The following is a 144179-nucleotide window of genomic DNA, read 5'->3' on the forward strand; positions in this document are numbered from 1 at the left end:
ACTTCTTAGCTCACACCTGAGAACCAGCACGTCATCCTCACCTCCTTCTCCTCACTTTGTGGGAAACATCAGGCCTAGCACCAGTTAGCATTGACATGCTACAGGCTGCTAACACCTGATTTCACATGTAAATAATGCAGCCATTGTTACATGTGGGATCTCCAGACAAAAACAGGAGCAAAAAAGTAAAAATATCACTGAAGACAAAACAGTTTGGTGTCCATGACCAACAGAAGTGAGGATCCACTCCAATAATTAGACTCCGAACACACACGGGTACAAAGTAGAGAAGTCAGAATGCTAAAAAACACAAATTAGGGACTGTTTCTGCAGAAATTGAGTGTTTCTATGATACAACATCGACGTGCAGGCCTCTTAAAGAGCAGACACTCACACACATCCATGGAGACATGTGCAGACACACACACACACTCTGCAGAAATGGTGTGAGTGGGAATGCAAGGCAGTTTGTCACCTTGCATGCACAATAGTTCTTTTAGAGCAGTTGGTTTGATAAGATAGGAGAACTCCCGCCTGATACACACACTCACACACTCACTCACTCACACACACACACCAGGTATAACTAACCTGGCTGACTCTGAAACGTCCCCTCGCAGTAATCAGGTGACGACGCTGATAGAGCCACATTCAGCCTCTCATGGAGGAAACAGATTAGAGTCGGGGCTCAGATAAAAAGAGCTTTAGACGCAGCGACAAAGACGAAAGTGGAGCCAAACAATTTTAGAGACAAAAGGGAAAAAATGCTGCGAATATCTGAATCCTCTGGGTCGCAATCTGTGACCCTCCGCTGACCCAGTTTCTAAAGCGAGGCTTTCAGGAGGAAGATAGCGGCCGCTGATAAGAGTCTCAACCTCACAATAAATTAATCCCACACTGAAAACCTCGCCAAGCTGACGACAGGTTTGCTTTAAAGTTTCCAGGATTGGTATTTCATCCACAGGTTGTCGGGACTGTTTTGGAACAGGAATGAGTCAAAGAGATATTGAACGAAAAATTCTTGCACAGTTCAGTGACATTTGTCTGGAGTTGTTGGATTTCTGTTTTAACCAGCCTTTGCAGAAGATTTGGAAACAGTTTGAAAGCAGAAAAAATCTGCAAACTGTTTCCTACCTCTCTATAAGTTATGCTGTTTTTAACTTAATGGCACAAAGAGTGGTTTTTGAAGGGGGAAGAGGGTCTCTTCACGGGGCTTCAGCACTGTGTCTAAGGCCATCTCCTCAAGTTGCTGGGAATCTGGGAAACTGCAAATATTTTAATCCGTTTACACCATAAACTGTAAAAAAAAAAAATCTTGTACGGCTTGAAGTGAGGTCGCCACAAAAACTGCTCCCCCTGGTGGCTGGCTGCAGTATAGGTCAAAAAATCAATCTCCCCAGTCATTCCAGATGGGCTGTGGTCAAACTTTAAAAAATTAATACACCTGGTAGAAATGTTTCTCACGTCCGATTGTTGTGGTGATTTGAAGATATCATTTGGCTGACTTGTATTCAATTCCTCTTTTTTCTGAAAAGTTTCATTTTCATTAGTTATACACTGTTAAAAACGAGGCTTTACATCGTGTTTAGCGATAGTTGACAGCTGAGTTCTTGAGTATTTTTTGGGGGGATTTTAAAATATGTTCGGAGGTAGAGTCAGGAAGTGGTTAGACTCTTGAAAGAAAAAAATAATTATTATTTTTGTCACCCAGCTCCACTCAGATCCTCCCAGAATCCCTCACAGTCTCTACCGTACAATGGTAAATGTACACACTCTCCACTTTGTATACAGTTTATGGTTTACGCTTGTCAACACGAAACTGCAGCTTTACGTCACTGAGAATGATGTTTTCTTAAAGCTCCAGCCAAAGTGAAGAATTTGGAAAACTCTAGTTTCGTGTGGACGCCAGGAAACTGAATTTCAGTTCTGAAACGTCACAGCTGAATGATGGGGGCTCATTGTGATTTGATGTTACAGGCTTTATGTCTGTAAAGCACTGCCCATTATGGGTTTAGCAAGCCTCAAGCCGCATGTATTAAAGTATTTTTAAAAAACAAACGAGGCCTAAATTCTTACTTGTGTTGTAGGTCGCTTTGGACATAAGCGTCTGCTTAATGAAACTGTAAAACTGTGAAACGTGGGCAGGCCATGCGTGCACCTAAAGTCAAGTTCATATTGGAGAAATGTTTGACTGCTTGCCTTTCCAGCGGGGAAACAGCACATTGAAGGGGACAATTGTGCTTAAGTACGACAAAGTTTGAATGGTTGCTGTGACCATGCTTTATGACGCAAAGCAAGGTGTAAATTAAGGGGCAACATCTGGTTCAGAAAAATGAAGCCTGTGCAGAAGTGCTAAAAGTTGCTGTTTATGAAGAATCCACATGAGGCTGGAGACAACGTAGACACCAAGCCAGAAAATCATCAAAAATAATATCTAAAGCCTGGTTAAAAAAAAACAGTTGGGTCTGAAATGCCGATGAGATGAGGAGTTTGTCCAATCAGAGACACAGCTCAGCTCACATGACCGACAGGCGCCCTATAGCTGTTAGAAAGGAAGCTCAAAGCCAGCATCATATCCAATATGGCCCCCGCCAGCGTCAGAAACAGACAGGTGACGAAGCAGAGACCGCGTCCCAGAGAAAGCTCAATAACCTCTTTTTTCTCCTTTTTTGACGTCTTTTCTGACTTGTTTTTGCATCTTTTCTGGATCCTCCTTCAGTCCTGCTAAAACTAAAAGAGAATCAGCAGCAAAACACAAACCCATCTGCTGCAAAGAATACCAGTTTTTCTAAGACTCTGCAGGGAGTTTATCACTTTTTCTGTCTCCATTCTTAGTTTTTAACTCAGAAGATGATGCGAGTGTTAAATTTTCTTCTTTAAAACTCAACATAAACAAGATTTCTTCATACAATTTGCATTTTTCTTGCATTTTGTCTCAGAAATTCTTCTTCATTTTTTGATTCAAGTTGATTTTTAATAAAGATCTGTTTCATGTTGTGTCAAACGTATTTCACTCTCGGGGTCATGACATTGTGTGAACATCAGCTCTTGGCCTCGACTCTGTCTCTTGTGACAGCTCTTCTTTTTCAGGCTGACTCATCTGAATTGGTGTAATCGTCCTCATCCAAACTGAAGCTTGACGAGCGGAGCTGAAGCAGCTCTCGTCCCTCAGATAACAGGTGGAGGTGTGACACAGTTTGCGGTCAAAGCCGACAGTTTTTGGAGAGAAAGGTTTCCCCTGGTGAAGATCTTATCAAACGCTGAATCACTCCGTGTCACGTTTTGCATAATTGCTGCCTTTTGAAGGTCTGAAAGGAGCTTTGAGGAGAGGCGGCGAGGCCTCAGACCTGCGAGGGCGACGCTCCTGTCACTCTCAGAATAACGGATATTTATCTCCTGAGGTGCAACTGTCTCTCCGCTCGTCCTGTTGAACACTTGATGACAGGCGCCCTCGGGGCTGTGCTGCTGGTGACAGTGAAGGCAGCACGGAGCCTGCGAGCCTGTTCGCCTGCACAAAGAGCGTCTGTGCTGAAACCATGCAAAAAATAAGACGCGAGACTTCAGCTCTGGGCTTCACTTCTTGAATGAATACACCAAAACAGTCTCTGAGTCTGGACACGCAAAGACTTAAAATAACACGAGACACAGAGCAGGGACTGAACGTCTCAACAGGTGTTTTACTCTTTAAGGGAAGGAGATAAAAACATTTACAGAGAGAAAAAAAAGAATAAAGGATTAAAAGAACAAATGAGAGGAAGAAAGAAAGACAGAAGAAAAAAGAAAAAGGGTGGTGCGTGCTTTCAAGATGTGCAATGCAAATGAAGCCGTGCATCCTGGATCCTGTTAGGTGGATCTACTGTTTACACTTGTTATTATTGCCTGAGGAAAGGGAGGGAGGGAGGGAGGGAGGGAAGGAAGAGAGCACCTACAGTTCAGGCCTCAGGCTCTCCCTTTTTAGGAAAACAGACGACAGAGCAGCAGACAGACAGGTGAGGAAGGCAGTGAGACGGGCTGTTCTGTAAGAACACCGAGGACTGCAGCGTGCGTCTGCAACATGAGACTGAAAACCATGAGGAGAGCTTTAAAAGTATCTCAAACTGGCTGAAAAGTGGAGCAAAAGAGTCAGTTTGACATTCAGTGAAGAGATAAACAGAGAGGACAGGAGACAGTTTGGCAGAAAACCAGGCAGAGAGACAGACAGGGAGAGGAGAGCAAGGTGAAAAGTTTGCAAACTGGAGTATCAAACAGGAGTCACAGCAGAAATCAAGAAAACAAAGTAAGAAAGTGTATAGAAAGTGCAAAAAGCGCCATAAGAAAATAGATGCTGACAGCTTGTCCATCATTGTCCAGTCAGCCAGCCTCCACCTCCACACCTTCCAATATGCCACTGATGTCTGGTGTTCCTTTAGCCATGTCTGTGAATAGCATGATGCTACTCTGCCTTCTGGTATTCTCTCTGTTGCTGGGTTAGCACAGCTAGCTCGTCCATCTTATTAGAGATAGATCTTATGTTCCCGATAACAATGGATGGAAGGACAGGTCCATGTCATCACTTCTTAGCTCACACATGAGAACCAGCATGTCGTCCTCACCTTCTTCTCCTCAACTTGTGGGAAAACATCAGGCCTAGCACCAATTAGCACTGACATGCTACAGGCTGCTAACAGCTGATTTCACATGCAAACAATGCAGCCATGGTAATGACCCACTCCAAATACAAAGATGATGAAAAAGAGATGAAAAAATTCCAATAAACAGACAAAGAAAGGAGAGCTGCTGCAACAGGCAGCCACAACCAACAGGGCGGCGCCTAGCAACCATACCCATGGTTAATTAACATGTTAAATTAAATTTCTTTTAACACTGTTGACTTATTTGAGATGTGATTAACCCTTGTACTGTGTTAGAAAGCTGCCAACGTCTTTAGAATTAGCGGGTCAAATTTGACCCGTGGTTAAACTCAGCTTGTTTTTACTTAAAAAACAACCGCTATCACCCAATATTGTTTTTCACCTCATAGCTAACTTATTATGTTTTAATAGCCATGTAAACACTGTTTAAAATGTCACATTTTTTTGACCCTTTATCTTACAATAAATCACTTGTCTTCATTTAGAAAACTGTTTTAAATCACGTTTTTTATTTCCTATAGCACAGATCATGGGTAAGCATGTATAAGTGTAAGATTTGACTAAAAAAAATGATATTCCATTACTTCCTTATTAAAAATACAAAAAATCCTGCATTAATCAAAAAGTAATAATGGGAATAAATGGAAGGAGTAGAAACAAAAACTATTCTGAATTTATCAATAAGTAATAAAAGGAATAAAAGAAAGGAGTAGGAAAAAACCCCAAAACAAATGAAACAAAAATTAAAGTTTCCTGAACTTATCAATAAGTAATAATAGGAATAAGAGGAGGGAGTAGGAAAAAAAAACACAAACATAAAAACTATCCTGAATTTATCAAAAAAGTAAAACTAGGAATAAAAGAAAGGAGTAGGAAAAAAAAAGTTTCCTGAATTTATCAATCAGTGATAATGGGAATAAATGGAAGGAGTAGGAAAAAAACAAACAAAACAAAACAAAAAGTCTCCTGAACTTTTCAATGAGTAATAATAGGAATAAAAGGAAGGAGTAGAAAAAAACAAACAAAAAAAACAAACAAAAAAAACTATCCTGAATTTATCAAAAAGTAATATTAGGAATAAAAGGAAAGGAGTAGGAAAAAAAAAGTTTCCTGAATTTATCAATCAGTAATAATGGGAATAAATGGAAGGAGTAGGAAAAAAACAAACAAAACAAAACAAAAAACAAATCAATCAATTTAGATTAAATATTTTAAATTGATTGGCAGCCCTACTGAAAACCCAAAGTTGAGACCAAAACGTGACTCAGGCTTTTTCTAAGTTACTTATTCAAAGGTGGAATCAGGTGAGAAATAGAGAGAAGAAGAAATCAATGAATAAACTCAGAGTGTGGATGAGTCAGTGTGAGGCCAACGGGCTGTCAGGACAAGACGCTGTAAATAAATCTAACAAAAAAGAAACATTCAGAGGACAGGCAGACGTGTAGACAGGCAGACAGACAGACAGACAGAGTGGCCAGCAGTGGCTCAGATAAGCGCTTGGACTTTGCTCTGTCGTTCGTGGGTGTTGCAAAGAGGCCCGAGATAAAACTCCTGGCCTGAGAGACGAACACAGAGGAGGCGGCTGATTACATTTAACCCGACATGCAGTGTGTGTGTGTGTGTGTGTGTGTGTGTGTGTGTGTGTGTGACGATCAGGGAGGACAGTATCGATCAGAGCAGGACCATCGACTCAGGGACAGATTCTCGGCAGGCGGCCTCTCTTACTGGCGAGCGGAGCGGGAACAACAACCAGGTCAAAGGTCAGGGAGCGCGGTTCTGGTAAAGGTTGCTGGTTCTGATCCCGGAGCCTCTGGATCAGAAGATGCTCCGTCCTTACTCTGTGTGGCCCGGAGCAAATGTTCAACCTGAACTTTGTGCAAACAGTTTTTTATGTTTTGTAAATGACTTGAAGGAAACTGTCGACAGTGAAATAAATCAAATGGATTTATTTCATGTGTATGAAGAAAAAAGTTTTAAAACATGGCGTCCACATTTTTGGGAATCTTCCTGCAGGCTTCACGCTTCCTTGTCTGCATCCTCCGTCTGTTTGCTTTGACCCAGTTTCCCCTCAGAGACCATTAAAGTTTATCTTATCTTAATTTCTGTGAGTAACATCGTGTCTGTTATGATTACACACACAGCACCTGCTGCGTTTGTCAACCCTTCTCTCATACGCTCTGGATTTCAAAATAAAAGCCCTGTGTTTGGGGAAGCTTCACGCAGCTTGTTGTGGCGTCTGCTGTCATCATATTCCTGATGAAATCATATCAGAGGTTCATGCTCGGTCTCTGCTTCAGGCCTCTGGTCTTTCAGGATGTTTGGATATGCAGCGGAGGAGGCGTGAGGTTCAATATCCTCAGGTCTTCACACTCCTCTTCTTTCCTCCTGAGCGTGAGCGCTGACGGCCTCAGGTTGGAGTTTATGATGCTCCACGGGGGAAATCCCCCTCATGGCTCATTTGTTTCACTCATATGAACCTTGATACTCTGAAGCAGCTTCATTTCCTGACCTGTGTGATTTCACGCTGCATATCTGGAGAGGAGATCCACCTCAACATGCAAATGAAGTGTAATCAGACGGATATGTGTGTCCTGAGTCTGGCTGAGTGCCTGTAACCTTAGATTACATTTAACAGTCGGCCTGTCAGAGCACCAGGATTGATTGTTTCGTTGACTTAATCACACGCCTCTCTGGAGACATCTGCTTTTTATTTATGGCTTATTTTGGGGGATAATTGTCTTCATTGTGAGGACAGCTTGGGGAAAGTGTGAGGACTGACGTGACTCGATCCTGCTTCAACTGAAAAATCAAATGAGGACTGGATCCTCTTTACATGAGAAACACCAGCAGCGGTCTCTCAGAGCGGTCAAAGTAACATCAGGCTTCATTTCGTCCCATTTCTCCAAAATGAGACTTCCTACTTATGAAAAAGCAACAAGTAATGTTGGCTAACGTAGCTAACTCTCTGATGTAAACATGGTTAAAAAAGTGACAATGGCTATGTTAACATGCAGTCCATATTTAGGATAAGGTTAATGTTTCAGTGTCTGAAACATTCAGAATAACCTGTTTACAGTCAGCAATGTATGGAGAACATCATGACGCAATATGCGTCATTTGCGCTTCTTCTTCCTGTATCCATAGCTACGATCTAGATGTTCATATGTTGTAGAAATCCCTGAATTTGTCTTTAAACTGATGAAAATGCTCTGTTTTGAAAGTAGCACCAGATCTCCACAAGATTTTCACAAGATTTGCTGAATTGATGAGTTCAGGATCTCCAAACTGCAGGATCCAAACACCGAGATCTACCCATAGCTTGGCCCTTAACAGGCTTCCCAAGTCCCTTTCCCACCTGAAGAGCAGGGTGCTCTTTTGGTGCTAGTGCCTAATTTTTGTTTTTGCTTTTTTAAAACATTTTATTAAATTTTAACATGCAATAATAAATTAAAAAAAAAAAAAAAAAAAAAAACACAGACCCTGGCAATGATAATAATGTATTACTATGCTATATAACAAAATAGTATAAGATAATAATAATAATAATAATAAAAAAAACATATAGAGACAGGGAGTAAACAATGTCCCCAAAAATAGATGAAATAAATAATAAAATAAATAATTAAATAAATATATAAAATAAAAAATATATAAATAAATAAAATTAATAAATATAATAATAAAAATAAAAATAAAAATCTATAACAACAGTCATGATAACAAAAATATTAATGATGTAAATAAGTTGTTGTCAACACAACTGAACTGTTTTTTGAGGAACCCCAAGGAAGCCCACAACACATGTGTAAGAGGAACACGCTAACTCCACTCAGGAAGGCCCACCTTGCCAGAACCAGGGTTCGAACTTGTGACCCTCTCACCATGGGGCAACAGCGCTAACTCCTGCAGCACCATGCAGCCCAAAAGTTATTTATGTAATGATAAAATATTTTATGAAGAGATCTTCATGAGGCTCGCTGAAGGCCGTCACATAAAGATATCATGGTACGGTGGAGGACGGGCCTCAAACACCAAGTTCTGCTCGCATAGGCCACCACAGAGCTGGCCAATCAGAGCGAAGGGGGTTGTGGAGTAGGAGCCTTAAAGAGACAGGCATTTCAGACAGAGGCTGAAATAAGAGCTTTTTACAACACCAGTGAGAAAAAACAGGGATTGTTTGAGTTGTAAATCATGTAACGTTTGTACGACAATATCAGAGGGACAGTGTAAAGATTAAAAAAAAGCATGGGACAGATGCTTGAATGAAACACACCTTTACCCCAAGTACAGACACAGTAAAAATCTTAATAAACCTGAGCTTCACTGGTTTAGTTCTTCTCTCTTCCTCTGTGGATTCAGCTGTGTTACAGTTTTTTATGATCCTGTTCCCCTGCACCGCTGCAGCTCCTCGTATCGTGTTTACCTGCAGACGGAGCCATCAATTAAAGCTTTGTGTGACATTTAGCGTGCCAAATTTAAGAGAGTCAAACCACAGGTAATTGGGCTTCAGAGCGCACCTAATAATTAAGTTACCCACAGCTCCGCCTATCAGTAACCAATCAGTCATTACGATCTTTGATAGCACACGAGCCTCTCTGCTCGACAGGAGACAACAGCAGGATAAGAAGACTTTAAGAGTCTGAACCCTGAAACCAAACAAACCATGACGTGCAGGTGATCTGGAAACCTGATCCATTCAGAACTCAATGATGATTTTAACTGTCAACGTTTATTTTTACACATCAGGGGAATTATTAGCGATCATGAGATATCATCAGTTCTGCAGCAGAGCAGACATCCCGTTTCTCCTGGACTAAGGATCTGCAACCTGCAGCTCTTTGACCCCTTTGCAGTGGCTCCTTGTAGCTTTAAAAACTATTATTGACACAAAGAATTTTTATTTTCTTATAGAGGGTATTGATGATTAAAGATACTGACACAAAAAAAAAATCATGTGTAAATATTTTGTTGAACTTAATCTTCATCACATCTGTCAATAAATCCTGCCACCGCTCTACTTCACCTCCTACAACATCAACAGCCCACCAACTTTCATGCACCTGTTGCTAACCTCAAGTTTTACAGCCCTGAGAGGATAACTAAATTTACAAAAAGACTAATCTGGAAGAAAATACAGATTTTATTTTGGTGTGAATGGATTCATTTAACTGCCAAAGTGCTGGCTTAATATGCATGCTTAATATGTGGCAAGACAAAGCAAAAACCAAAATTGACAAGTTAAGCTGTGATTTATACTTTTATATTTGATGAAATTAAGGTATTATTTAGGGTTTTCTTTTTAATTTTTGCAACGTTATTAAAATTTCAAAATTGTTAAATATTTTTGCATTTTTCAAAATTTCAAATATCTAAAACATTTTTGCAAATATTTGAAATTTAAAGAATTTTTGCAAATTTTGCATATTTCTACATTCCATCAATATTTTTTTTCATTTTGGGAAATCTTTTTTATTGTATTTCTCAATTTTTGAAATTTCAATACTCTGTGATATTTTTTCACATTTTTTACTTTTCAAAGTTAAAAAAAAATTGTTTGCAAACTTTTGAAATTTCAAAAGTTTTCACAAATTTTTGCCTGTTTTTTTTTTTTCCATATAATCAATTTTTAAAAAATGCATTTTTGTACGCTTCTATAGTGCAGGATTTTTGCCATTTTTAGCATTTTTGATATTTCAAGATTAAAAAAAAAATTGAAACATTTAATAATTTTTTAATTTCAAGTTTTTTAACAATGTTTGCAACTTTTGAAATTTCAAAATTTTCACAAATTTTTGCTTTTTTAAAATTTCATCAATTTTTTTTTAAATTAGCAAAAAATTTTGCATGTTTTTTGTGTGTAGAATTTTTGCAAGTTTTTGCATTTTTTTTTAATTGCAAAAAAAAAAATTAAATTCTTTGAAAATTTTGCAACTTTTCAAAATTAAAATATTGCAATTGCATTAAATTACATTTTTCAAAACATTTTTGCATTTTCCTTAAATACCAGAAATTTTCAATATTTGTAAATCTATTTAAAATACAAAACCAAGACATCACTTGTACAATTTTATCAATTCAAAACCTTCTTTGGATAATCATTTACTAGATTTTGACTGGATAGAATTTTACACACTTCATTGAGAAGATAAAGTTGATTTTTTTGGCTCTTGAATGACTCTAATCCAGGTGAGCTGAGGCCAAATGTCTCCTGTTAAAGGAAAGGTTTCAGACCCTGTTCTGGACAAACCAAGACGTGGACTGTGACAGTGTCAGGATGGTGTGAGGAGACATTAAATGTCCTAGGGTGTGATGAGACCTTCAGGAATGTTCTCCAACATCTGGAGGGCATGTGTGGGGTCAAACACACAGAGCGGGAGAGAGCTGCTGGCTAGACTTTAAGACAACAACACTCGAACTGACATGACGGCCGCTACTGTCCACTGCCCTGTAAATCACAGACAGAGACATACACACATAAAGACACATGAAGACACACACACTCAGCATGTCAGGGGCTGTGTTTGTCTCACAGATGGATGGAGGCAGGGAGTCCGATTCTGAGAACGTGATGTGTTCAGCTCATTTGTTGAATCTGGCTCCGCTCCGACAAACTGGTACCGTGATCCAAACTTCACTTCTGGAGGTTTCAGGGTGAGCGGGTGAGAACCAGAGCTTTGTTTATCAGCTGGAAATCACTTTGGCCCAGTTGGACTCCTGCCTCTCCCTTTGGGTTGGATTTTGTGTTATATAAATGGTTTCTATGTTTGTTTTCGATCTCTGCGTCAGTGACGATAAAACACGGAGGTTTGACTTTGTCCAAGTTTCTACTCTTGTTTTCTCTGACACTCAGGAGTCTGGAAGTTTTGTGCTTGGGTTAAAACGTAACAAGAAGATCAATCAGGAGAGGAGAACTTTTAATGTTGAGGGTTGCTCATGAGCAGAAACTCATTCGAATGTTTTTGAAGTAAATAAGGATCCTAAATTGTACCAAAATCTAATATGTCTTATGATCAAACAGAGGTAAGATGGGATCAGTAAAACGTCAGAACAGGCTGGGTGCATCGTTGAATCACCACAACCTTGTGTCTGAGTCACGTCCCAATTTTTATTTATTTTTTTAAACATTTTATTTTTATTTATTTATTTAAATATTTTATTTATTTATTCATTTAAATATTTTATTTATTTATTTATTTAAATATTTTATTTTTATTTATTTATTTTATTTTATTTATTTTTTATTTCATTTATCTCTTTCCTGAAGACCAGGCCTACATGTTAGGATGAAATGGGATGAATTGATGCATGAATTGACGAATAACACGTCCTTGTAGAGATGTAGTATTTTTGCCAGGGAAAAACAGCAAATTAACTTTTGCTGGTTTTAAGGAAGAACTAGTACTAGTTACTTTATGCCCTCCAGGTCTGTGTCCTAACAACTTTTTAATTATATATAAATATAAATAAAAATATATCATATCATATCACATAGTATATATATTTTCTATTGATTTATTTATCTTAATTACAGCCTTCGCGATTTGAAAATTGCATTTTTATTACATTGCAATGTTGGTTATGATTCGATTTTTTGCTCATTTTTATCAACAATTCTCTTTTGGGGAACTGGCGGGAAGTGTTGCAGAACAACAACTGTTTGTGAACACACTCTGCAGGTGAACACACATGACAGCCCTCACTGAAAAACTGGATGAAGTCTAAGTCTAAGTCCTCTCCATCTGTTGAAGCCTAGCGCAGTCAATGATAGAGTCCAATTTGAGTCACAGTGTCTTCAAATCAGGACTTCAATTCCTTTTTTAGTGCGTCTACTTTTCCTTCCAGAGGTTTCAGGGCTCTTATTCTTCAACAGACTTCGATACATAGACTCAAACTCAGTGATGACTTCTGCCTGGAGATTGTCTTTAATCATGTCCTGAATGCAGCTTAGCATATCCTCGTTAGCATCCAACTTCGTTGGGGACCCAGACCCCAAAGACTACAGCAGCCTACCACTGCCAACTTTGGGCGGGTCATTTCTCAGCAGAAAACTCTTCCATTTCTTTAGTTTGGCTCCAAAGAAGAAGCACTTTACAACGTGTCATAAATCTCTTTGAATAAATGTGTAAAGCATCACATTCCCGCAGGACTCCCACTACACCACCATCGTCCGTATCCACCAGAAGTCCCAGGACTTTGAGTCCTGAATGTAACCCCTCGTGTCTCAAACTGTAAAGGCAGCCACGGTGGAGAGGATCGCTTCCTTCTGTCCACACAGGTAAACCAAATATAAATAAACTTTGACTGAAGCTTTATGTTTGTGAGGAAAGAGTAGAAAGGTGAGGAAGACAGCAGTGAGACGGCAAATATTCTCATGACACTGATTATTTGCTGCAAATATTTGCTGCGAATCAGAGAATTAATCTTTGTTTACAGCACAGACAATCTCTGATTGTTTAATATTCTACCAGCTGAAAATCAAATTTGCTTTGAGTTTATCTGTGTATCCTATAGAAGAGACGAGCAGAAACTCTTGCTGTGTGGGAGTGTGTGTGTGTGTAAGTGTGTGTGTGGCCCCGGAGGGAAAGAGTGAAGTTTGTTTTACTGAGAGGAACAAAAACTACATCGGGGTTCAGCTACAGACGCAAAACAAACTCCTTATACATACAGTGTACAGGTGCATGGAAGTGTGCACATTACACACACACACTCACACACACACACACCTTGTAGTTATCTTATCAGTCATCACAGGTGTGCAGGTTGACGAGACCCCACCCATTACCGGTTTCCTGCTGAGAGTGGATGTGCTTGTGTGTGTGTGTTGAAGCCAATGTGTGTTTATGAATATGTGACCGCTCACTTGTGTGTGTGTTTGTGTGTGTGTGTGTGTGTGTGCATATGTCCTTACACACATGTGTATACATAGATTGAAACATTTGATTGTGTGTAAATTGAATCCATGCCTCCTCTGTCTCTCTGCGTCTGTCTTCCTCATCATGACGTAGTGAGAGTTTAAGGCTGATGTAGTGCTGTCGGGCGATTAAAAAAATTAATCTAATTAATTACAGGATTTGTGATTAATTAGTCGAATTAATCACATTTTAATCTCACATTTGCTTAAAGTCCACAAATAAGGAATCTAAATTCTAGGACATTACAAAAATGTAGAGCACGACTATTCAAATTAATACACGAAGAAGAGAAGATTTGTAAATTCACATTTTTTACGGGTCCTCGCGCTCTTGCCCGTCCCTCATGCATATTTCACCTCCACTGTCAGGGTTACATCCCTTTCTGGCCCTCTTACTGCTATAACAGTTGATGCCATGTATTATTTCCTCTGCTGAGTCACATGACCAGCTGCACGGAACTCCTTATCAGTGTGTGACATCATCACAGAACCGCTGCATCAGAGGGAGGATTCAAACTCACAAAAGTTTACAAACAACTCGTCATATTGGCCAGAATGTTGATCTAATCTGTGTAAAAATATGATATTTTTGTAGGAAATTTTTTCAGTAATCCATCCATGTCATTTCTTAAGCTGTACGACTTTTGCTTTTTTGTCTAGAGGCCCAAATGCGGAAGCCTGCGCAAGGTGGAGGCTCCAAACCTATTGATTCTAATGGAGGAAGCTGAGAGGGCTTCTGTGGGGTTCATCGACTTCGAGGGCTCGTCATTCAGAAACCGGGTCCGACATACCAACTTCGCGAACAACTTTTGTAGAGCAGAGTCTAATCTATCATGTGAGCGATATTCAAGCCAATACCACTTATGGTTTTGGAGAAGATCATTTTTGCAGAAAGGGCAAGTGTGGTGGAATCGTATTTTGAAAGGCAAATTGCCAGCTATGGTGCCCGCTACCTTTTATGTGCTAGAGAGCAAATTATGGGATGTTGGGGGTCAGGTTTGGTATCGAATCACATTTTAGGCTATCGCAAGGTGTATGCCAATTTTGGTGAGTTTTTGAGCACGTTCAGGGGGTCAAATTAGAGGTTAAAGACCAGACAGAATAATAAAGAAACAGACAAAGAATAATAGCTCTTGCTAGAAGGTGCCCTCTTTCTTTGGGCAAGGACCCTATTTATGTTTTCAGAGGGGGAGGAGGGGTCTCGCGAAGCTTGTCAATCAAAATCCTGCTCGTCAACTACTGTGGGTGAGAGCGGTGCGCTCTTTAGATGAGAGCTCAGCGTGGATATGAGGAGAAGATGTGAGATGACGGAGACATAGCGAGACGCTGCAAGTCAGAAAAGTTCAGGCAGCTCACGCTCCAACTGAGGATGTGTCGCGGTAGTTCAGAGAGAAAGAGCGGGGCCATCGTGAGAAAAAACGACGGAGATCATGGAGAGGATCAAAGGATGGAGCGCCTGAGATGAACGCGATCAAAAAAAGTATGTTTTGTCTGATTTTTGGATCAAAAACAGGAAGAGAGACAAGAAGAAAGTCCACTCTTCTTAGGTAGTTTTGGTGCTTACACAGTCAGAGAAAACAGGCTTATTTGGGCCTTGAAAGATCAGTCAAGATGCTGAGATAATGGCTGGCAGCAAATGAGTTAATCGTGTTAATTTTTATAACAATTTAAATTGCAGTGTAATTAATTAATCTAATTAACACATTAAAGTGACAGCCTTAATTTGATGCACTTGTTGGTGTTTGTGGAAGTTGCAATAAATCAATCTGATCAGACTAAAATCTCCAGAGAAAACTAAAAGATTCAGAGAAAGCTCTGAGGTATCGTGACTGAGTCTCCTCCTCTCAATCCGACGTCTCGCGACTCAACCATCAGGCCAGAATGACCTTAATTGAAGCCGTTTTGTGGCCTTCGACTGAAACGGTCACACCACCGTGACAACTGCAGCCAGCACTTAGAGTTCATTAGTTGTGTGTGTGTTCAGCTGGACACACACACATGTAAGAGAGGACAATAAAACAGCTGTGAGCTGCAGAGACTCAGAAACCAGCTGGGAGACGAATGAACGACTCTCCTACTGTATCTGCTGCCCGTGTGCCTATGAGCAAAGATGCTTCCCCAGAATGTGAGTGAACGCAGACTGGCAGGTGAAGTCAAATTGTGCAGGTGTGGTTTTGTGCAGAGTCCGTGCACCTGTCTCCAGGAGGATACAGGTGCAGGGGTAATAGGCGAGCGTCAGGCGTGTTCAGGCAGCGTTTGATTGACAGCTCCTGTGTTATTTTAATCTGAAGGTGGGCGGGGCTTCACAGCATTATGAGAGTGAAGGTGGTGCAGTTTGGTTTTATGAGGAAATGTGTCTGTATCTGCGGTTACATCAGACAGACCTGAGCCAAAAAGTGGAAACACCTGACACACCTGGTGGGAGGGTAGCAGGACAGGAAAACTGAGCTGTTATTTCTCTGCATCCATGTATGAAAATGTATTTTTTCTTCCTTTTTTAATTTTTTAAAGATACCTGCCTTTTGGAAATACTTTGATTCAACAGATATCTTTTTTGTTGCTTCACTTTCTCCTTTAAACTCCTTTTGTTTCCAGGAACGTTCTTGGAAAAGCTGATCCATCTGAAGCCAAAATCGATCCCGCTTGGAAACAAACTTTGTTTTATCTGGCAGAATTTCACATTACCTTAAAACTTCACTAGCAGCTTTATGTATTTATTTGTTTACAGTTATTGGACTCCTGTGCTGTAATCTGACTCAATGATACAACATGTGTGTGTTATGGTTGTGTATCCTGATTAGAGTTAGTGGAAATTTAACAGGAATGCATATTGATTCTGTTTACCTGGTCATTTACTTGTTTAATTATGAAACATTTTGATTTATTATGAAAAGTGTGCAAAAATATCTAATACAATATTCCTAAATGACATTACAATTTTATTTATTTATTTATTTATTTTGAAATTTTCCTTTACAGAGTCTAACTGTCAGTATGCAATATGTCTGATATAACATTTATAAATGACACTAATTGATTTTTGGAACTTTAATGGTTTCCTTCACAGAACAATAAAAAACAAGAATGGGTAAAAAAATAAAAGAATATTCTTAGTGTTTACAATAAGCCAGTAAGACATGTTCCTTATTCCCTCCCAACACTCAAAAAAAGTCCAATTCAAAAATATCAAAAAATTTAGTTTAGCTTCTCTCTAGGCCGTTCTTTTTACTCATTAAAGACGTGGAGCTTATCCTCTTCAACAGCTGCTGTCTCGTTATGACTGCTCGTCATCTTCAGTGTCACTGACTAGTTTCTTTCACAGAACAACCAAAACTATGAATGGTTAAAAATGAAAACATTTTAGAAAAATACTTTATTTATCACCAGTAAGCAGTGTTGGGGAAGTTACTTTTAAAAAGTAGTGTTTGCTCGTTACTTCCGGAAAAAGCAGTCCCTTACTGTACTTAGTTACCCTCTATGGAAAGAAACTTTTTACGTTACTCGTTACTTTTACGTTACTTTAAGGTGCTCTACCCCATCTCATTTTCCTAAATTTATATTGGCTTACATAAAGTTCTACTATGGAGGACATAAGTTATTCTTTTGTGCTCTTTATTCTGAAAAATTTTAAAAACTATTGCACATAAACACAGCTAAGGCAGTGTTGCTGTCAAATCGGTCCCTGGGAAAAGTAATGTTGTGCCCAACTGAAAAAGGAACCATATTTTCAGCAGTAACACATTACACTACTTTTTACCCCCAAAAGTAGTTCTCTTAAGGCCATGCTTACTGGCCTGAAGTGAAGCTAAACTAAACATTTTTATATTTTTTAATGCAATTTTTTTTTTTTTTTTTTGGGGGGGGGGCATAAGTATCATGTCTGGGCTTGTTGTAAACACCTGAATCTTATTTAATTTTTCACCTGTCATGGTTTTTATTGTCCTGTGTAAGAAACTATTAAATTTAAACAGTTCTTAAAATGAAACAGCGTCTGGATATAAGTCCATACATTTACTCAAAGTTTGGGATATGAGGGTTGTATTGATGTAGAGCAGGGGTGTCAAACATATGGTCCGCGGGCCCAAACCGGCCCCTGAGCTGGTTTAATCCGGCCTGCATAATGAACTCAGAGGTAAAATGGGAAACCTGTGTACTTAGTGTGTATGCAGCAATGAAAGTCAGCTAATTGCTAACGTTAGCATCAAAGCCACTATGAGGGGGATTGAATGAAAACTTGCACACTGAAGGCTGCAGGAGCGACAAACTTTCACCAACATTAGCCTGACAAGGATTACTGAGTAAAAGGATCCTTCATTTATAAAGATTTTCTTTGAGCTAAAACAAAATGAAAACCTTGGATTTGCTGTTGTTTAGAGGTCACTGTGCTATGATTTTACTGTCTTCACAGAGAAAACCAGAGCCCTCAGTTTTTCGAGTGTTTCTGCGACTCAGTCTCCAGATGAAGGGTGACTGACAGCTCCTGACCTCCTGCTCCTGCCCCCACACTCACCGACAGGTTACAGAGGAATCCCAGGATCCCTCTCACTTTCACCGACCTGTTACTCATGCTCATTTGTTTTTCCACCGCCCCCATCATATACCCCCTGGCTAGAACCAATTAACACCAACAGACACACACTCACACACACACAGTCACAGGGAGTGTCCTGCAGCACCCAGCTGGGGCAGATTAGTGACCCTGCAGACAGTCCCCCCACAAAGCCCACTCCACCTGAGCTGGATCAGACCACACCTGAGCCTGAAGTGGTTAAATCTCAGAGCACTGAGGGTCTAACATGGCCCTGCATCCTGATCACAGGTCCCTCCTGTCCCTGTTCCTGTTGTGAGCAGCGCTGTCAGCCCCCTCCAGTGAAAACAGAGAGAAACAGTCAGGGCTGAGCAGACGGATCATCAGGGTACGTTGGTTTGGCGCATTTTGGCGTCTTAGGAACATATCCATCCGTCAGACTGTTTTTCTACCTTCCCCAAACCTTAAAATGGTCGTGGTCTGAGGAGGGGGCGATGAAGACGAGGAGGAGGAAGCTAGAGGGACGAAAAAAGCCGAGGGAAGGATTGAGGGCCAGAGGAGGGGGAGGGCGGGCGGCAGGAGGCGGCTGCTGCCAGGGGATGAATGAGCGCTACTATGTCTGCTGGCTCCGGACTCTGTGTCCATGTGTGTGTGAGTGTGTGAGAGTGTGTGTGTGAGTGTGTGTAGCTGAACGGGGCTCCTTGAGGAGAGCCTGACGGCCTCTCACGCTCAGGTAGACAAGCTCCACTTATTTTCACATCACAGGCTGAAAATACACCGCAGCACAGTTTGGACCACTTCAGACACCGTAGGTTCTTATTTTTAAATTTCAGCTCAAAGGCAGGAAATAGAAATAAAAACTTCACAGATCACATCTCTCGTTTCTCATATAAGTTTAAGGTTTAATCCCAGTTCCTTCAGATTAAACCTGGATTAATAAAGTTTATGGTTTTAATTGTTGTTGTACAAAAGACATATACTCCCCTTTTGGCCCATATGCCATATTAACCTTAGAGCAAAACGAAATGATTCACAAACATAAAACTCAGTTTCACCAAAGCAAAAAAAAGCAACAAAAACAAAAACAAAAAACAAAATGTGTGAAAATGTGCTGGTTTTGATACGTTTTTGAAGATACTAAAATTAATGTCTTCTTTGAAATGTCTGTTTGAGTTGTTCCATAAAGATTTACCTTTTACTTCAATGTTTATTTCCTTCAGTGAAGTTCTGACTCTTTGTTTTAAACATATTCAAACTCCTTTTAAATTGTAACTACTCTTCCTTTTCATGAAATGACACTGAATGTTGGGCGGTAGGAGATTTTTGTGAGCTTTGTACATAATTTGCAGCATGTGATAATCCATTAAATCACTAAGGGTGTGTTCACACCTGGATCGTTTGGGGCAGTTGTTCCGAAACAGTGAGCAGCCGCCCAAAAAGTCCAGTTCATTTGGACATATGTGAACACAGCAATCGCACTTGGATGTGGGACAAAACAACCACCGGGTCGAGAACGCCAAAAATAGGTGGTCTCGGCTCGCTTCCATTAGAGCCCCGTAGTGGTTCCTGTGCAGTGAGAACACAAACGCCCCAGCAACCGGCACAAATGACTCATAACTGTGGCTCACACTGTAGTGATGGGGGCAGTAATGAGGCCAGTTGACAACTGTACAGTCAAAACAGTAGAAGAAGAAGAAGGAGTAGAAGAATCAACAACAGCAGCAGAAGAAGAAAATGAGTCGTGGGCTGTGTCCGAAATGGCATACTAACATACTACATACTACATGGTCGTTGTGTTTATACTGTATACTACATACTATAAGTATGATTAGAGTGCCAACCATTTACACTGTAGTATACTACTCGGTTTCCCATGATGCATTTCAAAACCTCCGACGACAAAAATTGGAAGCACACATAAGTCTATGGAAGCACACCAGGCTATCAAATATCTCAGTTGATTCACCACATTGGAAAGTTTTAAGAACATTTTAGGCAAGAAAGTCATCACGTAGAAAACCAAAATGTGGTCATTTGGGCCACAAAACGCACGGATACAAATTTAATTTCGACATTTCGGACATTCTGTTAAGAGCGCCAATATGCTATCGAAGAAACTTCCGGTCCGCTCCAAAACAAGAGCCCAATTTACAAAAGTGTTAAAGAACTTAAAGGAGATAAACGGGTGCTTTTATTTTGAAAACGGGAAGTTTGCTAGTGGATGATTTTTAGCTAACACTGGTCTCAAGACGAATTCATCTCTCTTCAAAAGATTAAAAAATGTTTACTGCTCGTAGACACCGAAGACGATCCGTCCGTCGCCTCAGGCACTTTATTCCTTTGTACTTACGTTTAGGTTTCCCTGTAGAGCTAAGTCCATTTTAGTCGCTTCTCATCTTGTCATCTCATTCTGTATTTACGTTTATAAATACGGGGCTCGCAATGCATTATGGGGCGTGTCAGTACGACTAGTATGCCCACCTCCCATACTTCAAATTTTTACCGATATAGTATACATCCGGGTATTTCTCGCGCACACAATCTTTTCATACTATTTAATGTGAACGCACTACATACTATTTTTGACGTCATACTTAGTATGAGTAGTACGTTAGTATGCCATTTCGGACACAGCCGTGGGCTCACGTGGAGCAGAAAAAAAATAAATGCTATAACGCTAATTAGCCACACACGTTGTTGATGCTCCATGAAGATAAGGAAACTCCCCACCTTCCAGGTATGATTTCTGACCAATGAGAGAAAAAACCGACCACACGTGGCATTTGTTTACAACTTTGGACTGCAACAAGCTTTTGCCTTGACTTTCCACTTTAAGAACTATGAATGACTATGATTGTACAGATATTAAATCCCAGTTTGTGGTTTTAGTATAAAAACTGTATTATACATAATGTGCGTCAGCCAGTCTGTTGTTTTAAAACAGTACTTTTAGACAAAATTGATCAGATAAACCTTTGAATTACTACAAAAGGGACGTTTAAAGCAGTAATGGCAAGAGCATTTTGTGTGTATAACATTCCTTATTACTCAATTAATCTCCATATTAATTTGATAGACACACAGTCACATGCAGACAAATCAAAGAACAGAGTCATCTTATTGTCAGCCGCCCTACTGAGTGTCTCAGACTGGCTGTTTGTAGCTATGAGCCAGACTACAACACATGTTAAAGTTCCATCTTTTCATAATGCGAAAAAAAAAAAGTACGCAAAACAGCTTCCAACGCTTAAACATGAGGGACTTGAGTATAATTTATACATCTAGGCTCGTTAAAACAGGAAATACATAATGTGTTTAACATTTTTTCTCAAGTCTTCAATAGATAGAGCTTCCGTTCATGCTGGTTGGGTTTAGAGATCTTGGGTTCAAAAAGGTTGGTGACCACTGCTCTAGGTAGCTAGTTACCCATGGATGTGCCGCCCCTGTAATATGGTATTTGTCTATTTTTTAGGAAGAATGGTGTGGTCTGTGGTGTCAAAAGCTTTCTTCAGATCTACAAAAATGTTCACTGAAAACTGTTTTTTTGCCTAATAATAAAAGTAAGAAGCACGTCTTTGTTTGACACCATCAAACGACCCAAGATGTTTGGACACATTTGCATGATACAAGCGGAGATAAGAGCATCGGTCATAAATAAAGAAAACGTCCTGAGGTGACATGATGATCTATGCACGAAATACCGGAAAATCCACCTCCTCTGAGAAAACAAACACCTTGAAGTCAAACAGCAGCCGGAGAAGGCCGGTGGAGTCACACAGCAGTGTCCTCTGCTGGATCAGTTAGCCAGTTAGCCCCCGGGATATCCTGAGCCCTATTTGAATAGTCATTACAGCCTGAAGGCGTCTTTATTGTCCCCTCTGTCGCCCTCCAAGCTCAACCATGAACTCCCTTTATCCCTCAACGAGACTCGGAGGTGACTCTGAGAGACGCAGCTCCTTTTCTTTACCTGTCAGCGTCAGGTGATTTGCATGTCTGCTCCACAGCTCCTCATCAAGACGAGCGGGAGCGTCTTCGCTAACTGTCTCTACTGCCGCTCGGGAACGTTGTTTTTGGAAGTGAAGGAATGTCGGAGCCTGAAATACTTTCTCTTTCTCTCATCTCTCCATTTCTGTCTCCCCCTCTCCTCCCATCCTCCCCCTCCTCTCCTCCACTCTCACTCCCTCCTGTCAAAATAAACACATTGAGAGCTGCCCTTCTTTTCATTCAGACGCTCCGAGCCCACAGCCTCGTTTAGGGCCCCGCCGTGTCCTGTGTCCCCTCAGAGTGTGTGTCTCTAAAGTATTTATAACACACATTGAAAGCAGCTTTTTTTTACACCTCCTCCTCCTCCTCTTCGTCCTCCTGCCCCGGCGTGGTATCTGACATAACCGGCGCTGGGTTTCTCTCCACGGCTCGGCCTTCCTGGCGGATAGAGGGGCCGCCGACCGCCACTGGGGGAACTTTCCTGGCTCGGGGAAGCCGTGGGACAATCACACCTTTCATGGGCCGGAGAGAACGCCGCCCGCTCGTCCAGCAGCGCCCAGGCCACGGCACGGGGAATTTCTCTCCCTTCTCTTCACTTTTCTGCTTCTGTCTCAGACTCGTGTCCCGCGCCACTGACGGTTTCAAAACAAAAGGCCGGACGTGTTTCCAGAAACTCCCACAAAAGCAAGTTGCTCCATACTTTCTTATTCCTGCCTTTTTGATTTGCTAGCTGTCATTTCAACTCAAGTTTTTTGACTTCTTCCCTTTAACCTGAGCACAAAAAATAAAGAAATAAAGAAAAATCTCCGTCCATCATCTCCCCATGTTGGAGGCACTCTCACAACAGAACAGCATTGAGCTCGCACAAAACAGTAAATCGGTCTAACTAATCGGTCGGTTCATGTCAAGTATAAAAGGACAATTTTAATTTATAGTAATATAAAAACACTTGATAAGATTTTATTTTACAGTGTGGGTCAACTCCCACAAGAAGACCCACAGAAATTGTTTTAAATTTACATAACATATCCTCAAGATTTCTGCACATTATTTATTTATTTATTAATTTATCTATTAATTTATTTATTAACTTAATTATTTTTGTATTTATCAACAATTTATTTAATTTTTATTTTGTATTATTCATTTATTTATTTATTTGTATATATCTATGTATTTATTTTGTATTCATTTATTAAATATTAATTTATTGATTGTTTTTGGAATTTGTTTGTTTACTTTTTTATTTTTTTATTTATCATTTATTTTTTATTTTTGTTTTTATTTCTGTATTTATTATTTTACTTATTTATTGTTGTATTTATCATTTTTTTGTATTCATTTTTGTATGTATGTATTTATTTATTTAATTTTATTTGATTGCTCATTCATTTTTGCATTAATCATTCATTATTTTTATTTACATTTATTGATTGTTTTTGGAATTTGTTTGTTTACTTTTTATTTTTGTATTTTTCATTTTTTTATTTTTGTTTTTATTTTTGTATTTATTTGTTTACTCATTTATTTTTGTGTTTATCATTTACATTTTTATTAATTTTTTTTATTTATAAATGCATTTATTCAAATTGTACTTTTGTATTTTTCTGAATTTGTTTATTTATTACATATGTTTTTTTTTTGTTTACTCTTTTGTATTTATTGTTTATTTATTTGTTTTTTATTTTGTTCTTATTTATGTATGTATGTATTTATTTATACATGTATTTATTTCCTGAATGAGCCTTAAATGTTTTCTAATGTTGTCTAGATAATAACTAACTCCCCACTACTATTACCTTTACCACAAAAACTATTGTCTCAGGTAAAAGATGAACAGCCAAAGAACTTCAACATTGTTTTTAAAACATTTCCTTAATGTGATGTTGTAGGAAAACTTCTTCTTCTTCATCATCATTTACCTATTTGTCTGAAACACCCCCCTGTGTTTCCTCCTCAACTTTCCTCCCTCTTCCCTCTGAAGCTGCCTCTGGGCTCACAAAGCTACCTTTCTGCTACCTTTCTGCAGGTTTAAATTTAGATCCACCGTCTTCTGGGGCTCGGCTCCTTCTGAAGCTTGTCCTGAAGAGAGGGAGAGATTTTCTAAACTAGTCCCTGTAAATTGGCAGATCTCATGAAAACTTATTTGGAAACGCTGAGTTTGGAAGTATGAGGGAGCCGGTTGTGATGCTACGCTGTGTGCTTCCCGTAAAGGCGCTGAGAAGCTTTATTCAAAGAGCTGCGGTAAAAAGGCCAAAAAAAGATCAAATCAACACGGAGGAAGCTCACAGGGACGCTAGGGTTTCTGTGCAGGAGAGGGGGCAACCTGGGACATGGAAAACGCAATAAAAAAGACCGTCAGGAGGGAGAAGAGAAAAGGTCCTGTTATTAATGAAAGCATGGATAAACGCTGTGGCATCAACGGAAACACAGCTCAGACAACAACTACCATCAGATCACAGAGAGCGTGAACACAGCTCGGCAACACAGAGAAAGCTCTAAGCTGATTTAATGTGATTGGTACTTTTCACAGACAGTGAAGTGAAACTAGTCCAGCTGCAGATTAAATGACTGATTAATTTAGTAGTGATGGTGGACACTGGAGCCTAACTGTCAGACAGAAAAAGGACAGAAGAGCAGAAGAAAGAGAAACAGGAGAGAGATAGAGCACGAGCTACAGGCTAACATGGGCTAATCTATTTGTGCTAATGTTCATTCCAACCCACAGTCAGCAGTTATTCTGCAGTGGTCTGTTCAAACTTGAGAGTCTATCAATAACATGAAGAGTGAGGTTACGTTAGCTTTGATTGGTAGATGACTGGCAGGACATAACCAGGATTTACTAATGTTACACATTACAGACACGTCTTAGAGCACTGGGCTGCCAGCTGCGCTAAATATAAACAGCTACTTAACTACTTACAAACTGACAGTGTTTACTTGTTGTCATGTTAGCCTAAAGATACGTCAGAGCACCAGCTGCCGATAGCACTACATATAGCCGGCTACGTAGCTGTACCGATAAGTCCCTTACCTTGGCGCGTTGTATACAGTGAAAAGTTGTCTTGAACAAAGAAAATTTGTTTTGATCTGATCTCCTTTTAATTCCCCAAAAAACACATGCCTCGCTAAAAGTAATTTAGGACAGTGTGCAGAGACTCCAGGCCACAAGGTGGCGAGGGAGTGCAATCAAAACAGATCCTCCTTTGAGCGTCTTTCAGTGCCAAAATGCATAAGATGCATCTCCGTGTCACTGCTCCAGATCAGATACTTTTCTACTCAAATCAAAAAGCAGATCAAGCTGGACAGGAAGTAGAATACACTGCTGCTCAACTCCTCTCTGACAAGAAAAAGCGTGACCACATTACACCAGTTTAAGCGTCCCATCACTGGCTCCCAGTCCACTTTCGCATCGATTTTTAAATTCTTTTAATTGCTTTTAAAGCCCTCAGTGGTCTTGCCCCTCTGTACCTGTCTGAAGTCTTACATCGCTACTCCCCAACCAGAGCCAGACTTAAGGCGAGAGGTGACAGAGCCTTTGCAGCGGCTGCCCCTAACCTTCCGTATAAGAGCCTCCCAGACCATAGAGATTTTTAAATCTTCCTTAAAGGCCCACTTTTTCTCCCTGGCGTTTCATCAATGAGTTCATACAGATCACAGGCACCTTAGTCTTTAGTTTTATACTTTTACTGTTTTATTACAATGTTTCTCTATTTTTATTTCATTTATTGTTATATTCATTTATTTCTATGTATTTGTGTACAGCACTTTGCTATCTTTTTGAAGGTGCTCTATAAATTAACTTGACTTGACACTAAAACCACATAAAAATGCACATTGACTTTCAAATTAAAACAAATCATCTCAAATCGAGATCGTTTTTAACTTAATAACTTTACAACAACAAAACTCTTGAAATACACCAGGTGCATCTGTGGTCCAGCTCCACTCTGCTTCACTCTCTTTCATCCATAACCTTACGCTGGCTGTGCTTTTAGTTCAGTATGTTGAAGACCAGAGACTGGGAGTATCTTGATTCCCACCCCTGTAAGGCTCCTCTTTGGGTTTATGATGGGCTCTCAAACCTCAGACTTGTTGACTTCCCGTCAGGGTTTCGCTCATTATGTTGGTTTGTTGTTGTAGTTAAGATAAACACCAACTGGTTTGGACACAGTTTGTTTTATTTTGAAAGAAACAGCACGTCACCCGCTGTTAATCTCTCTTCCCTGGCTTCCTGTAGCAGCTCCAATCAAATTCAAAGCTCTTCTTCTGGATTACAAAACAGTGACAAGAACTTCTCCTGCCTACCTGGGGTCCCTCATCCAGGTCTACACTCCATCTCACCCCTACACTCTGCTTGTGAAAGACGCCTGGTGCTCCCAGCCCAGCGCGGCTCCAAATCACTAGCCAGACTCTTCTCCTCTGTTGTTCCCAAACGGTGGAATGAATTACCCAACTCTATATGATCCACAGAGTCCCTTTCTACTTTAAAAGATGTCTGAAGACTCATCTGTTCAGGGGACACTTAAACCCTTAATCTGAGCCTTCTCCTCTTTGTCCTCAGGGGTAGAATGAGTCAGGAGGTCTCAGACCCAGCTCCTATTGATTTTTCAGCAGTAATACTGAATGTTGTTGAAGGTTTGTTGATCTACTTTTTGCAAACTGATTTGTCACAGCTGGAAACGAGTCATAGGGGCACGGGACCAGAGATGCATCTGACAACAAAGTCCAGAAACTATGACCACATATGACACAATCTATGGTTTTGTGTGGATGCAAGAACAAAATGCAGGGAAAAAACACTTCTCGTCTATTTTTCAGTATTTTGCACCGTGACTACGTTTTGGTTTCACTGGTTAATTTAGACACTTTCACCTCGTCCACTTGTCTCTTTGACCAGTTTGAAAACAAAGCAGATTGGTTCAATGTTGATCCACCTTAGGTTTCCATGGTGTCCACGAGGAATCTGAATTCACGACCGTTTGATGCCTGGAAGCTGTGACAGGACGACTTTCCTAAAATAATCCCATCAGAGCCGTTTCATTAAAGAGGGAGAGGTTTACATTGTGCTGGTGGTATTAAAAGGCTTTAGCTCTTCTTATAGTGTGTTTCAGGCAGAGCTACAATCATGGATGGTGAAACAGCAATAGGATGAACACACACACACACGCACACACACACAGAGCAGAGGGGAGGGACCGGCCTTGCAGAGCAGTCTTGCATCCTGGTGTCACGTCAGCCTTTTTAATTCCTTCCAGGAACCTGTGAGGATTTTCACCGAGCTAACAATGTGTACTCATGAGTGACTCACACACACACACACACACACCAATCTGTCTCCCTGCTTCCTTCTCTTCCTCTGTCTCCACCTCTCCGTGGCTCTTAATTACCTGCGTGTGTCTGAGTGAGTGTTTGCTCCTTAATGAGCGTTGATGCCTGCACAGACCTCTGACTCTCTGACACGCTCTCTGCAGCTCCAGCTCTCGTCCTGTCGTCCACACACTCACCGATCCACGCAGAGACTCCACTCTCTGTCCAGCCTCCATCATCTCAGCAATCACCAGCATCAATGTTTCTTTCATAGAGCAGCATCATAATTCCTTCTCCTCGGCCTCAGGACGGGCTGAAGCAGCTGTATCTATAGGCTCATTCAGGACAGGGAGCGCAGCCGCTCAGCGTATCGCTGTCGCCACGCTAACACCACGCTGCTGCAGGAAATGTGAGCTTTTCACAGCGGGAATAAAGCTGCTGTTTGACTCCTGAGCGTATGGATGAACTTTTTCAAACTACATGTGAAGGTTAATAGAGTTCACGGGTCATTACAGCTGCACTTAAAACCTGAAGAGAGACCACAAACCAGGCCCTGCAAAACATACTAGATCTTTGTAGAAGATTCCTCAGCACAGGAAGGACGATGATCTTTAGGACAAGCAGTCTTTTTTTCTTTGGCTAACCAAACTCTCATCAAAAAATGAGCCCTTCTTCTGTCATATAACTTTAAACACACAAAAACTAGAAACGCACTCAGAGAGCTCAGACCTCCACCAAGCATATTGTGATTGTCACCAACACTTTAGTCCGACTTTAATGTTATACTCCCTTTCAGCAGACTGTCTGCTACAATTTGGTGTTAGTTGCAGGTTAGTACGATATAATATCCAGAATATTGCCAGGATCTGGATCGTACTTTTACATCTGTCAGAAATTATGGTGACCTTGTCTTGTATTGTTTTGCAAAGCAATCTGACCGTTTATGGTGGAGTAATATACACATATGGTGAAAACAGCCCTATCTCACAATGATAAAGAATCCTTTAAAAAAGTCCTGGATCCAGATTTTGATCTGGATCACCTCAAAAATTTAATCACTTCTTCTTTATCCCATTTTGAACATTTCCTGAACATTTCATCAAGATCTGTTCATTAGTTATTGAGTTATGTTGTTCACAGACAAACAGACAAACTCTCCCGAAAATATAACCTCCTCGGTGAAGGTAACGATGCTCATGGTCAGGGAGCTCTGTATATTCACTGCTTTTAATAAATTATGTAATTGGCTCCAAAAGAAATATCTCAGGCATTAGCAAACACAACCAGTATGCGCAATTTTGCATCTAATCAACGCCAAGGGTCCATGTAGGTCTCTTCCAATGCTTAAAGGGGACATATCATGCTTGTTTCTCCTTTTCACTATGCCAGACTAGGATGCCTGTAAAGCATTTCTGCCCTCAGTACAAATCATTTAGTTCCTTCATTGCCCCACAATAGCGTTCTCAATATCCTCATTTTAGGCCATTCTGAAGATCTCGTTGAAATGCTCCGTTTGGAGAATGACCTCCAGTAACCTCGCAACGTCACAGCCCTTTGTGCTCTGATTGGTCAGTTCTATCAGAGGGGCGGAGGGGGTAGAGCCAGGGGGCGGTTTTTGCAGCATGGCAGTATTTACATTATCGCCACATTGAATGGAGCAGACCGAGCGAGTTTGCTGTTTGCCAAAACTTCACCGTAAGGCATTGATAGCACTAATAAAATGGCAGAGTGTAGGATACATCCTTTTGTATTGGACCCCGAGTCAGACCCGGACGGTTCTGCAGCTCAGGAGGAAGAAAATCCACCTCAACACAGATCATCTCAGGACGCTTCAGTGTGGTGAGTCAAACCGGTACTGTAACATGTATAGTTTATACATAGAAATATAGGCAGACTTCACCAATAAACTATTTCTATAACAGGGCTCCATCCTGCTCCTTCACTTTTCTCTGTCTGTTTCATCCATCATGCTGAAAGTGTAGTCTAAAGATCGCCTCTACCGTCAGTTCCTCACTATGTTATTACCGCAGCATTATTGTGGTCCAGGTTCACAGTGCATGTCAGAACAAGCATGCAAATATCACAGTCTCACAAGTATTACGACGTCTGCTAAAACTGCAGTGTTTTAACTGCTAATTCACCATGTAAAGCCGAGCTGCTCAGCAGAGCAGAGTCCCTACATCCAGCACTCAGTCAGTCGGCTCTTGGTGGGTTTATCCCTCAGTGGCGGTTGTGTGACTAACTGACATCACAGAGGAGGAGCTGCTTTATCAGATTACTCCAATAAAAAGAAAGGATCCTCCTGTTGTCGCAAAGGTCGAAATCTCTAAGCCAAATGGCAATGACCTATTTTCAGAGGCATCAAATCTCGTTCTAGGATATCAGAAAAAATACAATATCTCATTTTTTGAAAATTCAGGGGTTAAAAGGTCTTGTTTTCAAATTTATTATATTATATGTAAGTATTAAATCACGGATCAGCATGATATGTCCCCTTTAAGCAGACACATGTAGCCTGATGTGCACATCCTCTAAAAAGCTGCTGCACATGAAAACCACAGACTTTATAACAGGGGTCTCAAACTCACAGATTGATAAAGCTGTAGACGGAGCACCTGCCTCAAAAGTTTTTGTTTTTTTTGTTCGTGGTTCAGGCTCTGAGTCAGTATCTCTGCGTCTGTCTGTTGTCCAAAAAAACACAATAGCGGCAGAAAAAACAAGTCAACAAAACTTTATGTCTGATGCCACAGCCGACTGTTTTACAACAGCAGTGTTTAGAGAAACAGAAGCTCAAAAATGTTAAGTTCTTCTTTATACAACCTTACAGGCTTCAGAAAATATACAGAACATAAATTTAGGAAAACTAATAGAAAGAAAAATTAGTAATGTTAATTTTTTTGTTGTTCGTTAAATGCTCACCCTTTTTAAATAAAATGCAAAAAAAATATTTTCTTCTGTAAGTATTCTTCATTTGATATAAATTTTGGGCCATATCCCCCACCCCACAATAAACTAAAGCTACTGTATGTTTACTCGTGAGTTAAAAATGATCGTTTATTGTCCATCATAAGACCTCGCTGAAGGAGGAGTAAATTAAAGAGACCTCATCAGTCAGTGTGAGCAGCTGAGGAGGAATTTACTACCTGACGAAATAATGGGAAAAAAAAAAAATCCCGACACACACCGATCTGTTTTCACCTTCCTAATGTTTTCGATTAAAGACTCCTGCGTCAAAGCGAAGGTGCACGTTCACAGCTTCAATGGAGCCGCTGGTTAAACAGAGTCATGCTTAGCAGAGAGTGAGACGCAGGTTCAGAGCAAACAGAGCAGCACTGGGACAGAACGGGTCTAACTGGTTTTATGTGGACTTTAACGATGGTTGAGGGAAGGTTAAGGGATATCGAGGAGCCCTTCCCATCCATCAGAAATTTTCCATCCTAGTTTTTTTTTCTGGTGTCATCAGAGCAGAGCAGAGCAGAGGAGGCAGGTGGTGTTTTCACAGAGACGCTCATTAACATCCTTTCAAATACCTTTAATTTATGACACTGGATCAAACTTTAGCTTTAGTTTAACATTATTAATCCATCCTTCATAACAAACCAAAACAAACCTTCAGCCTTCAGATCTAAAGACAACAGGAATGAAAGGTGGGGATGATTTTGAAACTGACCTGAAATGAAACATTTATCACCTGACGAGCAGCTGCCTTCCTTTTCCTCCATCTGGGCTTTGTTTGAAGTTGAATGAGCCTCACAGAAACCAAATAAAAAGCCTCAGGGCTTGTTTGCCTGAGCAGACGCTTAATTAAAAACTTGTCGTTCATTTATAAAAAAAAATAAATAAATTACTTATGAAGAGGAGAAACGGATTCAGTGAACACACAGGACACAGAGCACTTTGATAAATGGAAGAGGAGGAGGTTTTTAGACACCAGGAGCTGTAGGGATAAAGTTTGAAATAAGAGCTCAGAGTATTATAATCATGATTTAGTTGTTAAACCCTGTTCTTAAAGGCTAAAAGTTCGTTTTTTAAAGAATGGGTTAAAAATGTTAAAGTTTTATTGGATGAAAGTTAAAGGTAAGATTTATTAAAGCTCCTGTAAGGAACTTTCTGACTGTGTTGACTCTGGCGCCCCATGTGGCCAAAACTTCTCATCCATGCTGTACATGTGTTAAAAAAGTAATGTCCAATTATAAAACACACTTAAAAGCAATTATAAAGACTGTTTCTTGTGTGTGTTTCTGGTCATTTTGTCACCTACCTTGCTGAAGTAAAGACAGTTTCAGTTCCTGAGGAGTCGGTGTCTGTGAGGACTTCCTGTTTGGTGTTGATTGCAGTGACACCTGTGGCTGGAATCAGAAGTGACTGAGGTTGTAAACTGTATATTGATCAATGACTCCTTGAATTTTAAATCATATGTACTGTGTTTTGTGAAAAAGCTGAGGCTATTTCATTGCTGGAGATCTTTAGCAGCGGTGAGGAGAATGCCTAAGTTGAAGAGCCATCACTGCCCTGTTTTTGGCCGTAAACAGCCACATAGTTCCATGCACAAGCTTCCCATCTCGGAAGAAGACAAGACTAAGTGGCTAGAGTTCATTTATCAAGGATATGTTCCAGCTACACTCAGTAAAATTGTGCATGTGCGTGCTAGTCACTTCATGGCCGACTGCTTTTCCAACTTTGGACAGTCCAACAGAGGGCTAGCAGATAGACTGGTCCTGAATCCAGGCGCATTACCAACCATCCTCAAACAAACCTGGGACCCTGGAAATGTGAGTATTTTAAATGCTGTGTGCTGTGGAGCAGATGGAAGAGCTTTTCCTCAGTGTCCCCCCTGTCTCTGTGTTAGCTTCAGGATGCTAACTTTAGCTGCAGTTAGCCTGTTGTTTTAGCCTGTAATGTTACGGTAAACAAGCTTCTCTGTTTTCTAAACATTGTGCACTCGGAGCTCGTGGCGCTGCTCTCAGTGACGCTGAAGAGCGGGGCGGTATCAGCGGTGACTCATTTACATATGAAGGCCACGCCCACTAAATCAGAGTGTTCTGAACAGAGGGGCTATGAGAGCCTGGAGACAATGCTGCTGTGCTTGATTTATTGGCTTTTTGGACCAAAACATGTTACTACCATTTCATGAAGACATCAATGATCCATATTAAACTGCAGAAAAGGAGCAGAATATGGGACCTTTAACGTAAAAAAGGGTCTTATTGCTGCAACCTTTTTCACCTGTTTTAGATTAAGGAGATTTTTTCTATTTACATGTTTTTATCATGCAGGAAAGAATCGGACAGTACTCTCTGAGATCTAAGAACCTCATTACGCTCTCTGTCCCAAACGCTCGGACAGATATTGAGAAAAAGGGTCTTTGAGTACTCTGCACCCTCAGCTCGGAACCACTCAGTGTCTTTGAATGTTTTTAAATCTAAAATGAAAAACATGGAGGCTGTTTTAGATCGGTTGTTTAAACAGTTTTTTTTTTTCCCAAAATGTGTTTTTGATCCATTATCTTGTGTTTTATTGACTTTGCTTTTGTCTTTTTTGTGCTTCCTGTCTGTAACTTTGTGTTTTTGCTGCTGCCTGTTTTGGCCAGGTCTCTCTTGAAGAAGAGGTTTTTAATCTCAGTGGGACCAACCTGGTTAAATAAAAAATAAAAAATAGTGTTTTCTGGGTTAAAGACTCTGTTTCCCCATGAGCATCATTGCTCACTGTCTTATGGTGTGTTCAATTTCCCACTCAGAAGTCGGAATTTATGAGGTCCAAGTGGGAAAATTTCAATTGGAGTGCCCCCTGAAGTGGGAATTCAGCAGATCGACACCACCAACGAGTTTACATTCAAAGATGGCTGCCCGGGGTAAACAGTACTTCGCTACTCAGCATTTCTGACCAGTGATTTTGGCAATAAATCAGTCGTATACTTCGTATTATTCTACACTTTTATATAGAAATATTGCTGGAAAGGTAAGTTTTCTAACTTGGCAACTGGAATGCTTTTGACCTGGAGATACCAAGGGGTGCGTTTTGTTTTGGAGAGTAGATCTTCTTTTTAACTCTACTTTTCCTTAAGACAACTTTTCCCAGCATGCAAAGCAATGAGGTAATGTATTTATTTGCAGTTTAAAGGGGCTCTGAGACGTGTCTGTAATGTTAATGAAACCTGGTTATGTCATCTACCAACTCCAGCCTCACTAATCAGAGCTAACGTAACCTCACTCTTCATTTTATTGATAGACTCTCAAGTTTGAACAGACCACTGCAGAATAACTGCTGAATGTGGGTTGGAATCAACATTATCACCAATAGATTAGTCCTTTTAGCCTTTAGCTCGTGCTCTATCTCTCTCCTGTTTATCTTTCTTCTGCTCTGACGTCATTTTTCTTTTTGACTGTCTACCATCACTACTAAATAAATCCAGGAAATCATGTTTAGCAGAGAAAGAGGATAGATCTTGCTTCTCACTGCTCAACCAAGTGTGTTGTGATAAACTGACTGATCTGGAAACAAGTGGAACAAATATCAGAGAATCAGGCAGCAACAAAATAAAAACATTGAACGTTTCTGAGCAGTCTGCCATGATTTTAACATCAGGTCAGCTGGAAACCAGAGATTTGACACATGGCTGCTGAAATTCTGTATTACTCATACACACACACACACACACACAGACACACACACACACACACACACACACACACAGACAGACCTGGAAATAACCTCCGTCACTTACATACCACAAACAGATAATATGCATTCTCTTTTACACACACACACACACACACATACACACACACACACACACACACACACACACACACACACACACACACACACACACACACACACACACACACAGTAACAGACTGGCTCTTTTCAGCGGCGCACAGGACGGAATTAGTGATATGGTGTTTTTGTTTTTTTCTGGTAAAGGGGCAATCCGCATAACCAAACAAATAACACCAGCATTCATTCACTTTTCCTCCACCACCAGTTTCCCTTCACACTGAGAAAACACACACACACAAACACACACACACACACATAAGTGAAGCTGTAGACCCACAAACAGCTATACAGTGACAACACACAGGCACGAGAGCAAACACATCTCAGAAACATAGATAGTACATGTGTAGACACACACACAAGCAGACTGAGAGATACACACATGCACTAAACATACAAACACACACACACACTGTGAAAACACACACACTCCTTGCCCACATTGGGACAGAAATAGCAGGATAAATAGAAAGGTGAGAGTCCGTTTTAAAAGGAGCAGGCTGAAGTGAAAGAAGGTCAGACCAGTTCTCAGACGCCTGAGAAGAAACGCCGCGCACCTCGTCTGACCCAGAGGAGGCGGCAGGTCTTCATCGGTCTGATCCAGTTTGATAAAAATCACTCAGAGCCGGGGAAATAAGATTTAACAACAAAATTTGCACGGAACATGTTCTGCATACCTCAAGTGAACCTGCAGTTCCTCAAGTGGCCACTTGAGGCTGCATCAAAAGCTAATAAATCCCAATAAACATGCATGATGTTTAAGTAAAGTTAAACATTTTATCAACTGTTTTTTTCTTCATTTGTTCTGGTGAATCATTTAACAAATCACAGCTGAAGGGATCCACATACACAGGTCTATATTTTTGATTATATCCAAAAAAAAAACACAGAAAGTCAGGAAAAAACAATTCCTGACTGTGATGTGAATGGATGTGATTCAGCGAGGAGAGAAACTGGCAGTGAATCTGGTCTGAGTGGAAAGGAAAGATCATTTCGACGCCGGGCAGACAGAGGAGTCAGGTTCTTCCTCCTTCTCTATTAATAGTTTGAATAAATATTAAAGTCAACAGAAAAACAGGGATTGGAGTAAATATGTGAATGTGTAGCTTCTGCCAGCTCTTTTTCCAAATAATTTACACATTTATAGACTCCTGGTTATAGAAGAGGTGAAGTATTTTTAGAGGATTTATCTTTATCTTGAGGAACCTCGAATCAGATCCACACAAAAGGGAAATCCACTTTTTCTTCCACTGAGAGTCAGAAATGAAAGAAATAACCATATTGTGTAAACTGCCTGCAGGACGGACAACGCCGAAAGCACAGATAGTGCCATAGTAGTGGATCTGACTTCTGTTGCCATAAAACACAGTGCTCAGCAGCTCTCAGTAACTCCCCTCATCTCTTGACACTTTCTAGCACCTCTTGGGTTGTGAGCAGCTGTTTTAGTGCCCCAGGAGTGAACTATGCTCATATTCCTGTTCATGAAAATATAAGCTTGTCCAATGAACTCTTCATTTTTACTTTTTCACACACAGGGCAGCACACCTTCCTTCTCTTTTATGGCCACATATGAAAAACCAAAGCAAGGAGAGCAGCAGCAAAGACCTCGGGGTACAGAGCAGGCTGAGCATCAGTGAGAATATTACACTACAACACTGATAAAATCAGACACAGCATTAAAGGAGGAGCTTAAATGAAAAGAAGTTCGGTGGGTTAGGCTTGACTCTGTGGCCTGATACTTTGCTTAGTTTTTTTTATTCCTCTTCTGTATATGTTTGAAATTATGTAAGCAGACCTAAAAATATTTTTTTATACTCTTTTAGAATATCATTTAGTTATTTCTGCAGTTGCCCAACAGTGGCCATCTTTGTACCTTAAACAGAGGATGGGGACTTGGAGGAGACTGAATTTTGAGTGTATAGCACAAGGGTCTTCATCTTGCGGCTCTTTGACTCTTTTGCAGTGGCTCCTTGTAGCTTCAAAAATATAATATTAAAATAAAGAATTTACATTTTCATACGGAGGGTATTAATGATTAAGGACATTGACACCAAATAAAATCATGGGTAAGCATTTTGTTGAAGTGAAAATAAATCACCTCTTGCTTTAGAGCTTCCTCATTTTTTAATATTTTTGCATTTTTTTCATTTCTGCAAATTTTTGCAAATTATATGAATTCCACTTTTATGACAATTTTGCAATTTTTAAAATATTTCACAATTTTTTTTAAAAAAATTAACAAATTTTTTAATTTAACATTCATTTATTTTTGGAAAATGTATAACATTTTGGCCAATGAGAAATTTTTCAACTTATTAAAATTTCATAGATTTAGCAATTTACCATTCATTTATTTTTTTAGAAAAAATTATAAAATTTTGGCAAATTTTGTAGTTTCAAAATTTTTTGTAAGTTTTGAAAATTTTTGCACATTTTCAAAAATTTTGTCTTTTTGAATTTGCATTATTTTTAGAGTTTAAAAATTTGGACACATTTTTCAAATTCTTAAAATTTCACACATTTAGCAAATTTATGAAATAACCATTCACTTATTTTTTGCAAATCTTTAAAATTATGGGAATTTTTTTATTTCAAAACTTTTGGGAATTTTTGCCAATTTTTGCACATTTTTTTACATTTCATCTTTTTTTGCAAACTTCCGAAATTATGAAATTTTTTGAATAATTTAGCAACCTATTAAAATTTCATAAATTTTGCAAATTTATGAAATTACAAATATTTCCTTTTTTATTATTATGTTTTCAAAATTTATTAGAAATCAAAAACTTAGCCCTTTCAGGTACAATTTAAAAAAAGAAAAAAAAACACTCTTGTTTAGATAATTATTTACTAGATTTTTAGTAAATATAGAATTTTATACACTTTTTTGTCTTTATTCTGAAGATAAAATACATTTTGTGGCTCCTGAATGGCTTTGATCCAGGTGAGCTGAGGAAAATGGTTCTTATGAAAGTAAAGGTTGCAGATCCCTGGTCTAGTATAATATGTCTCTCAGTTTGTTGTTGGTTCTCTGACATACTGTCAGAAAACTAAAATATTTCACATTCAGACAGACGACTGCAGCTCTGAGCCTGGAGGCAGGACGGCGGCACTAATGAGCGGGACGTTTCAGAAGTCCACTCGGTGTTTCTGTGCCAGCGAGGTTTGTAAGGAGAGACAGAGGAAAACCAAGTGTATCAATGGAGAAAGTGTCCTGCAGCAGGTACAGGTGAGACAGAACAGGTCCACTTCAGTCCACTTCCAGAGGAGCCAGAGGGTACAGCGAGTGCAGCTACATCCTCAGACTGTTTCCCTCAAAACATCCGCTCCATGAATCACACATCTTATTTACCCAGCGCCCCCTCCTCCTCCTCCTCCTGTGCCCGTACCTCCATCCCACCTCCTCTGCTGGCCCCACCCGTCTCCTCCTCTGTCTCCTCTCACACGCCCAGAGAGGGGAGGGGTCTGTAAAGCTCGTCGCTGACCGCTAAGGTTCACTAATAAACCGGAGACTCAAAGGGCTCTCTGACTTCTGAGCGGGGAAAATAAAAACCGACACGTACGGATAAATAAGCTCCTGTGGCTCTTTGAGCTATTTTTAGTCAGATCACTTCTCTGCTTCAGATAAACACTTAACATGATCACACACACGTTCTACTTTCTGATCATAAAACATTGTTTTTAACTCAGATATCTGTGATATATTACCCCGTTTCAAGCAGCAGATCAACACTGGAGCTTTGAATTAGGGACATGTTTTATTTGTCCGGTCTGCAGCTGATGTGATGCACAATTCAACAAATGTTTCAACATGATTTTATGTATTTGGAAGAAAGAAGAAGAAGAAATGCACCAAAAAATGTTAAAACACAAACATGCAATAGATTTTCTTAAGGTTTTGTAGATTTTTTTTTACCATCGAGCAGCTTTGAAACAGACTTCACAGCTTAGTGTTTTATTTCTGAGTTTAAAAGTCTTCTTTTATCAGAGTTTAGTCCTGGGTGACTTCTTTAAGGAGGGCTTATACATTAATGAAATCTGACATAAAATGGTTTAAAAAGTGAAAATCTTTCTTATTATTTCACAAAAACAAGTCATCATCACTAAAACTCGGCCTAAAAATACCACTTCCTCTCGGTAAATCCTCCTCACCTCTCACACACGCCGGAGCACACGCTGCAATTAAAGTGCATTTAATTTTAGTCTCATCTGGCATGTTAGCCGTACAAAGGTAGCAGTGTTAGCTCGAGGCCAGGGAGGGAGAAAGAGGGAACACATGCAGGTATTTATAGGGAGGAAAGTGGAGAGCAGAGACGCGGGGAGGAGTGTGGATGTCAGAGAGACGGAGAGGTGAAATCAGAGCATCAGATGTGTTGGCTTTAGGATTCAAACAGCAGTACGGGAAGCATGGCAGAAATGTTAGAGTCTGAAAACCTACATCCATGTTTTGTGTTTTTTCTTGTTTTGCTGATTCAAACCCAGAATTGACACACCGTTATCTTTAAAGTCAGACCTTAAAGTAGAGAGCTGCAAAAGATGCACAGTTTCAGGTAAAATACTGTTGGATGGTCACCTGCATCAATTCAGGGATGGGCTATGTTTGCTGATATTTTACCAACATGCTCAGTTTCTTTTGGATTCCCCAGCACTAACCCCGTGTTTCCAGCCCATAGACTTTGTAATAAATGGTTGCAGTCTCTGTTACGTCACCCGTTTGTTTCTGAAACAGAGTTTTGAACAAATCATAGACAGGAGTCGTATTGGAAATGGGCCGGGCTTTGAGCCTCCACACTGACACCTATAGGAGGCCCACCTGTCAATCAGCTGACCTGTGCGCCTGATTGGACAAACTTGTGATCCTGATATCTTCTAAAATGCCAAGTTCAAAAGTCATAGTACAGTGCGCTGATAGAAAAATTAGCTATTCAGACCATGTCAGGGTTTTTTGTTCCAGGCTGTAAACATGTTTATTAATGCCCTACGGTCAGCTTTTTGGCCTTTTGTGCAAATGCGGTGTCTGGTCTTTCTGCAGCCAGCTTCAAGCGGACTTTCAAAGAACTGCAGATTTTTTAGCAACGCTGCTTGGTCTGATTTCTCATGTTCAAGTTTGCCATATGGGCAGCAATCACAAAGCTTCTCAGAGTCCTCTCAGAGAGCTCCTAAAAACTCCTAGCAAGGAATCTTAGCTTAAGAATCCCTCGCGCAATGTGACGTTGAAATGACGTATACGTAACGTAATTTTCGACGTCTAAATTAGGTCTCCGGAAGGTGCAGAATGAAAGTTTTCTATTACGTCTTTTTTTGGACGTCGTATGGAGGTCAGATTAACGTCCAAAAAGTGTTTGGATTCATTTTGAACGTCTCGTCTTTTAGACGTTCGATGTTTGGTGGGGTGATTCAGGAAGTTTCTATGCTTATATACTGGACTGTTTAGGGGTGGATCACCAGCCAAACATCTGTCTCAGGTGTTCAGGTGTAACTGTGTTAAAGGAAAGTCAAACAATAGTATGAGAGTCCACTCTAAAGGCCCATTTATGCTCAACGTTACACACGGATAGGGACGTAGTCTTCCGTCCGTGCTCTGCGTTCATTTCGTCTGTATTCCTGCACATTTCTATGAAGCTTACAGATACGGACCAAACGGAGCGGTACCACTTGAAACTGTGGGGGCAATGTTGCTGTTATTATCTGATACATAGCTTTACTGAGACACAAAGAAGAAATAACAAAGGCTGAACTTTTGGGATGTATTTAACAGCCTCACCAATCACTGCCTGCTACAACGCTGCCTCTGTTTTTGTCTTTTACGCGAGTGGAACATTATTAATACCTCCTCCACAGTCGTCATGCTTGTTTTTGAGTTTGTTGTCCTAAACTTTTGACTCTGGGCCTTAAGGCTTCCTAAAACTCTTCCCTCCTCCTAATAGTTTTTTTGACATGAAGGCCTGAGACTCTTCATGAATAACTTTTATCTTACTGGGGGAAAATTCTTAGAAACATCTTACAATCCGACAAATTCTACGGTTTTTCTAAGAACGACGTCACTAGGAGCTACTTTCGGCCATAAGATGCTCTGTGAATAAGTGCCATTGTACCACCGTGCTCAGTCTCTTCTATTCTCTCTGTTTCTGGATCTCACAGCGCTACAGTAGTTACAGAAAGTGTTTCTAATGTTTCCTTTTTTCTACTTCAAGTGGTCACCATTCTTCTTCTCTTGTTGTGTAATGCAGTTAGAAATTGCCTGAAGACAAATTATAGCCAACCAACCGTATCACAACCAGGTAATGGAAACAAGCACTAGAACCTATCAGAAATGTTTAATGAGACATTATTTGTAATTACGTGTTGAATTTTGCTAATGTAATGTATTTCCACTGCCCAAAAATCCTGACCCATCCCGAAAAGTTTCTTTATTTACCTCATTTATTGATTGGTTGCTAGGCGCTACCCAAGTAGCTGCCTGTTGCAGCAGCTCTCTCGTCTTTGTCCGTTTCTTGTAATTTCTTCGTCTCTTTTTCGTCATCTTTGTATTTGGAGTGGATCATCACTTTGTATGGTTCATTGTCGGTCACGGACACCAAACTCTTTGTGGCTTCGGCGGTATTTTTACTACTTTTCTCCTGTGTTTGTCTGGAGATCCTACATGTAACCATGGCTGCATTGTTTACATGCGAAATTAGCTGTTAGCAGCCTGTAGCATATCAATGCTAACTAGTGTAGGGCTTGATGATTTCCCTCGAGCTGAGGAGGAGGAGGTGAGGACGACGTGCTGGTTCTCGGATGTGAGCTGGGAGGTGACGACGTGGACCCGTCCTTCCATCCATCGTTGTTGGGAACGTGGGATCTCGCTCCGGGGGATGGATGAGCTAGCTGTGCTAACCCAGCGGCATCGTGCTGTTCACGGACGCGGCTGACGGAGCTGACATCGGACGCCGCGACACATCGGAGGAGCTTCGCCTGCTGTGAGCAGACAGGATCCAGGAGACAGAGACTGAACAGACTGCTGGGGAGGCTCAGTCCTGGACCCTGTGGAGGTGGAGACTGGCTGGGCTGGAGAGTGGTGGACGAGTGGTGGACGGGATGTCGTCATCTAATTTCTTATGGACATTTTTGCACTTTCTTTACTCTTTCTTACTTTTGTTTTCTTAAATGCTGCGGTGACTCCTGAATTTCCCCTCGGGGATAAATAAAGTATTTTCTATTCTATTCTATTCTATTCATGGATCTAAAACCCCATTTCCACTGGTTAGCTCAACCATTTACCATTTTACGGTTTTGAAGGCAAAACCTATGAGGCTATGGGAGAATCTGAGTGGAGCCAGGTGACAAAAATAAGATATTTTTTCCTTTGGAGAGTCTGATCACTTCTTGACTCTACCTCCTGACATTTTTTACAATTCCTGAAAAAAATACACAAGAACAGCAGTTGTCAATCATTGCTAAAGTGACGTAAAACCTTGTTTTTAACCTCTAATAACTAATGAAAACAAAACCTTACAGACAAATGATATCTTCAAATCATCACAACAATGACCACAGCCCATCTGGAATGACTGGGGAGATGGATTTTTTTTAACCTATACTGCAGCTAGCCACCAGGGGGAGCAGTTTTTGTGGAGACCTCAGTTCGAGCCGAGCAAGATGACGCTCAGTTAAGCCTGGTCCTGTTTACGTTGCCACAGACAACCGTGCCCCCTAGTGGTAGGCGGTGTGTAAGCCAGATGCTGATAGCTGCATCAGTTAAATAACAGCGCGACGCCGTAGCAGCACAATACAGTTTACCCCGCTAATAAATCCAAGGAAGACGAAAAACGCGACACAGTAAAGACATCCAGCAATTCATCTTCTTTGTGATTGTCATGTGGCTTTTTGTAATAAAGTGCAGGCAAACTTTGTTTCAGAGAAGACTTTGTGCCACTAGGAGAAAAAGCCATGGCAATTCTTTTGACTAATCAGATGTTTGATTGTTTATTCACACAGAAAACTTTCGGCTGAGTTTATTACGGAGAAGACAAAGATGGAATAAAACCAGAAACACTTCCATGTGTCACAAATCAACCCTAAAATGAGTTTTAGAGCAGCAAACACGTCACGTTATGATAGAAAAGTGTTTTAAAAGTCATCGAGGACGTTAGTTTTTCAGACTTTTATAGGATAACGTCTCTTCGCTCCAGTTTATTCTCTTTCTAAACAGCCTGTACCTTTCCTCCCTCCCCCTCCCTGTCTCTGTTCATTGTTCCAGGTTCAGGTGCTGCACGGCGGGTTAATGGTTAACTCGGGCTCGGCTCGAGTGCACGGCGAGGGGAGGAGGCGGCGGCCATGAAGGAACGGTGACATTTCACTGCCATTATTCATCCGTGCTTTGTTCCCGCTGCGCTGAGGAGTGTTTGCTCTGGGATGGAGCGCAGGGCGGAGGGATGCTGAGATGGAGGGATGAATGGGGCAGGGTGTGGAGGGGGAGGAGGGGTGAGGAGGAGGGTGACGGGGGTTTGAGAGGTGAAGAAGTCATGGGGTTAAAGTGTGAGGCACCTCTGAGGAGAGGATAAGGGAGACAAAGGCCTCTGTGTTTCAGCCTCGCTATCTCCCCTCTGATCCTCATGATCTTTTCTCTTTCTTGTTTTCTTTTTTAAGTCTTTGTTTTCCACTTTTTTAATGTTCTTTCTCTCTTAAACACAGACACACACACACACGTAGGCCCACACACTCACGCTCATGCTCTTCCCAGCTGTTTACATGGTGTGTTTGCACAATATGGTGTCTCGGAGGAGGAGAGCGGCGAAGGAGGGGCAGGGATGTTAACCTCAGTCACGGATGTTCTCTCCAAACTGCTGCAGATAACCTCGTCAGCTGCTCGCTTTTATGGGCTCCAGATTGTTGCCGTCGTCCTGAGTGGAACTCTGATTGCTCCTACACGGCGACGTGTGTTTGACGTATAGATTTATCATCCAGTAAATGCCTGAGACGAGGTCTTTTTTAATTATTTTACCAATACGGAATAAACCACGCCATGAAACAAACATTAACAGAAAACCAACAGAGTGTGAGTGAACAGAGAAGTTACCTGTACGAACAGAAACTTCTGTTTAATGTGATGTTTGCAAAACATGGTGGAGAATGTGGATTCAACCAAAATGACTTTAAACAACAGAAAAATTAGCGGTGATGGCTTTTCTTTAGACTAGTCCCTGAAATCACCTCACAATAGAAAATACGACAGTTAGATCGACCAATGAATAGATTATGTGTTAAACTAGTTTTGCACAAACTAACCGTAAAGCCACGCTCTGCTGTGTGAGGATGTGGAGAGGGCTCTGGAGTTACTTCTCAGACATTTTTGCCGTCGTTAGATAGACACCAGAACAGAGAATGAAAATGTGAGAGCAGAGGATAAGGAGGTGACACTAACATCCAAAACGTACAAGATGAGGCTCAGCTCTGTCACGGCACTGGATCAGATCAGTTTCTATTCGACCAACACTAGATTCAGCTGCATCCCTGCTCCGGCAGGTTGCAGCAGATATGCAACGGTCCCAATTTTGTCGGATGCTGGAGCTGTGATGCATCAATTCACCACAGAGAAGATCAAACAGGTCAGAAAGGTTGTGCAAAGAAACCTCCTAAATACACCAACAGACTTTCAAAACAAAACACCGGATCCTATTCACGAGAAAGGTCTGACAAGTTCGTAGCCCGACTAGGAAGGAGTTCTGTCATAGTGATGAAACTTGGCAAGCATTAATGTCAACATTTTCTGACACTTACGGCATGGGCTCCTTCTGGCCCACTACGCTCTGCTTGTGAAAGACGCATGGTGCTTCCAGCCCAGTACGGCTCCAAATCTCTAGCCAGACTCTTCTCCTCTGTTGTTCCCAAATGGTGGAATGAATTACCTAACTCTGTGCGATCCACAGAGTCCCTTTCTACTTTAAGAGATATCTGAAGACTCATCTGTTCAGGGAACACTTAGGCCCTTACTCTGAGCCTTCTCCTCTTTGTCCTCGGAGGTAGACTGAGTTGTTGAAGGTTAAACAGGGTATATGCTAAAATCCTGAGGTTGATTTCAATACCTTTTTAAGACATTTTAAAAAAACCTTTCCAAAAGTTTAAAGACTTTTAAAGACAGCTGAGAAGGAATAAAGCTTGAAAGAATAAATGAAACTAAAGGCAGGTTTATGGACAACCCTACAACAAGTAACAAGACTTATTCAAGGCCAGCTTGCTGAAAAAAATGAGGAATTATTTCATCATTATCAAAATTTAGGACATGAGCCTGAGACTGTGTGATTTGCTTTAATGTTGTATTTAATTTCGCTTTTTGAAACTAGTAGTGACATCAATTAATAGCTGGTGTATATTCCTCTCACAATCTTTATTGCTGTATCTTTTTGTTACTAAAGTCTTAACGTATATATTTTATTTCATTCTTTTCATTTTTTGCATTTTTCTACTGACTCCGTCAATTTCTGCTGTGATCACAACAATTTCCCCGTTTGGGATCAATAAAGTAATTCTATTCTACTCTACTCTATTTTATTTTATAACTTTATCAGCCAAATGAGGACGGTCCTGAGGAGGAAAATAAATATTCATGGATATTTTTGGAGTCAAAGCTTGAATACCTGTAAAATTTAATACCTCATAAAACCTTAAGACTTTTTAAGGGTCTTAATTTCCCCAAAATTGATTTATCAACTTTTAATACTTTTTAAGACCCCGCGGACACCCTGTCAAAGTATATTGTTGCAGCAATTAATTGTGGTTCGTTGGCTAGATTTTTCTGTATAATAAAAAAAAATCTTCTTGCACTTAATAGCAGCACCTGCAGCCAAATAAGTAGCACTTTGTCGCACTAAGGTTTTCCCTTCCGTCAAAATTCTTCCATGTGTTGAACGTCACTTTGAACTAAAGCGTCCGCTAAATGAAGCTGTAAACTGTATGCACTGGTCCGACAAAGAAACAGCTCCCTGTCTCATTTGAATAGAGCTGGTCATGGGGCCATTGAACAACACAACCCCACAGATAAAAAAAAATACCTGAAAGCAGATGTTGCCAGTCTTTAAAGCTCATAATCTGAAGGATTAAAACAAGTTGTGATAACTTTGTGCAGGGATTTGGATCCTTTAATCCTCCTGTGTCTAACAGGTTAACACTGATCGACCTGATTCTCTCATTTTCACACTCTTAGAGGATCAGAGCATTTTTACCCACGTCAAGGTCTTCATTAAAACAGATTAGACCTGAGGAGACTTCATGAAATCCCAAAGTCCCAAATTCAAAGTCTGAGACGTTAAAAAATTAGACTGAAACACACACACACATAGATACACACACATGTGATACGCTTCACTGCTTGTGAGTCATTGCATTGTGTCACCCATTTCTATGTGTGTGTTTCTGTATACAGTGGGGTATATACCCAGTTAGATCACACACACACACACACACACACACACACACACACACACACACACACAGGTCGTGCAGAACAATGGCCGGCTTTGACGGAGGCGGGCTTTCAGAGGAGATGGGCTCGATCTATTGTCCGCTGTGTTTACTCACAGACTCACCTGGCACTGAGCTAATAACAGAGGCTCTATCTGTCAGTGCAGGGGACGGGGGTCTCAGCCCACACACACACACACACACACACACACACACAGATACACACACCATGAGAAATACACAAAGAAAGCACAGTTTCACGTTGATCTGTGTGAAACATACAACATGGAAACACAGGAGGAACTTCACGAGATGGTGATTCAGCCTGAATGTCGTTATAAATCATGTGTGTGTGTGTGAGTGTGGGGGTGTGTGTCCCCAGTCACACCTGGGTGTCCCGGGAGGGTCCAAGTAAAGGAGAGGGTTTATGGAAGTGAAGGGGGGGGGGCTCTTTCAGGTTTTTACCACTGTGCAAACACACTCACACACACTCACACACACACAGTTGATGGTTTTGATGGGATCAGTTGGAAGCCTCAGAGTGACCCTGCCCCAACCCCTCCCTTGTTTGATCGACATGGGTGAGAGAAGACGGGTGTGTGTGTGAGAGCGTGTGTGTGTGTTTAGGAGTAAGTAACTGGAGGTAATAATCCTGATTAGGAAATAAAACTTAAGAAATAAAACTGTCCCAGAAATCCCAGGAAAACCAGTTGTCAGTGGTCTCTCTGAGGAGGAATCCCTGTAAGCACTGAGCAGTCATTCCTCCACCACAGGAGTAAGCAGAGCCAGATACTACTGTGTACAGATCTAATTTAACTGGGAGGTAAATATTGATTTGATTGTGGATTTTGTTGTTTTTGTGCAGGAGATTCTGTTTCCTGTGGCTGTTTTGATGATCGTGTTTACTGAAGATACCTGCTCAGGGTTAAGAACTGCTCTGATAGAGGAATAAGGAACTCTGAAGTATGGTGGCCCTGAGAGCTCACAGCACTGCAACTTAAGAGGACACATGCAAAAAGACAGAACACAGGCAAACTGAGGTAACATGGTCATCAGTTTGGCAACACGTGCACAGCATATACAAAGGCAAAGACCAAAACAAAACCTGTAAGAAAACACGCGCTGCAAACACCATAACACAAAACAGAAGATAAACGTGCAGCAAGGACAACATCACAACACAGTAGAAAAACTTGATGCAAAGAGCAAAACACAACACATTACAAGAACAGGCTGTTAATACCCCGCAACAAAACACGGCAGAAAAATGCGCTGCAAACACCACAACATTAGAACAATCTGCAAAGACCACAACAATACGCAACGCATTAGAAAAACTTGATGTGAAGAGATTAGGGCTGCACGATTATCGCAATCGCAATGTCAGCGCATGCAATTGAGATTTTTCTCCATGATAACCAAGCAAGTCTGTAGACTCATCATGACACAACTTTTTTTATTAAATCGCAAGCACAATGGCAATCGCTATATTGTCCACCTAATCGCAAATCGCACCTTTTCCCCAAATCGTGCAGCTCTAGAAGAGATCAACACAACTCATAATAAAAAATGCGCTGCAAATACACCGCAACACAACACATTAAACAAAGGCACAAAGACCACTTGACAACACATTGAAAAACACAAATATACATTAACATTTTTAAAAAATGGGCTGAAGACACACCACAACACAACACATTCAAAAATTGCGCTGCAAAAACACCACAACACAACACATTAGAAGAACGCGCTGCAAACACACCTCAATACAATGCGTTCGAAAAACACGCTGCAAAAAGCACAACACATTAGTAAAATGCGCTGCAAAAAGCACAACACAACACATTGCAAGAAACACTCTGCAAAAAGCACACCGCAACACATCAGAAAAACGCCCTGCAAATAGCACACCGCAACACATTCGAAAAACGCGCTGCAAAAACACTATAACACAACACATTAGAAAAACGCGCTGCAAAGAGCACAACAAATACAAGTAAAACGCGCTGCAAATACATCGCAACAACACACATTAGAAAAACACACTGCAAAGAACACATCGCAACACAACAAATTAGAAGCACGCACTGCAAACACACAACACGAGAAAAAAACGCGCTGCAAACACACAACAACACGACACATGAGAAAAACGCACTGCAAACACAAAACAACAAAACACTTTAGAAAAACGCGCTGCAAACACAACACAACACATTAGAAGAAACACACTGCAAAAAGCACACCGCAACACATCAGAAAAATGCCCTGCAAAAAGCACACTGCAACACATTCGAAAAACGCGCTTCAAAAACACTATAACACAACACATTAGAAAAACGTGATGCAAAAACACTATAACACAACACATTAGAAAAACGTGATGCAAAAACGCTATAACACAACACATTAGAAAAACGTGATGCAAAAACACTATAACACAACACATTAGAAAAACGTGATGCAAAAACACTATAACACAACACATTAGAAAAACGTGATGCAAAAACACTATAACACAACACATTAGAAAAACGTAATGCAAAAACACTATAACACAACACATTAGAAAAACGTGATGCAAAAACACTATAACACAACACATTAGAAAAACGTGATGCAAAAACACTATAACACAACACATTAGAAAAACGTGATGCAAAAACACTATAACACAACACATTAGAAAAACGTGATGCAAAAACACTATAACACAACACATTAGAAAAACGTGATGCAAAAACGCTATAACACAACACATTAGAAAAACGTGATGCAAAAACACTATAACACAACACATTAGAAAAACGTGATGCAAAAACACTATAACACAACACATTAGAAAAACGCGCTGCAAAAACACTATAACACAACACATTAGAAAAACGTGATGCAAAAACACTATAACACAACACATTAGAAAAACGTGATGCAAAAACACTATAACACAACACATTAGAAAAACGTGATGCAAAAACACTATAACACAACACATTAGAAAAACGTGATGCAAAGAGCACAACAAATACTGCAAATACATCGCAACAACACACATTAGAAAAATGCGCTGCAAAAAGCACAACACAACACATTAGAAAAACGCACTGCAAAAAACACACCGCAACACAACACATGAGAAAAAAACGCACTGCAAACACACGACATCACGCCACATTGGAAAAACACACTGCAAACACACTGCAAACACAACACAATAAAAAAACGCGCCGCAAACACCACAACACAACTTATTAGAAAACATGCTGCAAATACACTTCAACACAGAATAAAAAAACGCGCTGCAAACACAATTCAAGACAACACAATAAAAAACGCAATATAAACCCACCACTACACAACACATTAAAAAAAACGCACTTCAAACACACTTCAACACAACACATAAGGAAAACGCGCTGCATACACCACAACACAACACATTAAAAAAAAAACCACTGCAAACACACCACAATACAATACATTAGAAAAACCCGTACAAATACACTTCAACACAACACATTAGAAAAACTGCGAAGACCACAACTCAACAGAAGTGTTTCCAGAGGACACTTTAAAGTGATGCACATGTTCAGACACACTTGTTTACACAGATTTTCAGTCACAGCGATAGGCTAGTATCTAAATCATGTGATTACAATGTTCATAACTGATGGAAAGAAAACCAAAACAGAGCTATGACTGAAAATCTGCGTCAATGACGGGACATGTGCGTCACTTTTAAGTGTCCTCTGGAAACACTTTCATTGTGTTGTGGTCCTCAGGGCCACCATTTATTGCCCCCTACCTCTTTATCGAACCTGATGCTGTGCACATATTAGTCAAACATGTGAATCAGGGTCACGGTTAGTGTCACACCACATACGTAAGTGTCAGACGTTCAGACTCGTGTCAGTGTTTCTCCACTTCACTTGCAGCTCCTGTAGAAACAGGACCAGCCTCGACTGATAAACATCCTTTTTTTTTTGTCCTGTGTTGTTTTTCAGCTCAGGCTTGGCCGTCTGCCAGCCGATAACAACACGGGACATACCTGCTGCATTAATGATTGCTCAGTCCTGCCTCCTGCGTCTCCTGCGCCGCCTGCTTCTGTATTTTAACATACGTCTTTATGGTTTAGAGGCTGAGCTGAAACTGAGTCTTATCAGGGAGAGGCATGAGACTACGAGGAGAATTTCCTCTGAGCTTTAAAGATGGAGGAGTACCCGACCGAGTCAAGCGAGTCCTCATTAAGGTGGAGCAGTGCAGCGGGCAGACAGTAATGGAGGGAGGGTCTTTATCCTCAGAGGCATCAGTCTCAGCGCGCTGCACACCACTGCTCACCTAACAACCTGTGAGTGCACGAGCCGCTGCAGGCTTCATGTGACATCACGCATCCTGTCTGCAACTCCAGACGACACCAAGCACGATTACCTGAACGTGTCTCTAAAAGCTGCCGCGTGTTTTTCACCAAACCCACCAAACACAGAAACAATAAGTTCCTCTTTGCCTCCTGTACCCGACAGACTGCGTCAGCGGGACCTACAGGATCTACCAGGATGCATTGCATACACGCAGCAGCAGCAGCAGCAGCAACAGCAGCCTCGCCCCATTCGACTCTACTCCAATAATTACATCTAATAAACCAAGTCAGCCACAACACTGCAAACATCCTCTGCACCCATAATTAGGATGTAGAGTTCAGTCTGTCAGTGTTTTCTCCACAAACAGGACTCAGATCTAAACAGACAGAAAACATCCTCAAAGTCAACCGAACACAACAAGACTTTTAGACTTTCTCTGGTTTTAAAATTGTGGGAAACCAAACACATTTCAACATTTCAGACCAACAAACCTCTGAATCAACAGCGACAACATTGACTTCAGATTTGAGAAAACAATTTCACAGACGCTTACGTGATCAAAACTTTTAGAAAGTGTCCTAAAACCCTTTTTTAATTCTTTAGCTTTTAACCTCAGCAAGACTTAGTTTCTTTGCCCAATCTTATTCCCTTTTATTTTCTTTTATTTGATTGTTTTCTTTTCTGTTTTTATCATTTTATCCTTTCCTACCTGTACAGCACTTTGTTTACAGCTGTGGTTGTTTTTATATATAAAGTTGGTGTTAAGTTTTCTGTGCAGTATTTTGCTTGAAAAAGGTTAAAACACAATATAAATTATTTTTTCCAGAAGTTGGCCGGTGGGCCGAAATTTTGTTTGTGTTAGCTGCCTTGCTAGTGAGCAGTACCCTCCAGCTGGTGGCGCTTCCCAGTAGGGGTGTGCCATATCATAGCGTCTACAATAATACGATATAAACTTGTCATTTCGCGATTTTTACAGTGCAGAGACGCAATGGCATATGACACTTCCTGCTGTGTACAAAGCAACTTGGGCGGAAAGAAGAGCAAAAGTAGCATGGTGACACATTAGAAAAAAGGGCTACAAAAACACTACAACACAACACATTCGAAAAATGCGCAGCAAAGACCACAACACAACAAAAGTGTTTCCAGAGGACACTTAAAATTGATGTCAGACACACTTGTTGACGGAGGTCTTCAGTCCCAGCGATGGGCTAGTATCTGAATCATGTGAAAGAAGAGCAAAAGTAGCACGGCAGCATCAACTTCGTCCTCACATGAGGATTTAAAGCCTGAAAGAGGAGCTACCTCAATGATGTGGAGGTGGTTTGGCTGACCAAAGATCAGACACGCAGCAAAACACGTTAAATGCAAAATGTGCAGGAGAGCTATTACCACAAAGGGTGTCAACACCACAAACATGTTCCTCCACCTAAAACTTAAACACACAGTCGAATACAACCAGACTATGGAGACAAGAGAGGAGGATGTAAAAGCTACATTATTATGGGGGGAGTTTTTTGCTTCTACAACAGACGTGTGGTTGAGCCGAACGTCCGAACCTGATATCAGCATTACTGCTGATTCACACAGAAAGCGTGAGCGCCGTGCAGCACAGCGCCGTGCAGCACAGCGCCTTGCAGCACAGCGCCTTGCAGCACAGCGCCCATTGCAGCTAGATACCTGAGATCACAGGAGAACCACATGTTCCTGCAGGAATCCACCCATGACAGCATACTTTCATTGTAATTAATTAGCATGTTAAGCTCACCTGGCCCTCCCCAAACTTCAGCTTCTTCAGTCCACGCCTTCTCCTTTCTGTTGGTGTCCTTATAGAAAGAAGGTGATGTGTCATTTTTCACCTGCAAGATTAACTTTACCTCCTCCAAAACGTCAGATCTCCTCTGGATCTGACCTACTTACTATGTTTACATTTCAAGCTTGTGTAGTAAATGATTGGAAAAGTGGCTTCCATACTGTGTGTGCAATAAAAATCCTGTAGCAACTACTAATAAGAAGTTTTTTCCCCTATATCGTCAAAAATATCATTATCGCAAATTTCCTTAAAATATTGTGATATAATTTTGAGGCTTTATCACCCATTCCTGCTTCCCAGTCTTCTCTTCTCATTAGTTACTCCAGGCCTTATCTAGCATAATGCCAGCATAAGTCAGACAAAACACTCGTCTGCTTCCATCATTTAGGATGCCTTTCTTAGTGGTCAAAGATATTTTCAAATGAACTGAAAGTAGGCTTCATATCATAGCTCAAAGAAAAAAACTCAACAACATCTGCTAGTTTTTTGGATGAGTCAAAGATTCTTTTCATAACACATCAATGAAGAGAAATCTGGTTCAGCTAAGACGAGAAATTAAAGTTGATGTTGTAGAAATGTGAAATTCAGATAATTCACAGTATAAGAAACAAACAGTCCCTCAATACTCTGTTTTAATCACCTCCAGGTCCAATAACAAAGCCAGTCAGTGATATCTGAGCCTGCACACAGACAGGTGAGTTATCAACACAGCTCTGAACCATGGGACAGATGGAGAAGTCCTGTGCTGCTGTGGGTCAGTGTGGAGAGAGTCAGAACTACATCTCCTGATATGAGTCTGTGCGTGAGAGAAGGAAAACAGGAAAGACAAAGGAAAACAGGAAAGTTCCCACTAACGTTGGGTTATTTTCCTCCTCCTGTAACAACTGGTCATAGTTTGATTATTTCTGTACATGTTAATATCAGCAGCACGCTGTGAGCGCAGCACCTGAGTCTGAGCGGTGGGTCGGGCAGTGACCTGGGGGTTGTCTGGGCTGGATAAAAGGAAGTTCTGGTTAATGAGTAACAGTGGCGATGTGGCCTGGCGCTACAGGTGGGGTGTGTGGGGGTTGGCTGGGATTCACACTGATAAGAGGGGAAGGCAGGGTGAGTTTTAAAGGGGGGGTGGGAGCAACGAAACACATAAAGAGAGAAGCATTGTTATCTACTTTAACATATCAGTATTAATATTTATCAGGAGGTGTTGGTGAAATTAGAGAAGTGAGTCAGCTTCACTTTTACCCCTGAGGAAAAGGAAAAACAGATAAGGAACTTTTTAAAAAAAAGCACAGAGGAGATTTTTAAACTTTTTAACTCAACAAACTAAAGTTCATAAAATCCAGCTGTGTGAATACTGGATTCTGATTGGTCGAAACATCACATTAACAGTTAGTAAGTCCAGTACATCCTCCCTCTGCCTGTTGACGCTGTGGTAAAAATGTTAGTGTCTGTTTCAGGCTGGTCTCAGAGTGAGGAATAAAGGAAGTAACTGGCACAGATGTGAGAGCAGCTAGAGGAGCTACTGGACTCCAAACATCTCTGATAGAAAAAAGAGGACAACATTCTGTCCTGCAATCCAGACACCGACAGCAGAGTTTGAAGGAGCATCTCCACAAAGGCAGAATTTTAACTTCTGCGTTGACCCTTCATAGTTGTGAGCACAAAATACTTTGGTCAATGTGTCCTTGTGGCTCTGCAGTACTGAGGGATCAGTACCAAATTAGGAACTTTCATAGGTACCGACCAAATTAAGTCTGTAGTAACTAGCATGGATTCATTTAAAATCAAAAGGTACCATGTTAAGGTACCTAAACAAATCCTTGTGACTGTATGTAAGTGGAAAAGAAGGCAATTTTCCATACTGGACATGAACACAGCATTAAATGTTTATGTATTTGAAATAAATATGTTAAAATGAAAAACTTTGAGATTTAATTATTAAACAAATTGTTACTTTTTACCACATTAACACACACAAATGTACTAAAAATTGGTATAGTTGAGTACCGATTGGGTGAGTATTGGCAAGAACCTTGCCAATACCTACTTAGGTCACCATTCGATGATACCACAATGTATCACAATACTGTGATATGTTGCAATATTTTACACTGTAAACTAAGATAAGATGATGTTTAGAGGGATTATCAGTCCACGTCATCATTAAGAGGCGTATGCAGCATTTAGCCCCGTTCATTCAGACGAGTTAGCGTTTTTTAAACACTAAATTCAACCTGTTAGCAGCATAAAAATGTTCGGCTGTTCTGTGGTCAGTTTTTAGAAATGATACTATACAACAGAGGTAACGTTTATCAAGTTTGGACCGTCACAGAGCAACCGGTGTTTTGGAGTTAATAGCGACCATGCTAACTGGTGAATTTCCGCCGACAGTATCAGTGATTAACGGCCGAGAGTCACCAGTTAACAGGGTTACACTTTGCACTGAAACACCAGCGAGGTCTGTAGGTAAATAACTTACTCTGGTCTGGACGTAGTTTCTGGTTCTTTTACTATGAACCTGGTCTCAGACTCAGCAGTCTGTGTGCTCTTTTTGGTCTGGGAGGGTTTCTGTCCACTTACTGCTATTTCACAAACCTGGGAGCCGTTTACCATCCTTATAAGTGATGATATTTTAGTTTATAAAGGCATTTTTTTAGTGGTTAACTCCTCCACATCAGTTTACAAACCATTATACTCCGCAGTGCTTCTGCACCCAAGTTGTACGTGCATTAGGGCTGAACAATTTATCGTTTTCAGATCGAAATCGCAATTTTAGACAATGCAATTTTGAGATCGCCAAAGCAGCATTTTTTTGCAGCGCTCCTGACTGACTCAGGATCTGTTGTGTCAAGTATTATACACATTCTGTTTTACAAATTTGTAGACAATCTATGTGTTAAAAGTGCTGGTAAGCGGGTCAACAACACAAAGCCTCTGTTTAGGAGTAGAAGTTGATGAAAACAGATTATTTATCATCACTATTGATGATTAAAAAATCGTGAATTGCAATATCTGCCAGAAAAATTAGATCTTTTCCTAAAATCGTTCAGCCCTACATGTGAATATCCCAAAGCTTGATTTGAAGAAAATCGTGAATCGAATTGAAATCACAATATCTGCCAGAAAAATCGCAATTCAATCTTTTCTTAAAATTGTTCAGCCCTAACGTGCATCCAACGTTAGATCTGGACCAAGGAAAACATTGATGTCTATGGCATGCTGACAACAAAAACCCACATTATGAAGTTTGAAAATTAAAAAATTCAAATATACTTTGAGATATTTATCACACAATCTGTTGGCAACATACAGGGTAGCAACTCTTTGGCACCATCTACCTCATTGGAGGTGTGGAAGTTGTGATTTACTTCCAACTCGGCAAGAATCTGAATTTCTATTTTTACGAAAATAATTCTGTTCAGGGTTGAAATATGGATATTGTCTGTGGTTAAATTATCTGGGTATATTGCCATAAAGATATTGTTTTCATAACTCTGCCCCCTATCAGTGTGTTGCAACCACCAATGGGATCCCAACACCACTTTGGGAACCACTGGTGTAGGCTACAGCCTTGATTCCAAGCTGGATCATAAACCAGGTTGTGATAATATCAACATCGCTCAAAGTTGAGATATTTGCTTCATTTATGGTGAGTCAACACCAAAATCCTGAGAAAGGGAGCTGAATAAGGACAGAAGTGTTGGTTTTAGGAAAATTATACAAGTCTTTTCTGTATCAGAGGTGAAATTATATCATCATCAGGTCGGCAGCTTTGAAGCAGAGTTTGTAGAAAGACTGACAGTAACTCCAGCAGTAACAGCTGGACTAACAGCAGTTTCAGCGGCTGGTTTATTGATCTCAACGAGGGAAATTCCTTCTCCTGCTGAAATACCGTAAGTGATGTAACACTCGGACCAATCAGAGCGCAGATCTCTGCAGCTGAAATCAAGGTCCACTGCAGAAGAGCATCAACATACTCTTTACTGAACGTTCGGAAAGTCTGAAATGTTAAAAACAATCCACGGAGAAACAATCTGCAGGTAAAAAACAAAATATTCATGTTCGGAGCTGGAATGTGAAGTGATTCAGTGCTTTCAGTTCAGAGAAGTTTAGAGAGCTGATAAGACCCCCCTGATACTGACCCAAAAGAGGCTGCCATGGCAACCTTTTCCACCTTTAACCCCAGCACTTAAGCTTCACTTCCTCATTCAGCACAGAGAGATGAAAGCGAGACTTTAGATTTACATCAAGAGTGGATTCAGACAGGTAGAGCCCGGACAAACAGGCCTGGATGTGTTCAGCATCTTCACCAAATCTAAGAGACTCCCTCTGCTTTTCTTAAAATGCACCAGTTTCCTCCGCTAAGCAGATTTTAATGACACAAATTCCTCCTTTCCTCCAGACCAAACTGCCGCCTGTCATCTGAAACCCTCAGTGTCCAAATCTTGTTTGTCCAAACCACAGAATCTCCTCCGTCTTTAACAGCTTTGCCCCGGCTCTCTGTTTTTCTTGTGTCTTAGCCGGACAAAAGCACGTTTTAACCACAACAATGCAGAGGAAATCCTCCGCTTTCATGGTCAGGGTGTAAAGTTTGGGGTCCAGGCTTTAAGAGTTAAACTAATGAGGATATAAAGATCCACCTCCACCTCCTCCTCCTCCTCCTCCCACACAGACCTGGTTCGACCGGACTGGGTAATCAGTTACCTGCTCTATCTGACCTGCTCTACCCACAAAGCACGCTGACACACACACACACGCACACACAAAGCCCCCAAAGTCCACTTGAAAGGTCTGTCCATGTCGACAGCAGAGGGTAAAAGCTTTTTGGTCTCAGTGTTTCAGCCGGGCTCGGACGGTTTCGTAGAAACTGTCGACAAAAGCTGGAGGATACTCACACAACCCTGTGTTTAAAGGGTTTGAGCCATCCTTCTGTTTTTGTATACAGACCACCTTTGAAGCCTGCTATTAAATACATAAAAACTGAGCAACACAGCTTTAACAACTTCTACTTATTCTATATCTTTATTAAACTGATTGACGCTTAGTGGTAGAGTTGGTCGTCTCTCAATCAGAACGTTGATGGACCTGAATACTCCATCTTTTGGTCAACAACCCCAAGCGTTTTACAACCCAACCAACCACCAACCATCTCTCGAAAAGACCCAGAGGACAAAGTCGCTTCCAACTGCTAGCAGCGTTAGCCACAGCCCAACTTAACCACCATGACATCAGTGATAATTCCATGGGGCCAGTTTGGCCTATGGCTGTTTTTGGTTCATCCCATTAGGGTCAGCTCTCCTCACGTCACCTTCTACCGTCACCTTGTTTCTGCTCTATACACTTCCCTGTCCTCTTTAACTTAAAGTATACTTGTTTTTTTCACATTTGTACAAAAGAGTTGAAACCAGATACTTTAATTTAACATTTAACTACTCTCCTGTTTTAGAATCCACTATCTTGTCAAAGCCTCCTTTTAAATCTGATTGGCTAACCCAGGTGCCATCCCAACATCCTACACTATGATTGGCTTTTTGCCTCATCAGAAGCAGTATTTATGGTAAAAACAACTTTTTTTTTAGTATGTCACATTCTTTTCTTAAAATAAATAAGTAAATTCTGAGCATAGACTGTATATGGAGTGGACAGTGCGGCTCCGCCATTTACCATTGTACGGTTTTGAATCCAAAATAGGCCCAGCTATTGGCAGCAATTGTGCAGCCAGAGTCTGTGCAGAAGAGACTGTGAGGGATTCTGGGAAAATCTAAGTGGAGCCGGGCGACAAAAATAATGATTATTTCCCGACACATTTTACAATTCCTGAAAAAAATACACAAGAACGGCAGCTGTCAATCATCACCAAACGTGACGTAAAGCCTCATTTTTAACCTCTTCTAACTAATGAAAACAAAACCTTTCAGAAAAAAGAAGACTTGGATACAAGGCAGCCAAATTATATCTTAAAATCACCACAACAATCAGACGTGAGAAACATTTCTACGAGGTGTATTAATTTTTTAAAGTTTGACCACAGCCCATCTGGAATGACTGGGGAGATGGATTTTTTGACCGATACTGCAGCCAGCCACCAGGGGGAGCAGTTTTTGCGGTGACCTCACTTCGTGATGAGCAAGATGACATCCATTTTTTTTTTCAGTTTCAAAAACAGACGAGTGACATCAGGGAGTCTACATCCATGTTTTATACAGTCTATGGTTCAGACTAGAAAAAAAACTTGGTGAGAAGATGAAAAGTTAATTCACGCCAGACTGTGACACCAGAGATGGGAAGTCTGGATAACGCCAAGGAGACCCTGTGCTTCCTTTTAAAGTAAAAAAAAAAACACACATACATGGTAATGGTATAATACTATGATAGTAGATAGTCGGGTAAATTGTGTTAGTTTGTGATTTTTATTGCCCTTAACAGGAAATTTGATGCCATTGTCTGCACAGAGGAATAAATACACATGCATATCAAACAAGTCACCCCATATCCCATTATATATGATTTGGTATCGATGCCCAATACCTGGTAATAAGTATTGGTACTCAAAAGTACAAATTTTTTTAATAATAATATGTATTTATTTTTCAATTTAATTGGGGTGCACGGATCACAATTTTCTGGCCGATCACTGATCTTTAAAAAGCCTGACCTGCCGGTACTGATTTGGGCCGATACTGATTTTTTATTTTCTATTTTTTATAACTGACAGCATATACCTTTAATGTTCCAGTCTTATTTTATTGAAAATCATTGAACAATACCTGTGAAAAAATAAAATTCTTATGTTTTAACTTAAAAAACCAACTTATGCTGCGTTTCCACCAAGCAGTATGGGTCGGTTCAGTACGGTTTGGGACGGTTTGGGACAGTTAAGTCTCATCCCGTTTGTGTTTCCACAGCAAACTGTGCCCTCTCGTGGTGGGCGGCGTGTAAGCCGGATGCCGGAAGCCACAGCTGGTAAACAATAGAGCGACGTCGTAGCAGCTTACCCCGCGATGAAATCCAACAAAGAAGAAAACGCGTCACAGTAAACAAAGAGCACGGATGGAAGACATGCAGCATTTCGTCCTCTCTGTGATTTTCATGAAACTCTCTGTTACAAAGTCAAATCAAGCTTTGTTTCAGAGAAGACTGTGTGCCGCCAGGAGAAATGCAGCCGCTGTCGGGGTAAGTGACGATTCTTTTGACCAATCAACCGTCTGCAGTGTGTTGCTCCACCTCCTGAGAGCGGATCGGTTCAGTCTGGCACCCATACGAAAGGGTCCCAAAAAAGTGGGACGGTTCGTCTCGGTTTTTAGGGATCCGTTCCGGGATGAGTCTGTGGAAACGCCGCTAAAAGCGCACCGTACCGAGACGAACCGACCCGGACTGCTTGGTGGAAACGCGGCTAAAGTGTCCTGAGTTTTAGGTCTCAGAGCAAAAAGCAACAACGGCTGGCTGTCAGACCTTCCTGGAGGAATATAAGATCAGTTTCATATGTAAGGATGGGCCCATCACTGATCCCCCAAAATTAAGGAAATTTAACATATTTGCTTTTCAATATATAACCTTGTAATGCTGTGTTCATGTCCAGCATGGAAAATCACAAACTATTCCACTCCCAGTCACAAGGATGCATTTAGGTACCTAAACATGGAACCTTTTGATTTTACGTGAATCAATACCTGGTGCTTTTGACAGAATTTGGTCGGTACCAATAAAAGTACATTGTTTGTTACCCATCCCTACTCATATCCACACACCAACAAAGCCAAAACACATGGTCACAACCATACACAGTCATAGACATATCCACAACACTCAGCAGTTACTTGGATGGTTTGTTGAAGAGTGTGTTCAGGTCAGAGAGTCTGGTCTGGAGAGTCTTTGAAAGATGTTTGAAAGGTGTTTTAATTCCCAACTGTCAGAAACTCACCAAAGACCAGGCACAAACAGACCTGAGTCAAATATTAATGGATGTTTTGGAGCATCGCAGAAATCTAGAAAGGAGAGTGGGATGAGGCAAAGGGCCACATGTTGGATTTGAACCCTTCCTGTCCTGTAAACGGGGCACACTGCTGACGCCGTTTCACACACAAACACTCCTGATCCCTGATGTTTGAACTGTTACTGGAAATATCTGATCAACAAACACATTTACACTCAACAAAAACATCTTATCCTGTAGAATAAAAGTCCAACCTCGACATTTGAAGGGTCTAACTCGCTAACACGCCAGTCTTTGACCCTGTGACCAGAATCTGGGCCATCTATCAGCCTTCACCTGAACAGTCTGTTCTCTTTTCTCACCATTGTCACCTACATACCTCCCCCTACGGCAGGTCACCAAGTCCAGCTGTCACTCACACCGAGCACAGAGGGCAGGGGGGAGGCTGAGGGATCTGGCCTACTGACAGAATCAATTCCTGTAGTTTTATTTCTCCAAAACTGACTCATTACGCTGCTTAAAGTCAGCTCCAGATCAGAATCTGAGTGTTTTAAACTCTACGTTAAGAAGCAGCAGTTTTTGTTTGTTTAATGTTGTGCTTAGTGAAAGGCTGAGTGTGTCTCAGGGAGAAGTTGATGGAGATTTGTTGCGTTGGTCGTACAGCTGAGCAGAAGCATGTCATAAAAAGTTATCTCACTGCAGAAGTTGAGCAACTGCGATCCTGAAGGAATGTTTTGTTGTGGCTCGCTGCACCTCCAGAGGAAGGTGTGGTCCAGGTACTGTGGTGTGTGTGTGTGTGTGAGTGAGTGTGTGAGAGTGTGTGTGTGGTCAAATTCTGAATCGTAGCCTCTGGGGACGACAGTTTGGAGCGTGGAAACTTTTTCAAAGTTTGGATTTTCAGTCAGAAGTTTAACAGTTTGTTTTTCTTTAAGTCGGATGTATTTATGGTTTTGTTTTCAGTGTGTGTTCAGTGTGTGAGTTATAATCTGGAGTTCAGAGCTACTTAAGCACAGTCTAACTCTTCATTAATCCTGATAAGAAGTCAAACAGGCAGCCAGTCTCCATCAGTCAGTCACTCAGTCAGTTGGGTGTTGACGGGTTTGTCGCTGCCTGAGCAGACATCGTTCCACTTCCTCCTCCACATCCTTTAACTGCACAGACGACTGGCTCTCCTAAGATCCTGGAAGCTGTGTGTGTGTGTGTGTGTGTGTGTGTGTGTGTGTGTGTGTGTGTGTGTGTGTGTGTGTGTGTGTGTGTGTGTGTGTGTGTGTGTGTGTGTGTGTGTGGTAGAGAGAGACTGTAAAAGAACAAAAGATCAATAGCGAGTGATGAAGCTGAGTGCAGGAGTCATGAGTCACCTCGGAACATCGGGTACAAACCTGTGTGTGTGTGTGTGTGTGTGTGTGTGTGTGTGTGTGTGTGTGTGTGTGTGTGTGTGTGTCACATAAACATTTTACAGCATTGTTTCTGAATCAGACTGTCTCCACGATTGAGTAAAAGTATCTTAAAGAGAAAATATCTTGGTTTACTGAGAGAGGAAATCGACTCGATTGATGAAATAATCCTCAGTAAGTCAAAGGTTGTGAAAATACATCGATGCGTTCATATGTATCTGGACTTTTTGTTTTAACTCTAATCCTAAAATTGGAATTCTTTGTTAAAAAACTTATTTTATAAAAGTCAAATTCTTCATTTCAGCCTTTGTTTATAAACTGGATCGTAAGAAAAGTTACCACTTTTCTCCAGCAGAGGGTGAAATGTTTCTCTTTAACTCACGTGATGTGCAATTTATGGGAAAACATGGCTCCTGATAAAGTCTGTAGACATTATCATCATCATTTAGCTTTTTCACATGCACTGATGTTAAAAAAGCAAACTAGAAAACAGCAAAAATCTTCATCGGATGAAGACAAAAGAGTCCAAATTTAACAGAAGAAAACGAAAAATCCCACACACTCACTGACTTCCAGAGAGGAAATAACTTCAACGTAACATTGTGGTCATAGACCTTTGTACATTTAAGACAGTGAGAATTCATTGATAACTTACAAAACATTTAAAAGGAACAATTTCCAAACATATCATGACTAAGTACACTGATAAAAACGAGTGACTTCAGTCAGAATAAAATACTTCACAAAAAATCGCATTATAGGAGAAGAGACCAAAGAGGAACTGATACTGAAAGCTGCAAGAAAACAAAATAAAAGTAGTTAAACTATCATAGTATCTACTTGCTTCTTGCTGCACCGATGATGGAAAATACGGACACCGTTTCACTTAAAAAAAAAAACTTCCAGATGTCTCATTTGACATTTCAGAATGATGTTACTGTCACTGCAAATATTTGCAATGAAATTTGCAAGAGCTATGACTATTTTCAGCACAAAGCTAAAAGATTTAAAAAGCAAAAAGAAAACACAAGCGGAAAACTTTAATATAGATATTCAGATATAGACAGTGGAAAATTAAGATACAGTGCCCTAAGTCAGTTTCCCTGGTTGATAAGCCTGACAGATACTATTTTTGGAAAGATGGATTTTTGTAAAATAGATTTGAATCATCACCATAACACTCTCTCAGCTCGGTTTGGTACAGGTAAGCCTGATCCCGTTTGCGTTTCCACAGCAAACTGTGCCCTCTCGTGGTAGGCGGCATGTAAGCCAGATGCAGAAAGCCGCAGCTGTTGAACAATAGCGTGACTCCATAGCAGCGCGACACAGTGTACCTCGCTAATAAATTCAACGAAGAAGAAAAAGCGACACAGTAAACAAAGAGCAACGATGGAAGACATGCAGCATTTCATCCTCTCTGTGATTGGCATGTAGCTCTTTGATACAAAGAACAATCAAGCTTTGTTTCAGAGAAGTCTGTGTGCCGCCAGGAGAAATGCAGCCGCTGTCGGAGTAAGTGACAATTTTGACCAATCAACAGTCTGCAGTGTTGTAGCTCCACCTTCTGAGAGTGGATCGGTTCAGTCTGGTCCCAAAAAAGTAGGCCGGCTTGTCTTGGTTTTTAGGGATCTGTCCCGGGATAAGTCAGTGGAAACGCCGCAAAATGCGCGCCGTACCGAGACGAACCAAACCGGTCTGCTTGGTGGAAACGCGGCTTAAGCCAGCAGAGCTGACTTCAGTTAGTGACACGGTAGATTCAGGTCTACAGGACATCTTCAGGTTAGCATGTGTTGCTAACCTTACATTGTTATCACAGATTTTTTAAAAATGTGATAAAGACAGCGATTAAATGAGATTAAAATGACAGATTACAACAGTAAATCCACAAACTAGGAGCTGAAACATTGCTCCCCCTCGCCACCTTGTGGCCTGGAGTCTCTGCACACTGTCGTAAATTACTTTTAGCGAGGCGTGTGTTTGTTTTGGAATGAAATGGAGATCAGATTGAAACAAATTTTCTTTGTTCAAGACAACTTTTTACTGGATACAACGCGGTGAGGTAAGGTGTTTATCTGTACAGTTACGTAACGCCACAGTTTGTTTGTTGTAGCCAGTTTCATGTAGTGCTATGGGCAGCACGGTGCTTTGACATATCTGTAGGCTAACATGACAACAAGTAAACACTGTCAGTTTGTAAGTAGTTTAGTAGCTGTTTATATTTAGCACAGCTAGCAGCCCGGTGCTCTAAGACGTGTCTGTAATGTGTAACGTTAGTGAATCGTGGTTATGTCCTGCCAGTCATCTACCAATCAGAGCTAACGTAACCTCACTCTTCATTTTATTGATACACTCTCAAGTTTGAACAGACCACTGCAGAATAACTGCTGACTGTCAACATTATCACACACAGTTTAGCTCCTGTGTTATAGAGAGATACAGCCTGAGCTAAAGGCTAATTAGCCTTTTGATTAAACTGGAACACAGCAGGTAGATGCAGATATAGAACACTGTTTTATTTAATAAGTAAATACTGGATTGTAATATTTTCAGATTATCAGCTACATGGTTTATAATTTGCTGTTTTACAGCTTTAGTAGAATTATTGTAGAGATTAAAAACAGCTGATCAGGTAAAGGAATATGTGAAGAATGATGTATGAGAAACACAGACAGGTGACAGGAGACTGCTGGAGAGGTGAGACTTGTTAATCTGCATGTTGACTTCATGGATTAAATGTGTCTCTGTGTCCAGGTCTTCGGTCTGGATTACAAAGCTTCGGCTTCCTTGTTAGCTCAGCGGCTGTTAGCGGCTGTTAGCGGCCTGCTTTGATGATGTCAGAGTGTTTTACAGCCTAAACAGCCATAAACAGCAGACTCCAACTTCCCAAACCTCTTCACTGGACTAAATGACGGAGAACAAGCAGGTGAGGGGGTGGATTTGCATAATCTGACACATTTCCAGAGAAGTTTGATCATTTGGATCCAGTTTTATTTGCCTAATCTGCTCTGGTGAAATGTCATTTACCGGATTAAAAGATGCAGGATGAGGAGAAGGCTTCAAGCAGAAAGAGACTGAGCTTAGAAAATGTGTTTGAAGAATCTGTTAATCTGAATTTAAAGTGAGTGGGGTCATTTGAGTAAAGAGTGACTTGAAGCAGAACTTCACAGCGTTGATAATAAAAACAGGAAGTGTTGTGAGGCACAGTTGAGCGCAGGTATCTGCTCGATGACTCACCGGGTTCAGCCGTGACACAGGATCACAAACACACCTACAGCAGGACCTCCAGCAGGAAAAGAAAACCTCTGGTAATCCGCTAACTGCCAACTCCGGCGGTTCAGGAGGTCGATTAAAAGATAAAACAGAAAAAAGGAGATTCGGCTCTAACAGGTGGAGGAGTGTGTGGGGCACATGTGTGTGTGTGGAATTATGAAGTGACTCATTTTACATCATCAGTTAGTCACTCAAACCGTGATTCATCATATTTAAAACATCTTTCTGTTGAAGACACAATGTGACCACTTCAAAGCAAAGCTGGATCAGCTGTTTTTTTGTTTGTTTTTTTGTTTAAATATAACTTTATGAAAACACAAACACGGGGACGGACGATGAATCTCCTGAGCTGATCTGTAGCTGTGAGCAAACCAGCGAAGGACAGGAGGGATCTGTGCTGTGGAAGTGAAGTACCTCAGCTTTTTATAACCTCACCATAACTCGGCCTCCGTTGTTGTAAAAAAATAAAACTGTCTGGGATATTCTGGGCCTGTCTCCAGGGTTACACACACACACACACACACACACACACACACACATGTCACACACCTCAGAGTGGAAACAAACACACTCTCCTCATCAGGAGTAAAACTCTGAGACTCTGATAAAGTTAGACGTCTTCCTTTTTCTTATCACTCTGCAGGTTTCATAACCTTTATTAAAGGAACATTCCGCTGTTTTTTTTAAAGGGTATCCTCAGTCACTATTTCTTCTGCCTTTAAACTCTCTGCTGTCTCGGTCTCCAACCATCACTTATGACAGAAAACCTTTAGAGTCTGTCCTTGCACTGTGGCGCCCCCTGTTGTCCTGTACTCAAAACAGCTGCAGCAACTTTTAGTGTTTGAGGAAGTGAACCAAAGCAAATAAAACTCAAACTCATGAAAAAAAAAACATTTGAAAGCAGGAATCATCTTTGTATGTGGTGATAAATAATTTTCCTCTTATTTATTTTCTTAAAAAGATGCAGAACATATGGCGATTGTAACTCATTCCTAACAGTAGATTTGCAAACTTTGCACTGAGAAAAATAAGTGCAAAAGATCAAAATCTGATAAATGTTTTAATTTTAAGGTTTCCTGCAGGATATCAAATAAGATACTCCCCAACTAATATTTGTGATAGCATCACTTTTTTTTTATTACAGTATGTGTTTCATTCACAAATAAAATAGTCCTGATTTAGACATCTTTAAAAGTTGAAGGGGCAGAAAGGGTTTGGGCTAATTCAGCTTATTCTTAAAGGTGGAAAAAAATATTTTATTTCTAAATGTACTGCACGAATGAAAAAGGGACAGATAGCTTTTTTTATTCCCAGTCACAGCTTTAAATTTGGATTAAATTTGAAATCTCTGCAAAAACATTTACAACATCAAAAGGTGACTGAGGAACATATACATCCCAACTAAACTGATGGTAAATTAAAGAGGCAACTTGTAGCTTAATGACACCCATGATAGACAAATGACCACCCACAGGGTCTACGTGATCAACAGAGTATTTTGAAATGATCTACCAGCACAGGATGTGATGTAACTCATCAATTACTCTAAATCCAAAAGTTGCTTCAAAAAAGAGAAAATAATCACAATCTCAGAGAGTTAAGCTTTTTCAAAAAAGAACAGCCAGTTCATACTACCACCAAAACAAACAGTTATCAGTTAAAAGAGTTGATTTGTGGAAAAACTGCATTGACAAAAACGAAAACATGCAGATCAAACAGATTTATATAACCCGTGTCCTAAGTGGATACAAGAGTGAGATGAAAACAAACTTAAACTAATAAAAAATGTGTTTTTTGTTTTATTGTGAGGCAATTTCTTTTCTTCTGTTTAGTTTTCCTACACATGCTCTGATAGATTAGACTGTAAATGTGCAAAAACAAAAGGAGTAAGACTAGAAAAGTTTTCTAACTTCATCCTACACCCTTTTGAACAAGGTAAAATGATCTAAGCTATTAGCACATTGTGCATCTTATTTATCTCCATTTTGTTTTATTTCAGGTTTTTTCTTGACTTGTTCGAGTAAACAAATAAATAAATCAATGAAATGAAATGAAATTACTAGCATTTGTAAGCTACACAAGACTTGTTTAATGATGTGATCAAGTATATTTGAAGTTTCACTTCACTACAAGGGAAAATAAGAGGAACTGCCTTTGTTGTGTGATGCATCATGAGTTTAACTCCCCAAAAATATGACCACTGTGAGGTATTCTATACAAAATTATACAACAAAGTTAAATCTGACAGTTGTGGAAATAAACTTGCCATCGTTTTCTGAGTACATACTTTTTGTCTTTAACTGTGTCATCCTTTAAACACGCTGAAATTCTCAACTCTCTTGAAGTGTCTCACCTCTTTTCTTGTAGCTGTGTAAACACCTCCAGGATATTGTCCATCCTACTTCTTGAGTCAGCTGGTTAAAGTGAGGCCCAGGAAAAGCTGAACAAAGAAAGACAGTTTTGTAATTTGACAGTCAAAAAAACTAGGACATCCATTAATAAAAGCATTGGAGAAAAACATGAATAAAAATACTTCCAATTTTTCATCATCACATAATTATTTCTACTTTTCAATCCAGGGAAAGAATTCTAGATGTCCATAAGCAAATGACTCTTGATACAGTGAATTATATATGATCAACAAGTTTATGTATATCAGTGCATATTAACTAAAATTTCTGTCAAGTTGGCCCAAAGGCTAGTTTCCATATGGTCAGATGTTAAAATGGACTGCATTAACCATACCAAATAAAATCAAAAATATTAAAATAAAAAAGAATAAGATAAAGTAAAATAATCAAATAAAATAAAGCCTGTCTATGTGTCCTGTGATTGACTGGCGACTAGTCCAGGGTGTACCCTGCCTCTCGCCCAATGACAGCTGGGTAGGCAACCCTGAACAAGATTAGTGATTCAGAAAATAAATGAACAAATGAAAATAAATGAACAAATGAAAATAAAATAAAACAAAATAGAATAAAATAAAATAATAAAATATTTAAATCAAATTAAATAATAATAATAATAATAATAATAATAATAATAATAATAATAATAATAATAATAATAATAATATATGGGGGACAAAAATATGTAAAAAAAAAAAAAAAAAAAAAAAAAAAAAAAAAAACACCTGCAATTAAACATTAATAAAATCTACATTAAAAAAGCCACTTTATAAGAAGAAAAAATGGTTTTTAAAATACATGCAAGACAAGTAGGAAACAGCTATAAGTGAAAGTTAAAATCATTCAAGTCATGCATAAGAAACAACGGATAAAAACAAATTGGCAAAGTGTTTCGAGGTCAAAGGGAAAAAAAGGAGAAACAGTAAAAACTGCAATTTTACTGATCCTTTCTCGCAAAAATAATCACACACATCCACTTTTTTATACAAGTGCTTACATGTTAAGGTCAGTGTGTGTAAAATGCATACACTTAATATTCAGGTACTCAATAACATCCTCCAAATTACCCACCAAGCTGCAACAAAGGCTAGTTGATCATAAAACTGTAGGAGGGTGATTTGAATGAGCGCATTGTTTACCTCAGCTTCATTAAGACTGCGCATGTGCAGCACAAGGACTTCACGTAATCGTGTTTAACGTACATTCTGTTCATATTAAGAGTTAGAATATGGGCCTGGTACATAGGTTTACCCTTATATAAAGATATTAAACTTCAGCTTGTGTGCATTTCTACCCTTACCTTAGCTAGCTGCACAAAATGTTTGCTGTCAGCCTTTTCCACTGGACATCACTTGAGACATGTCGTTTTATGTCGCTACAAATCATGTGACTTCAATGTCATACCAATAAGTCAACTTTAAGAAAATTAAACACATGAATACAGATTAAAAGACTGTTCATTTCACAGCCAGGTGAGTGGATTTGAATCTGACGCTGTCATGCTAAAACGTCTTCTTTTAGCCGGTTGCCTAACAACGAAATGGGGAATTCCCGCCACCTACTGGCCAGGAGTGTGACCTAGAATATCTAATACTAACACTTGAATTAAAAAAAAAAAAATTAATTTTAGATTTTTCTCTTTTAGCTGTATTTGTCTGAGACACTGAAATAATATATTTGCTATAAATGTTTTTTGTTGTTTGTTTGTTTGTTTTTTATTTTTATTTTTTATGTATTTTTATTTATTTATTTATTTATTTTTATTTTTTATTTTTGTTTTTATTTTTTATTTATTTTTTTAATTTATTTTTATTTATTTTTTTTTTGGGGGGGGGGGGGGTCAAAATAATGACCAACAAGCCATTATCAACTTCCGATTTCAGATTATAACAATAATAACAATAAGAAGAAATATTAAAATATTACAATTAGTGGAAGTTATAAACTTAGTCAATCAACAAATAAGATTTAAATAGTCAGATTGTTTGACAGTTATTAAAGAGCTTTTAAAGAAACAGACTCTCACTAAATACAGACTCTCTGATCATAAACTGGCTGTTAAAACTGGTCAGTACAGAAATCAGTGGTTTTAGAGATCTCAGCGAGTCTGTAGGCTCTGTAACACAGGACAGGTAAAAACTGAGATCCATTTAGTCACCACCTGTTGGAGACATATTTCCCCCAAATTTACACATGTATGCCCTGAATGTCTTAATCTCCCCCAAAAAAGAACAAATACAGAAGATTCTGGGTGAAAGGAGTGTATTGTTGTAATTTTATTATTATTATTATTATTATTATTATTATTATTATTATTATTATTGTTATTGTTATTGTTATTATTATTATATTATATTTTATTATTTTATTTTTTATGCTATTACTCTCTTTGCTCTTAATATTTGTTTGCTTTTTATGTTTCTTTTGTCCTTTTATTTTACCATTGGCTTTGGCAACAATTTTTTTTTTTTTTAATTTTCATGTTAATGAAGCTTATTTTGATTTTGAAATATCTTGTAACACATACTTATAATCTTTATAAAGAACGTTGATCATGTCAAAACATACACTCTCTCTCTTGAGACCACAAATCAGCTTCTCTCTCTGTTTCAATTCTATGACAGTGCATTTATAACATTGCTCTCAGTTATATGCAGAAGCAGCGCCCTCCTGTGGTCAATATGTAGCGTTGCAGTACTGTAACTCGCCTCTGCTACGTCACAAGTAAAGCTGGCTCCTAATTGGCTGCCCGGCGTTGATCACATGACCACCCCACTCACTGTCCAGCCTGTACTTGCGCTGTGTTTAATGTTGTGAACGGGCGGCTGGTGAGTTTTTTAATGGATTAAACTGCGAAGAAACACCTCTGGATGTTATCGTGGGTGGAGAATAGACGAAGAAGGTGTTGAATGCTGGGTTTAAATCAACCTGAGTGTGTCGTAGCAGGTGGGTGACTCGTTTTTCTGAGCTGAAAGTGTGTTGTTTTTGTTGTTTTGCAGTGTCAGTGACTCTTTGTGTACAAATGCAGCTGTTTACAGTAAATGGTTCTGTAATGTGTCTCATTGTTGAACATTTGAAGCCAGGATTAGTTTGCTTTGTTCAGTTACTGCCTTTTTAAAAAACATTTCCGCTAAAATGGATGTATATTTTTAGCTTGAAAGCTAGCTAAGCCTGTTTTATCTTTCCCATAGGTCATTAAATAAGTCAGTTTAGCTTTTTCACTCAACGATCAGTTTTTTCCTGACTCATTTCTGCAGCTCAGGCCAAATCTCTTGAGTCATTTGTTCTTCCTAATGTGATTTGTTGCTTCTTTGCACAGATAAACAAACCCTCTTTGTCCTCAGCTAACAGACCTTCATTCTCCAGCAGTCAGTCATAGAGATCTGATAGACTCTAAGGTAAAGTAATACCTTTAATTCATCCCTCAAAAGGAAAATTACAGTTTGTTAAGAGGATAGTTTGTTGGCTTTATTTAGTGCAAAGTTTCTAACAATTCAGATTTTTAAAACTCTCTTCCTCCTTCATCATCACACTTTCAGTAACTTTGTGTTAACTGTGCTATTTAGGTCAAGCACAGCTCCATCAGGAAATGTTTTCCTCATGTGAACTGTTTCCTTACAGGTTTATGTCACTTTTCACTGACTGGTCTGCCTCAAGAATTAGTTTCCCTCGAAACCAACTTGAGTGAAACTTGAGTGTTTTTATTTCGCTGACTGGAATAAAATGAGTCACATGTGTCTTTTAAGTGAGACCGGCCTCTGATGTGACCACTGAGTCAGACTGTCACTGTCAGCATTAAGAAAGCCCATACTTCCTTTTTCTTTAAGCAATCAGTTTGCATCAATCACGAGACCTCCATGTCCAGCTAAACAGTGTCTGTGTTTAGGTTTATCTCTGTCACGAACAGCCTCTGCTCACCAACTGGTTGCCGTCTGTGTGTGTCTTTGTGCGAGAGAAAAGCTGGGTTGGTAATTCACTCTGTGGTGCTGAAAACATCCAGCACCTTCTCTTTGTTGAGCCTGTGAAAGTGTATTTGCATGTGTATAAGAGAGACAATGCTGTGTTACAGCTATGAATCTACTGTTTGGGTCAAATCAATCTTTTTTTTCTGTTGTACTTTAAGAAACTGAACTGATGGCAGGTTTCTTTTTGGTCTGTTCTTCCAGTTACTGCTACAGAAACATAATAATGAGATTTAACATTTGTGTTTTTGTTCCTCTCTTTGTTTTCAGAACCATAAAACCTTATCTGATTCGCGTCAGCACGAGTGAAGCTGTTCATTTGTGAGTTAGTCAGCCTGAGAAAATGAAGACGGACATCCCGTACGACCAGGTCAGGAGCTTTTCTGTGCTTTTTCTTCAATCATGTCTGCAACTTAATAGAAGAATAAAATAGAATAGTCTTGATTGATCTGCCATGGGGGATTTTTCGCTGCTGTAACAAAATGTCTCACTTTTCTGTTTAATTTATCTTACAGTGGATATTGATGATTAAAGATGTTGATGCAAAAAAAAAACATGCGTTAACATTTTTGTTAGCTATTTATCCGTCACATCTTGCACTAAAGTCTGCCACGCTCTGCTTCAACTCCTACAGATCCTCCAATTCATTTAACTGACAACATGCTTGATATGTGGCAATACATTAGTAAACAGCAACAAATGATAAGTAAAGCTATATAACCAATATGTGTTATAAAAGTCAAGCATTCAGGCATATTTTAAAGTTTTAAGTTTTTTGAAATATTTGCAAATTTTTTCAATCAAATATTTCAAAAATTTAGGAATTTTTGAAAGTTCTCAGTTGTTTGAAATTTTTGCAGATTTTTTTAAATTTGGAAAAAAATTGCAAAGTTAGTGAATGTCTGAAATTCCCAAAATGTGTGCAATTTGATTTTTTGGATTGGAAAAATTTTAGAAGTCTTGCAAATTGATATTTTGAAACTGTTTAGAATATTAGGCATTTTCAGACATTTCAAGAAAATTGCAAATTTTGCAAATTTGGAATGAAATGTGGAATTTTTTTTAGAACGCTTGCAAAGTGATATTTCGAAACTGTTTTGAATTTTTGCTTAAATTTTTTGACATTTCAAGAAAATTGGAAATTTTTCAAATTTCTGATATTACGACAATTTTTGCATTTTTTTTTAAAATTTGGAATATTTTTTTAATTTTCGTAAACTGATATTTCAAAACTGTTTAGAATTTTTGCAATTTTTTTACCTTTCAATATTGTTTGAAATTGACACTAATTTTTTGAAAACACAAGTTTTTAAAAAGATTGCCAATTTTATTTTAAAAAATTCAAAGACTTCGAATTTTTTTTTTTTTTTGCACATTTTTGAAATTGAATTGCTTATTGATTTTTTTGCAAATGTATTAAAAATTAAAAACTAAGACATTACATGTACAATATAAAGTCAAAGAATTTATCATTTAGATTATCTTTCCATAGATTTTAACTGTCTAGAATTTTATACATTTTGTAGTTTTTCGCAGGAAACAGATCTGTGGTTAACATGAATAATGTGCACGAATACTAATAAACTTGTGATTCAGAGCAGAAGTTTCCCTTTATTGTGTCAGATTCTCACGGTGACTCATATCGCACCCTCTCAGCTCACGCTCACATCCCCATTCCATAAACGCTTTCACTTTAAAATTCAAACAAGGTTACAGCTGATTGTCTCTGTTAACTCAGGCGTTAACTGTGTACATCCTCAAAAAGACTTAAACCAGTGAGGGTGGAGAAAGTGTGAATGTTTGAGATATTATTCACAGAAACTGGCAGAAATAAGAGCCCTGATAGAACAGGACTTTCATCCTGAAAGGAAAAACAAACATGAGATAAAGTCTAAATGGAGAAAAGCCTGAAAGCTTCACTGATTTTACACCTTCACCTGCCTCTGCATGAGTCCCAAGAACTTCATGATTTCATTGAGCTGGAAATAACGAATCCTCAACGTCACGTTTCCTGATTTTTTTCATGTCTTTTTACTCGTAGCTGGTGGATGTGGAGAGGAGGAGGGAAGAATCCAACCGTAAAGCAGAGCTGGTATGTTCCAGAAACACACACACACATTGAAATTAATTACAGTAGTGAGGAAGGATTTAAAGTTTTATTAGCAGCTGTAACTCTGAATGTCTCGTCTTCCCTCCAGTACTCCAGGTGTGTGATCGCTCTCGCCACTGTAGCCACTGTGCTGCTGGCTGCTTTGGCGCTCTACAACCTCCTCACCCCGAGGGTTTCCCCCACACCTCCCACCCCGAGTCGGTCCTCGAGCAGCAGCCTCCTCCCGCCCCACACAGAGTCCTGCTCGGACTCCTGCAAGTAAGAAAACATCTTCAACTCCTGGATCCTTCGCTTTTTAACTTAAAAGAAGAAGAAGAAGTACAGTTTGTAAATCCTCTTACCGAGATCTTTTCTCCCCATCAGCATCGTTCTCGTGGAGAGCATCCCTGAAGGTCTGGAGTTTAACTCCAGCACCACACACCCTTCCATTTTCCAGGCCTGGGTGAACCTGATGGCTGAGGCTCGCAGCAGCGTCGACATCGCCTCCTTCTATTGGACGCTCACCAACGAGGATACAGGCACTCAGGAGCCCACAGCTTATCAGGTCGGCCAGAGCTGTGAGCGACTGATAGCAGAGCGCTCTAAAAACATGTTCACACGCTTTTATCCTGTAGCTTTGACCTCCTGCTGAGGATTAAACGTCTGCTCCGTCGTGTGTTCACAGGGGGAGACGGTGCTGAAGAAACTCGCTGAGCTTTCTGGGAAAGTTTCTGTTCGTATCGCTGTAAATGCGCCACAGGAGAGTCAACCGCAGGATGACCTCAGACTCCTCAACGACTCAGGTGACTCAGCGTTTCTCATGTCAGACTGATGGGTTTGATGTTTGATTTTGATTCTATAATTAGTGGTGCATTTCAAATCAATTTTACTAAATATTAATTTCAAGCAATGACTTTAAATTTACAGAGGGTCATTTGGCTGATATTTCACTTTCATTTAATACAAAAGTTAACAGGTTTCATCATTTATTAAGCAAAAAAATGCAAATCATGCAAAACAAAATTGGCACACACCCCAGAATCTGAGAATATTTGATAAGATACCAAACTTGACCCCCAACGTCCCATGATTTGCTCTGTAGCGCCACCTAGGCTCACTCAAACGCCGTCTGTGCCCAGTAGGAACGTCGTACAGACATCAAACCAATGTCAAAATGTTCCTCTCATTGAGACGCAAAAATCATACACTCACACTCCTGACCTATTTCCAACAGGAAGTACACTATTTGCCTTTCAAAGTCAAATTTCACGAAATTTTTACCCTTTTTCAAACTTATCTTCTCTGACACTGTAAATGGTATCGGCTTGAAATTTGCTGAGATGACTATCTGGACCCTGCTCTACAAAAGCTATTCAGGATTTTGTCGTTTCTAAAACAGTTTTCCGATGATGAGCCCTCAAAGTCGGTGATCCCATAAGAAGCCCTCTCAGCTCCCCATTAAGAATGACTGGGAGCAGATGATCCAGCTCCCCACAAACTGCGGCATTTTGGCTTGTACACAAAAAAGTCAAAGTCGTACAGCTTTAAAAATGACATAGATGGATTCCTGACAAAATTTCCTACAAAAATATCATATTTTAAGACACATATGGTGAAAATTGTGGCATCCAGGCACAGTTCTTTCCAAAACTTCTGTGAATGCCTCTCATGAGGGGGCAGCAGTTGGTGGTGATGTCACACAGTCATTAGAAGTTCCGTGCAGCTGGTCATGTGACTCATTGAAGGCGGGAAAATGCTATGTTTTTCTCACACACTCATTATAAAGGCATGAAACTCTCACAGTGGAGTTGAAATAAGCATAAAGGGACCACCAACAGTGGGTCGCTATACTTACAGCTATATTTTTCAGTATTATTTGCTCAAAATAATCATTAAAACATGGCAAAAGTGTTTTAATAACTATTTAAATAGTTAATTTTGATAAAATAATTTCAAATAATCAGCGTCAACTGTGTTACCCACTAAAAAAAAACCTATAAATCAGCAATGGTTTTCTCCAAAGTCACATGACTTCAATCGGTTGAGGTCACATCCTTTTTGGTGGAAACCTTTAAGAAAGTGTGGCATGTTTCAGCTCCTCCTCATCAACATTTCATCTGAACGATTGTCTGTACATGGGGCACATTAACTGTTCATCAACTGTGTTACCAACATTTTATGCTGTTCTTACTGTAGATGTTATAAAGACCAAACTATGAAGAAAACGAGCAGAAATATGAGCTGATGGAGGTCAGGTGGTGCCATGGAGAAAATATCAACCGTGTTATTGTAATTTTTGAGCAATAGTTCTTTTAGATTTTGTCTTAACTGTGATATAAATGATGAGGGACATTTCTAGAGAGCGGTTTTGCATAGAAATATTGAATAACTCTAAATTCAGTAAAATATGGATTTATGTTGGGAAAATAGTCACAACTTTTGTCCATCACACGGTTGACAAAATTATGCTCCATTTTTTTATTACTTAAATATTAAAGAATTCATGAGGGCTTAAGCTTGCCAACTAATGAATTTTGTAAATTCCAGGTGTATCATTTGCAATCAAAGAAATATGAAGCAAAAAAGCACTTTTTTTTCACTTTTTTTGTATACCTGAAATGTTCCTCTAATTATAGAACCACTCTTATATTCAGAATAAGGCTGTCACTTTAGCGCGTTAATTAGATTAACTAATTACAATCCAAATAAATGCTTTTTAAAAGATTAATGTGATTAGCTCATCAGCTGCCAGCCATTTTCAGAGCATCTTGAACGATCTTTCAAGACCCAAAACTACCTAAGAAGAGTGGACTCTCTTTTATGTCTCTCTCTCTGTCTTTGATCAAAAAAAAAGACAAAACATACTTTTTTTAGATCGCGTTCATCTCGGACGCTTCATCCTTTGATCCTCTCCATGATCTCCGTCGTCTTTTCTCACGATGGCGCCGCTCTTCCTCTCTGAACTAATGTGACACATCCTCAGTTGGAGCGTGAGCTGCCCGAACTTTTCTGACTTGCAGCGTCTCTCTATGTCTCTGTCATCTCACATCTTCTCCTCATATCCATGCTGAGCTCTTGTCCAAAGAGCACACTGCTCTCACCCACAGTAGAACACGGACATTTTGATATTGGCCAGTTGAAAAAAAATGTGGATTAACAAATCTTCTCTTCTTGTGTTTTCATTAGATTAGTCATGCAAAGTCTTTATTTGGGGACCTTAAGCAGATTAAAATGCGATTAATTAGATTAATTTTCTCTTAGTCGCCTGACAGCACTAATTCAGATGAAATGTTTTTGCAGATGAGGCCAGGGCTGAGACTGTTTGAGCGTTAACTTCTTGTCGATGTGTGTTTGTGTTTCAGGAGCTCACATCAGGACAGTGAACATGAAGAAACTTACCTCAGGCGTCCTCCACACAAAGTTCTGGGTCGTGGACAAGAAACACATTTACATCGGCAGCGCCAACATGGACTGGAGGTCGCTCACACAGGTTAACACACACACACTCTCAGAGACAGCCGAGCCTTTGTGCTGACTGACAGCTTGTCGGATCCAAGCTGAGTTTGTTTCCTTCTGCTTTCAAGAGGAAGTTCTTGAGTTGGCTCAGTCTCTGTCACATGTTAAACCCAACGTGCTGTAAAACGTCTGCAGGTGAAGGAGCTCGGCGCTGTGGTCTACAACTGCAGCTGTCTGGCTTCAGACCTGGGGAAGATCTTTGAAGCGTACTGGTTCCTGGGGGAGAGTCAAACAATACCGTCACCGTGGCCCAACAGTTTCTCCACGCTTTACAACAAGGACACGCCCCTTCAGCTGCCGCTCAACGACACCATGTCCAGCGTCTACCTGTCGGTGAGTTACAAACAGAGAGGGGGAGGATTTGGGGAAATGTTGCAATGAAAAATTAATCATGAAATTCATCAGACCTCTTCACTCCCTTCTCTGTCAGAGTTCCCCTCCGTCTTTCTGTGCAGCCGGCAGGACTCCAGACCTGGAGTCCATCCTGAGTGTGATGGAGGACGCTCAGAGTTTCATCTACATCGCTGTCATGAACTACCTGCCCACCATGGAGTTCTCTCATCCTAAAAGGTACGACTATTCTCAGATTTATGTGGAGTTCAGGACAGAAATGTAGCTGAGATGGTCGGGTGTATTTCTGCAGCTGACAGAAAATTCTCAGGAAGATTTCTTAATTTTTTGGCCTCTTGAGTTGACATTGAGTGCCGTTATCAGGCCACAGCTTTTAACAGGGGCTGCAGACACTTGATCTCTTTCATTCTCTGTTTTACAATTCAACAGGAATTTAAACTGGACAGAAAAACCTTAGTGTGACAAAGTGCTTCAGTAACAACTACCTTCAGCTTAATGCCACTAAGACTGTAGTCTTGATTGTCGCTCCTGAAGGCACCGTCCCTAATGTTACTAGCCGTATTGGGTCCCTGAACAAAGTGTTTACTCTAGCCTGAGAAATCTTGGTGTTATCTTTAATCAGAACATCCACTTTGATAAACACATCCTGGCCTTGACACAGATTTGCTTTTTCCATCTTAGGAACATCTCAAAACTGAGTTTTATTTTATCTTATTTGGAACTGGAAATGGTTATTCATGCCTTGGTATCATCATGGCTGGATTATTGTAACTCACTTTTTAAGCAGGCATTTCTTTGAACCTGTCTGACCAACTTGACTCAAATCTTCAATTTATGGAAATATTTGTGAATGTGTTTTTCTGGTTTGCTAAATATTATTTTGTCTATTTAAACCACTTTGTAAGATTTCTCTTTGAAAGGTGCTATACAAATAAGCACTACTTACTCAAGTTATTTGGAGCTGCCATCTAGTGCCTGAGGAAGTGCTTTTTCTCTTTGTTTTTGTTATTCTCTTTGTGTGTGTGTTTTTACCCTATATAAAATAATGTAACCACAGCTAACCTCGACTAAGAAATCAACTTCATCAATGTCATTCAATGTAAACAGCTAATGGATTTTTTTTAAACTTTATTATAAATGTAAAAACAACTGATAGGTATGTCTTGATATGTCACTTATTGAAATGAAAATTGATTGTTAGATGGAGCATCAAAAATACCAAGATTCATTATTTTTGTATTAATTTTAACTTTTATTAATTTATTAATTTATTTACCAATGCAAATGCAAATTGGTTGGTGGATGGAGCATTTAAAATACCAAGATTCATTACTTTTTTATTTATTTTTACTTTTATTTATTTATTTATTCATTTATTTATCAATGCATAAATATATATAGGTTTTTTTTTACTTTTATTTATTTATTTGTTTATTTATTTTTATTTATTATTTTTAATTTTGGCACTTTTGGTCCTCCATACTTATTGACATTTCACTTATTGATTTTCAAATTGATTGGTAGATGGAGCATTTATTATAAATCACTTACTGGTAAAGACACGGGAACTATACAGTAACAGAAAAGCTAAATTACAAATTAATCAAATATTTATAAAACTAAACAAGAGGAGTAACATCATTAAATGAAAATAAAGCCAGAACAGCTGAGTTTTACTTCATAGCTAGTGGAAAAACTGAGTCAGTGTGGTTTGAAAAAGTAAATGTGTTTTTAAAAAAACTTAAATGAACTTGTCATACTGCAGAGTTTACTCTTTTTTCACAAACTACCCACTGAATTTCCACCAAATCATAAGGCACCGCTGGTTTGTCTGTTTGGAAAACAGACAAAGATTTGGGGCCAAGCTTGACACAGGTTGTGCCGGAAAGCCTTAATTTTTTATCTCATTCAGCTTTATTTAAAGATTAAAAAGAAAAAATGAAGTTGAGTGTGTTCAGTGAAAATTATCCAGAAGTTTTATCAACATTATTTTGAGCCTCTAGATCAGAAAAATTCAACAAAATCAACATGATTTCTATCCTGTCTGTGGCGCCCCCTGCAGGTACTGGGCCGACATTGACACCCAGCTGAGGAGAGCGGCGTATGAACGCAGAGTCAAAGTGCGTCTCCTGATCAGCTGCTGGGCCAGCACTCAGCCTGTCATGTTCCCGTTCCTCAAGTCTCTGGCTTCAGTTCACGACCCCAAGAGCAAACTGGACGTCCAGGTGGTACGTACTGCCGCCGACTTCCTGTCTGAGTCCAGAGTCTGTCTGTCCTGTCAGAAAGTAACTCTCCTGCTCTCCTTTGATCTGCAGAAGCTGTTTGTGGTGCCGGCCACCCCTGAGCAGAAGGAGATTCCCTTCGCCAGAGTCAACCACAACAAATACATGGTGACCGACAAGATCGCTTACATAGGTGAGACACTTTAAACTAGAAAGAGCTTTAAAGTTTCTGTTTTAGGGCATCAAACTCTGCAAATGACCCGACTGTGACTGTATCAGGATAAATCTCCTGATGAGATGTTTGTTTTGTCTTCAGGTACATCTAACTGGTCAGGCGACTACTTCGTGAGCACAGCCGGCTCTGCGCTGGTCGTGAACCAGACGGCCTCGGAGTCCCCGGAGCCGACCGTCCAATCACAGCTGAAGGATGTGTTTGAGCGAGACTGGAGCTCTGCCTACAGCACGCCTCTCACCGAGAATACGAACTTCAAAAACTTGTGTTAGTTTCTTCAGCTGACGCGTCTGTTCAGCACATTTCAGTGCTGCTGTTTTCATTTTTACTCCATTTACAGATTGTAGCAGCCCGCGGACACTCAGAGAGTCGTGTCAGGAGAGCAGAGGTCAAAAGTTGACCTAAAGTTACAGAGTTATGTGCCAAGTGCATTTATTAAACCCAGGAAGTGACGGCTTAACTCAGTCATCAGCTGGTTTTAGTGTAAGGCCACAACTTCTTAGCACGTCACTGCTGTTAGCATGAAACAAACCACTCATCTGTTATAACGCTGCTTTGAAATCAGATGTAACAGGAGGAAGCAGCTGGGTGTGAATCTAAAGCATGTCTCTGTGCTGGCTTCAACAGGAGCGTTTTATTTCTCAGCTCATCTCAGGGAGGAAAGTTTGAGTCTTTTCTGTTTTTATCTCTTTAATTTGCTGGAATCATGAATCCTCAAACATGTTTTTAAAGTTTTTCAGCTTTTATAAATAGATTTAATTGAAGTCTGCCGTGGATTGGAGTTTTTTTTTTTTGCAGCAGCAGCTCTCATTGAGGATGAACTCATCTAATTTCCACCGTGTGGAGTGATGGAAACTACCAATTAGTGAGGAGGCGGTTGTTATGGCGACTCTCCAAAGAGGCGTGTTCATGAAAGCTTTGGAGCAGTGATGGTGTGTTGGTGTCATTATCTTCCTCCTCTTTGTAAAGAGTCTGAATAAATGTCTGAATCCATCCTGTTCAGGTCTCTTTAAGGATTTTATGCTCACTATGGCACATTTTTGTTATGGTGTTTAAAGAAAAACGTTAAAGAATCAGTTCACCTACACTCAAAAAGAGCAAACATGTTTGTTTTATCAGCATCGGTAAAACATGTAGCTTCTACTTTATTATTTCATGTTTAAGGATAAGTTTCGTGCAAAATTGTCAAGACTGCAAATTGTTTTTATGTAAACTCAACCTAATGGGTTTCGGCAGGAAGCCCATCTGCAACACCTCTCCAGACCAGGAGGTGGCAGTAATGTGCAATAGGCCTCAGAGATCCCAGACAATCTGGGCATCATCTTCGAGGGTAAAGATCTGGATGTGTTCGGGGACACCCCATTTGTTGTTGCCGTGCATCTGGACATAACTTTGTAAACTTTGTTTCTACTATTGGTAATAACTAATTAAGTCATTTTTGATGTGACAGCTCATTGGTCATTTTGCAAGACCCAAAATTGTTGAATTAACTAATTGTAAATGTGTTGTGTGAACATAAAATATTGTTGTTAGTTTTTCTTACTTCTAATGGTTGGGTCCAACCTAATTTGTAAAGGTTGTTCTGACATATTCACTAAGGGAAGACATTTGAACCATGAGTGAGGAGGGAAATGCAGTTCATATGGAGCTGGATGAGCTGTCTGTGCAGCTCAACACTCAGTGATATTTACAGTGTGTTTAATGCTGATAAAACAAGATGTGTTGATGGGCTAATAAAAAAAAATTCAAAATGAAGTGTAATAGACACAGCTGTTCTCCCACAGCTCAATGTACAGCAGGGCTTCATATGCACTGCGTTCCCTCCTCATTCACGGTTCAAATGGCTTACCTTAGTGAATATATTTTAAAGATATAAAGATATAAACAAATTAAGATGGGAACAACTATTATAGATAGATAGATAGATAGATAGATAGATAGATAGATAGATAGATAGATAGATAGATAGATAGATAGATAGATAGATAGATAGATAGATAGATAGATAGATAGATAGATAGATAGATAGATAAACTAAAAATAAGTAGTAGTCACACCAATACTCTATGCTCTCACAACATATTTATTTATTTCAACAAATTGGGGTCTTGCTAGATGAAAGTATTTTAATTTTTTTCCATAATTTAATATCCATTAATTTATTCACCTGACAAGTTAATTCTTAGAGTGACGTTTGAATGTAAGGAGTAACTCTCTCTGCTGTGCCTGCAGAAAATGCGGCAGGAAAAATACTGAACTGTTCATTTTAACCAACGGGCCGGTCCAGAGTCAGACCTGAGGTTCATTTTGATATGGGCCCCATGCTTTAATCTAACAATGTTTTAACTGTCACTAAGATTGATCCTGTTCTATATCTTGTATACATTAAAAAAAAAAAATTTTTTATCCAAATCAAAAACAAAAACAACATCTGGACTGTTCATAGGCTGCTTGTGTTAAACTAAAGTTCTGTACATTCTGTAGAAACTCAACAACTTCTACGTCTCTACGTCTTAAGACAAATGGATTTATCAGGATGTTTCACTTTTAGCTCCTTTTTCTTTCAATTGAGACCAAAAATCATGAAAAACAGAATGTTCTTTATACTTGTAAAAAAAAAGTTAACACATGAAAAAAAGAGTCCAAATCATAAATCTGAATCTAAATGTTAAATTCAAATCTAAAATCGAAATAGTAAACTAAATATTTGATCTAAACGTTAAACTGAAAAACTAAATCTAAATTTTAAATATATATTTTAATCAAAATCTTCAATCTAAATCCCAAAGCTAAATGTTAAATCTAAATGCTAAATGTCAAATTTTACTGTTAAATTAAAATACTAATCTAAATGTTAAATATATATCTAAATCTGAATTTGTAATCTTAATGTAAAATCTATATACTAATGCTATTTCTAAATAGATCCTAAATCTTAATCTAAATGTTGAATCTAAATTCTAAATCGAATTCCAAATGTTAAATCTCAGTCTAACTGTGAAAATGTGAGAGTTAAAAAAACACGTAAGGGAACACACGACTAGATTACAGTAATGAAATGATGCAGAGAAGCCAAAATCAGAAATATTTGGGGTTAAAATGTTGTTCCCAGGTCAAAATAGTCTTTTGAATAAAACCCTGATCCTGATCCTGACATAAAAACATCCTGACACATTTTCCCCATACCGCCCCCTAGTGGAGAACATGTTCCTTGGTCAAAAGCAGAGTTTGCTGATGTTAAGCACAAAACTGCAGAAAACTGACCACTTATCACCTGGGATCGGAGACACCTGAGGGACAGGTGATCTTTGATTTCATCAGACTGTAAAGATGGATCAAGAATGTTTGAGCATATTTAGAGAAGGCACTTTCGATGTTGACAAATAGACTTGATGTCCCTCTTTAAGACAAGTTTTAGAGACTTGAAACTTGCCTGGTCCTCCAGCTGAGCTGCAGCAGGTTTGTTTACCGTCCAACAGCTTCTTTCTGTCAAACATGTCAACAGGATGAAGAAGTTAAACTGTTTTTACTAAAACAAACAGACTCAGGGCAAAGAAAGAGCTGCAGGTGAAAAAGCTGCAGTCTGTGATGAAATGAGGAGAAAGAGGATCTGACAGGATGGTTTTGCTGTTTCTCCTCATGAAAACTTTTTATTGTTTCCACTCTGTTATTAATCGTTAAACAGCAGCTGTCCTGTCCCCTGTCCTCCTGCTGGGACATTGTACAGCTCTGTCCCTCACTGTACAAAGACCCGCTGCGCTTTTTCTGCCTCCATACATTCCTGTGAGCGCGTGCAGCGCGCGGAGCAGGAGGAGGAGGAGGAGGAGGAGGAGGAGGAGGAGCGTGAGCGGCGCTGGGACCGGTCAGCACCGCGGACATGGCGGCGAACACACATCTCTGCAGTGGGCTCTGTCAGCTCTTTCACCAGAAAGTTTCCTGATTTGTTAAAGTTTGATCCACGGAGGGTCACGGACGCGTGTTTCGTCCTCTCGCGCGCGCGGACACGCGGTGTGTCCGGTGCGTAAAGCTGTGACCGTGGGAGAGGCTGTAGCGTTTCCAGAGCGGAGGAGTGACGGTATGTAGAGAGGAGGACATCGGTCTCTGGTCCTAAACTGATCAAAACTGTTTTTCTCTGTTTTAACTTTAAAAAAGTTCGTTAAAAAAAAAGTTTCTGTCGCTTTTACTTTTCTCCTGTTTCTCCTTCACTGCGGGTTTACGCACCAACACGTCTCTGTCCATACGACACATGGTGTGACATACATATCTGACCATATATGTCCAGCTCTATAGGCTAATATTAGACATACAGCTGCTGTTAACGGCTATGTGTGAGAGGAGACGGCTCCTGTGTGTAACAGCTGCGTAAAAAGTTCATTTTCTGATCTTAAACTTGGAAAAATTTAATATTTTACCTCTATGATACAGGTTAAAAGAATAGAGAAAGTGGAAATGCAGTGATAATGTGGCTGATAATGGATGATCTGTTGGTTTTTTTTCTCAGTCTGACTCCGATCAAGTCCCTCTGCCCTGCCCTGCCGCCCTTCGACTGATGAAGGTACATCCTGCTCACTCACCTGCTCAAACTTATCTTCTTATCTTCTTCTTATCTTCCTGTGTGCACATTTCGACCTTTTATCTTTGTCAAATGAGAAATGAAAGAGATGAGAAGTCAAAAACTCTGTGCAGGGGCGTGCAAAGACTTTTTGAGGGACAGGGGTGAAAAGGAAGAAAAGGAACATGCAGTACATGCTCACAACTGAAGAGGGCACTCTAGCACACATTTTTGCCACCTAAAAAGGAGGTTTATCATGTTTTAACCAAAAAAGGATGGGGTTTAATGTGTTTCTGCTTCAAAGAGGGCACTGCCCCTCCAAACAATGGACGTTGTAGAGACATGCAGATCACGTCAGTATTGGGTCGGTCCGTCGAAGAGCAACGTACAAAATGGGTACAAATTTTGACATCTGAATCTGACTTTTTTGGGCGTTGTAATGATGTTCAGCATTTTAACGTCATTTGCAGACTAAATCCTGCTGAAAATGAGATGTTCAAAGTGGATCCATACATTTTTTAAACGTTGATCTAAACTCCATATGAGGTCAAAAAAAGACGTAATAAAAACTTTCATTCTGCACCTGCAAGAAATCGAAAATTACGTTAAATACACGTCATTTCAACGTCACATTGTGCAGTAAGACGACACCTCAGCTTCAATTTGCAATAGTCAAAGGTCACTTTTAAATGACAGTGTTAATAATTTCTCTTGCATAGCCCTTGTATTCATTATTATTTTTAGATTATTTATTCTGGCACTAAAGTATTTCATATTTTTATACACTTATTTATGGACAATATCACTGTGTGTTGTTATAATCCCGGAAGCCATAGCAACGACATTTCATTCCAAGTGCACTGATGTGTTATTTGCGTAATGACAATAAAGGAAGTCTAAGTCTAATTTGGCTTAAAAGAGGGCACAATAGTGTGCTTTTTGCTCCAAGAGGACAAACTTAGTGCGTGTTTTAGCTCCAAAGAGAGCACTTTAGCATGCGTTTTGTCTACTAAGAGGACACTTACTTCACGTTCACACAAAAAGAGACAAAGAGGCAAAAGCAGCAAGCACGCACAAGAAAGCGAACAGCAGCCAAAGCAGCAAAATATTTTAGCCGCTTTGGTCACTCGTCGTCACGTGACTGACGTCAAAGTGACATCGTTCTTGTCATTTAAAGGAGCTGCACAGCGACTTCTTCACAGCAGCATCTGCTGCTGTTGTTCAACTTCAGTTTAAAGCGTGAACATAAGTAAAAGTAAAATCACCGTCTAATCAGTCACGAGCGGAGGAAGTGAAAACCAGGTCACCAGCCGGTCAACAGATCCTGGCGCACAGTCCGGTACGAAGCCATCCACAGAAGGATCCAGAGGGTTTCAGCAGGAGACTTTGACAATAAAGTAAACTGCGCCCCCGGTGTAAACCTCAGATCGTTACAGAAAAAAGTTAGCCCTAGTGTCATCTCATTCAGATGAAGCAAGAAATGCTAGCATGCTAGGCTAGGCTACATCTTTGCCACAGGCCACACTTCACTTCGCTATTTTCTGCTATCACTGCACTTTTTTTGAACTCACCAGAACAACCTACTAGGGCTGGGCGATTATGGTAAAAATAAGAATCCCGATTACTTTAAGTGATATTGAAATCACAATTAATATACACAATTATTCATTTATTCAAAAACTTCAGCACTGATTTAAACACAACTTTAAAGAACCAGCAATTGGCACATACAGTATTATTGATACACATAAGTCACACACACTCGCTGTGGCTGCACATTGAACACAGAAGAGCTATGAAGCACAGGAACTTGCATACATCTACACTGTGTGGCATATTAATTGTTTTTCTTCGATTATATTGTTTATATGATTGTCAGATGGCAAAATTAAAATCACGATTAAAATCCGATTAATTGTCCAGCCCTACAACCTACCATCTCCACGACACGATCCCAGGCAACATTATTTTGTTGTTGGTCATGGTAGCTAAAAAGGCCGATATTAAAAAGAACAGGATGAGCCTGAACACAATTTATGAGCTTTTCTGTATCCATGACTGAACTAGGAACCAAAGTTACATGTGTTGTTGTTTTGGGCCCGCTCGGTTGAAGGACATCTCTACTCTGATTGGTTGCCACCGTCTGCCACTGAACTGCGTCATAGCTAATCTCATCTGGAGCTGCTTTAGCCGCTCAGGACGCCGTGCTCTCTATGGAAATGGATTCACTTCCTACGCGCTTGCCGCTTTTGCCTCTTTTGGTGTGAACGCACAGTTCAACACGTGTTGGCTCCCAGGGGACACTTTAGGTTAGATTACAGATACTTTATTAATCCCCTTGGGGGAAAGTTCTGTTTTTACACTCTAAATCATGCTATAAATACACACATGCACAAACAGCATCTAATTAGAGAGGTCAGAGTGATGGCGCTGCACTCTCAGCGTGCAGCTGAGCAGTTAGGGGTTTTGGTGCCTTGCTCAAGGGCAGTGCTCAGGAACGTAAGGCAACACCTCCCCCAGCTATCAGCTACCATTTCCCAATCTTGGTCCGCACCTGGGCTTGAACCAGCAACCCTCAAATCACTAAACCAAATTCCTTAAGTGTGGAGGGGGTTTTATGTGTCAGGATCGTAAATGTTACATTAAAGGATTCAAACTCTGATTCTGTCACATTTTCAGATCTAAATCCTGTAAAACTCAACCAAAGGTAGGAGACAAACCTTCTCCTGTGATTGATTCTTGTTCAGAGTAAAATAATCCAACACCTTAGGGTGTAAAGTCTGAGTTCAGATCCTCGCAGCCTGTGTTTTCTGGTGGTGTGTGTCGTGTTGCAGTAGCAGATGTCTGACACTTGTGGGCAGTGTTGCTGCAGGTTTAAACTCTGAGACTCCTTCAGCTGACAGGCAGCGATGAAGATGAAGCTCTCCAGGTTAAAAATGTGAGCAGGGTGTTTAAAAAAAAACCTTCAGAGAGAAGAGAAGAAATAAGTTTGTCATTCATCCTAAAGTGAGGATGAATTCTTTGACTCTCCCCTGAGGATTGAGGTTTTAGTAAACGCAGCGTCTGAGTTTGAGCTTGTGTCAGGAGTCAGAGTCCGGCCGTGTCTCCCTGGATGTGTGTGTGTGTGTTTACGGGTGTGTCCACATGAGAGAACCAAACACACCCAGTCTCTGCAGACTGCAGACGGGAGGAGACGTGCCGTTTGATGAAAACACACCAAGTGACCCAAAAAGAGCCGAGAGAGGAGAGGAGCTTCACCACGACCACCCACACACAGAGAGAAAAGTCACATCTCTCTGTTTTCTGTTTCTGACTCTCCACCATTTGCTGCTCACCAACACTACAGCTAAACCTGGACACACACACACACACACACACACACTCCAAGTTATCCGAGGTATCTCCAACATGTCACTTCTCGGTGTGTAAACTATTCAGTGCTGTCAGGAGCCGAGGAACGCAGCCGAGCCCAACCCAGGAGGTTATTTCTGTCTGCCTTTAAACATCCAGCTCCCACCCATCCAATCACCAGCAGAGAGTGTGTGTGTGTGTGTGTGTGTGTGTGTGTGTGTGTGTGTGTGTGTGTGTGTGTGTGTGTGAGAGAGATAAGAGTGTGTGTGATTCAGTGCACTCCAATCATTAAAACACTGAATATCCTCAGACAACATCCTGATGAGATGTTTTTTTCCCGTCTCTGAGTTAATCTGAGGATGTGCAGATGATTTGTGATTTAAAAATAACAGAAAATAAACAAACGGTGAAACAGTTTCTGAACACGGTGAGAAGAGACGCAGGCGGCGACAAAACAAACAGCTTACAGGGCTTAAAACAACACATGGTAAAACAGAGACAGTAAACAACCCACACCAGAGATTAAAGATGTGTAACACATGACGCAGACGGATTCAGACGCTCAGGAGAGTTTGTGTCGCAGAGCGTCAGATTCTCTGAAGCTTCTGGTAGCACGTTAGTCGATTTAAGGAAAGTCTGAAATCAACTTCTCAGTTTTTAAAACCTCCAATCTCTGATGAAAAGATCTGTCAAATTAAGGGGTGAGTTTGCAACAGAGAGCTTGTGAAAGAGAGTGTACAAGAGAGTTTGCAAAAGAGCTAAAGAGGAGGTTTGCCAATAAGTTTGCAAGTGGGTTAGAGAGAGAGAGTTTCCAAAAAAGGAGTCTGCAAGAGAGTCTGTGAGAGTGTTTGCATGAGGGTTTGCAAAAGAGTCTGTGCACAATTTTTGCCAGAGAGTCTGTGGGGGAGTTTGTAAGAATGTCCCGAGAGATTTTGCCAGAGAGTCTGCAAAAGAGATTTTGCCCTAGAGTCTAAAAAGGGATTGCAGGAGACTCTGCAATAGAATCTGCAAGAATGTATGCTCGAAATTTTTGCCAGAGAGTCTGCAAAATAGACTGCAAAAGAGTCCGTAATAGAATCTGCAAGAGAATCTGCAATAGAGTCTGCAAGAGATTTGCGAAAGATTTTGTCAGAGAGTCTGCAAGAGTGACTGCAAAAAAGTCTGCAAAGAGACTGCCAGAGAGTCTGCTACAGATTTTGCCAGAGAGTCTGCAAGAGTGACTGCAAAAGAGACTGCCACAGAGACTGTTCGAGATTTGGCCAGAGAGTCTGCAAGAGATTTTGCCAGAACATTTGGGAGAGAGTCTGCGAGAGATTTTGCCAGAGAGTCTGCAAATGAGTCTGCCAGAGAGTCTGCGAGAGATTTTGCCCTAGTGTCTGAAAAAGAGATTGCAAGAGAGTCTGCTAATAAATCTGCAAGAGAGTCTGCATAAGAACTGCAAAAGAGACTGCCAGAGAGTCTGCATGCGATTTTGCCAGAGAGTCTGTAAAAAAGATTGCAAGAAAGTCTGCAATAAATTCTGCAAGAGAGTCTGCGCGCAATTATTGCCAGAGAGCCTGCAAGACAGTCTGCAAAAGATTTTGCCACAGAGTCTTCAAAAGAGTCTGCCAGAGAGTTTGCAAGAGAGTTTTCAAGAGAGTCTGCAAAAGGGACAGCCAGAGAGTCTGGGAGAGATTTTGCCTGAGAGTCTGAAAAAGAGATTGCAAGAGATTCTGCAAAAGAGACTGCCTGAGAGTCTGTGAGAGATTTTGCCAGAGAGTCTGCAAAAGAGACTAGGAGGAAGTCTGTCAAAAAGTCTGGGAAAGATTTTGGTAGAGAGTCCAAAGAGAGTCTACAAGAGAGTTTGCAAGAGAGTCTGCAAGAAAGTCTGCAAAAGGGACTGCAAGAGTCTGCAAGAGATTTGGCGAGAGAGTTTGCAAGAGAGTCTGTGAGGGAGTCTGGTAAAGATTTTGTCTGAGTCTGCATGCGATTTTGCCAGAGAGTTCGAATAGAGTCTGTTAGAGTTTGCTAGAGAGTCTTCGAGAGAGTCTGCAAAAGAGACTCTGCAGGAGAGTCTGCAAAAAAAGACTGCGAGAGTCTGCAAGAGAGTCTACAAGAGAGTCTGACAGAGATTTTGCCAGGGAGTCTGCAAGAGAGTCTGTGAGGATTTGCGAGGGAAATTTGAAGAGACTCTGTAGGAGAGTCTGCAAAAAAAAAAAAAGAGAGAGAGAGTCTGTGAAAGAGTCTGTGAAAGAGTCAGTGAGAGAGTTGAAATGAGTGTGTGAGCTGCACTTTAATTACCACGCCGTCCTGTCAGTGGGCAGACGTGGTGACGAGGGTGCAAACAGTGACACGTGGAGCTCCGTCCTTTACCCGGGCTGGGTCTGATACCTGTCTGATCCACGGGGCTCCACACAGTCAGAGCTGAGCTGGTGTTCAGTCATGATGGATGGATGATGTATGATTGATGAAACCTGCCTCTGCTTTACACACTCTGCATCATTTATAACCGTAATAACATAAACAGCTGTCTGAGCCTTTAACCATCGGCTCGTTAAAGCAAAATAAATGAGTCTGTTGGTAAAACAGGTTAATGAGAAGAGGAGAAAGTTCCTGATTAAAGGTCAAGAGCTTCTCAGACTCCACTGTGAGTCATCGGGTCTGCAGATATAAATAGAAATGAGTCATTTAGACGGTGCTCTTCCACATTTATTCTCTCAGACCTCCATAAAACGAAGCTTCAGAGTTCATCCAGGGAAACTCTGGAAATCAGAGCCTATGACACCAACTTTAACTGTTATTTGATTTAATTTTAATTTCTGATTTATTTTTTGAAAGCAATGAAAGTCTTTTCTTTGAATTGTTGTTGATAGTTGTTTCTGTGATGCGAGCTTCAACAGGAAGTGTATGTTCAAATACTGATAAAAAACTTCTTTCTTTGTCTCTTTTTCCACCAAGATGGATCAGCTGACAGAAGAGCAGCCAAGACGAGGACTGGAGGAGTGGAGAAGCGGAGCGTCCTCTAGTTGTGGATTTTAACCCCTGACATGCTGAAAAATAAACAACATTTCACAAATCAGAAAAAGTACAAGCTGTGACATTCCTTTGTAAGAAATAAATGAAATCAAAAAATTAAAGAATAATCAAGTCTTTGTTTACGAATCGTTTGTTTGTCAATGTCACTGTCCTGTCTTATTGCACAATAAAATACATAAATAAATGATGAAAAAATAATAATTATAATAAAATAGTATGTTTTGGTTATAATACCATAAAAACATACTTCAATATGTGTGGTATATATAAGCCAAGTTTGGAGTTGATGTGAGAAAAAACCTAGGACTAGTTTGTCTAAATGTGTAGCTTATAAATCGTCATAATAGGATGTTTAGGTCCAAATAGCAAAATTTGTGTTTTGAAATCACAGTAGTTGTAAGAGACTTTTTTGTAGGTCCAGGCATGGTTGTTATGTACACCAAATTTCAGAGCTGTAGATCAAAGTAGCTCAAGGGGCTGCAGGTTTTTAGCCCCTAGGGGGCGCTATGTAGCATTCATTTTTGGGCAAGCAGTGGAATCATTCAATTTTTCACCAGGATTGAATTTTGGGGCTAGGTAAGTTGGCGTTGTGTCAAGTGAAAGGGACGCACTTTGGGGTTAAAGGCGCACATGGAAGAATAATAATACTCTCAAGGGCGCTCTTACCCAACCGTTGGTAGGCGGGCTCGGGCCTTAATAACCAGTTTAGATGCACATAATGTCATTTTAAATTGTGGATTATGAGCAGAAAATGTAAAAAAGTGGGAATGTTTGAAAGCATAATGAGTGCTTCCAAACAATTTTAAATTTCAGAATTTCTAACAAACAGACTGATTCAAACTTTTCTACATAATAAAATAAATTAATGTTTCAGTTAGAGCAGGGCTGCTTCAAAATCTCATGAAGTCCTCCCACATTGTTAAAGCTCTGACATTAGAATTCATGTTTGGTTATTTAGCATAGTGAGGAGTGAGTGATTCTTCATTAAAAAGAAAAGCGCTGACCTCCATGTTTTCAGTAAATTTGAGCGCTGCAGCGTCACAGAGAGAAGGTGAGAGGTTTAATCAGGTCCCCCGTTGATGAATGTCGTTTTTTCTGGGCTCATTAGAACGATGTTTGTCTGCCACACACCACACTTAATCCCTGCAAAGTGCAGAGTAGTCAAGAGCTGAGTCATCAAGGATGGAGCCAGCGTACTCACTTACACACACACACACACACACTCAGTTAAAGCCCTGAGAATCCTGTGGGTTTGACAGAAAGTGACTCAGTCGGATCTCACAGGTTCTCCTCCTCCTCACGGCTCAGACCTTCAGATTAAAAATGTCGGCGACGCCTCACCTCGACTTTCCCACCGTTCACACTGATGAATAATGAATCGTTTGTTTGGAGACGCTTCGCTGAAGACACAACTGCTGCTGTGAGAAATGCCACCAGAGGGCCAGCACAAACACACACACACAGACAAACACGTCTTGGTCACAGCTAATTGACGGAAACGGCACAGACGTTAGGAGCATTTTGACAAAGACAAGAGAAAAGTTTCAATGAATTCCCACCGACATCAATCTCCTGAGACTTTCCCCAAACTTTTCTGGGGGTAAAACTTTCTTTTTTTACCAGCTCGCTCGAAAAAGTTTCTTTAAAGTTGGGATTAGCTTTAAAGGAAACTCAGTCCGTAATTTAGTTGCAGCGTATGTAAACCCAGAAGTGCAAATCATAAGAGAAGGTTGACACATTTTCAACACAAGACGAATAAAAATATCTGCTCATCTGCTTGTTTGCATAAAACACTGATTGAAATGTAACATCATCGTGTGGATTCAATTTGAGTTTCCTTTATTGTTGGGTTGTAAACATTACACTGTGGCCAAGGTGTAAAGGTTATTCCCCATACATGCAGAGAAAAAATTCTAGGTTACCATGGAAACGCTGTAGTAAGCATGCCAGGCCTGTAGTTGGCGCTATAACTGTCTTGTCCAGATGTGGTTTTGGTAGAACTCCACTGAATCTGATGTACACAAGTCTTCATTTATCATCTAAACATCGTCCAAAATGTGTAGAGAAAATATGAAATATTGAAATGTGATTTATATATGAATATGAAAATTTGATGTTACAAGTAGCCTACATAAATTCAGTAAGATTACAAAAGAATCCAGCAAAGCATGAAAATAACCTGAAAAAGGCCTTACTTTCCTGCACTCGGCTTGACCCTGAAGGGAGCATGATCCCAACATCAACACCGCTCCTCCTCACCTGCTCATCTGTAGACGAGATGGGCAGACAATTAATGCTGCTGAAAGGTCCCATATTATGCAAAAATCACTTTATTAAGTCTTCAAGTGAAATTTGTGGGTCTTTGTCTTTCCTCCCAGCCCACAAAATGTGATATTTAATGACAAAACCTGTTCTTAGTAGTGCTTGTGATTGTAAAATCCTGACCTAAAACGAGCTGTTTGGAATTTCCGGGGTTTGCCGACGTCAACGATTCCTGTTTTTGAATATCCAGGAGCAAGCCTGACCTGATTGGTCCACCAGAGCAGATACCCCGAACCCCCTCCCCGCCCACTACCCTCCCCGCATCTGGAGAGAAATTTCTCCAGCAACAGGGAGAGGAGTGTGGCTGTTTTTGGCTGTAAACAACCACATAGTTCCATGCACAAGCTTCCCATCTCTGAAGACGACAAGACTAAACCCTGACTCACACTACAGGATTTAAAAAATCTTAAAAGATTCTGAACTCGGGTTGTATCTCACACATAAGAAGAATCTTCACAGATCATCTCCTCTTGAATCTTAAGCATGCACTAACTACAAGATCTGAAAAAACTGACCAGCACACACTACAGGATTTCACCAAGATTATTCGACCAGAGAGAGTGATGCACCACATGTGCTCAGTTGTTTGATCTGAGGTTTTTAGCGCACTGGTGGGACAGGAGGAGAGAGAAGCGGAGCTGTCTGCAGCGGTGCCTTTCATCCATTACGCGCACGCAGAGGGACAGAGGTGAAACTGTTGCTGTATCAGCCAATAATGGCATGATCTCACACCCATCACTGATAAAACAACAGTTTGCTACTGAAAATGGCGTGGTTATGTGTTGTTTTTAAAGGCATTATTGAACTGGCTCCAGTGGGCCAGTGGGGCGCGCAGTCAGCTGACCCGGTTCCTTTCAGTTTCACTTTGAGCCTGCGTTTGTTGTCTGTTGTCCAGTCTCTGGGGCTCTTTCTAATTGTCTGTTGTCATCCTCAGTGAGAATTAATGTTGTAATCATCCAGATAAATATCAAACATGTTTGAAAATTATCGAGGCGGCTCCGACGAGTCTGTGAGACGATCGTGGGGCTAAAGATTCATCTGTCAACAGCTCACACTAGAAGATAATCTTGCCCAAACGTCGGGGCCGATTTTAGTCCCCAACGAGATTTCTTCCCCGAGTGTCGGGAGGACAGATTCTGGGTTAAATCGGGGCGAGAATCCTGTAGTGTGAGCCAGGCTTTAGCCGGCCTTTTCTGAAACGCTGTCAGCACCGTTGCTGTGTAAAAAGTAAGCCAGCGTTTTCAGTGGAAACACCGACGTCACACTCCGCCTCCTGCGAGCATATACAACAGGACAACAATACCGTTGTTACAACCGTCGCGAACTACCGTGTTGTGCTTGTGCTGCTCAATCTGCTGACTGTCTTTCAACAAAATGGGCATCTGTTGTTCCACTTTTTAACTTAGTATTCCCCAATACACCAGATGATCGGTTCAACTCTACTTCGGTAGAGATCTCCTAAAAGCGGCTTCTGGACAAGACAGTTATAACACCACCTACAGGCCTGGCATGCTTACTACAGCGTTTTCAATCCATCAGCGTTTCTGTGTAAACGCAGATTTTTTTTTCACAGCGTTTTAGCGTTTTCAGATGAATCGTAAACGGGGCCTCAATTCCACTAGTTTGGGAAATGGCACTGATGTGAAAAGACTGGGCTTTAGTGGTGGGACGCCATCACTTTGCGGGTAACATAATCGGTAGGTATTATGGGACATGGTCGTTGTGTATATACTGTATACTACATACTATAAGTATGATTAGAGTGCCAACCGTTTACACTGTAGTATACTACTCGGTTTCCCATGATGCATTTCAAAACCTCCGACAAAAATTGGAAGCACATAAGTCTATGGAAGCACACCAGGCTATCAAATATCTCAGTTGATTCGCCACATTGGAAAGTTTTAAGAACATTTTAGGCGAGAAAGTCATCACGTAGAAAACCAAAATGTGGTCATTTGGGCCATAAGACGCACGGATACAAATTTAATTTTGACATTTCGGACATTCTGTTAAGAGCGCCAATATGCTATCGAAGAAACTTCCGGTCGGCTCCAAAACAAGAGCCTAATTTACAAAAGCGTTAAAGAACTTAAAGGAGATAAACGGGTGCTTTTATTTTGAAAACAGGAAGTTCGCTAGTGGATGATTTTTAGCTAACACTGGTCTCAAGACGAATTCATCTCTCTTAAAAAAATTAAAAAATGTTTCCTGCTCGCAGACACCGAAGACGATCCGTACGTCGCCTCAGGCACTTTATTTCTTTGTACTTATGTTTAGGTTTCCCTGTAGAGCTAAGTCCACTTTAGTCGCTTCTCATCTTGTCATCTCATTCTGTATTTACGTTTATACGTCGCAATGCATTATGGGGCGTGTCAGTGCGACTAGTATGCCCACCTCCCATACTTAAAATTTTTACCGATATAGTATACATCCGGGTATTTCTCGCGCACACAATCTTTTCATACTATTTAATGTGAACGCACTACATACTATTTTTGATGTCACACTTAGTATGAGTAGTACGTTAGTATGCCATTTCGGACACAGCCTGTGTTTCTGTCTTTAACTCAAAGAAAAAACTAAAACCTGGTTCTGGAGGATTGAGATGTGCAGAAAGGACGAGCCGACCAGAGAGGCCACCTATAGAGCGACCCTCGCCACTGTCTCAGGTGTGAGTGAAATCACTCAAAGATAAAGAGCCGTTAGCAGAGGGTGTGCTGCTCCTCTCTGGGTGTTTTGGGCTGTGGTTGTGTCTGACCAGGATCCAGAGTCCAGCCCCTCTAAGCCCAGAAACAAGGCCGCACCGGGCTGCAGCTAAAGCCCCCAGCAGCACAAACAATGGAGGGGGGCTTTAGAGGGGGCTGCTGCAAACTGCTGACTGTCCACTAGTGCTAATACAGGCTATTCTGTGCTGTCTGCTGCCACACACACACACACACACACACACACTGTACACACACACCTCTCTGGGCCTGGGACCTCCGCCCTCTCCGCCCGCTCCTGCTTTCTTTCTGTGTGTGATCCACGGTGACGGTGCAGCTCGGTCTCTCCTGGGCCCCCGAACGGTTGAAGCGAGCCCCGGATCTCCTCAGACTCCCGCCTGCTCCTGCAGCTCTGCCGCCCGGCTCTCCCTGCCCCCCTCGGCCCCCCGTGTGAGGGCCGCTCCTCCGCTGCGTCTCCTGCTCCGGCCTCCTGCTGTGGACCATGTGTGAGTGTCTGCGGGGAATATTCAGAGTCACCTGGACGCCTTCCTCCAACGCAGGTCAGAATAAACACCTGCAGCAGAGAGCGTGAGGAGTTTAACCAATCAGGGCGAAGCTCAGGCCTCCTTAAAGTCACCTGAGCTTCCTCCACCTTCATGTTTGTTTCCTTTTAGCTGTTTGTGAAGATTATCTCATCAGTTTTTAAGATGCAGAAACTTCTTTAGTGACAGTCTGAGCTGCAGAAACACAACCTGAATCCCAAACACGCTGATGGGACAGGAGGAGAGCGCTCAGCTGATGCTGTAAAACCTGGAGGTGATGAATCAGGGAGATAAAACGTCAGCTTTGGCTCAACTCAGAGTGAGATAAACTGTGTTTGCCCTCTGCTTGGTTTCTCTAATGGAGCTTATTTTTCAGTCAACATGTCGACGGCACGATGTTTCAAAACAGCTTCAAAGTCAGAGGGTTGGAGAGCAGCGTTTGTCGTGTTTTGGTTTCCTCACCTTCTCCCTCTTCCTCAAGTCTTCCCTCCCTGTGTGTCTGGTTTCCGCTCCTCTTTGATTGCACTCATTAGTTTCACCTGTCTCTCTGTCACACCTGTGTCTGTTTATTCTTCTGTCACCCAGCCCAAAAATATGACTTTTACAACATACAAAAAAAAATTTACAGCCTGGGTCTAAAATGCTGATTTCGATGTCACACACTATACATGGAGTGAATTTTTGTCTGACTTTGTGGTTTAGAAGTTATTAGGATCGTTTGATTGTCCAATCAGAGGCACAGCTCAGGTCATGTGACTGGCAGGTGCCCTGTAGATGTTTCAGAGGAAACTCACAGCCGGCGTCATATCCAATGTGGCTGCGTCTTGTCCACATGTAGCCAGGTACTTTCAAAATCAAATTTCCTCCTTTCGTTTGTTTTTGAAAATACTTTTGTCCACAGATAGCGGGCAAATCCGCCAACAAGTGCAGCTCAAAGCATGTCCAATCCGTATTTGTCAGTGTTTCCTGATGTAAAACCTGTAACAGCCAATCAGAACGAGCCCCCGTCATTCAGCTGTAAAGTTTGTGTTCACAGCACTTACTCAAACTTTTATTTTGGTGCCTCTAGTGGGCAGGAGTGTGAATTTGCATGTTACCTGAATATTTTGAAATTGTACCACAAGATTTAGAAATCTTAGAAAATATTAAGTCTTAGCTAGTTTCACCTGTCTCTCTGTCAAACCTGTGTCTGTCTATTCTTTCGTCTTTGTCTTTGATCATGTCCACACATAGTCGGGTATTTTCAAAAACATATTTCCTCCCCTTGTTTGGTTTTGACGATACTTTCATCCACATGCAGCATCGTCTTTAGTGACGTTAAACTGTGGTTTTGCGTGGATGACAGGCGTAAAATCAAGCGCTGTTTCCTGATACCCGGCTACGTGTGGACAAGGCCTTTTTCAATTCACTGAATGTTTGTTGCTCTTTATCTGGTTTTCATGGTTCCCTGAGGCTTATGGGGCACCGATTGCAAAGTTGCACACATTACAAATAACAACATTTCTCCACATTAAGCTCGAAAACATCACTTTTTCTGCAGATTTAGAGAAATATCTGTGATACTATTTTCGTCAAATATTATGCTGAATGTTATTTATAAATGTTGTAAATAAATGACCTGATTCTAGATATTTAGTTATGTTTCTAAACATTTAGTTTCATTATAAATATTTAGCTAACGTGCAAATTCACACACCCCCTGCTGGAAGTACCAAAATAAAAGTTGGAGGAGGTGATTTTGAGAATGTCGAACTCTTCCTCTTTGATGTCGACCACAGGATCTTCAACAGCGCCATCACAGCACTTGGTACGTTTATTTTCTAACGGCTAATTTAGCCGACTGTGTTTGACTTTCTCAAAATCTGCTTGGCTGGATCGCTTCCTCCAACTTTTATTTTGGTACTTCCGGCGGGCAGGGGTGTGAACTTGCATGTTAGCTAAATCTTACCTCAAGATTTAGAAATCTTAGCAAATATTTAGAAGTTTTTGCTTAAGATTTAGAAATCTTAGAGAAATATCTCAGCTTAATATTTGGAAATCTTTTATTTGGAAATCGACCAAAATATGTAAAATGAAAACTTAATGTTTAGAAACACAGCTAAATATTTAAAATCAGGACATTTATTTATAATATTTATTAGTAACATTTAACATTTAGATTAAAAAAAACCCAACATTTATTTTTAATATTTATAAATACATTCCACAAATATTTCTCTAAATCTGCAGAAAAAGTGAAGTTTTAGAGCTAAATGTGGAAAAATGTTATTGTAATCGACACCCCACAGAGACATCTCCTCATGTTCTTCTGTTTCTTTGGACTTTTCTCTGTTTACCAGTAAGTCTTATCAAGTTTTCCTCTTCGATGAAGAAAATTCTGTTTGGGGTTAGTGCCGTTCTTGTTGCTGATTTAGCTCATGGAAACAAACTTTATTGGTCTTCTTTTAAGCTGTAAAAGCTGTTTTTTTTTTTTTTACAGCTTTTCTACTCAGCCAGACTCTACGGTGGCTGTTTGGTGTCAGATGATTTGCAAACAGAACACCACAAATGCAAACGCCATAACACAATGGAAGTTAAACAAAGGTTCATTATCCAAACTGACACAGAAAAGCTGTGAAAGGACGTAAATGCTTGTTTTTCTTTTTGACTTCAGCTTTGATAAATAAAGCTTTATAGAAGTGTCACCTTATGATATCCTTCATAGTACTTATATTTCTATATTTACCGGTAGCGTTAGCATTGCAGCTAAATTTATTGTTGCTGAGGTTAAACAATAAAACAATTATTTACTTACTTTACAACTTTTCTATGTCCGTTAGAATAATTAACCTTTAAATTTTAGTTGTGTTGTGCCGTTTGCAAATCGTCTGACACCTACCAGCCACCATAAGACTCAGGTGTAAACCTGCATCATAGCCGCAGCTCAGTGTACAGCTCCTGATTGTAACCCTTCAAATCAGATATTGTGAAATTTAATCATGCAGACTCTTAATTTACTGATCTTTACAAACTCCGGTTTGTTCTCTTTGCTCTGCAGTGACACCTGTGGTGAGTGATTGTAACTGCAAGTACAGGTTTTTTTTGGACCACTGCAGCCAACAGACAATTTTCATGATTATTTCCTTTACATTTGGATTTCTTTACTTAACACAGTGTCTTTGCTCCATTTTTTCTCTAACAGCATTTTCAAAATTGGCACTACACTGCAAAAAACTGAAATCTTCTCAAGTTTTTTTTTGTCTTATTTTAAGTGAAAATTGTCTTGTTATACTTGATATGAGCCTAATCCAACTTATCAGTGCTTGAAATTTTGCTTGAAACTAGAACAATGTCTTAATGAAATAAGTCATTTTTCTGGACTGGTCAGGTGAATATGGCTCATATTAAGTCTAAAAAGACATTTTCTACTGAAAATGAGACAAAAACATTTGATAAGATTTCATTTTTTTTTGCAGTGTATGGAATTAACTGGGGATTTTTGAGACAAAACCTTTGAAATGAAACCTTCATGTACTAAACTTTTATCCAGAATTTTTTTGCCCTGATGAGAAGACGACTTCTCTTTCAAGCTTTTTTATTGATGATCTCACTTTCTCTGGACAATTCCAGTGTTTTCTTTTTCTTAAGGTCTTGTTCACGCTTTTATCTTGAAAGATGAGGCAGTAAATAGAGTGGGGAACTGGAAGAGGGAATGGCAGTCGTCAGAGGTGCAACTTTAAAGTTTGTGACAAAACTGTGGTTGTGCGAAGATAAAACTGATTGTTGGAGTGATAAATGAGCCTTTAGTCTCAGGTGTGTTGAAAAAGGATCATGTTTACTTTGGTTGTTGAAAAGTTAAACTCCTTCAGTCGTCTGTTTTAACCCTCGGGGGTCAGGTCGGCTCAGAGGTCGAGGTGACGCTGAGGGAGGAGATGAGCATTGTGTCTCGGAGTACAGTCACTGGGCAGATTCCTCTGTCTATGTGTTTATTTAAGGTTGTTTTTAATCAACATCAGCCAGCAGAGGCCTCACCATCCACAGTTCAAACCCTCCTCGCGCTGTGATTGGTCGGAGCAGAAACGTCTTTTTTTTCATCCACTCTTTAAAAGTTATTTCACAGATCTTTAAGCATCGATCATTTACACTTCACGTGTTAGAGAACGACTCTGTTAGCTCTGTTTGACGGTTCACTGACGAGCGTGACTCTGTGTGAAGTGTCATCAGTTATAATTTGTAATGGACACCGCCCAGCCAATCAGAATGGAGCATTTTCTGGTGCATCTGTGCATGTAAATTGGGGTTAATAACCTCTGGAGGAGCTATCTTACTCCGGCAGGCTCTGGAACCTGGCGTGTTACACACACACACACACACACACACGCACACACACACACACACACACACACACACACACACACACACACGCCTGCTCTAGTTTCCTGGCCTGTTTAAGTGCTGATGAGGGCATAGCTGAGGTCTGATGGGACGTCGTGCCAATGCCAGCCCCCCTCACAGCCGTCAACACCTCCTCTCCTCCTCCTCCTCCTCCCTCGCACCCATCAACAGACGCTCCTGTAAACATCTTACTGCTCCTGTGAAATGTTGAATCCCTCGCCGTCCCACCTACAGTATTGATCACCTCCATCAGTTACCTCATCACAGACTCCGCCCCCGTCTGGTCCGGCCCTTGTTCCAGGGTCTGGGTGCTCCCTGGTTTCTAAATCCTGTCTTTGTGCAGGAGCTGTAGAGTAACAATGACGGTGTTAGCTGACACAGTGTTTGCTGCCTGATCAGCGCTGACTGCATCTGTGTGCCGCCGCCGCACCTCGCCATCTCTGCTCAGCTCGCTGGCTTTAGACCCATGTAGCGCTTAACCACAGAGGCCATTGTACTGAATCTGGCTACAACACGTTGGACTGAGTCCTCTTGGCGTCCTTAACCTCCACTCAGCTCACAGGTGACCTCTGACCTCAGCTGATTTAATTTTAGATCAGGTGTCACACAGTATCAGAGACAAGGAATGGATACTGTGGCTGTTTTCCAAACCGCCTACTGCACTAGCAGTGCCAACTATTTTGGCCTGAATTCAGTTTGTAGTAGTCAGTTTGTGAAAACTTGCAAAATCTACAGTATGCCAAAAATCCCTGGATGTCCTGCGCTGACACTGTTTGTCAATGTGGGTGGCAGTTTTGGTGATTTACCGCCATCTACTGGAATAAGTTGGCATCACAACTACAATACAACAACACTAATGTTATATGGTCAGTGAGATAAAAGTGAAGTGATGAGAAAGAAACACTGGTAAATCTTGTCTCTTCCAGTTGTAAAAGAGATGTTTACTTCTACTAATTTATTAAAGCCCATAAAAATCATTAATTCACTTTTTAAACCATATGTGGATTATGTGGAAGTGTTTTTTCCATCAGCTGTAAAACATAAAAATCCAGATATAACTTTTGGTGTAAGATTAGAAACCAAGAATGATGATTCTGTTCTATACAATTATCAAAATAACTAAATGCCGAGATCTGCCCAAAGCTTGTTTTGTGTATTTATATTTAAGGCAAAAAAAATAATAATAATAACATAATCTGTAGCTCCGCCTTCTGAGACTAGAAACCAGAGTAGTATATTTCAAAACAGACCCAACAGAATAGTCATACTACAGACTACCTGCAAAAGCAGTAGGTTGTATGTAGCACCAACTGTTTTTAAAATGACTTCAGATGGATTCAAGGTGTCTGAAAAGTAAAAAATGTCCACAGTGAGATTTGAAGGGAGAGTAAAGTGAAGCTAGAGAAGGAAAGAGGGAAACAAGCAAAGAAGCAGCCAAACTAACAAAAAGTAAAATTAACACTTAAGAGATGCAGAATTATTCCTGATACATAAAATCTCATGAAAGAGAGATCCATCCATCTTCCAGGCCCAGGTCATGGGGGCAGCAAAGCTGTCATTGAAGACCTGCAGCCAAGGCCAGCTAAGGGATTACATGACAATGGTTTCAGGATTAAATTCAAAAGTATTGTTTTGTTTCTTGCGTTTTAGCAGACCTCAAATGCAAACTTTTGACAAACGGCCTCCAGAGTGGATTTTTCTGAGATGCTGTGTTGTGCTTGTGCTGCTGAATCTGCTGACTGTCTTTAACAAAATAAGCATCTGTTGCTCCACTTCTGCTCTTAGTATTCACCAATACACCAGATGATCCGCCCAACTCTACTCTGCGCAAGAATTCCTTCATCTTTTGTTCAGAATCAGCTCCTATCACAGGTAACTGGCTCCACCTCCTTCTCATTCATCCCCGCAGTGTCTCAGAGCTTTAACACAGTCGGACGCTGAGCGTCTTCTGACTTCAGCGGGGAAGCGTAGAGTGGGTTGTTCCACTGTGGAAACTGGACGGTCATTGGATAAACGCTGGGCTTTGTCCCGCCCATCGGACGCTCAGCGTCTCTGGGGGTCTATGACAGAGGGTAGAATTTACGTTTAAATAAATAAACAAATTTATGATGTAGGCCGGAAAAAATAAGCTTCCCCTCCTTGACTGACCAGCAGCCGCCACTGATGGAGATCGCCCAAAAGCTGCTTCTGGACAAGACAGTTATAGCGCCACCTACAGGCCTGGCATGCTCACTACAGCGTTTCCAGTCCCTCAATGTTTCCGAGAATTTTTTCACTGCTATTCAGTGTTTTGGGGTGAAATGTTTCTGTGTCTCTTTCCAAATGGGCAGACCTGAAACACATCCCAAAGGAGGCGTGTGGGAGGCATCCTCACCAGATGCCTGAACCACCTCATCTGGCTCCTCTGGATGCTAAGGCTCTAATGCCAAGGCTGAGCCCAGACACCCTGAGGAGAAAGTTCATTTCAGGGGCTTTTATTCACCATCTTGTTCTTTCTGTCACTACCCACAGCTCGTGGTCATAGGTCAGGGTCAGAACGTAGATTGACCGATAATATGAGATCTTTGCCTTTTGGCTCAGCTCCTTCTATAAGAGAGATTTTTAAAAAAAAGTATAAACACAGTCAAAACAACTGAGAGGAGAAGCAAAACATCAATAACAAGTAAAAGTTAAAAAAAGAAATAAAATTAAATAAATTATCCAAACAGAAATGATAAAAAAAACAATAAGACAAAACAAAGAAAAAAGATAAAATATCACCAAAATCAGAATCTAGCTGCAAAACAACAGGAATTATATTAATGAGCAGAGAAATTATTCCAAAGATCCACAAAACAAATTCACGAATACGAAAAACACAACAAACAGAATCAAATTATCTGGGAAAAAAAGAAGCAAAAAACGACAAAAAGCGGAAAAAACAACCACAAAGAGAAACTGAACAATCACTGAAGAGAAAAACAAATCTGAAGACTTGCAAAAATTAACAGTAGGACATAAAAACAAACATCAGGAGACACAAGAAAGAAATGGATTATTCCAAGAAGCTGCAAATCGATTTGCCAAGACACACAGAAAGAAGCAAAACAAAACATCTACAAAAATCATTTAAACACAAAGAGGCAGAAAACAAACACGAAATGAATTTAGATGATTTTAGAAACACACAAACACACGACCATGCTCCCTGCTGGTTTTTGGATTTAACTCCTGTTTTTGACAGTTCAGCGTGTCTGTTGTCCTGCAGCTCATCTGCCAGCTGCTTTACTACAAATCATCTGCAAATACAAGAAAGGAAACAAACAGAGACTAATGTGCAGACAGAAACACAGCGGCATGCTGAGACACTGACAGGAATACACACACACACACTCACACACACTCACACACACTCACTTCAGCTCACAACAGCAGCTGCTCTCCTCAAAGGGAGCGTCACACTTTCTCTAAATTCAGATCCAAGGTCTGCTGCTCCTATTTTCAGACTTTCAGGATATAAATAACTCCCCGACAACATCAGTTGTTGGAAAGTTCATCCAGACTCTTACGGAGCGAGCGCAGGGATTTTATTAGAGCCTGTTTTCAGGTTTATTTTGGCTCCTGGGAGTGAAGTACGATCGCCCAGCTGGGACATAGAGATCTGAGTATAAACAGACAAGTTACCGGAAGGAAAACTCTGGGGTCTAATATAACACAACATCCAGGAGGGAGAGTCATAACCAGGCAGCGTCACATCGCTGGAAACTGTCCCGTTAGTCGACTTACTGCACTGCAAAAATCTGAAATCTTATCACATGTTTTATTAACTCAATATGAGCCACATTCAACCTATCAGTCTGAAAAAATTGTTACAACTTAATCAAAGACAAAAAGAGGTCTGAATTGCATGTAACAAGTTAACCCTTCATGGTACACATTGTAATGCCAGTTAGAAAAAAAAAATGTTTGGGGTTTTTTCTTGTCTCAAAATAGATGAAAATTACCAAATAAACTTAATCTTAAGAAATTTAAAAAATATATTTTAAGTGGTTTGTTGCCTTGAGCCACATTTTAAAAACAGACACTGCTGACCAAAGTGCTGTACAGAGAAATTAAATAATTAAAACACAACAAAATAAAATAAAATATAATAAAACAAGTTATACTTAATTTAATTTAATAAGATAAAATTAAAATTTAATAAAATACAACAAAAATTCAATTCAATTCAATTTATTTAAAATTAATTAAATTAAAATAAATTGAAATGAAATTAACTGAAATAAAATGAAATGAAATGAAATTAAATGAAATGAAATTAAATTAAATTAAATTAATTAAATTAAATTAAATTAAATTAAATTAAATTAAATTAAATTAAATTAAATTAAATTCTATATTAATATGGACAAATTTGTACCTGGACTGAGAAAGACACGGTAAAAAGTTATTGGACAGTTTTGAGGAGAGAATTGCCTGAGTTGGTCCTTGCAAAAAAAGTCTCTGAAAAAAGGGAATCAGGGGGTCATACGGCAAAATCAAAATTTTTATTAGTTCCTTAAGGTCTTTTCTCTTTTTTAAAAGTATTTCATGACAAACGGAATGGAACAAGAAAAAACAAACATCTTGGAACAAAACATTTATGGACTGGTCAGGTGAATGTGGCTCTTAATCGACTCACACTGCAAAAATCAGAACTTTTATCAAGTGTTTTGTCTTATTTTATATAAAAATTGTCTTCTTAAATTTGATATGAGCCACATTTAACTTATCAGTCCAGGAAAATGTCTTGTTTTCAGTTATTTAAAGAAAGAAAAAATGGGGTCTGAATAGCTTGTAACAAAAATCTGCCAATGGAACAAGAAAAAATAGCTAAAAAAAATTATTAAAACTAAAATAATTTTGTAATACAAGTAACTTTTCTCTTATTCCATTGGCAGATTTTTCTTTACTTATTACAAGCAATCCAGACCCCATTTTTGTCTTTAAATAACTTGAAACAAGACATTTTTCTGGACTGGTCAGGTGAATATGGCTCATATTAAGTCAAAAAAATACATTTTCTACTGAAAATAAGACAAAAACATTTGATAAGATTTCAGTTTTTGCAGTGCAGATCAATCACTTTATGCAAACTCAGCAAAACCCAGCTGGACGGAGGATGAAAAGGAGCATTACCCAAAGTGGAAAACCGACCTTACAGCCTTTAAATTACAGCGTCTTAAAAACCGTCTTCATTCACTGGAAACTGCTGATGAAGCTTCTCCTGTTTGTTTTTACTGGAGTTATCACTTTAAGATCCTGGGGGCAGGGAAATGAGAGTTTATGGTCAGTTTGAGAGGAGTATGTGACCTCAGATCAGTTAAACTTCAAGTCCTGATTAGTTTGGATGTAGTTTCTGTCAAACTGGACGTAAAGTTTGTGAAGAGACACTCAGAGCTCTCAGGGCTCGGACAGACGCTCCACTATGTCTCAAACTTTGTTATCTCCTTCCCCTCCCTCCTCCTCTGCAGCCCCACCTCCCCCTGCCCTAATATGGGGGCATCTCTCTGCCCTCTGGCCAATCAGACGCCTGCATGCGTCCCTCCTAGAGATGCCATGGGCCTGGTCCAGGCCTGAGGTTTCAGTGAGGGGAGCAACAGGCTGGCTGGTGACAAGGGGCAAAGGTATCAGGCAGAATAGAGGGAAAACATCCAAAAGAAGGGAAGAAGAGAGGCCGAAGAAAGGCAGGAAGTGAGCGTGAGAGAGGAAGAGTCACAGGAAGAGGAGACGAGAGAAGCTGCTGCAGGTGGAGGTTTGTCACCTTTGAACCGCTGGAGGAGGAGGAACGCTGAGGGGAAAGGTAGGCAGGATGGATGTTGGATGGACAGCGATGAGGTGCTTGTGTTTCTCTGTCATGTTTTACATCCTGAAGTCTCGCTGCAGCTCAGAGCAGCTGATTTCTGTGCAGGACAGCTTGTGTCACACTCTGCAGGCTGCACATTGCTGACTGTGGAGAGCGTAACAATAGCAAGCTGTTTAACTGCTCGGACACTTTTAGTAAGACAGCTGCCGCTTGTGTTGATTCCAACATGCCAGTTGCTGCTTACACACACTCGAGTGTTCCCTGAGGTTTATGGTAACCGCTTGCTGTGTGACATACCACTATGACTCTAAGTTTATAAGAGTGTTGTGTAATGAGACCTGGGTCAAATAACTCGGGGACATTTTCATCACATTTATTTAAAACTGCCGGGCGGGGCCTCCTCCTGCTCCTGACAACACAACAAAGAAACAGAAACACTTTGAATTTCTTTTTTTAAAATGAGATAGCACCGTGATCTCAGAGCTGCAGGTTTGCACGACGCGCTCATTTCAAATAGTCCCTGTCTCCATGTTACACACCAACGACAGCTGCAGTGTGACGGTCACAGGATCTGTTTGCCCCGCAATTCCAGCTCCAACGGCCTGGTATGTGTGCCGGCCCAAAGTGGCTTCAGAGGTCTCTGCAGCCAAAACACACCCGCTTGCTAGCTGGTACTCGGTTACATAATGAGAGCAGCGTTAACTGGACACAGAGTGAAAGTGACGGAGAAGGTGCTTTAATTATGTCACAGTTTCTGGTTTTGATGAGCGAAGGTCGGTTAAAGCCAAGGGGCATCTGCTGTCAGGGACATTTGGTAACACAGAAATCACTCAATTTAGCCGAAATGGTTCTGATGCACGGTTTCTGCTTCTGTCCAATGATAACTAAGATGTGGCTCAAGACTTTTATGAGTCTAAATCCGTCTTTGAATATTTTCTGGTTAAGCTAAGCAGTAAACTTGAATGCTACGTCCTTGGAGCAGCAACCCTAAGTTGGACTCCATTGCTCGGCCGTCCTTCCCTCCTTGGATCTGACCTTTTGTGACCCCAGAAATCAGATTAAAATAAAGGTAGGGTCTGCAGGAATTTTCGTTATTTGTTAGTAATCACAACATTCAAACTGGGCTCCTCCTCCTTGGCCAGCGGCAGCACACACCCACAGCCTCCAACCAAAGCCATGTAAATGCACTCATTACTTCAGGAACCACCTGTAGCATCATGTTACTACATGAAGGGAGCTGTGCACCTGACTTGGCATGTTAGCACAAGCTAACCACAGCTATTTGATTGGTTAGCAGAAAGCAAACTCACATCACTCTTTGTCCCATGCTGCTCTCTAAGCTCCTGAAAGCTAAGCGGTTAACTTGCACACTACGTCCTTGGAGCGCCAACTTCACATTGGACTCCATTGCTCAGTTGTCCTTCCCTCCTTGGATCTGACCTTTTGTGACCCCAGAAATCAGATTAAATTAAAGGGAGAGTCTACAGAAATTTTTGTTAATAGTAAGTAAACACAACAATTAAACTGGGCTCCTCCTCCTTGGCTCAGTGCCAGCGGCAGCACACACCCACAGCCTCCAACCAAAGCCATGTAAATGCACTCATTACTTCAGCAACTAACTGTAGCATCATGTTTCTATGTGAGAGAGGTTTAGGAGATGTGCACCTGACTTGGCATGTTAGCATAAGCTAATTAGGGCTATTTCACATATTTCTGGTTAGCAAAAAGCTAACTCACGTCGCTTTTCTTCCTGTGCTGCTCTCCAAGTTCCTGAAAGCTAAGCAGTTAACTTGCACACTAGCCACCCCACGTTGGCCTTTTCTGACCCCAGAAATCAGATCAAATCAAAGCCGGATCTGCAGAAATTTTCATTATTTGTTAGTAAACATAATTTCAAACTGGGCTCCTCCTTCTTGGCTCAGTGCCAGCAGCAGCACACACCCACAGCCTCCAACCAAAGCTATGTGATCACACTCCCCAGCTCAGCAACCAACTGTAGCATTGTGTTTCTACTTTGGATAGATTTGAGAGCTGTGCACCTGACTTGACATGCTAGCACGAGCTAATCATGGCTATTTGACACATTCCAGGTTAGCAAAAAGCTAACTCATATCACTTTTCATCCCGTGTTGCTCTCCAAGTTCCTAAAAGCGAGTGAAACTTGAGACAAGCTTTGCGCCTGTTTGGGGTTTTGTTTCACTTTTGTTGTATCTTTCTCCCCCCATGCTACATCCACTAGCGTAGCTGCTCAGGTTAGCTTCTTCCACTCGCTAATCAACATGTCACTACTGGGAACTCTGTCATTGGCTGAGGTAATCACTCTTACTCTCTGCACAGAAATGTCTTGACACAGCCAAAAAATTATTATCCAGGCAGAGGAGAGGGTGCAAGGCAGACACAGATACTGACACACATGTATAGAGGCCCATAGGAGGTGATTGAGCAGGGTTTTTCCTGTAAAAGTTGACATTTTATCAGCTGAGCAGTTGTGAAAATCTTTCTTAACTCGTCACAACAATAACTCACAGTGTAAGTTTCACCACATGACATTTTTTAGTTAATTTCAAAATAAAAGCCTCTAAGCTGTTCATATTTTCCATATTCTGACTTCAATCGGATTGTTTTTCAGCTCCTGAAGTCTTTTTATGTTTTCACGGTTCATTATATCAGATCAAGCTTTTGGTAAAGGAGAGTGAGTCATTAATTCCTACAGTTGGACTTGTTTGACTTTCTGATGCTTGATGTTTTATTTTTTTGTGTTTTTTTTTTTTTTAAATCAAATATTTGGATGAGAAAATGACTTTAAAAAGTAAGCCTGATTAATGAAATTGTGACTTTCCTGAGCAACAGGTGTAATTTCTGAAGCTGGGAGTAACTGACGTAGAAACTGAAATGATGGATGATGAGGGCAGTTTCCTGGCGACAGAGTTTGGGTGGTGGTGGTTGTGGCCGTGGGTGGGGTTAATTTTAGACCAGGAAGTAGGGTCAGGAGTCGATTGGGCAGATCAACGCAGAGACCTCATGAGGAAACTCTGGCTGACGTACGCACTTGGGTGCACTTCCCTCGGCGCTGGCAGAGAGAGCTGAGAGGAGACGTTAGGAAGGAAGAGTGGTGTAAACAAATGTCTCTGCAGCACATCGTGTTAAATGTTTGAGATGTTTCTGGAAAGACTTAAAAACCCACACGACATGAGGGATAGTGGGGAAAACCTCTAAATCTCTGATATCTGTTTCATGTATCTCTGTTTCCTGTTGACGTGGAGGCATTTCCTGCTCAGGAGCTAACGCCTGCGGGTGTGTCCACGCTGGGGTTATCAGCTGCTCTTTAAGGATGTTTCTGCTGTTTTCTGGATCTTTATCTAAAGTGGCTCAAAGCAGAAACACTTTGTAAATGTTGTAAATGTTCAGATGTTCACAGAGGGAGGCAGAGCTGGTGTCAGCGCTGCAGGATTTATCTCACATCCAGGCTCTGTCCGGTCATTATTACCGTAACACTGCTTTGTTTTCCTCCTGAAGACAGTCACACCTGTTCAGGGTTTCATTGGTTTCATTTAAAGGCTCTTTTTTAAGCTAATATATAGTTAATTCATTTACAAAGTGTTTCTGCTGTAACCATACTGCATTCCCCAATCCAGACACAGCTGACATCTCCTCCCAAAAAGTCTCAATAATCTCACTCCAGCTGTCTTCTCTGGTAGTTTTTGCCTCTTTGTCGATCTTAGGTATCCAGAGTTTAGTTTGCTGGACCAGCCTGGCTACAGTGGGGATGTAAACATAGCAGGGTTTGCTGTGCTAATTATGGATGTCAACAGGCACAGGTGACAGATATCATTTCATAGCACGGCTTGGTTTATCAGTGAATTGATTGTGAGATGTAGGTTGTGCCTGGCACATATATGGGGTTCAGTCAAAACTCAAACCTGAATTGTTTATTGTAGCAGCAAATATATGGAACATGTTCAGTGGCCCCGGCTCCCTCACTCCTTGTAGATAAGTTTACACAAGCTGTGTCCCAATTCAGGGGCTGCATCCTTTGAAGGCTGAATTTGAGGTCTGATTATGTCACAGCGGTGTGTCGAAGGCCGTCCCATTTCAAAGGCTCATCCAAAATACGGCCGATGCTGCCAACAATAAGAAAGAAAAAAAGAAAAATGAAAAAAAAAAAAGTAAAAGGAGGAGAGGAAAGAAAGAAAGAAATAAAATAAGGAAGTAGAAAGAAAGCGGGAAAAAAAGACAGTAAGAGAAGGAAGAAAGAGAAATAAAGGAAAAAAAAGGAAGAAAGAAAGAAAGAAAAGAAGAAAGAAAGAAAGAAAAAAGAAAGAAAGAAAGAAAGAAAGAAAGAAAGAAAGAAAGAAAGAAAGAAAGAAAAAAGAAAAAAGGCAGAGAAGAAAGAAAGAAAAAAGAAAGAAGAAAGATGAAAAAGAAAAAAGACAGAGAAGACAGAAAGGAAAACAGAAAGAAAAAAGACAGAGAAGACAGAAAGGAAAACAGAAAGAAAAAAGAAAGAAAGAAAGAAAGAAAGAAAGAAAGAAAGAAAGAAAGAAAGAAAGAAAGAAAGAAAGAAAGAAAGAAAGAAAGACGATAAAGAAAAAAAAGACAGAGGAGAAAGAAAATTAAGAAAAGCAAGACCAAAAAAAGGAAATTAGTAAAAAAGAGAGAAAGAAAGATGAAAAAGTCTCAGGAGGAAAGATCTGGCCCCCTTTTTTCGGATGTCATGAAGGACAGATTCGGAAGATCCTTCTTACCCTCACATATCCGAAGATTCATTTTACGTGAGTGTTGAAGATGAATGACACAGCCCAACCCCAGACGGATTCCTATTTTATCCGGTTGTGAAGGATTTCTGGCAAAAACTATATAACTGTGATTCAAGATTTTGTTTTATTAAGGACAAATGTGTTGGTTGGGCTCTTTTTGAGTGATATACTGTGGAAAAACAGTCCTTCTTTATAAATCTTCTCATTATGGAAATATTTAATGTTCATATATGTAAATTCTCTGGTTAACAAAAAAACAAACTTAATTCTTTAAAAATAGGGAATTCAAACAATACATTCATCAATTAGAAACAGCTTTCATTTTATACTATTTTTTTTTCAATCTAAAATCCTCCCTAACACTTGTTCAAATAATGAAGATGTACGTTGTTGCTTAACTCTTACATGTGCATTTTGGTAATAATAAAGTAAAATAATTTTTTGAAGAAATAGTGAAAAACTTTGCAAAACTCTATTTTTGTTTGAAAGAAACTCCCAGAAAAAGTTGCAACTGGGTGTTTGATGGTGGTTTTTGATGACACTTATCTAACTTCATCATGTAACAATTTGAACTTGAAAGTCAAGGCACCACTGTACGATGTTTTGCTGTGTTAAAAAATTAGCGCCACAGTTTGACTTTTTTCTGACTGACTTCTTCCTTTTAGAGTTGTTGGTTTGTCATAATTTCAGTTTTTGATTCAGACGTCAGGAAACGTGTTTATTTCTAAGCATTTTAACATGGGAGTCAATGGGGTCTCATTGGCTTTTGGAGTCAGCCTCAAGTGGCCGCTTGAGGAACTGCAGTTGTTGTTTCATGCACGCCTGTTTTGTCTTTTTTTAAAAAACAGTGTCTGTTTGGTCAGATAAGAAGTTTCTGTTCATCACCTCTTTCCAGTCTGCATGATTTTTGTTTGATGCTGCTTTGATGTTTTGAGCCGTCTTTAGGAAATCTTATCGTATTTTCTCAGACATTTTATTAACAACTGGGGAGAATGACTCAGGGAAGAAGAGCTGTCGATGTGCTGCTTTTTGTTTTTGTTTCCAGCTTCAGGAAAAAGTGAGTGTTTCTGTTCCCAGGGGAAGCAGTGGATCAGATATTTTAGTTTCACTTTGTTTTGATGAGACCTCGCTTGTTTGTTGGAGTTAACCGTCCCTCAGCGGTTCAGAATAGAAACCGTTTCCCTCCTCTGGTCTTGTGATTGTCCTAAAGTTAGATCCAATAAGTTTTGTGTTTTGTCCTCAGGCTCTGCCATCAATTGTGAAAAAGTGTTTGGGTATTTCCTCTGTGTGCCGCGCTTATATAAGTACGTGAGGAGAAAACCTATTTCTGTCCATATCTGGCCCCTGCTGATAAAACCTCGGCTCACAAATAAATCACACGCTCACATCCTCAGCTGTCGCTCATGTGCTGCATCACTGCCGCGGCGTGCTACGTCGGAGAAATGTTATCAACTCTGTGAAGGACGGAGCAGGTTGTTTTCTTTAGGCGGACACTTGATGCTCCAGTCCTGCCATTACCGAGCCAACTATAACATCATTAACGGTTCATCTCTGAGGGGCTTAGAGCCTCTGAACGGGATCAGAGCGGCAGGATTTCTGTTTCATGGAGCTGCTGCTGAAGTCAGAGCAGGACAATCAAAGCTGCGCAGCTCAGATCGTCGTCCTTTGACAGCAGATCTGAGCAAACAACCTTTTAATTAACATCACTTTACCTCAGATCACTCAGGTTTGTTAGAGCAGCAGCGTTTCTGCAGGAGCCAAACTTTTCATTTATACTGACAAAACCTGAGCAGTGTTTCATTCCAGCAGACATGAAGGTCAGGTTTAGGAACAGGATGATCTGATGTTGAGTCTGTGTGTCACAAAAATATCCTGTAGACTCAGTTTGAGTGAAACAAACTGTTTCCTGTTTTATTCTTTATGTATTATTTATGCTTTATGATCGTGAATCTTGTGCTGATTGTCTGAAACTTTGTAAACTTTGCTGCCGCTTGCGTCAGAGAGAGATTCTAACCCAGAAAGCTTTTCAACCTCAGGAATAAGATTAAACAAATAGAAAGTGAGTCAGTCAGTGAGAAAGAAAAAAAGAAAGACAGAAACAGAAAGAATAGACAACCAAAAGTAAACATTAGGGGAAGAGGAAAGAAGAGTAGGGGGGAAGGAAAGAGCAAAGGAAGAAAAGAAAAGGGGATTGAACGGAGGAAAGTAAAAAAGAAATGAAAGAAGAAAAGGAAGCAAGGGGAGCAAGGGGGAAGGAAGAGTAGGAAGGAAAGAAAGGAGCCAATGAAGTAAAGAAAAGAAGGAAATGCAGGAAAGGGAAGGGGGATAGAAAGGAGAAAGGGAGAGATAGAAAGGTATTAGAAGGATGCCAAAGGGCAAAAGTTTGAGAAAAAAAAGAAAGAAAGAAAGAAAGAAAGAAAGAAAGAAAGAAAGAAAGAAAGAAAGAAAGAAAGAAAGAAAGAGGAAATGAATAGGGAAGAAAGAAAAAAGAAAAGAGACAGAATGAAAAAAAAAGAAAGATGGGAAAAGAAAGAAAGAGAGAAAAAAGAAAAACAGCAAAGTAAGAAAGAAAGAAAGAAAGAAAGAAAGAAAGAAAGAAAGAAAGAAAGAAAGAAAGAGGAAAAAAGAAAGAAAGAAATGGAAAAAGAAATATGGGAAAGAAAGAAAGAAAGAAAGAAAGAAAGAAAGAAAGAAAGAAAGAAAGAAAGAAAGAAAGAAAGAAAGAAAAAGGAAAAAAGAAAAAACTGGAAAAAAGAAAGAAAGACAAAAACAAAAAAGAATGAAAGAAAAATAAAAAAGAAAGAAAAATGAAAAAGAAAGAAGAAAAATGAGAGGAAAGAAAGAAAGAAAGAAAGAAAGAAAGAAAGAAAGAAAGAAAGAAAGAAAGAAAGAAAGAAAGAAAATTACAAAACAGTTTAAGAAGATATTCAAAAAAGAGAGTAAGGATTTAAGAAGGAAAGAGAGAAGGAAGGGTGGAGTAAAGAGAGGAAGAGAGGAGAGGAGAGGAGAGGAGAGGAGAGGAGAGGAGAGGAGAGGAGAGGAGAGGAGAGGAGAGGAGAGGAGAGGAGAGGAGAGGCAGACATAAAAAGGAAGCTTAAGAGTGAAAGTGAAAGACTTTGAAAAAGAAAGAACAAAAAAAAACTTAATAGGCACAAAAAAGTCAGACAAAAGAGAAAGACCAGACAAAATATCAAACGAGAGAAAGAGGAAAAGGTCAGAAAGAAAAACAGAAAAAAATTAAGAATTTCGGAAGAAAAATTAAATTAATAACTGAAGGAATGAGAGAAATATAGAAACAAAATGAAAATCAAGGAATCAAGTTTCTTAAAACTGAAGTTATGAAAATAAAAGTGCAAAAGAGAAAAGGGAGACCAAAAAAAAAGAAAATTAGTAAAGAAAGATGAAAAAGTCTGAGGAGGAAATGAAAAAAAAGAAGCACAGATTAAAAGGACGGAAGTATGATCAGAAGAATTATCAGAATAAGTGGAGGGTTTGTAGTTGAATTCCTGTCCTGTAACATGTTAAAGCTCAGTGTTGTGTCTTCGTGTGATGCTGTGTTTCCTGGATGTTCACCATCAGGAGCTGAGAATACCTCCAGCCCTGCAGCTCCTCTGTCTGAGAATATAAATGAGTTTAATTCCTTCCTCCCAGAACGATGAGAAGGTAAAACTCTGAGAGGAAGTAAAGCGGCGTTACTCACCCTGTTATGACTAAGCTTTCTGCTCAAACTGTGCTCAAAGTGTCTGTCAGACGGCGTTCAAGTTTTCTTTTCCACTTTAACAAACACGCACGCATTTTCACTCCAGACGCCTTAATCCGGCTGCTGCGAGACAGACTGCGGAGAGGCTGACAGAGAGGCTCTTAGGTCTGCTCTCTGATCTCTGGATGCAGAGCTCATCCAGAGAGGAGGGAAACTGACGCTTACTCACGACTTTATGAGCAAACTTTCTGCTCAAACTGCAGATGAAGAAGATTTCTGACAAACGGTGACTGAAGTTTGATTCAAAGATGTTTGACTCTGGGTCTCTACTACCCTGTACCTGTGCATGAAGGAGGCCGGGGGTCTGTGCTGATTGCTGAAAGGGGGCGGTCATCAGGCGTGTAGAGGCATGCAGATGTGCGAGTGTGATCTATAAAAAGAAAGGACTGCGAGGCATTTCAAATCTTCACCTCCTCCTCCGCCTCCTCTTCTCCGTCCAGGGAGTGCCTCGTCCTCCACCTGCTGCAGTCTGTCTGTCACACACAGAGCTGCACTTTAAAGCTGCAAACCAAGCCTGTCCAGAGATTTATTAATTACAACAATTCAGTTTTATTTCCCAAACTTCCACGAGGACTTTCTGATCCAGAAGTGTCCCTCGTGCAGATTTCAGCCCCCGCTGCGTTCACGGTTCCTCCACAAACACGGCAGCTCCGTCTCATTAGTGCTGACGGCCGCTGGTGCAGCAGTGTGGCGGCTGCACCTGTTGTTTCTGCCGCTGATACAACGTCAGTCACTCAGCACGGAAATAATAGCAGGGCCGAGCTCTCAGCACGACAAGCTCAACGTCTCTGTTTGACAAATATGAGACCAAAATATGTCAGGAGAGAAACCGTGAGTGTGGAGAGGTCAGCTCAGTGAACGCTCAGTTTTACCTTTTCATTTGTGTTCGCTTTAACAATCAGGAGGGGGGAAAATGTGAAGAGTAAAAGATACATCAAGGGTCAGAGACGGTCTGTCCTCAAACTCTTCCAGCGTCTGTGACGGTTCGGCTGAATGTCTGCTACGCGTTCCTCTGACCTCCAAGACACCGGACACCTCCAACCCACCCAAACAGGCACGACATGCACGCCAACACTTTACACACACACCCAGACTCCAACACGGAGATGGGCTTTCTCTCTGTCTTGTACGGACACAAATACACACGCACACACATAGCTGAGCTGAGGCAGTTAAAAAAGTGATCACATGAAGGCCGGACTGTGAGGAATGAGGGCGCAGGGGGCAAAGGACTCCTGAAGTCACTCTGCTTCACAAATGAAAAGTTTTTAAAGACAGAAAAGCCTTGGTAGAGTTGTAAAACAGGTTCAGTCTGATTTTATCTAAGGAGGAGATTGTCATTTCTGTTCATCTTCGCTTTTGTATGATTGTTGTTGTTGGAAACATAAAAGGAAAAGAGAAACAATCAAGAAATGTTCTCCAATCTCTCACTGAGATCAAATCTTTTTCTGGAGGAAAGTTTATCTGTCTTTGTTGTTTTTCTCGTGATGGTTGATAAATGTGACAGGAGCAAACTTTACATTAAAGTGGAAATCAAAGTTTCAAAAAAGGAATGTCGGCCTTGAATCTGGTTAAAAGTCCTGGGGGGTATTCCATGAAGCTGGCTAAAATAGGCCGGGCTATCGCTGCTAAACGTGGCTTGACTAAGCGGCCACTTTAATATTAGCCGCAACTCGTTCCACTAACGAGGCTCAGCTAATTGTAAGAGACGTTCATTCAAGCCAGGCTGATCCAAGCTGCGGCTAAGTGTGCGTCCGCGGTATGTAAAAAGCCCTGACGTGTCGATTGTCAAAATCATGTCAAAACCAAGACTGGAGACGTTTCCCTCCTCATGGAGTCGTATGGTGACTACAAAGTGAAATTCACATAAAAGGGTAACACGGTGGCAGTTGGTAAAGCCTGAAGCTTTGATGAAGCTCCTCGTGCTGCTGTGGCCCAGAGGAGACTGATCTTGTTTAAATTAAAGCTGTGATGGTGGTGGGTATTCCAGTCTAGTATGATAGGGGCGGTACACCTGTCGAAAGATAACTCAGGTGTCCCAAGATGAGCTCAGGGAGGACGGAAACCTCCCGTGGAGCTGAAGGGCAAAAGCTCGCTTGATCTTGATTTTCAGTATGAATACGGACAGTGGAAGCGGAGCCTCACGATCCTTCTGACTTTTTGGGTTTTAAGCCGGGGGTGTCAGAAAAGTTACCAAAAGGTCTCAGTTTATGTTTCTGAACAAGAACATCATCTATTACAGGTATAGATTAATTTAATGTGACACCTGCAGTTCACAAGGCAGCTTGATCATTAGCCTGATTGTAAGCCTGCTCAGGACCAGGCTTGTCGCGCTGGCTAATTTACCATGGTTACCAAGCCTTGTTTGTGGAATCGAACTCTCACTAAAGTTAGCGAGGCTAACCAAAACAAGCCAGGCTTTGAGCTAAACCAGCTTCGTGAAATTAAAGAATGATATCACCATCCCAGTGGATCTAGAAGCGCTGTGAGGTCTATCAGTTTGGCGTTGATTGCAGTGACAGTTGTAGCCAGAATTGGTAGTGCTTTTCCGGGATAAAGACTCTGTTTCCCATGAGCACCACCATCCACTGTTGTAAGGGTGCGTTCCATTTGTACTTGGAACTGGGAAGTGGGAATGACCTCATCTCTGAGTTAAAAGCGTTCCAGTTACCAAGGCGGAAAAACTTGCCACAACAGCAATATTTCTATTACTACCAAAGCTCATCTACCAACTCCAACCTCACCAAGCAGAGCTAACGTAACCTCACTCTACATTTTATTGAAAGACTCTCAAGTTTGAACAGACCACTGCAGAATAACTGCTGACTGTGGGTTGGAATCAACATAAGCACAAACAGTTTAAACTGAGTGTTAGCCTTTAGCTCCTGATTTAGCCTTTAACTTGTGCTTTTTCACTCTCCTGTTTATCTTTCTTCTGCTCTTCTGTCCTTTTTCTGTCTGACAGTTAGGCTCCAGTGTCCACCATCACTACAAAATTAATCACAGAAATCATTTTTATCTAGAAAAAAAAAGCCAGATCTGGCTTCTCACTGCCAGTCGTCGTAGCATCATCAATGACACGACCATGGATACTGAGGAATAGCATTTAGACATTACAAAAACTAGAACAAAATAGGCCAATGAACTCCCAACAAACAAAGAGACATGATGAACAATGCAGCTAGAAGCTAACGTTAGGCTAACTTAAGCTAACAGAGAAAATCCCAAAGCATCCGTCGGACTGCAGTGGTGGTTGTGGTGTTAAAGATAACTTAATATTGCCCTGTCCCCCAGCCTCTCAAGAATATTTTGTGTCAGAGTTGCATGTATCTTGTGAAAAAAGGTTGACCATTTTTAAACTTAAAATCTCAGAAAAAAATGTATAAGACTGAACTAAAACCCATCTTCTACCATGTATTTAAATGGACATAAAGGCAGACAGTATCAGTGTATATTGGAAGGCTATACGCACTGTGATTGGCTTCTCATGTTTGTGGGCAGGACTTAGTATGGATGCTTATCCTAAATACAAACTAACTTGAGTACTCTGTCTAGTTAGCTTATTTCAATGCTACAAAATGTGCCATTTGTGTAACATGTTGCTAGGCGCTACCCAAGTAGCTGCCTGTTGCAGCAGCTCTCTCGTCTTTGTCAGTTTCTGGTAATTTTTTCGTCTCTTTTTCGTCATCTTTGTATTTGGAGTGGATCATCACTTTGTGTGGTTCACTTTGTCGGTCACGGACACCAAACTTTTTGTGGCTTCGGCGGTATTTTTTACTACTTTCTCCTGTGTTTGTCTGAAGATCCTACATGTAACCTTGGCTGCATTGTTTACATGCAAAATTAGCTGTTAGCAGCCTGTAGCATGTCAATGCTAACTAGTGTAGGGCTTGATGATTTCCCTCGAGCTGAGGAGAAGGAGATGAGGACGACGTGCTGGTTCTCGGATGTGAGCTGGGAGGTGACGACGTGGACCTGTCCTTCCATCCATCGTTGTTGGGAACGTGGGATCTCGCTCCGGGGATGGATGAGCTAGCTTTGCTAACCCAGCGGCATCATGCTGTTCACGGACGTGGCTGACGGAGCTGACATCTGAGCTTCGCCTGCTGTGAGCAGACAGGATCCAGGAGACAGAGACTGAACAGACTGCTGGGGAGGCTCAGTCCTGGACCCTGTGGAGGTGGAGACTGGCTGGGCTGGAGAGTGGTGGACGAGTGGTGGACGGGAAGTCGTTACCTAATTTCTTATGGACCTTTTTGCACTTTCTATACTCTTTCTTACTTTTGTTTTCTTAAATGCTGCGGTGACTCCTGAATTTCCCCTCGGGGATAAATAAAGTATTTTCTATTCTATTTCTATTTCTATGGGAACACGTTGAAAGTGCTCTTGAAAACATACAGAACTTGGTGTCTTCTTTAGTGATGAGAACGTGTTGTATCTGTCTTTTTTTCCTTTAACCCCTGCCCTTCAAATAGTCTGTGCACGCCATCGCCTGCAGGAGTCCCTCATAGCAGCTCACTCAGGTTTAGACACTAAGGACAGGTTAATGCTGCTGGTTTAGGAAACTGCTCTTTTTCTGCTCCTCCGGTTTTCTCTCCAAGAACAGCTTGTCTTTGACTATAAGCAGCACTTCTTTAACTATTTATCACAGTGTTTGTTCATTTTTCAAGAGTAAGTGTCAATACTTACCTGTTGGCTGTTGGAGCAGCGCCACCTCTGGTTTAATCAAAGCGTCTGAGAGAAAACTCTTCCTTCTTGTGAGGTCGATGCAGAGCTGAGATCAATACCTCTCAAAGCATCTGAAGACTTCAGGGGTTTAGGATGACCGCCGTGTAACTGCAGCACATGCTAAAACACTATATGCACAAGCCTGACATGAACACCTGATGCCACACTCATGAAGAATGCTACTCGAGCTAATTCAGAGTCACAGTCCTGAGCTGACAGAGTCTGCATGGGGACTGGTTTGACAGGGTTCACTGGTGTTACTTTCTAGTCTTGACTAGAATTATTAGAAGAGCTTAGAAATGGAGGCATTTTATTACTGATGTAAAACCCTGATTAACCTGAGTGTTTTTTCTGTTTCAGACTCTGACAGAGACCAAGAAGACAGCCATGTTTTCAGCCAGACCAGAGACTCAGCCGTGAGTGAACACACACAATCAGTTTTCTGCGTGCTACGTAAACATCAGCAAACTCTGCTTCTGACCAAAGAACATGTTCTCCATTAGGGGGCGATATGGGGAAATATGTCAGAAGATAGAAATTTTCCGATGCATGTGACTCAAAAGTTTCATGCTTAGAAGGCCAGTGCGAGGGGGCATGGCTGCTTAAATAACGTCTGACATCTGCACAAAGCCGTGCAAAACCTTGCGGCTGTGTCAAGTATAAACTAAGCTTATTGTGGGTCTTTGAACGCTCACATTATCACACCATGTTAAAAAAAATCATTCATTTAAAGACGTCACCTGTAAGAGTTGTTGAATTACTGCAGAACGTACAAAGCCTTAGCTTGATACAAGAAGACCAGGGACCTTTTCTTGAAAAAAAAGGCATTTTTCCTCAGCGTACCTGGATTGAAGTCAATCTGGAGCCACAAAATTTACTTTATCTACACAATGAAGACTGTATAAAAGTTTATACATAGTTAATGTAGTGAATTGTTATTGAAACAAGAGGCTTTTTAGGAATTTGTGAAAGTGTACATGTGATGTCTTGGTTATTTATTGGTAATAAATTTGGAAAAAAAAATCAGAATTTCCAAAAATATTCAGGAATTTAAATTTTTGGAAATTAAAAAATGAAATTTCAGAAAAAAAATGATTTTTTTTTTTGTAAAAAAAAAAATTAGAAATTTTAAAATTTCTGAAATGAAATTAATTCATTTTTTTTTATTTTAAAAATTTGCAAAAAAAAAAAAAAAACTTTTGAAATTCAATTAATTTGCAAACAATTCAAAATTTGGGAAAGAACTTAAATCTGATAACACATCGATAAGATTTTTGTTGCTTCCTAAGGTTTTGCCATAGATCAAGCATGCAAGTTGGCATGTTTTTAGTTAAATAAATCCATCCTCACAGAATTAAAATCTGTATTTTCTTCCAGATTAGTCTTTTTGTAGATGTAGTTTTCTTCCCAGGGCTGTAAAACTTGAGGTTATCCACAGGTGCATGGAAAGTTGGTGGGCTGTTGATGTTGTAGGAGGTGAAGTAGAGCGGTGGCAGGCTTTATTGACAGATGGGATGAAGATTTAGTTCAACAAAATGTTAACGCAGGATTTTATTTAGTGTCAGTGTCTTTAATCATCAATACCCCCTGTATCAAAAATCAAAACACTTTATTTCAATAATATTTTTTAAAGCTACAAGGAGCCAAAAAGCCGCACGAGGCTCCAGAGCCACAGGTTGAAGACCCTTGAAGTAGACTAGATATACTTTGGTTTGGTCATGCACAAGACAGAAATTGTAATGAATGAATGAAACAACCCCAGCCTACCCCAGAGTTAACACGCTGTAAAGTTTCTGCCTAGAGCACTAATCATATCAGCGGTTATTTTAAGAACTTATCTCACAGGAAAAGTGGAGTAGGTGAGTGTCGGAGGTCACGGCAGCCTGCCGGTCACAGCGACAGGTGAAGTGCTAACACAGGATGTTTGTTCTATAAACTATGTGAGAGTTTATGGAGTTCGTAGAGTAGAGGAAGGAGATGTGGGAGGCTGGGACACGACATGTTTCCTCCAGAAAAGAGGCGAGAGGTGAAGGAATTCTTCAGTTTGATCCAGCCTGTCACAGTCAGAGGATCAACATACAAAAATACAGAACACAACAATTTATGTAGCTCATGTAAAGCAGAGAGCCTCAGTTTTCTTTAGTGGCGTTTCCCTGCAGCCGAAAATGTCAGCAGACGTTTAAGTAAAACGAAACTTCTCTCCATGGTCTTCATGTTATTTAAGTTTCTCATCTGTAAGCTGCAGAGAAAGTCACACAATCACTCAACCTGGCTCAACTCTGTCTTCTGATGTCTGCAGGTAAAAGACAAGAGGCGGTCTCCCCCCTCGAACAGATCTCCCTCCGCCCAACGCAACCCTCACCACAGCGGCTCCACTGAAGAGCAGGAGAGCCCCGAGCGAGTGGTGAGACACACAGCAACTCACCTGCATGAACCTGACCCTGGATTCCTGACTCAAACAGAACAAAACGACATTTTTACAGACCACATTGTAAAGAGGAACACGGTTTTGTGACTGACCTCCTGCCCCAGCCGCCGTCAGGCTCATTCAAACTGGATCACAATGGTCCGCTCCGTTCTGCTGAGGTCATTCCCCGCCACATAAACAACCTTTCATTTCTCCCAGCTCAGCACACATACCAGTCGAGGGTTTTTCACGTCGACACAACAAAGAGCAAGTGAATGTGTCAGAGCTGAAACCGGCTGCAGGTGTCGGGGACTGTAGGCTACATTCCTGCTCTCAGTTTTAGCAAGTTAGCGATTCAGGAGTTTGTGTGAAACACAATGCTGCTGCTGTTTGTCAGCGACAGATAATGGTTTCTATCAGGACAACGAGTTACTGTGTAGTGGGAAAAGTTCTTTTTTTAATAATATTGTGGGTTTTTTTTTGTTAAGTCTTTATTACTTATAGCATGTGACAGAGCAGGAAACAGCAAGAGGGGCGAGTAATATACAAAGATTGGTTTCAAACCCAGACAACTCACTAGGGCTCGCCTCATGGGGCATGTGATAAATTTTGTGTTTTCAGAGGTAAAAAAATTTAAACAAGTTTCAGAATGATAAGGGCCTGTGTCCACTAACAGCATTACCCACAATTCAGGTCTTACCAAAGCTGTCCTCCAACACTTCCACCGCCCCTGGTATTGACTGTTATAAGCTGTTGTAATCAACGGCAAAACAAAGTCGTATCCAGAGGTTATCGGAGAAAAAAAGCACGTCTTTATAGTTATTGGCATTATTTATAATATCATTGATAATGTATTGTCTAAGACAGGGGGTGGTCAACCAGTCAGAGACCAAGAGCCACAAAAACTACTGTGGTACTACAAAGAGCCACATCACACACACGTGGTCCCACAAACACACTTCCTGTCACGCATACTGCTTGTAAGTGTGTTTAAATTCATACTTGGAGCCGTGTCAAAGACAAATTTCTTTTTTTACTACAGAAGAGACAAAGTTCCATCTATCTATCTATCTATCTATCTATCTATCTATCTATCTATCTATCTATCTATCTATCTATCTATCTGTCTGTCTATCTATCTATCTAACTATCTATCTATCTATCTATCTATCTATCTATCTATCTATCTTTCCACTATCTAGATAGATAGCTATGAGCACATGAGGACATGAGGGATTAAGAGGAGCACATGTAGAGAAGAGAAACTGAAACTTAAGTATCAATCCAATTGCCCAATATAGATAGATAGATAGATAGATAGATAGATAGATAGATAGATAGATAGATAGATAGATAGATAGATAGATAGATAGATAGATAGATAGATAGACTTATGAATGTATCAACGATTTCCAAGAAAGGCACTCACTTGTCCCAACAGATGAGGAAACACTTAATATGAGTTATGGTTGAGGTCAGAAATAACTGGGTTGTCCGCACTACCAGTACTTTTTGCAGGTTTCTCTTTTACCATGTTGTTAACAAAGTTGATATTAGAAGCACTGTCCATTCTTGATTTTGATTGGGTGAGGAGAGATGACATTTTGCTGAGGTATTAACACCTGCTGCACCTTATATGTGAAGAGGGATCGTGAGGGGAAGGTGTTTCACACAGCCTACTGTTGGAGGATGTAAGATAGTGACGATGTGTTAAATCAGAGCAGTGCTGATTGAATGGGTGTATGTGGGATGCCTGCTGTGGTTGAACATGCTTTTGCCTCAAATATCAATATTTCATGGTTGCAGAGTTAAACGTGTAGAAGTATGAACAGTGACAAAAAACACTGGGAGCATTTCTGAGCTGAAAAAATCTGAAGCTTTGCTATCATAAGAAATAAGCACTGCCAGCACAAAAAAAAACTGCCATCAGTAAACACAGATCCTTGATAAGTCGTGCCATTAGACTGCATCGCAATCCTTTGAGGTTGACCTGCAATAGCTTTTTAAATAACTTTGGAAAAGTTTTTGGGAAGAGCTTTTTGTGCCATTGTCTAGAGAGGGTAGGATAGTGGCGCAAGTAACAACAAGAATGGGGAGTGACGTAAGTAGGGAAGTAGGTAAATTTTATTTGATATGTGGGACTTTTTGGAAAGGTGCTGCAAGATGGATTCAAGCTCGAGCTTTCCACTCAAGAGCAAATCTAATGGGGACTGCTTGTCCAAACTGGCACCCCAGAGAAGTTAGTTTAACTGATACTCTGCAGGGGAAATAAACCCAACTAATGTCTAATAATCTGAACAACACTTTTCAAATCAAATCAAATCAGCTGGACTCCTTTGTTTTTTTTTCTGCAGGTGCAGAAGGAGAAGCTCCATGCTGAGTTGAAGCAGGTGTTGAGTCAGAAAAGAAGTCACCTGAGAGAGTCAACCTGCCAACTGGCGCAACCAGAGATGGACCCAGAACCCACAGAGGAACAAACTGTGAGTACCTAACCTGTTGGTATGAAGTGACAATGACTGAGACAAAGTGCTGACAAATCTCCTCTGACTCGTTAAGGCGAAAAAAGGTTTTTTCATCAGTTTTTGTGTTTGTATGCGTTTTAGGTTGTGGAGGAGGAGGAAGCCTCTAAGTCGGTGGAAATCGTGGTGGAGACTGAGGCAGAAGCTGGAGCCAGCGGTTACAGTGTGACGGGTGGAGGACAGCGAGGGATCTTTGTGAAAGATGTCCTCAAAGACTCGCCTGCTGCTAAACATCTCAGTCTACAGGAAGGTACCTGTGGTCATGTGAACAGTTCAAAGAACAAACCCAGGCTTCAAAATGAGGAATAAAAGCATGTGCACTGCAAACTCTGAGCCATTGTGAGTGTGTCCTGGGTTAATGCTTTGTTTGAAAACAAATTTTGACCTTCCAAACTATCCATCGACTAAAACAATGGAAAAAGTTGTACCAGTTCTTACCCATAGCCACCAGAGGGCAGTGAAGAGATTTTACATGGGTTATCATTTGTACCAGAAAACTGCAAACAAAACAAAACAACTCTCAAGAAGGGTATTACAGTCACGCTGGTCTAGCTATTGTAGTTAAGAATTAGCCTGGTATCATTAGGGCAAACTAAAGTGACCATGGAGACAACAACATGACGTAGCAGTAGGCAGCTAGCAGAGGTAAGTACTTCCAAAATAAAAGTCATGGTATGAGTATGTATGAGTTTATATAATAACGACAAGAGAAGCATTTATAAAAAGATATTTCATCACTTAAGATGTTTTTCACTGTTGCCACAAAGTCCATGTCAGAGGGTCTTTTAAAGGGTCACTTTAAAGACAACGGGAATATTTTTTTTCAACTTTTAGATGTTAAACAATTTTAAAACCATTGGAGCCCAAACATATAAGAACAGTTTTGACCTTTTTTTGAACATTACTGTCCTGAACACACACACTTAATGCTTGTGGCAACAATTTCTCAGTGGACATACACAGACATACAGTGTTATATACTTTTTGAAATCAAACACGACCTCAGAAGATAATCAAAGATGGATAATGAAATTTTATGGTACGTTTTTAACGAAACAAGACTTTGGTGTCGCCATGAGTTCACAATCGGGTAGTTAGTCTTAATATTCCACTCAGTGAGGCTTGTGTTTGTTTCCTGACATTTTTTGGAGCCTTAAACAAATATATAATCCCCCAAATGTAGACATTTGACACCAGTCTGTTTTTTGATTGATTATTCTGGGTAATCCAGTGTCAGAGAAAGCAAATAGATCAGACGTAACACTTTGTCCAAAGGGGGCGCCAAACTGACACAAAGTAGTACTTTCTCATAGTAGCTTGAGGAATTCTAACTCAATTGACTGCCATCATACCATCTAGGGATGCACCAATCAGATTCAGGTGTCAGGTGCTGATACTGACTCAAAACGCAAAATCAGTTGTCTGTGACAATGGGCCAATCTGTTCACAGATCTTTTCGACTCAGTTCTATGCACTCTGGTAGGGTAGGTAGATCTGTTTATTGGGTCGACTCAGCACAAATTTCTAATACCATACAATTATACAAACTGTTTTCAAACATTTTTCTTTCATTTTGGGTTTAAAAAGTTGGAAAAGCCTAAAGTTGCTAAACAAAACTGTCAGTTTTACCCTGGTATTAAAGAATAGAGAAAGTTGAATTAATACTGGTATCAAATTGGGTTAGTATTGGAATGGGCCAAAACTCAGGTATCAGTTTTGATATCAGGAAATAAAAAGTCAGATAAGTAACTCTGCAGTACCACCGTCACTTATATTTGGTATCTTCAGGATTAGAAGCAGATACCACGCAATTTAATGTTTGACGCTAATTCCACTTTCACAACTTCTTACAAGTGTAGAATTCTCTGGTAGATTTTCATACTACACAAACTGATTCATAATGTCCTCCATGTGAAGGCGACCAGCTGCTGAGTGCCAAAGTCTACTTCGACAATGTGAGGTATGAAGACGCTCTGAAGATCCTTCAGTGTGCGGAGCCATACAAGGTCAGCTTCCAGCTGAAGAGGACAATCCCAGGAGCAGAGGTCAGCGTGCGGCCTCGAGTTCCCAGCATCGAGGTCAAAGGTCCCAAAGCCAAGGTGTCCAAAATGGTAAGCAGTGTTGGTATTCTGTTATACGAAGCATGCAGCGTCTTTCAAGTGGTGTCATCTACCGTTAAAGTCATTTATGTCCATTTTTCTGTATTTTAGAGTGTGAAAGGCACAAAACCTTTCAAGACAAAGAAGAAGAGAGGTGGTCGCTTTGGGCTGAAGAGGCTGAAGGAGAAGCGTAAAGAGGAGCTGGTGATTGAGGGAACGCCCCCAAGACTGGAGATGAGTGACGTGGACGTAGAGTTTTCTCTCCCCAAATTCAAACAGAGGAGCATGAAAGTCGAAGCAGAAGGAGCTGGAGGAGCTGCAGCTGTCGGGAAGGCAAAGAGGAAAATCAGGTTGGTTTTGTTTAGAAGTGGCCACAGTTGACTGCTGTACAAACTGAAGGCATGTCAAAATGTTTATGTTACTGAGCTAAATTATTATTTTTTTCTTCCTCTCCACTTTTTAACTGGTTCTTCCAGATTTCCTGGCATGAAGACAGGAGGAAAAGTAGAAACAGGAAAATTAGAGGGACAAGTGAACATCGCTCAACCAGAGATCTCAGGAGCCAAAGTGAAAACAAAAGGAAAGGGACATAAATTTGGAATCAACTTCCCAAAGAGCAAACACACAAAGTCAGGCGCAGCTTCAGGAGCTGGATCTGTAGAAGTGAAGCCCCCCAGTGTGAACATCCAGCCTCCATCAGTGGAGTTCAGTCTGTCTGGGGATAAAGACATTAACACGCCTGATGTGGAGTTTGCAGTGCCTTCAGCAAAAGCAGAAGTGTCTTTGCCAGATGTAAAGGGAAAAGCAGGAATCAAAGCTCCTAAAATTGACATCAAAGGAGGAGTTGATGCCGAAGCAGCTGGGGGAAAAGTGGATGTAGACATAAGCAAAGGAGACACAAAGCTGAGAATGCCAAAGCTGAAACTACCCAAAGTTAGACTCTCACGTCACTCAGATGAGATAGATGGTGACATAAAGATTAAAACCAAGGAGATTAAAGTTCCTGAAACTGACATAACACCTCCAAAAGTTGAGATCAAAGCAGGCGGGATCAGTCCTCCTGGAGTAACGGTTACCAATCCAAAGCTGGAGGGTGATCTGTCGGGGAAAGCAGCATCAGTACAAATGCCGTCTGTAGATGTTTCTTTACCAAGCGTAAAGGGAAAGTCTGGCGTTGAGGTTTCACTTCCACAGCTAAAAGGTGCTGGAAAGGCAGGAATCAAAATTCCAGCCGTCGATGTGTCTGTTCCTGATGTTGATTTGGAATTGGATGCTAAAAAAAGAATCCCAGATGAAGTTGAAGGCACATTCAAAGGACCCATTATCTCTATGCCAAAGATTGACGTCTCCCTACCAAAGATGGGATCACCCGATGTGGACATTGAAGGTCCAGAAGGTGGAGGAAAATTCAGCCTGCCCTCCGTTGATGTCTCTCTTCCAAAAGTGAAAGCAGAAGGTGGAGATGTAGAGATAGAACATTATGTTGGTGGAGATGGGAAGTTTAAAATGCCAGATTTTGATGTATCTTTCCCCAAATTTAAGACCCCGGGAGGACAAGTAAAAGTAAAAGGACAAGAGATGGAAGAGGGCTTCAAGTTACCCAATGTAGAGCTGACCCTTCCTAAAGGCAAAGTAGGAACAACTGATCCGGAAGTTGAAGGAAATTTTAAGTTACCATCATTTGATATCTCCCTCCCTAAAATGAAGACAGGTGAACCTGCACTGGATGTTTCTCTGCCTCAGGGAAAAATGGACATTGGAGGAGAAGGTCATGTTGGAAAAGGAGGAAAACTCAAAATGCCAACCTTTGATGTCTCTTTACCAAAGATGAAACTACCAGAGGGTCATGTAAGTGTCAAGGAACCTAAGATTGAGGGTGGAGGTACAATTCAGATACCCTCTGTTGACGTATCATTACCAAAAGGAAAAATAGAGGGTGACATTGAAATACAAGGTCCGTCTGCAAAAGGCGCGAAGTTTACAATGCCTTCAGTTGATGTCAAACTTCCCAAAATGGGAATAACTGAGGCTGAAGTTGACTTGCAAGGTCCTGAAATCAAAGGAGGGAAAATCAAGGCACCTGCTGTCGGTATCTCAATCCCCCAAGGAAATGTAGAGGGGGATCTGGACGTTCATGGAGGGAAAGTAAAAGGAGGCCAAGTCAACTTGCCATCTGTGGATGTTTCTCTCCCAAAAGTGAAGCTCCCTGAAGGAGACGTGAAGCTAGAATTCCCTGAACTTCCAAATGTGGATTTTTCTCTTCCCAAGGCCGGAGGTGAGGGCAGTGGCAATACAGGTGCAAAGTTCAAGATGCCAGCTTTTGACATGTCACTACCAAAGATGAAAACAAAAGAGGGAGATGTTGATATTGACGTACCTAATGTCAAAGGAGGTGCAAAGTTTAGCATGCCATCATTGGACGTATCGCTGCCTGCTGTTAAGTCACCAGAGAAGGAGCTCAACATCAAGGGAGGACAGTTTGAGATGCCTTCGTTAGATGTGTCACTACCAAAGATGAAAACACCAGAAGGTGGTATCAGCATTAAAGGTCCTGAGTTAAAGATTAAAACACCAGACACTGATTTAGACCTCAAGGGAAGTGACATTAAAGGTGGGAAAATAAACATACCCACAGTTGATGTCTCTGTTCCAAAAGGTAAAGCAGAGGGAAAGATTGATGTTGAAGGACCCAAAGGAAAAGGAGGGAAATTTAAGATTCCTAAATTTGATGTATCCAAACCAAAGATGAAGATGCCCAAAGGAAATATTGGTCTCGAGGGACCCTCTGTGGATATCTCTCCTCCAAAAGGGAAAGTAGAGGGTGACATACAGACTAAAGGTAAAGGAGGACATTTTCACATGCCCTCTGTTGATGTTTCTCTCCCTAAAATAAAACCAAAACGGGGAGACGTCAGTATTGAAGGAGTGGGTATCAAGGGCGGTGAATTAAAAATGCCGTCTATTGACATCTCACCACCTCAAGGGACATTAAAGGGAGACATCAGTGTTGGCGGTGAAGGAGAAGGGGGAGAATTCAGCCTGCCTTCAGGAGACGTTACTCTCCCATCAGTAAAACTCCCTAAAGGTGATGTGAATTTTCAAGGGCCAAAAGTAAAAGGTGGAAAGTTTGAAATGCCAAAAATTGACCTCTCTCTTCCTAGAGGGAAGGCAATGGGAGACATTGACATTGACATCCGAACTGGAAAAGATGGAAATATTGAATTACCATCCTGTGATGTCAGACTTCCCAAAGGAAAAGTCAAGGCTGGCATTGATGTTGAAGGCCCTGAAGGGGCAATAGGTAAAATCAAAATGCCCAAATTTGATGTCTCACTCCCAAAGATGAACTTGCCAGAGGGTGATGTCAAAGTAAAAGGACCAGAGATCAAAGGAAAGATGGAGATGCCAACCATTGATGTTTCCCTTCCAAAAGTAAAGTCTCCTGATGTGGATATCAGCCTCAAGGGGCCAGATATTAAAGGGGAAAAAATTGACATGCCATCTGTTGACATTTCACTTCCAAAAGGGAAACTTGAGGGTGCCCTAGATATTGAAGGTCCAGATGTCAAAGGAGGCAAATTCAAAATGCCAAAGTTTGATGTCTCATTACCAAAAGTGAGTCTACCAGAAGCTGATCTTCACTTGAAAGGCCCTGACCTCAAGGGAAGGAAAATTGAAATGCCAGACATTGACATATCATTGCCCAAAGGCAAGGCAGGAGGAGAAATTGAATTAGAGGGATATGCTGGTAAGGGAGGCAAGTTCAGTATGCCCTCACTTGACATCTCTCTACCTAAAATGAAGGCCAAAGGACCAGAGGTCAACATTGAGGGCCCTGATTTCAAAGGTGGGAAGATAAATGTGCCATCAGTTGACCTTTCCTTGCCAAAGGTCAAATCACCTGATGTGGATGTCAGCTTTGAAGGTCCTGATATCAAAGGGGGAAAGGTCAGCATGCCAGCTCTGGACATTTCCCTTCCAAAAGGAAAAGTTGAAGGGGACATTGATCTTGAAGGACCCGAAGTAAAAGGAGGAAAATTCAAAATGCCCAAATTTGACATGTCCTTGCCAAAAGTAAGTCTACCCAGTGTTGAAGGACCTGATTTGAAAGGGAAACTTGGAAAGCCCTCACTCGATATTTCACTCCCAAAAGGAAAGGCAGATGTTGACATAGATATTGATGGACCAGGTGGTAAAGGAGGCAAGTACTTGCCCTCACTCGATATATCTCTTCCAAAAATCAAAGGAAAAGGAGTTGATGTTGATATAGAGGGACCTGAAGTCTCAGGTGACATGTCCCTCCCCAAAGTCAAGTCTCCAGAAGTCGATATCAACCTGAAGGGTCCTGATGTGAAAGGTCCAAAGCTTACCATGCCATCCTTTGACATTTCACTTCCCAAAGGAAAGGTTGAGGGTGACCTAGATGTTGAAGGCCCTGATGTAAAGGGGGGCAAACTCAAGATGCCTAAATTTGATGTCTCACTACCAAAGATGAACTTGCCACAGGGCCATGTGGAGATGCCTGCAATGGATATTTTACTACCCAAAGGAAAGGTAAAAGGAGATGTTGATATTGAGGGACAAGGAGGTAAAGGAGGCAAGTTTCATCTGCCCTCAATAGATCTGTCTCTTCCAAAAATAAAAACCAAGAGGGCTGATGTCAACATCCAGGGACCTGAAATGGAAGGTGACATTTCACTTCCAAAAGGGAAACTTGAGGGTGACCTAGATATTGAAGGTCCAGATGTCAAAGGAGGCAAATTCAAAATGCCAAAGTTTGATGTCTCATTACCAAAAGTGAGTCTACCAGAAGCTGATCTTCACTTGAAAGGCCCTGACCTCAAGGGGAGGAAAATTGAGATGCCAGACATAGACATATCACTGCCCAAAGGCAAGGCAGGAGGAGAAATTGAATTAGAGGGACATGCTGGCAAAGGAGGCAAGTTCAGTATGCCCTCACTTGACATCTCTCTACCTAAAATGAAGGCCAAAGGACCAGAGGTCAACATTGAGGGCCCTGATTTCAAAGGTGGGAAGATAAACGTGCCATCAGTTGATCTTTCCTTGCCAAAGGTCAAATCACCTGACGTGGATGTCAGCTTTGAAGGTCCTGATATCAAGGGGGGAAAGGTCAGCATGCCAGCTCTGGACATTTCTCTTCCAAAAGGAAAAGTTGAAGGGGACATTGATCTTGAAGGACCTGAAGTAAAAGGAGGCAAATTCAAAATGCCCAAATTTGACATGTCCTTGCCAAAAGTAAGTCTACCCAATGTTGAAGGACCTGATTTGAAAGGGAAACTTGGAAAGCCCTCACTTGATATTTCACTCCCAAAAGGAAAGGCAGATGTTGACATAGATATTGATGGACCAGGTGGTAAAGGAGGCAAGTTTCACATGCCCTCACTCGATATATCCCTTCCAAAAATCAAAGGAAAAGGAGTTGATGTTGATATAGAGGGACCTGAAGTCTCAGGTGACATGTCCCTCCCCAAAGTCAAGTCTCCAGAAGTAGATATCAACCTGAAGGGTCCTGATGTGAAGGGTCCAAAGCTTACCATGCCATCCTTTGACATTTCACTTCCCAAAGGGAAAGTTGAGGGTGACCTAGATGTTGAAGGCCCTGATGTAAAGGGGGGCAAACTGAAGATGCCTAAATTTGATGTCTCACTACCAAAGATGAACTTGCCAAAGGTCAAATCACCTGACATGGACGTCAGCTTTGAAGGTCCTGATATCAAAGGGGGAAAGGTCAGCATGCCAGCTCTGGACATTTCCCTTCCAAAAGGAAAAGTTGAGGGGGACATTGATCTTGAAGGACCTGAAGTAAAAGGAGGCAAATTGAAGATGCCCAAATTTGACATGTCTTTGCCAAAAGTAAGTCTGCCAAAGGTTGATGGCAATCTGGAGGGACCAGATATAAACATTCCCTCACTTGATATTGCACTACCTGAAGGAAAAGTTGGGGCTGATCTTAATGTCCACGGTCCAGATATCAAGGGCGGCAAATTTAAAATGCCCAAAGTTGATGTTTCACTTCCAAAGATGAACCTGCCTGAAGGGGAATTCAAGGTTAAAGGACCAGATATGTCTGGAGGCAAGATGCCATCTGTTGATGTTTCAGTTCCTGTGGGAAAAGTAGAGGGAGATATCAGTGTCAAAGGACCATCAGGGAAGCTTAAAGATCCGAAGGTTGACCTGTCTGGTAAAAAAGGTGGTGGACTTCATATGCCAACACTTGACATAGATCTCCCCAAGTTTGACCTTGACCTGAGCCTCCCCTCTGGTCTGAAAGACAGGAGCCTCAAAGTGGACGCCGGTGGTCCTGATGCATCAGGTAATTTGGAAGTGTCTGGACTCAAAGGAGACATTCACCCAGCTAAGTTGAAGGTTAAGGGTGCGGACATCGATGCAAGTGGTATAGAAGGTCCAGGTGCATCTCTTAAACTTCCCACTGTCAAATTGCCAACCTTTGACATTTCAGCTCCGAAGGTGGATCTAGACTTTGGCCTCAACAAACCTAAAGGTGATGATGTGGAAGTGGAACTTCTGAAAGCAGAAGGAGGCAGACCTTCGTCAGGGGGCAGCTTTGATCTACCTGACATCTCCCTCAAGGGCCCCAGTTTTACTCTTCCAAGGTTTGGTGGAAAGTCCAAGAGTGGTGGTTTGGAGATATCAGGAAAAGGTCCTAAGGGAGATGTGTCCCTCAGCCCACCACATGTGGAAGGGGAGATCAGGGCACCATCTGTAGAGTTTGATGCAGAGGGAAAAGTCAAAGTGAAGAAACCCAAAATCAAAATGCCCTCCTTTGGCTTTTCCAAAAAGGATGCAGATGTATCTGTGTCTTGTCCTGACGTGGATGTTAAAATGAAAAAGGGAAAAATGGACATTCCTCAACCTGAAATCAACATTGAGAGCCCAGGAGATAAATCAAAATTCAAGATGAAATTTCCAAAGTTTAAAATGTCATCACCTAAAGTTCAACTGCCAGAAGCAGAGGTTGGTGCCAAAGTGGATGCAGATATGGGAGGAAAGGGCAGCTTTCACGGACCAGATGTAGATATCAAACTACCTAAAATTTCAATGCCAGGATTTGGCTCTAAAGACAAAGATTTAGGAAAGCCAAGTGGTCACGTTGATGCCAAGGCAAAAGTCAAGATGCCCTCTGTAGAGCTGTCACTTCCAGAAGCTAAAACACCAGAGACTGAGGTTCTTCTTCCTAAAGCAGAAGTAGATGTCTCTGATGCTGACATTAAAGGTTATGATGGAAATCTCAGAATTCCAAAAATGCCAACAATTGACCTTTCCATCCCTAAAATTGACCTGGATTTGTCTCTGCCAAAAGGAAAGTCTCCAAAGATTGAAGGACCAGAGGTGGAATTAAAAGGCGGTGAAGGAAAATTTAAAATGCCTCATATAACAATGCCATCAATAGACGTGTCACTTCCCCAAGGCAAATCTGGAGATCTTGATGTCCCGAGCGTTGACATTGGTGGTGATGGAGCTGGCAAATTTGAGATGCCTCAAATCAAAATGCCAAACGTTGACATAACCTTGCCAAAGCCAAAGAGTGGAAGAATTGATGCCCCAGATGTTGATGTGGATGTAAAAGGAGAGGCGGGTAAATTCAAAATGCCAGGTATCAAAATGCCTAACATTGAGTTATCTCTGCCAAAAGGAAAGACCGGTAAATTTGAGGGGCCAGATGTTGAAATTGATGGGGAAGGAAAGATAAAGATGCCACACATTGATGTTAATCTTCCAAAAGGAAAAATTGAAGGTCCCAACATAGATATTGAAGGAAGTAAAGGAGGAAAGCTCAAAATGCCTCAGATAAAAATGCCTGATATTGATCTATCTTTGCCAAAAGGAAAAATTGAAGGCCCTAACGTGGAGCTAAAAGGCGAAGGTGGAAAATTCAAAATGCCTAACATCAGTATGCCTTCTGTTGATATATCACTCCCAAAAGGCAAGATTGAAGGTCCAGATGTTGATTTTAAAGGAGATGGAGGAAGTAAATTCAAAATGCCCGGTCTAAAAATGCCAAATGTTGATATTTCACTGCCAAAGGGAAAAATTGAAGCTCCAGACGTAGATGTAGAGTTAGAGGGTGGTTCTGGTGGAAAGTTTAAGATGCCTCACATGAAAATGCCTGATATTGATGTGTCCCTGCCAAAAGGCAAGATTGAAGGTCCAGATGTGGAGCTCAAAGGAGATAGTGGAAAATTCAAGATGCCTCATGTCAGCATGCCATCAGTTGATATTTCCCTGCCCAAAGGGAAAATCGAAGGTCCAGAAGTGGATGTTGCAGGAGGTACAGGAGGAAAGTTTAAGATGCCCCACATGAAAATGCCAGATATAGATGTATCCCTGCCCAAAGGAAAGATTGAAGGACCAGAGGTGGAGCTTAAAGGAGAAGGTGGAAAATTTAAAATGCCGCACCTTCTGGATATTTCTCTACCCAAAGGAAAAATTGAAGGTCCAGAGGTACAAGTAGAGGGCGGTTCAGGGGGAAAGTTTAAATTACCCCACATGAAAATGCCAGAAGTTGACATTTCCTTGCCCAAGGGAAAGATTGAAGGGCCAGAGGTTGAAATTGAGGGAGGTACCGGTGGAAAATTAAAGATGCCTCACATCAGTATGCCGTCTGTTGATATTTCTCTACCAAAAGGAAAAATAGAAGGTCCAGAGGTAGAAGGAAGTACAGGAGGAAAGTTCAAAATGCCTCACATGAAAATGCCAGATATTGATGTGTCTCTGCCAAAAGGAAAGCTCAGAGGTCCAGAGGTTGAAATAGAGGGATCCAGAGGAGGACAATTCAAGATGCCACATGTCAGCATGCCATCGGTTGATATCTCTCTTCCAAAAGGAAAATTGGAAGGTCCAGAAGTAGAATTAGAGGGAGGAACAGGTGGAAAGTTTAAGTTGCCTCAAATGAAAATGCCAGATGTTGATATTTCCTTACCCAAGGGAAAGATTCAAGGTCCAGAAGCTGAACTGAAAGGAGAAGGGGGAAAATTCAAACTTCCAAATGTCAGTATGCCGTCTGTTGATATTTCACTACCAAAAGGAAAAATTGAAGGTCCAGATGTTGAATTCAAGGGTGATGGAGATGGAAAATTCAAAATGCCAAGTGTGAAGATGCCAGATGTTGATATTTCTCTTCCAAAAGGAAAAATTGAAGCTCCAGAGGTAGAATTTGAGGGTGGCTCTGGGGGAAAGTTCAAATTGCCCCATATGAAAATGCCAGATGTTGATATCTCACTTCTCAAAGGAAAACCAGGCAAATTTGAAGGAGTCGAGTTAGAGGCTGAGGGTAGTGGAGGCAGAATTAAGCTGCCACACATGGCCATGCCCTCAGTTGATGTTTCACTGCCACAAGGAAAGGCTGAAGGTCCTAAAGTTGAAGTTAAGGGTGAGGGAGGAAAGTTCAAGATGCCAAAGGTTGATTTATCTCTTCCTAAAGGTAAATCTTCAATCCAAGGTCCTGATGTAGAGATTAGGGGAGATGAGGGACAGTTCAAACTGCCAAATGTGGACATAACGCTTCCTAAAGGAAAAGAAAATACTGACACACCAGGGGTGAAAGTTGAGGCAGAAGGAGGATCTGTCAAGCTTCCACAAATCAAGATGCCAAAGGTTGATATTTCACTTCCTAAAGGTAAAAGCAAAGATACTGAAGCCCCTGGGATAGAGATGGAAGTCACAGGTCCGGATGTTAAACTTCCAAAGGGTAGTGTAACAGTGACAATGGACGAATCAGGTGGTGTGGAGAAGGACAGGAGAAAAGTTGAGCTTCCTGACTTGGATCTGGACACAGCAGGGACAAAGGGTGCTAAAGTCAAAGGGAAAAAATTCAAGATTGGAAGGCAAAAAAAGAAAACTGGTGGAGATGTCACAGCAGAGTCAAATACAGGTAAAACATCTGGCAAAGAGGAGTTAGGTGGAAAAGTCAAACCCATATGCAAAGTTGAAGGAAGACTTGAGCATGAAGTCGAATCCCACAACGGACACAAAGATCGTACCAACATATCAGTACCAGGGGTTGCAGCACCAAGCGTACGGGTCACAGTCCCAGGGGTGGAGGGTGGCCTGTCGTCAACACGAGCAGAGATCAAAGTCCCCAGGATTCCAGACATAGACTTTGATATCGGTACATCGCCGGACGAGGATGAAGACAAAACTGAAACAGGCAAGAAAATCAAGATCCCCAAGTTTGGTGTCCCATTACCCTCCATCTCACCTGAGGATAGACGGAATATCTATGGGCAAGAAATTCAGTATGAAGGCCCTAAAATGCCCAAAGTAAAGAAAGCTGTTTTCGTCTTAGTCAATCCTCCTCAAACTGATGAGCCTGCTGCGTCCACCAGCCACCAAAAGGAGGAGGCAACAGGTGAGGGTGAACCGGGGGATGTCAAAGTGAAGATACCCAAGATCAAAATGAAGCCAAGTTTTGGGAAGTCCAAAGAAAAATCAGTGACTGTGGGAATGGAGTCAGAGGGAAAGGACGAGGAGAAGGCAAAAGGAGCAAAGGCAAAACTACCCCATGGGACGCTAACACTTGAGACATCAGGGCAGGTTGATGCCACAGGCTCAAGTTTCAACGGTGACAGAGACACAAGTCCTCACAAGGGCTCCAAGGATGATAAAGGGACATTCAGCGGTAAATTCAAACTTCCAAAGGTGGAGCTCACATCTCCGTACGGCAAAATGGCTGCAGGGGAAAAAGGCACAGAAACAAGTGTGGAAGTAGGAAAGGACTCATCAGGGGAAGCCAGAGGTTTCACATCCAAATCAGGCAAAATGGGCTTTGCTGGTTTAAGCGAGGAGCGCTCCAAAGAAGTAGTGTCGTCTCCTGCCAGAACAGAAATGCTCGACAGAGACAGCTCAGAGTCCCCGCAGAGTTTGACCATGGAGTTCAGCTCAGCGAAGGTCCAGGCCTGGAGCAGCAGGGAATCTGAAGAACGAGAGTCATCTCCCTGGTTCAAGGTTCCCAAGTTCACACTGAAGCCACACTCCACAGGTAAGGACAAAAAGTTGGCTAACAGAGTTTGTAAGATTTATCTTCTTTGAGACCCTGAGTAACCTGGGGGCCAATCTCAGTTCAACCCCTTAGCCTTTGGTTTTGCACATGCAAGTGTAGTGAAGGGTGAAGGGTGTCCCAATCCTCTGTGAAATCAAGGGGAAGGGATACACAGCCCTTGAATTGAAGACAAACCAAGACCTCACTTGAAAACAAGGTGCAAAACAAATTTCCCATGATATCGATATTTTTTTTAATCGGATATCCAATCCTTTGATACTTCACGTTAATATTACCCATTGTTTTAGACCATTGGTTTTATATTGAAATCTCTCACCTTGACAATCTACCTAACGCTGCTATAGCAACAGCTACAGCTAATAATAGCTTCACTAGCATCAGACCAGGGTGATGAAATCACAGTGGATGGACTTCACCTACGTTTCATGAGTGATTGGACGGATACGCTGCATCCAGGAGCTAAATCAGCTACATAAGCTATGAGAGTGAACGCTACGGTATTCAGAAGCTACATAATATAGCTTCTATATACCGTAACGTTAGCTTAACGTTAGCTTTTCATGGTTTAGTAGGCTCGTCACTCACGTAAAACTGTGCCTCTGAGCTGCATTTCCACCAAGCAGTCCAGTTCGGTCCAGCATGGTTTAGCACAGTTTGGTACAGTTAAGTGGTACCTCAAGGTGTCACATCTCAGCATTGGAGTCTGTTAATGTTTGCTTCTGTTTAAAGTGATACTCTGGGATGGAACAAGTTGGGTCCTAACACAAAGTTTGGGGCAGAAATTACCCCTACAGCAGTGTTTTTGTGCAGCAGAAACCCAGGGTGCCCACACCAAAGACCCCCTCCCTGCTCCTCTGCAGGTTTCCTCTGCACTCAGACAGGGCCATATTTTACTTGACCAAAAACTCAAATAAACGGACTCCCACCAAAAAAATCTGATATCAGTCTGCATTCACGCTTTATTTAGAGAATTTTCAGCGCGTTACTTTCACACAAAAACACCACTAAATAAGGCTCTAGTTCTCATCGTGTCGTAAAACGGCGCTACCTCCGCTGCAGAGCCACAGCTGGCTACGAGGCGCTCGCCACTTAGTGTATCAGTCCACCCGCGCGGCGTGCCAGATATAAACAAACGCAGGTAGTCTGCCAGGACGAAGAGACACGATGAGAACTAGAGCCTTATTTAGCGGTGTTTATGTTTGAAAGTAACGCGCTGAAAATTCTCTAAATAAAGCGTGAATGCAGACCGATATCAGATTTTTTTGGTGGGAGTCCATTTATTTGTGTTTTTGGTCAAGTAAAATATGGCCCCGTCTGAGTGCAGAGGAAACCAGCAGAGGAGCAGGGAGGGGGTGTTTGGTGTGAGCGCTCTGGGCTTCTGCTGCACAAAAACACTGCTGTAGGGGAAATTTCTGCCCTAAACCTTGTGATAGGACCCAACTTGTTCCATCCTGGAGTATCACCTAAAACTTTAAATTTGCGTTCTTTCATTCTATAAATGACTAATATATTATCTTCTGTTTTGTCTCTACTAAATAAGACTCTTAAGCTTCTTTTCCTTCTTTGTTTCTTCATCTTCTTCCCTATCCCTTTTTTGCACTCCATCCTCTGCTTGCCTCCTCTTCCTCCTCCTGCTCTTTCTCCTCCAGGCTTCCTCCAGATAACTCCAGAGGGCTCTCCTCAGGCCCAGCGGAGGGGAGAGGTAGCAGGCGAGGTCGACCTCTCAGGGTCCTTCTGCCTCCACACCTCGGGGCTCGACTTCAGCACCCAGGAAACGTCTGAAGAACGCCAAGTCTCCTCCACGGAGGAGGGAACTGTCACCACGACGACCAAGACCACCAGAATCACCCGGCAGCTGGTCACCACTGAAACGCGAGCAGGTGAATCTTCAACAACCACCATAACAACTCACAAGGTGTTGGACTTTGACGACTGAGGAAGCTGTAATGAACCCGTAAATGTCTTTAATTTCGTTGTTGATGCGGTAAAAGCTGAGCCTGCAGCAGAGGATTAGTCTTTATTTTATATTTCGACATGAAAATCTAATTTCATCACTCAGCAATTTCTTTATTATTACAGCAAGAGATTAATATATGCATCTTTTATTTTAACGTGATTCTTTTTTGTTACTGTTCTTTGAGTTTTTGTTAGTTTAGTCTGAGTTATTTATCAGTTTTTGTTTGGTTTTAAAGTTTTCTTTTCTGAATGTCAACATGTCTGGTTGCTTTATTATTATTATTTATTGTTGTTTGTGGTTTAAAATTATACTGTAATGAGTCATTAACAAACATCAGCATCATGGAGTTCACAGTGACTTTGTGATCCAATCAAAACATCACAACAGGCCAGAGCAGTTTTCATGTAAATACAACGACGCAGAATCCCTCGATTTAAAATGTAATTATTTTCATATTCATCAGAGTCAACCAGTGATTTTTTGACCTGATTACATATTTTGTGTTTGTCTTGAAAGAAAAGAGTGAGCTTTTTGAGATTTGAGGCTTTCCTCATTTTCTGCCGTAGTTTTATATATGAAGCATTTAGATGGTGCTGTTACCCAGAGGCTGTCGCACCGAGCGGGCGGGACGCTCTGGGCTTTTTTCTGCTGTGGGAATCAAACCTGTGACCTTCTCATCACAGGTTGCTCTCAAAGATTTAGGCCACCCTGCTGCTAATGTTTTTTTATATTTCTGTTTATACTGTACACTGCCAGGAAACTTAGGGGTGCACTATCGCTGAGCACTTCGATCAAAACGCTCTTTCAGATGATGTTACACTCACAGACTGCAGAGTCTTCATCTCGTCCCAGATCCAATTTCAGATTAAGGATACTTTCTGAGGATGAATAAAAAGATCAGAAACATGAGGCACAACTATTTTTTCAATGCTCTGACAATCTCCTCTGAGTATTTCAAGATATTACAAACTTTTAATAGTTTTTTAGAAACTTTTTTAAACCTCTGGGATGAGAGAAGTGACAGATTTTACTCTACTGGTTCACTCGAATTTTCAGATCGAATTTTTTTCAGTGCCAAGTGTTTCTTTTTGTCAAAGCTGCATTGGAGAGGATGTTTGTCAAAATGTGACATCAATAAAATAATATTCACACAAACCATTCGGGAGTGGAAGTTTAATCATGTTTTGACTTTAACTGCTTTTGTATTTTGGTGTTATAACATTTTGGGTCATTTGGGAAGTTTCCAGTGTTCTTTATTTAAAAAGAAAAATCAATTGCAAATTATCAGTGTGAACGCCTTAAAAAATCACAGAGGTAAAAATGCAAAAGTTGAAAAAAATGAAATTGTCTTGTTTTAAAAAAAATAAATGCAGCATTTCATTAAAATATTCTGTTAAAAATTTAAGACATTATGGGAATCACCTTAATTTCACTTTAATTTTGAACTGTGAGAAAAAGTATTTAATCAGTTATGCAAATCTGATGTAGATCATATTTTTTTAATAAACAAATTTTAAAAATATATTTTTTAAAATGATAAAATGCACGTTTGCAACATGTTTTTGTGTTATCCAGTATCATTTTTTTTTGGCTTATTTAAAATAACATATCTATCCAAATTTAATTTAATCATATTTTTAGAATCAATAAAATTAAAAAAATATATTTTTAAAAATGACTGAATGAACATTTGCAACATGTTTTTGTGTTATCCAGCGTCAATTTTTTGGGGGCTTTTATAAAATAACATATTTATCCAAGTTTAATCATATTTTTTTAATTAATACATTCTTTTAAAAAATATATTTTTTAAAATGATCAACTGCACGGTTGCAACATGTTTTTGTGTTATCCAGTGCCATTTTTTTTTGCTTATCAAAAATAACATATTTATCCAAATTTAATTTAATCATATTTTTTAAATCAATGACATTAAAAAAATATATTTTTAAAAATGATAAAATGCACATTTTCAACATGTTTTTGTTATATCTAGCGTCAATTTTTTTTTCGCTTATTTAAAATAACGTATTCATCCAAATTTAACGTAATCATATTTTTTTAAATAATAAAGTTTAAAAAATATATTTTTTTAAAAAACGGAATGCATGTTTGCAACATGTTTTTGTGTTATCCAGCGTCAATATATATATATTTTTTGCCTACTTAAAATAACATATTAATCCTGATTTAATTTATTCATTTAAAAGAATAATAATAATTCAGTCAAAGTTTTCTTTTACTTATAAGACCATATTATTATGTAAGGTTTTTATTTTTCTCTTAATATTTATTTATGTTGACCTTTTTCCTTTCTCTCCATATTGGCACAACAGGGCTTCCGTACTATGACCAAACTGTCTGGAGCTGGAATGTACTTCTCCATGATAAAAATTACACATCTTAATTATTTTAAATCATTTTTTAAGGGTAATCTTAAACTGAGATACATTTTAATCCTAAAAATAATACGTGGGGAAACTTTTGGTCACAGTTTTTTTTATTACACTCCTGCAGAGATGTCAGTGCCTCCTAGTGGCAACATGAAACAGCACAGCGAGGTCACACAACACTAATGTTTGTTTTCATGTTTGGTGCAGCCTTAAGCTCTCATCTGCAGATTAAAATGTATTTTTGCACATCATTTAGTCAAAACTAAAGAAGACATCTGTGCAAGAGGACGGATTATTCTCACCTCATCATGGAGGAAACTGCCTCACACTGACGTCTTCATCGACTACAAACAGTGCTGCAGACAGTAACTGCAAAAAGAACAGAAATACTTCACCTTAGCCTGAATCAGTCTCTGAGAAAAAAGAGGAGAGGAGGAGATTTTCTTCTGTGGATTAGATACAGAAAAGAGCACATGGATTAATCTTCACTGGAAAAAAAATACAGAGAGGAGGAGAAACTATGTACAGCAGGGTATGACGTCTTCTTATTGTGTTTGTGTGTATATGTGTGTGTGTGGGTATGTGTGTGTGTTTTCAATCCACTTATCTTCTGCTGTGATGATGCTGTGCTACGTAGGCTACAGGGGGTGAGTGTATGTGAGGGAAGATTACTGATGTATGAGGAGCGATCGGTGCCACAAGAGAGGAGGGAGGAGTCAGAGACTGCAGCATCACCAGCCGTACCTGAGGAGTCTGTGGTCAGATGCGAGACTAGAATACTGTGTCTCAAAAAAGATGGAGGAGACTTTTTCTTATTGCTTACAGCTTCATCTTCTATGCAGGGCTTCCTCGCTACATCATTTCAATACTAAGTTAGAGATATTTTTGAATCAGTTTTGAGTCAGTTTTTAGCGTCTTTTTAACCATAGTAATAGTTTTTCATCAACATTTATTATGAAAGACACTCACTTTGTAAAAACTATTACAACCAGCACAAATTCATTAAAGTTATTCTCCCCTAATGTTCTCTATAGTGTCTTTAAGCCTTTGTATGCACAGATCTGCTGTGACCTGATTCATGTTGCTTGAAGAGCATGCTAACCTACTGTAGCTCCACAACCTGGTTAGAGTAGTCAAAGGTAGAAGCTAAATAATCAATCAATAGTCATTAGAAACCTTTTTAGTGCACCTAAAGTAAAATTTAAACTGTCACCTGTGTAGCAATAACCTTAGGTGCTACCAAAACGTGGCAGCTAAACTAGCGTTAGCATTTAGCTGACGATGTGCTTGTTAGCTTAGACCAACATGAATCAAACGGCGACAATAACTTAAGTTTCGAGGTAAAATTAAAACCATGTTAAGTCAGAAATCTTTGATAAACTCACAGCGCTTCAGTCTCAGGTTCAGCTGCTGCAGCTGCTGTAGTAAATCCTCCTCCCTCACAGCTTCAAACATCCACTTGCTGCGCTTGTTAAACGGGGCTGAGTGCAGTTGCTCGCTTCGCCGCCAGAGGGTGCTGCCATCTCAATCAACAGCTTCTCCAACCTCTTGGAAGATGATTGACTTTTGACTTGACATAAATTGCACAGAAGCTTTGAGGTAGACTGTGAGGTTTGTAAATAGAAATAAAGAAAATAAAAAAAATTAAAAATCACAACACTGCAGTGTCTTCTGTCTTCTTTGACTCCTTTGCAGTGGCTCCTTGTAGCTTTGAAAAATATCACTGGAATAAAGAATTTTTATTTTTCTTAAAAAAGGATGGTTGATGATTGAACTAACACTAAATAAAATAATACGTTAACATTTTATTTTGAACTAAATATTCATTAAATCTTGCCATAAAGCCTGCCACTGCTCAACTACACCCCCTAAAACATCAACAGCCCACCTTTCCATACACCTGTTGCTAACACAAGTAAGTAAAATAACTACATCTACAAAAAGACAAATCTGGAAGAAAATTCTGATTTTAATTGCGTGTTGATGGATTCATTTCACTGCCAACATGCTGGCTTTATATATACGCTTGATATGTGGCAAGACATTAGCAAACTACCCCAAAAATATAGTTTGTGCATACATCAATATATGTAATTAAATTCAAGTATTATTTAAAAAGATGAGAAAATCTTGATAACTTTTTTAAACTTTTGCAAATTTTAGAAATTTTTTTTTTTATAATGCTTGCATATCTTAATGATTCATTTTTTTAGATTTTTGCAAATTCTTAAATTGTTTTTTTTTTTTTCAAATTTTTAGATTCTTCTCGTTTCAAAAAATTGCTAATTTTTTTAAATTTCAATTTTTTTTTTTTTTTTTTTGCAAATCTAATAAAAGGATTTTTCAAATTTCATTTTTTTTATTTGCATTTTATTAAAAAATGTCTAACCAAAACATCACACGTACATTTTTATAAATGCAAAAATCTTCTTGTTTACATAATTGCTCACTAGATCTCAACTTTGTATAGAATTTTATACCCTTATTTGTCTTTATTGTGGAGATAAAGTAGATTTTGTGGCTCATACCTAACGTACATCTCCAGCTTTAAAATCTGAGTTGTTGCTGATATTTTCTGCTTCATCGAAACACTGACACCTGGTGGCATTTCCTGGTACTGCGGTACTGCTCTCCAACAACAACAACAAGGTAAACATTAATTTAAATGTTCAAAAACAAATGTTTTCACATTTTTTTCT

General features: G+C 40.5%; 2 protein-coding genes and 1 long non-coding RNA gene across 5 annotated transcripts; 2 read left to right on the forward strand and 1 right to left on the reverse strand.

Moving 5' to 3' along the window:
- Positions 1-31636: 31636 nt before the first annotated feature.
- On the reverse strand, positions 31637-68142 carry LOC141797575 (uncharacterized). The gene is made up of 3 exons (XR_012599093.1): positions 68063-68142; positions 66708-66794; positions 31637-31707 (listed from the first exon to the last, which is right to left on the reverse strand). It is a non-coding gene; the product is annotated as an uncharacterized LOC141797575 (long non-coding RNA).
- Positions 68143-69528: 1386 nt separating this feature from the next.
- pld3 (phospholipase D family member 3) lies at positions 69529-80144 on the forward strand. Of its 3 annotated transcripts, none has more exons than XM_074678672.1 (13): positions 69529-69708; positions 70082-70160; positions 70995-71094; positions 72766-72816; positions 72923-73092; positions 73198-73378; positions 73499-73616; positions 76176-76303; positions 76465-76662; positions 76760-76899; positions 78743-78908; positions 78996-79095; positions 79219-80144. In XM_074678672.1, the coding sequence occupies exons 3-13, from the start codon at positions 71068-71070 to the stop codon at positions 79404-79406; spliced, it is 1467 nt and encodes a 488-aa protein (XP_074534773.1). In that variant the 5' UTR covers positions 69529-69708; positions 70082-70160; positions 70995-71067; the 3' UTR covers positions 79407-80144. The 3 variants fall into 3 exon arrangements, with proteins under 3 accessions (XP_074534773.1, XP_074534774.1, XP_074534772.1); XM_074678673.1 differs by having other exon boundaries at positions 70107-70160; XM_074678671.1 differs by lacking the exon at positions 70082-70160.
- A 31438-nt stretch (positions 80145-111582) lies between these two features.
- Positions 111583-139066, forward strand: prx (periaxin). The gene is made up of 12 exons (XM_074679467.1): positions 111583-111633; positions 119425-119480; positions 121364-121468; positions 123826-123951; positions 124075-124240; positions 125908-126101; positions 126201-126439; positions 126566-127721; positions 128067-128264; positions 128313-136827; positions 136885-137109; positions 138780-139066. Exons 1-12 carry the CDS (start codon positions 111594-111596, stop codon positions 139064-139066), a joined length of 11307 nt encoding a protein of 3768 aa, XP_074535568.1. The 5' UTR covers positions 111583-111593.
- Positions 139067-144179: the final 5113 nt, after the last annotated feature.

Source organism: Halichoeres trimaculatus, unplaced genomic scaffold, assembly GCF_033239565.1.
Source record: "Halichoeres trimaculatus isolate MK-OKI-2021-1 unplaced genomic scaffold, fHalTri1.1 fHalTri1_scaffold_9, whole genome shotgun sequence".
Lineage (NCBI taxonomy): Eukaryota > Metazoa > Chordata > Actinopteri > Labriformes > Labridae > Halichoeres > Halichoeres trimaculatus.

Coding starts and splice junctions, on each gene's coding strand:
- prx (XM_074679467.1), top strand. CDS start 111,594: ATGTGCTGCTTTTTGTTTTTGTTTCCAGCTTCAGGAAAAA. Junction 119,481..121,363: donor GCCAGACCAGAGACTCAGCC/GTGAGTGAACAC, acceptor TGATGTCTGCAG/GTAAAAGACAAGAGGCGGTC. Junction 121,469..123,825: donor AGGAGAGCCCCGAGCGAGTG/GTGAGACACACA, acceptor TTTTTTCTGCAG/GTGCAGAAGGAGAAGCTCCA.
- pld3 (XM_074678672.1), top strand. CDS start 71,068: ATGAAGACGGACATCCCGTACGACCAG. Junction 76,304..76,464: donor ACTGGAGGTCGCTCACACAG/GTTAACACACAC, acceptor AAACGTCTGCAG/GTGAAGGAGCTCGGCGCTGT. Junction 76,663..76,759: donor TGTCCAGCGTCTACCTGTCG/GTGAGTTACAAA, acceptor CTTCTCTGTCAG/AGTTCCCCTCCGTCTTTCTG.